General features: G+C 42.8%; 5 protein-coding genes, 8 non-coding genes and 2 pseudogenes across 14 annotated transcripts in view; 9 read left to right on the forward strand and 6 right to left on the reverse strand.

Annotated features, from left to right (window-relative positions):
- Positions 1-3986: 3986 nt before the first annotated feature.
- On the reverse strand, positions 3987-5056 carry LOC127228883 (thiosulfate sulfurtransferase-like; annotated as a pseudogene).
- A 2049-nt stretch (positions 5057-7105) lies between these two features.
- Positions 7106-8035, forward strand: LOC127228902 (olfactory receptor 10V1). Its single transcript, XM_051194006.1, has one exon. It carries the CDS (start codon positions 7106-7108, stop codon positions 8033-8035), a length of 930 nt encoding a protein of 309 aa, XP_051049963.1.
- Positions 8036-14923: 6888 nt separating this feature from the next.
- Positions 14924-43749, forward strand: Patl1 (PAT1 homolog 1, processing body mRNA decay factor). Its single transcript, XM_051193990.1, has 19 exons — positions 14924-15054; positions 17111-17222; positions 21691-21908; positions 22336-22416; positions 22962-23156; positions 24054-24155; positions 24766-24855; positions 25205-25422; positions 26722-26811; positions 29652-29832; positions 32010-32133; positions 32810-32907; positions 33519-33578; positions 34203-34351; positions 35701-35860; positions 38018-38173; positions 41551-41642; positions 41747-41896; positions 42159-43749. Exons 1-19 carry the CDS (start codon positions 15040-15042, stop codon positions 42178-42180), a joined length of 2313 nt encoding a protein of 770 aa, XP_051049947.1. The 5' UTR covers positions 14924-15039; the 3' UTR covers positions 42181-43749.
- A 23711-nt stretch (positions 43750-67460) lies between these two features.
- Positions 67461-100052, forward strand: Osbp (oxysterol binding protein). Its single transcript, XM_051193988.1, has 14 exons — positions 67461-67984; positions 72290-72498; positions 74935-75185; positions 79771-79969; positions 80215-80317; positions 80601-80655; positions 80832-80963; positions 88809-89054; positions 89290-89410; positions 94703-94806; positions 95697-95792; positions 96829-97010; positions 97991-98211; positions 98297-100052. Exons 1-14 carry the CDS (start codon positions 67629-67631, stop codon positions 98437-98439), a joined length of 2418 nt encoding a protein of 805 aa, XP_051049945.1. The 5' UTR covers positions 67461-67628; the 3' UTR covers positions 98440-100052.
- A 10108-nt stretch (positions 100053-110160) lies between these two features.
- Trnaf-gaa (transfer RNA phenylalanine (anticodon GAA)) lies at positions 110161-110233 on the forward strand. Its single transcript has one exon. It is a non-coding gene; the product is annotated as a tRNA-Phe (tRNA).
- Positions 110234-110761: 528 nt separating this feature from the next.
- LOC127227844 (PI-PLC X domain-containing protein 1-like) lies at positions 110762-119065 on the forward strand (annotated as a pseudogene).
- Trnak-uuu (transfer RNA lysine (anticodon UUU)) lies at positions 114341-114413 on the forward strand. The gene has a single exon. It is a non-coding gene; the product is annotated as a tRNA-Lys (tRNA).
- Trnaf-gaa (transfer RNA phenylalanine (anticodon GAA)) lies at positions 117028-117100 on the forward strand. The gene has a single exon. It is a non-coding gene; the product is annotated as a tRNA-Phe (tRNA).
- An 876-nt stretch (positions 119066-119941) lies between the features above and the next one.
- On the reverse strand, positions 119942-124271 carry LOC127228893 (putative GTP-binding protein 6). Of its 2 annotated transcripts, XM_051193999.1 has the most exons (10): positions 123937-124271; positions 123231-123365; positions 122454-122524; positions 122159-122289; positions 121908-121978; positions 121250-121408; positions 120804-121012; positions 120507-120655; positions 120232-120384; positions 119942-120123 (listed from the first exon to the last, which is right to left on the reverse strand). In XM_051193999.1, exons 1-10 carry the CDS (start codon positions 124250-124252, stop codon positions 120000-120002), a joined length of 1518 nt encoding a protein of 505 aa, XP_051049956.1. In that variant the 5' UTR covers positions 124253-124271; the 3' UTR covers positions 119942-119999. The 2 variants fall into 2 exon arrangements, with proteins under 2 accessions (XP_051049956.1, XP_051049958.1); XM_051194001.1 differs by lacking the exon at positions 119942-120123 and having other exon boundaries at positions 120304-120400.
- A 5183-nt stretch (positions 124272-129454) lies between these two features.
- On the reverse strand, positions 129455-129527 carry Trnak-uuu (transfer RNA lysine (anticodon UUU)). Its single transcript has one exon. It is a non-coding gene; the product is annotated as a tRNA-Lys (tRNA).
- A 1274-nt stretch (positions 129528-130801) lies between these two features.
- Trnal-uaa (transfer RNA leucine (anticodon UAA)) lies at positions 130802-130884 on the reverse strand. Its single transcript has one exon. It is a non-coding gene; the product is annotated as a tRNA-Leu (tRNA).
- A 408-nt stretch (positions 130885-131292) lies between these two features.
- Positions 131293-131378, reverse strand: Trnar-ucu (transfer RNA arginine (anticodon UCU)). Its single transcript is given in 2 exon segments — positions 131293-131328; positions 131342-131378. It is a non-coding gene; the product is annotated as a tRNA-Arg (tRNA).
- A 346-nt stretch (positions 131379-131724) lies between these two features.
- Trnav-uac (transfer RNA valine (anticodon UAC)) lies at positions 131725-131797 on the forward strand. Its single transcript has one exon. It is a non-coding gene; the product is annotated as a tRNA-Val (tRNA).
- Positions 131798-132051: 254 nt separating this feature from the next.
- On the forward strand, positions 132052-132124 carry Trnav-uac (transfer RNA valine (anticodon UAC)). Its single transcript has one exon. It is a non-coding gene; the product is annotated as a tRNA-Val (tRNA).
- A 9344-nt stretch (positions 132125-141468) lies between these two features.
- The window catches only part of LOC127228903 (olfactory receptor 4D9-like), a 918-nt gene continuing 224 nt past the window's right edge, over positions 141469-142162 (reverse strand). Inside the window, exon 1 of the mRNA XM_051194007.1 lies at positions 141469-142162. This exon is cut by the window's right edge and continues 224 nt beyond it. Coding sequence (XP_051049964.1) covers positions 141469-142162 — 694 coding nt within the window.

Here is a 142162-nt window from a genome sequence, read left to right on the forward strand (position 1 = left end):
CTTTTTAGATGCTGCTGAGAAAACAAACAAATAAAACTAAGCAAATCATACATAACTGTTATCCAAGAATGTCACAGCTAAAGCCTGGAGATGGTGACACACTCCTTTAATCCCAGCACTTCACCCTACTGTATAGTTCCAGGACAATCTAAGCGGCATAGCTAGACTTTGTATCAAAAAATAATTTCTCATAAGGCTACAATAGTTTTTGTTTGACTGCATCTAACATTGAAACCTGTGGTGTTGCTGCTGTGGCGGCTACTGCTCTTGTTGTGTGGGAAGATCTGGTGGTTTTGTTTTACAAAAACTGAAGCCAGAGAGATAAAGGCATTTTTGCTGATACAAAATTGTATTGATCCTTTTCCAACAGGATCATTACAAAACAAAAGCATAATTAAACAAGCTAATGAATAGCAGATGGGTCCAATTTGTTTTATCACCATTTTCCAAGCCTCCTATCCTCTCTTGCTGTTAACTAGATATCAACAGCTCTTCCCTGACAGCTGCAGCCTGTGTGTCTCCTGAAGCTACCACATGCTGTATTGCTGGCAGAGTTTTTGCCCTGGCTTTGATGGTTATGATGTTGTTCCTTCAACTCTGCTCCTCTCACAATCAGAATCAGCAAACTAGTCTTTTACTCTCCCTCCTCCCCCAAGGTGAGTCCAGATCTACGCTAATATCTAAACTTAGGTCAGTCCAGCCATGCAGATGTGCTTAACGTCAAAATATTTTAAGATGGGGCTGGGGAAATGGCATGAGGATCTGAGCTAGAATCTTTGGCAGCCATGTGAAAAGCTGGGCATGTCACGCTGTGGTGGGGCAGAGATGAGAAGATCACTAGGACTTATCAACCCTTAGCGTAGTTCAAGTAGTGAGCCCCAGGTTCTGTGTGAGAGCACACATGTGTGCCCATTCAGCACAACAACAACACCGACACACGCACACTCATACTTTTACATAAACCAGTATCTTTTCACAGTAAAAGGTGATGTGGCAAACTAGAATGGAACCAAGTGAGCACAGACTCTCTTGCAGAAAATATGGAATAGGTTGCCCCACATTCTACCCACTCAGAAATTATTTTCATTCCCAGATCAGACAATGAAGGAATGATGAATCTTTCCACTTTACTGGGCATTTAATAGATGCTAGGCATTTTAGAGTATTTTCCTCATAGATGTCATTTAATTTTCACCTTACAATAAACTTATTGTGAAGTAGTGAGATGCTAGTCTGAGGAGGAGATAAGGTAAACTGATTTACAAGGTTACAAACTAGTTAAGTGACAAAGATGGAATTCTAACACATCCCACGTAATTCCATCATAGCCTACTTTCTGATATCTTCCCTGAAAACATCACTCCAAAATTCATATAATATACAAGAACATACATATACACCATACACAGATACAGCTGAAATTATATTCTATAATCAAAAAGACAGTTTTATTGACCTAAAGCCACTGAGATTTTCTTTTGAAATGTCTAGGTGGGATTATGCAAACATATTGGTAAATGATGTTGTCCCATCGATCCCATAGATGAGATGGCAACTCTGTCATCTTTGAGTCCCCTTTAGTATATTGTGTATTTAAATGACTTATTTTGAAACTGATCCATTATAAATGTTGGACAAATCAAACACTCTCTTCCTCGAAGACATAGACTAGGTGACCCACAGAAGTCTCACTCTAAGGCATCTGTAAGTTTCCAAGGCCACTAGCCAACTGGTACAGGGGTGAAACAACTGGCAAAGAACTTGGAAGTCACTGTTCTTGGTTTATGCTAGTAAATAATCTCAAGAGATAATAATAAGCTATCTTTCTTTTTTAAAAGGAGAGGTCACTTGGGAGTTTTTCTGAGTTGTATCTGTCTCAGAAGAAATTGCCTGCTACTTTAGTTGTTTTCTTTAAAAATAGTAAGAGAGGAGCTGTTTCGGGTAAAGATTCCAGACTTTAAAACTTTGGGGAATGGTCTTGCACTAGGTGATAGTCAATCAATGCTCTAAACCAATGCACCTAAAACTTTTGCATTCAAGTGCCCTTTGCATTCAGCAGCAAGACAATTTACTCTGAGAATTTAGTATCAGCCTCTGGGGGCGGGGGGCATTTACTTGAATGAAGTCTTACAGTTTTTATCCTCCCAAAGTCCCACAAACAAACCAATGTTTGTTTTGATATAAAAATTATTGCCCCCAATTTTCAAATTAAAAATTATCTTTAGAAGGTCCTTCAACTTCAGTTTTCCAGGAACACTGCTTTGTACCATTTAGATCCTAGAGCATAATACATTCCAAATGGGTAAGGATGCATGTATTCAGTGTCACCCCAAGACTTATATGAAAAATTAAATCAGCGCTATTTAGAGATGTATGTTTTCACAATGCCCAATGTTTGACTTATTATTTTTGCCATAATATGGTTAGAATTCTCTGAACATTCTGGATCGGGTTTCAAAGGTTACATCTAGATAGCCTCTTTGTTGCAATGGCAAAGTTCTTATATGCTAAAGTGAGCTCTGTTTCCATATATGACCTAACTCACAGTTTTGCCTCATCACCAGGTTGGAAGGTAAATGAGTGTAAAGCGTTTTCATAAAGAAATTAAGATGGGTGATATACCAGCATTATGATGCTTAGGGTTCTATTTTGTTTAGTGAAGTACTCTGGGTGGTGCAATATTTTCCAATGATTGTCTTCCCTTTTACTCTAAGCTTTGTAAGGAAATGAAAGTTAAGTAGTCACTGAAACACATTTGACTTGAAATTAGGTACATTTTTGCTAAAAGGGGACTTCCTGACCCTAAGATGGTTAGAGAGAACATGATAGAAAACACCACTGAGACCTCTCTCTCATCTCTAGAGTCCCAGTGAACTGAGTAGTTCATTGAGTATGAATTTGCTTTAATTTCAAGATACTGTTCTGGTGTTTTAATTAGAATTTTAGCAAACAGGATGCAGGCATTTCAAACCCTAGACACCTAATGAAAATTCTTGGGACAATGCCCAAGACAGCAGGTCCTAGCTCACAGAGGACTCTCTCCTTCATTACCATTCTGTCGCTCAAGAAGGATAAATTAAACCCCTCTCCCTCTGCCTCTCCCTCTGCCTCTCCCTCTCCCTCTCCCTCTCCCTCTCCCTCTGCCTCTGCCTCTCCCTCTGCCCTGAAACAACACAGCCTTTAGACAAATACTTTCCCCTCTATCATTAGGGGTCAAGGAGACAAAGAACAGAGGTTCTTTCTGCTACATTGGCAGGGAGCCCTTACTGGATAAGTCACAGTCTAGGTTATGGCAGTGTCCTGAGTCTAAAAACACTGTAACCTAACATTTTTATTCTTAGCTCTATCTTAGCTGTATTTTCCCCACAATGACCACCCAGAGTTCTTCCTAAGGCTAAACTTCAGTCAATCACTCAACAAAGCAACTTAACAGATGAAGAGTAAGGCAGTACAATATAACCTAGGGTTAATCAGAAATGCTGTGTAACCAAATTGATCAAACCATGGCTTTTCTGTGTTACGGTTCTGGAATTCCAAGACCACCTTCTTTTTCTTTCTTTATTCCTATTTATTTATTTATTTATTTATTTATTTATTTATTTATTTGGAAATAAACATAAAGACAGTTTATTGACAAAGGGGATGTTTTTTTGTTTTGGTTTTTGGTTTTTTGAGACAGGGTTTCTCTGTATTGTTTGGGAGTCTGTCCAGGAACTTGCTCTATACAGAGATCCACCTGCCTCTATGCCTCCTGAGTGCTGGGATTAAAGGCATGCTCCACCAATGCCCAGCTGGGAATGTATTCTTGAGAATGGGAGTGGGTTAGTGAAATGAGGGGAAAGCATGTGCTCAAGTGCTGGGCCATGCCTCATTTCATTTACATGTCATTAACATGGTGCCTGCCTCTCCCACCTTTGTATGCCACTAACTTTATTTCTTTTCTTTTCTTTTCTTTTTTTCTTTTTTTTTTTTTTTTTTTTTTTTTTTTTTTTCCTGAGAAAAGGCACTTTATTTCAGTATGGTGGGAAGGAGGCACTCACAGCAACTCTAAAATCCTGTCAATCTTCATTGCCTAAGAGGTGTGAACCCTTGGCAGGCCACACTGGTCTCACTGAAGGGAACTAGCTGAAGTTGGTGTGCAGAGGAGGAGGCTGCACACACTCAGGCCTTCCCACTCTTTCCCTGGGACACACGGGTCTCTGGGGGTGCCCTTCGGAACCACTCCGACTACGAACCATCATAAACAGCCACATCAGGCTTGCCACAGAGGTAGGCAGCCAGGGCAATATGGCAGGCAGTGACCCCCTTGCGGCATGTGGCAATGAGGGGCTGTGAGAGGTCCACCTTTTTGTCCTGGAATATGGCACACAGCTCCTCTGGGCTCTTCTCAAAGCCATCTTCAGTTAGGAAGTTCATGAAGGGTGTGAATGATTGAACCACGGATGTGGCCTGAGTCCAGTCCTACGATATCCGGCTCTGGCTCTGTGCCCAGGTACCGTCCTTGGGCACGGGAGTCCACCAGCTGGAACCTTTTAGACTGGAGGTTCTCCAGGACCTGCTCATAGGACTTGAGCAAGGAGCGGTCCAGTGTGGCTTTGAACACGGCTGGCTCTGGACGTGAGGGCTCAGATGTCACCGGGTGGCCTTCCTTCAGCCAGTTCTGGAAGCCACCATTAAGTACTGACACAGTGCGGTGACCAAACACACGGAACATCCACCATACTCGGGGTGCATAGAAACTGCCCAAGTCGTCTCCGTCGTACACCACCACGTGTGCGTCGTTGCTGATTCCCAGACTGCCCACGTAGTCCCCAAAGTGGGCCTCACTGGGCAGCATCATCTCATAAGGTGAAGCCGTGTCCCGGCATTCCTCTATATCAAAGAAGGACGCACCAGGCACGTGGCGCTCCTCGTACTCTTTGCGGGCCTGGCGGGTTCCCGGAGAGTACCAAGACGCGTCCAACACCCTAAGGCCGGGCCCCAGGCTGCCAGACCGAATCGATTCCGCGAGCCACTTGGTGGAGACTAGCGCCTGGTAGAGCACTTGATGGACCATAGTGTTAGCTATGTGTGTCACCTGGTGCCCTTATTTCTTAATTTAGAGTTAAATTCAGTAATGAAGGTCAACCACATAACAGATGAGCACAGCATGACAAAGGGGGACTAGGAGGTCAAGAGAAAGAGCAAGGAAATCCAGAGTGTCAAGGAAAGCATGCATAGGAAAGAGACAGAAAGAAGAAAGGGAAAGCTATGCTTTTCTGAGTCCCTGATTTCCTTAATCTCCTGTGTGTGTGTTCACCTGTGATTGGCTTGGTGTTGATTGTACGGGCCTACTAAGTACTGTTTTGGATTAAGCAAATTCTTAATAAAGCATGTTTTATCATGCCCATTTGTCGTAAGAAAGCGCTCCTGACCTCAAAACCCAGCCCCAATTTGGGAAAACCAAAAAATATAATTAGGAGTTGGATGGCGGTGCCCATGCCTTTAATGCCAAGTGCTCTTGGGAGGCAGAGGTGGATCTCTGAGTTTGAGGCCAGCCTGATCTACAGAGTAAGTTCTGGAACAGCTGGGGCTACACAGAGAAACCTTGCCTTGAAATATACAGAGAGAGAGAGAGAGAGAGAGAGAGAGAGAGAGAGTGTTAAGTATATTGTATGTCATATATATGTAATTGGGTACAGGACATAATGATAAAGAAGAGGCAATGTAATGTCACTTAAATCATAATGTCATGAATAATTTCAGAAGGGGAAATTTGAACTACAGTACCCTATGATGGTTACATGGAAGAACAGATCCTAGAATTTGAAAAGTGGATGGGCTTTACACTAAGCAGAAAAGAGATTGACAGTGGAAGTGTATGAAGTTGGAAGCAAGACCCAGATTAGAGTAAACCACATGGTACAAACATGACTATTTCAGTGTCAACGTGGAGTTGGACTAGAACAGTAAGGTCCAAGAAAGACTCAAATAATTGGCAGATGTATATGAAGGTTGGCATTTAAGCATTAAAAAGGTAGTCACATTTGCAGGAAAATTAATAGAACTACAAATCATCCTGTTAAGAAAAACAAGGCATTGGGGCAGGAGAGATGGCTCAGAGGTTATGAGTGCACTGGCTGCTCTTCCAGAGGTCCTGAATTCAATTCCCAGTAACCACATGGTGGCTCACAACCATCTATAATGGTGCCCTCTTCTGGTCTGCAAGCAGACATGCAGGCAGAACACTGTGTGCATAATAATTTTTACAAAAGAAGAAAGTTCTCCCTTTGGCTATGGATCATGCCATGGGAACAGAGCCCCAAGAACAATGCCTTTTGGCTGTTAATAAATTAAACAAAAGAAAAACAAGGCAGACTCAAGGCCAGTGATTCAACTTTATTAGTAGAGTTCTTGCCTAGCAGATATAAAACACTAGCACTGCATAAAACTGGGCAGGCATGGTGGTCCACACCTGTAATCCCAGCATTCAGGAGGTGGAGGCAGAAAGACAGAAGTACAAGACCAGGTTCAGATTCATAGTGAGTTTGAGGCCAGCCCAGGATACAGGACACCCTTTCTCAACAACAACAGCAAAAGCAAAATGAAACAATAAAGACTCTAGGTTTTGGAAAAACACAAGAGATATATGGCATAGTATCATAAAATACCAATAGCATGATTCTCTCTATGATGCACACTTGCCAATACAGTTCTAACTTTTTTATCTTAAGTTTCCTAGACTAAATCAATATCCTCCTTCTCTATCTTGCAGCTTTGAACTTTAAATTGGTCTTACTCATTGATTTGTTCGGCACATACTTTGGGAAACTCCTCTACATCAGAAACTGTGGTAGATACTGCATTCAGATGTCATCAAAGCTCCCATCACTGGGAAGTTCTCAGTCTTTTGTACTTGGAGAGAAAGGATAGAAAGACAAGGAGATGGCAAATGTATAGGTCATTTGTTCTGTGGACTTCAGTAAAATAAATTATGCATCTTGTTGGTAAGGTACCTTGGAAGGTGCTCTACCAGTGAATGGAGGCATTAGGAAGATATCATATTCAATAAGAGATGCTTTGAGACTCCTGTCATTTTTCTTTGAGGTAGGTCTTGTACACTCCCATGGAAACAATAAATAAAACGGCCAGGATCCAATTCTTCTTCCGTCCATTCTCACCTGACCCTGGGGTGCAAATAGTGATTTTTGTGGCCTTCTTAGTGATGTACCTGACCAGCCTCAGTGGAAATGCCACAATCGCTGTGATTGTCCATTTAAACCACTCACTCCACACCCCCATGTACTTTTTCCTAGCTAACTTGGCAGTTCTGGAAATCTTCTATACATCATCCATTGCACCATTGGCCTTGGTAAATCTTCTCTCTATGGGTAAAACACCTATCTCCATCACTGGTTGTGGCACCCAGATGTTCTTCTTTGTCTTCTTGGGTGGAGCTGACTGTGTCCTACTTGCCGTCATGGCTTACGACCGGTTTGTTGCAATCTGCTATCCTCTGAGATACACACTCATCATGAGCTGGCCCTTGTGTATGGAGATGATGGTGGGATCCCTGGTGCTGGGATTCCTGCTGTCATTGCCACTAACTATTTTAATCTTCCATCTCCCATTCTGCCATAACAATGAGATCTACCACTTCTACTGTGACATGCCTGCAGTCATGCGCCTGGCGTGTGCAGACACACATGTTCACAGGACTGCCCTATATATCATCAGCTTCATCGTCCTAAGCATCCCCCTATCTCTGATCTCTGTCTCCTATGTCTTCATCATCACAGCCATTTTACGGATCCGGTCTGCTGAAGGGCGCCACCGTGCCTTCTCTACCTGCTCTTCTCACATCATAGTGGTCCTTCTTCAGTATGGCTGTACCAGTTTTATATATTTGTCCCCCAGGTCCAGCTACTCTCCTGAGATGGGCCGAATGGTGTCTGTGGTCTACACTTTTATCACACCCATTTTAAACCCTTTGATCTACAGTATGAGGAACAAGGAACTGAAAGATGCTCTGAGGAAGGCACTGAGAAAGTTCTAGGTAGGATGATCTTGTGGTTTGTTTGTTTAGATCAAGGCCCTTCTGAAAGTGAAATGGGATATTACTGATTATGAAGGTTCCAGGCATATGATTCTGGTACTCAGGAGGCAGAAGGATTGCAGTTTGGAAGCCAGCCTAAGCTACATAGGAAAATCCTGTCTAGATAACTAATTATAATAAAATAATGGTGGGATGTCATACATAGATCAGATATGCCCTGGGCAGGAATGGAGAGAGGCAGAGTTGGGCAGCTGTTACATACCTATTTGAATGGATTAACTCATGTACCTCATACTAAGCATCATCATTGTAATTATTCAGAGAAAAAAAATTGTAAGTTTCTAAAAACTGATATAACCAAGATGAGAACATAGTATCTAAAAATCTAAAGGCTACACTCTGTCTGTATGATGCTCTTATAATTCTGGGCTTGCTTTGCCAATAGGACCATATGTAACAGTAGACAAGTCTCCCTATCTCTGTGGGCTCCTGTTTCCTTATTGTACAACCAGGTTCTGAACAGAAAAAAAAATAACAATAAAAATGTTTAAAGCTTTATAGTTGGTGACATGTAGGAGAATTTTTCTTTTATATTTTGTTGTTGTTAATCCAAGTGAAAATCACCACAGAGCTCAGAATAAGGAGTAGCAATAAAGAGGAAAGTTGTTTAATTTAATAAGTGAAAATAATGGAAATTGTGAAAGTGGGCATCTCCGAATCTTATAACTTCTGAAATATCTTCTTGGAGCCTGAGAGATAACTCAGTGGATAGGAACACCTATTGCTCTTACAGAGGACCTGGGTTCCCTTCCCAGCACTGACATTGTTACTCATAGCCATCCCTAACTCTGGTTCTAGGAAATATGATGCCCTCTTCTGACCTCCTCAAGCACTGAACACATGTGGTACACATACACATGCATGCAGGCAAAACACTCATACACATAAAATAAGTCGAAAAGAATTTCTCCTTCTGGGCAGTCATCAGGATCTGCTCTGAGCCTCAGTAGGAGTGATCACAGTTCTGTAAGATGGGCCATCCCTTACCAGACTGCCCAAGTTGTTAAACTTCATCTCAAGCTGAAGTCTATTTACAACTCACATCCTTCTGCTGGCCGTTTTGTTTCTTCTCTGTAGCGGTCACTTCTATCTGACAATTCTTTAAGCATATTGTAACAGATTTTGTGTTTTATTTTAAACCATAAACAAAAATCAACTCAAAGTTTGGGAGTGTAGCTTAGTTGGAAGAATCCCTTCCTGGCATGCATGATCCCAGCACTAAATAAAACTGTATGGTCCGTGCCTGTAATTCCAGTTCTTGAGAAGTGGAGTTGGGAGAATCTTGACAGCAAGCGCATCCTCTGTTACACAGAGTTCACAACCAACCTGAGTCAGACCCTGTCTCAACACTCCCAGGAAAGAACAAAAAAGAAAATTAACTCAAGGAGGAAGAGAGTAGGGAGTTAAGAGAGGGCTGGAAAAATGCACTTGCTATTCTTCAAGAGGACCACAGTTCAGTTCTCAGCAACCATGTTAAGTGGTTTACAACAAGCTTTACCTCCAGCTGAAAGGGATCCAATGTTTTCTTCTAGTGTCTGTGGGCACCTCCACACATATGTGTACACACATGTCTATACACACAAATGCACAGAAGTAATAAAAAAAGGATTTAAGACTTAAACATAAGATCCAAAATGATAAAATACCTACAAAGAAACATTAAAAAAAATATTCCTAATCTTAGTGTGGGCAATAGACTCATGGAATGACACCAAATACCTGAACCACAAATCAAAAATAGGTGAGGCAGCTTCAACCTAAAAGTCTTATGCATAACAAAAGAAACAACAGAGTAAAAACATAGGCTCAAAATCAGGTACTATATTTGAAAATTATACATCGAAACAGGAGAAATCTCCAAAACATTATGGAACTCACAGAACTCAATACTGAACATCTGAAAAACTAGTAATTTGATCTAAAAGTTAACTATGAACCTGAATAAACATTTCTCTCAGAAGACTTACAAATAGCCAATAAGTATATAAGGTGTTCAGTGAAAATAAATCATCAAAGACTTTGTAAATCAAAACCACAATATAGGACCACAACCATATTAAGATAGTTACCATTAAAAACAAAAGATACTAAATAAGTAAATAAACAAACAAACAAATAAAATAAAAGATAGGGCTGGAGAAATGGCTTGGCAATTAAAAACATTGGCTGGTCTTCCAGAGGACTCTGGTTCACTTCCTTCCCTGCACACACATGGTGGCTCACAACCTTTTGTTAATTCTGTTCCAGGGGACCCAACACTTTCTTTTGACTGCCTCAGGAACATCACACACATGGCACACGTATATACGTAGATGGAGACAAAATACAAAGTAATATAAAATATATAAACATATTTGTATTAAAAACTAGAGACAGTATTCTTGTCAAAGATGCAAAGAGGTATAAAAACTTATCACAATGTTAGAAAAGCAAAATGGACTCTGAACCATCCACCACCCAGAGTCTGCCTTTCCCTCATTCTTGGCCCTGCTGGGCCCACTGTTTGGGGTGAGTGTTTAGCCAGAGCGCAGGTCCAACACCCCTACCATCTCCTTGGATCCACCCTGAGCATACTGGACCTGCTGCTCCACACAGGATCATCTGAAGCCAACCCTCACCTGACCTTTGGGCTCCTTCACCTGCCTTCTTCCTGAGTGCTTAAGACCATCCTGAGCTTGCCATCCCCACATCATTGGCCCTGCTGTGGCCTTTGCTTGAGAGACCTCCCATACCTAAACACTGAGTCAAACTAGAATCCAGATGCAGAGAGAGAGGACAAGACCAGGCTGCAGAAACACACACATAGAGACAGCTGACCTGAACAAGGAAGGAGGAGCTAACAGGCCCCCCAGACTGATAGCTGGGAATCCAGCATGGGACTGACTCAGAACCCCTGAATAAGGGTCTCAGCCAGAAGGCCTGAGCAATCTAAGGGACCTCAGACAGTGGAACCAGGATGTATCCCTAGTGCACAAAAGGACCTTGCAGACACATCCCCCATGGAGGGATAACTGCCTTAACCTAGAGACAGGAGAGAAGTCCTAGTCCCTACTTCAAATGACTTGACAGATCTACATGACCCCACCTGGATAGCATAGCCCTACCTGTGGAATGGGGGTGGGGGGATGGTAGGGGAGGGTGGTCAGGGTGCATGTGAGGAGAGAGAGTGTGGGAAGCAACAGCCCCAAGGTGGTGCCTGGCTGGATGCCAGGTAGTCCAAGCTTAGCCATAAACAAGCCTTATTTGGAAGTTCTTGCTGGTGTGCTTCCTCCTTCTGTGGCCTATCCGGGATCGCCAGGTGGCATGAGCTGATTGGGCAGTGAGCACATATTTAAGGGCTTGCTGGGGCTGGGAGGAGCAGAAGCTGATGTTCAAGGTTCCTGAATAAACTGCTAGAAGAAGAGTTATGGTTGTGTTTCCTTGCTGGCCGAGGTAGACGCGAACAACGAGAGGGTAAGAGGAAGGGAGGGAGGAGGAACTGGGATCAACATGTAAAATAAAATAAATAAATAGTGTCCAAGAAGTGGATTTGGGGTTACTCTCTTACCCTGAGTAGGAGGCCATCACTGGCCAGCATCTAATCAAGCTTGCTTCAAATCTGGCTCAAAATTGTGATAGTGATCTTATTCTTCCCCAGTGGAATTAACACTTCTCTCAGCTGTTTCTCACTTCCCCACTACACTGTAATAAAAAGCATTTCATCCCCCTTCCCATACCATAACCAGGTTTTACAGAAAGCAGCTATTGATAGCTCACAGTCCATTTCAGTCTTATCTCACCTGCATGGCACTAGCATCTCCCAGGCATACCAAAGCAAAAGCTCAATGGTTCTTAAGGGCTGCCTGACTCCATATTAAGTTGCTTTAGTCATCACAGGGACCTATGTAAACTATTACTCATATCTGAGCACTCTTGTAACAAAAATAAATAAAAGACCCAGAGACTGATACTGGGGTTCAAACTTCAAGCTGAGTATCATAAAAGCAAAGCAGATAGCCACTAACTTCTTTTTTCCAAGGGTGGGGGATTCGAGACAGGGTTTCTCTGAATTGCTTTGGAGCCTGTCTGGAACTAGCTCTGTGACCAGGCTGGCCTCGAACTCAGAGAGATCTGCCTGCCTCTTGTATCCCAAGTGCTGGGATTAAAGGCTTATGCCACCAATGCCCCAGCTGCCTCTACCTTCTTATCTGAATCAAGCTGAATGGTCTGATCCTGCCTCCAAGAGCTCTCATCAAGCTTCAGACTATAACCTCCCCTCAGCATGGCTGGAGACTGAACAACTCTTATTGAGATCTTGCTCTTGTTTTATATACTTCCCTAATGCTGGGATTAAAAGTGTGAGCTATAATTCTCTTTTAAACGGATTCATTCTCGTGTATATCTGGGTGGCCTTGGATTTACAGAAATTTACCTTTTAATCCTGAGTCCTAGGATTAAAGGTGTGTACCACCACCTCCTAGCTTCTGGCCTCTGGGATTAAAGGTGTGTATCACCACTACCTGATCTCCATAGTTTGAGGCTGCTTTCTGAATCTTCAGTCAAGCTTTAATAAATCATAATATATAACTATACACTCTAATGACTGGGATAAAGTAATTCATTTTGGACAGGCAAAAACCACAGTGCCATCAGGTTAAGGCTAGCTGTCACATCCTCACATGCCTGTAAACCAGGTACATGCTCCATGCTCTGGAAGGTCAGAAAAGGGCATCAAATCCCCTGGAATTGAAGTTACAGTTGTGACCCACCTTGTGGGTACTGGAATTTGAACCCAAGTCCCTGGAAGACTACCTAGTGCTCTTAAATTCTGACCATCTCTCCAGACACCAAATATTTTTGAGACAGGGTCTTATTATAGCTTTAGTTGGCCCCAAACACACTGGCCTTCGATACCTGAATTCAGAGATTAAAGGTGTGTGCAACTTGTTTTACAAGTTTTTAAAATGCATGATATATGTATAAAATAAGATTACAATTAAAAATTGGAGAAAACATAAATCAAAAAAAGTTGGTATTGCTGAGAGGTATCCACCAAAGAACACCTCTTGGATACAGGTTTAAGCCAATGGAAGATTTTTATTATCTGTTCTACAACTACAATAGGTATTCAGGGCCCCAATGCAGTTCTGATCCTTTCAGGAGGTGAGCTTTTAAGCATAAAAGCTATACCCTGAGTTGACACACCTTCTTTAGCAAGGACAGTTAGCCAGAATCGGAACTATAGAAGCCAAAAAGCATTGTCAGTACATTTAGGGACTTTCCCAGTCTCTGAAATTTTTATGGATTAAGTCCTCTCTCTCTCTCTCTCTCTCTCTCTCTCTCTCTCTCTCTCTCTCTCTCTCTCTCTCTCTCTCTCTCTCTCGGGTGGGGGTGGGTGGGCAGGTGTTGTTGCCTATGTACATGCCGGTTTCCAGGCCTGAATGGTGTTCCCATTACGTCATTAGTTATGCTAAGGTCTGGGGATGTTGGGACTATCTCATGTAGCCTTGATGACTTCCCAAGACTTCATTAAAGTATTCTTTAACTCTGATGCTCTTGCCTCTATCTTGTTCTGAGTTCTGCACCACCTCCATACCCGACCCCTTCTCAGCATTTTGGAGTCAAGGTCTATGAACCACTGGTTGTCCTGGAACTCAATATGTAGACCAGGGTGGCCTTAAACATATAAAATGCACCTGCCTCTGCCTCCCAAGTGCTGGGATTAAAGGTATGTGCCACCTCACATGTCGAAGAAGACATTGTTGTATCCATTTTAAAACCAAGGGTCAGGTGTTTTAAAAACATATCCAGTATCTCACAGCAGTGAAAAACAGACATTTCCCACCCAGGTATCTATTCCCAAACCCAATGATTATAGTAAGCTAGTTGATTAACGCAATCACAGAAACATGTTAAAGAATTTACAGTGCGCCATTCCCTGCAATTGAGGCAGACATAGGTGGATTTCTCAGTTCCAAGCCACCCTGGTCTATAGAGCGAGTTCCAGGACACAGGACAGCCAGAGATATACATAGAGTAACTCTTTAAAAAAAACAAAACAGTCCTTTAGGTGGGGGAGGAGAGGTGAGCTAGTGCAACACCAGAAACGCTAGAGGCAATAAAACACCAAAGCACCAGACTTGCAGAATCAAGCTTGCAAGCTGGGCAAACTCCACCGGTCTTGTAACCCAACGGAAGTGGCTGTCGCCCTGCTGCGCACCCAGGCTCGCCAACCTTTGCTGCGCTGCCCTTTTTTAGGGCTCTCCCGCTTCCCACCAGCCCCAAGAGCCTGGCGCTTAAAACACCTTAATTAACTCTCCTATATGTGCCTATATGACGGCTTTTTCCGGTGCCGTCAACACTTTGACCCCTTATCTATCACAGCCTCCCCTTATCTATCACACCCTCGGAGTCCCGCTAATTCAGTCAGCGACTTTCTTTTCCCAAGGACACGGATCAAGTCAAATCACCCCGATAAGGACGCTGGACGTTAAACAAAATCACCCAAGAATACATCGCCGATTTCCCCAACCAAGACGCTCCAGGGTCGACCCGTATGACAATCACAAGGCTTTTCCCCGCCCTGTCACTGGCGGCAGCCTCGTGACTCTGAGCACCGAGCAAGGCTGCCTCCGCGAGCATGGAGGCGGAGCCGTAGGCCCCGGTTCCTTAAATCGTCGCCAGCCGCCGGCGCGTGCGCACTGTCTCGCCTCGGGATCTCCTTCCCGCCGTTCACACTAGGAAGCCCAACGCCAAATCTGTACCCGCGTAGCCGCCGCCGCTCGGGCGCCCGCCCAGCCCGAGCCGCGCCTGCGCACGTCCCCACGCACGCTCCGGCGTACGGCGGCGGCCAGGGGTCGCGAGCCGGTGGGAGACCCGCGCGCGCGGAGCAGCCCGGGGAGTCGGCGCTTCTTTCCCTCCCTCCCCCCCATTCCCCTCCCCGCTCCCTTCCCCCCTCCCCAAGAATGTTCCGCTACGAGGTGAGTGGCTGCGACCGGAAGTGACCCCTCCCTCGCCCGCGCGCCCCTTTTTCCTCTGCCGCCCGCCGCGTGGGTCCTGCTCCGCTGAGGAGGGGGCAGGGCGCGGGTGGCTGGGAACCCCGCGTCGGCCATGGGGCTCGGACCGGGCCCGGAGCGGGCCTCGGGTGGAGGGGGGAAGCGGGACTGGCGAGAACCGGCGGCTGGGTTGCGGCGGGGAGGGCCCGTTAAGTGCGGTAACCTGACCCCACACTTGCGCCTCGGCTCCCGGATCTGCCGAGGAGATTAGCATTGCTCCTACTGGGTGGCTTTTCCTGAGGCAGAATCCCCGGGGAATGCCCACGGAAGTTTTTCCCGCCCTGCACCCGGAACCCCTTCACCCCTATTACACACACCCGCGTCTGTGCCCGCGGGAAGCCGTCAGGTGGAGGGGCCAGGACTGGCCTTTTGGCTGAGACTTTAATCGGCTCTGGGGTGGGGAGGGGGGCGTGTCCTGCAGAAGTTTCTTCTGGGTGAGTGGAGGAAAAGTGTGGGTTTGGTGACTTTGTCCGAAGAATGTAGCTGTTTGCTGACTGTCACCCACTGCTGTGTGACCTTGAGCAACTCCTAATCTTGGAACGAAACATTCCGGATTTATAGTTTAAGGTCTGAACTAGGGAAATCCTTACAGAGGTCATCCTGATTGGGTCAAGTAGAGGATTGTGATTTCGTAGAGAGTTGCTAGAAGTTACTTTTGGTGTGGAGGCAGTTGGGGGGAAAGAGCCTTAAAAGTTCCCAGGTGAGATGTATCACAAGCCGGCCCACTGGAGTGTGGAATTTAAATTTGGAATCGTTGAACATTGAAAACAGTAGAATACTTGATTTTACATTTTTGACAACTCACTGTGTAAACATAAAGAGAGATGATGGGATACAGTGACTAGAAATTGCCAGAAGCAGGGCATTGGTGGTGCACGCCTTTAATCCCAGCACTCGGGAGGCAGAGGCAGGCAAATCTCTGAGTTGGAGGCCAGCCTTGTCCACAAAGCGAGTGCTAGGACACCCAGAGCTGTTAAACAGAGAAACCCTATCTCAAAACAAAACAGAGTTGCCAGAAGCAAAGAAAACTTGGTAAACGGAATATAGACTGAAATGGGAGAAACAATTGAAAGTGAATACACCAAGCTGATTTGGTGACCTTTTTCTACACGATGGAAGGTGAGGCAGGAGGATCAGTAGTTCTAAGCCATCGTGTACCTGAAGAAATAGTAGGACATACCCAAGATATGGTGATTGTAGCTTTTATTCAGCATTCTACAATCTTTGCCTTGTTTGATCTTCAAACATATTTCTTTGAATCAAGTTGTATTTGACTCAAAATTACAGCTTACGGCACTACTGTTTACTACCTAGCACAGAGCCTGAGATATAAGTAGACCCTCAAACAGTGTCACTGAATTAATTTTAAAAGTGAGTTGTTGGGGTTAGAGAGATGGCTCAGCTGTTAAGAGCTCTGGCTGCTCTCTTCCAGAGAAGCCCAGTTCAATTCCCAGCATCCACATGGCAGCTCACAGCTGCCTGTAACCCATATCCAGGGGCCCTGGCACCCTTATAGACATACATGCAGGGAAAACACCAGTGCACATAAAATAAAAATAAATTGTTGAAAAGAATTTTTAAAAGTTAATTGCCTGTGATTAGGCAGTTTTGTAAGAGTAGAGCAAGAACCCATGATTGTTTTTCTAATGCTCAGCTGAGTTGTGGGTGAAAATGTTTTGAGTTCTGCATTCTGGCTAGAGTTTTGTTCTACAGGAAAGAGGAAGAAAGATGAACAATTTCTGAGGGTTGGGTAAACCACATGGATATAGTGAAGAAAATGTAATTTTGTTGAAAAAGCTACATGAAACTCAAGATAATAAAGAGTTCATGTATAATTAACATTGTCTCAGCCAGTGGTTTAAAGGAATTGTATGCTTATCTACAAAAAGTCTTAAGGCGTTATAGACATTAAAAAGAACCAGTTTTAGGGTTGCATAAATTTCATGAAAAGTTAACTGTCTTTCTCTTTTTTTTTTTGTAGTCTTTAGAGGAGTGTCCTCTAGATGAAGATGAAGATGCGTTTCAAGGCCTGGGAGAAGAAGATGAAGAAATTGATCAATTCAATGATGATACGTTTGGGTCAGGTGCAGTTGGTAAGTGACATCTTTATGGTGTCTGTTGATCTTATCAAGTGCTTTGGTCTTAGTAAAGTTAACCTCTAATTTAAAGTTTTGTTTTTCCTGTGTGTGGGTGAGCATGTGCTGGTGTTGTCTTGAGGAGGTCAGAGGACAACTTTCAGGAGTTGGTTCTCACGTTCCACCTTGTTGAGAAAGGGTCTCTCTTGTTTCTGCCCTGGAGCTACACATCTCAGGCTAGGCGGCCCAGGGATTGAAGTCATTCTTGAGCTTCCACCTACTGTCCCAAAGTAGGAATGTTGGGATTACAGGTGTGGGCCCAGTGCATCCAGCTGTGCTCTGGATTCAGACTCCAGTTGTCAGACTTGTGCATGAAGTGGTTTTATCTGCTGTGCTAAGCCTGCTTCCTGACCCAGTTCTGTTCTTTATATAACAGTACAGCCTTCATTCAGTCATAGTAGTTTATCTTCTGTTCTGCTCACCTGACTCTCTCTGTCTTACTTATAATAACAGGTATAACTATAGGTTGCCAGTATAAGGAATTTAAGTAATTTGAAAAGTAGACATTTAAATGATATTGAAAATAATTGTAGATAAAGGGGGTGCTTATAGAGCATACAAGGAAAACTAATGGATTTTCAGGAATTTCAGTTTCGATGTAAGACTTTTTTAAAATTCAGACTACCAATCAAGTGAAGGAAGTGGGGGCAGAGCTTGAGTTCTAGCCTGGGCTACATAGAACAAAAACCCTGTCTCAAAAAGGGGGAAAACATTCTAGGCCATCACTGATATATTGTATAATAATTTCTGTTATCTCAAGGTTTTTTCAGTATAGTAAAAACACATTCCGTACAAAGAATTTTGGTGATAGAATGTCTTCACAAAGTACTTAGAACAAGTTCAGAGAAAGTAAACTAACAAGCTAAAGTTTATGCTTTAAAAAAGGAACAAGTAGAGTATACAGGTGAGAACATGAAATGTAAATATTCCTGCTTTGGCTGTTGGAATGCAGCAGTAGCAGTGTTTAGATTGGGCAGCGGGGTGGGGGGGATATTTGTGATTTCTTTGGCATTACTGAAGTTCAGTCTGTACAAGTGTTCCAAGTTAAAGAAAAGTTAAGAAAACCAGGAAAATTTCCAAGTTAAAGAAAAGTAAGAAAACCAGGAAAATACAGCAGTAGTGGATGATTCTAAGGTGTTCAGTATCAAAAAACTTTTAAAATGTACAGTGGTTACTGGTTTTGCAATGATTTAAACAGCTTAAATTCTTCAAAGTTCACAAAGTTGAGTGAAATGGGAAAAATGGAAAGGTTTGCTTTTGTCTTTATTTACAAAATTTAGTAGAAAACCAAAATTGTCACAAGGGAGAGCAACAAGAAATATGCTGAAAGTAGAAGCAATTTTGGAGGATAGCCAGAGTTCAGGAGATGAGATTGTCCAGGAGAATGACATGATCCAAGATGCTGTTGTCTGTCTCCTTGGAGATAGCAAAGGAAGCTATGTAGAATAGAATCACAAGCACTGAGAAGTGATATGAATTGCAAATTGTATTTAGGAGGTAGTTAAGCAGTAACCCCTAAAATACAATGGAAGCTGCAGACAGTGTATACTTCTCTCTAGATTTTTCTATTATTTACTAGATTTCTATTGTTTCTAGATTTACTAAAATGAGACAGCATAATAATATGTGCTCAATTTTGAACTCTGACAGAATGATTTTTGCCTTCTCACTGACATTCAGAGTTTTGACAGTATCCCCCTTCTCCCTACCCCTTACATTTTTGTTTGCTGTCACAAGATAGGAACACTGACTTGAAAAGGATACTAGAATATATGGAACGATTTTTATGTTATCAGGTAAAGGTTCCTGGGGTCCATAGTAGAAGAACAGTTGGTAGAATTTAATCACCCTTCTGCTCTTAGGTGCAAAGTAAGCTAGTGATGTTGCCCTGTTGCCTCTAAATTCTTTTTTTTTGGGGGGGGGGGCTGGAGCCTGTCCTAGAACTATCTCTGTAGACCAAGCTGGTCTTGAACTCACAGAGATCCGCCTGCCTCCCCGGTGCTGGAGCTAAAGGCATGCGCCTCTACCACCCAGTTAAATTCTATATTTAAATCCTACTTTTCCCTTTGAGTACAACATGATATCTTTCAAAGTGTCTCATAATAAAATAGCTCCATAAATTCATTTCTGTAAGATGACACTTTTAAGAAAAAGTATCACTTGACCATACATTTAAGGGGCTGAAAATCCCACATGAAAGATGGTGTATGTTTAGAAGCTTGAATATATTTACAACTCTTGGCTCAAAGCTTTTTCTAGTGATAAAGTAACCCACAATTTGTTTGTTTTAGTTTGGTTTTAGTTTTTGAGACAGGGTTTCTCTGTGTAACAGTTCTGACTGTCCTGGAACTCACTCTGTAGACCAGGCTAGCCTCTAACTCACAGAGATACACCTGTCTCTGCCTCTGGGATTAAAGGTGTGTACCATCACACTGCCCCACATGTTCTACAAATTTTTAAAAATTTAAGTCCTGTATTGACTTTATGCAAGAAGAGGGCATCAGATCCCATGATAGATGGTTGTGAGCCACTGGGAATTGAACTGAGGTCATCCGGAAGAGCAGCCAGTGCTCTTAACCACTGAGCCATCTCTCCAGCCACTATGATCCATATCATTTTAAGGACACATTAAGAAGACTAATATGTTCAAATCTTTCACAGAGTTCTGAAAGAGCAGGCCTTTTGTCCTTTGCCACCAAAATCTTGAATTTGAATGTCCTACTTACTTACTTTGCATTTTGGATCATTTGTATTATATATGTGATACATTTCTATTTGATAAATAGTAAATTTTGAATATGTAGCCTGACCCTAAAAAATGAGTTAGCCTATGAAAATACTTAAGATTCTAAGATATTCATCATGTTTCCTACAGTATAGTTTTAAGTCTTCTGTTTTTCACTAGGCAATAAACTAAATTAATATGTTGATAGAATGGGATCATATATATTCATAAAAAGAATGAGGAAAAATCAATATTTATATCATATCTATGTATTTATACTCGGAAAGATATCCAAGGTAGATTATATGGAAGGAGAGTTAAAATCTTGGCTCTGTTGTCATCTTCACAGTGTGGCCCGTCTTTGGCCACCTATTTAATTACATTTTCAGTCTACTTTCCTTCCATGTTCCCATAGAATTTTCTTCTAATGCTTATTTGCTTATTCATTGTGTTTATTTTCTTTATCTGTCTTCCTGTCTGGATGAAGGCTATGTGAGGGTAGCATCCCTGTGGTGTACATTGGATCCTGTGTTCCTAATACAGTCCTTGTGATACAACTGAGGCTTTAAAAATACTGAGTAGCTGGGCATTGGTGGCACATGCCTTTAATCCCGGCTCTCCAGAGGCAGAGGCAGGTGAATCTTTGTGAGTTTGAGGCCAGCCTGGTCTACAGAGCAAGTTCCAGGACAGGCTCCAAAACAATACAGAGAAACCCTGTCATGAAAAACCAAAAAATAAAAATACCGAATAAAATTAATAGATTCAAAGGCTTAGATTTTGGATGGTTCTCACCCTTCCTAATGCTTAAATCAGTTCCCTATAAAATTATTCTCATTGCTACTTAATAACTATAATTTTGCTACTGTTACGAATTATAATGTAAATATTTTTGAAGATAGGTTTGCCAAAGAGTCTTTAGCCCACAGGTTGAGAACTGCTGGCTTAGAAGAAAATGGCAGTTAAAATTTAAGAGAAAATCTTGTGTTAGTACTATAGGTTTTTACTTTTTCCTGAAGGTTTTGCCTGGAACGTCTTCAAATCCCAAAGCCAGTAGTGTACCCAAAATGGTATAAAGATCTATCACCAGTTTAGAAGTTAGTTTCAGACTGGGATTCAGACACTGTTAATGCTTTAAACTGTTGATCCAAAAGCTTAATTTTTAAGAGAGAGAGAGAATGTGCGCAAGTGTGTGTATACCCACATGTGTGTCCAGGGGCATGCCCTTTTGTGTATGTGGAGGCTAAAGCAGGTTTCAGATCCCTTGGAGCTGGTGTGCCAGGCATCTGCAGGTCCCCTGGCTTGTTATGCAGGTACTAGGATCCAGACTGCAGTCTTCATGATTGCACAGCAAGAACTGTTATCTACTAAGCCATTTCTCCAGACCCCCCAGAACTTGTATTTTATTCCTAATTTTTTTAATAGTGGAAAGTCCACTTTATATATGCCATGTATGGTTACAGAAACTTAAATGCCATAAAGCCCTTTTGTTGTAGACAGACAGGGAAGGAAGGGAGGAATGGATTTTTTTTTTTTTTTTTTTTTTTTTTGAGACAGGGATCTCATTGTGCTACTCATAGAACTTGCTGTGTAGGCCAAACTAACAGAGAGCTCACAGGCATCCGCCTGCCTCTGCCTCCCAAGTGCTGTGATTAAAGGTGTCCGCTGAGCTACATTTCTTACATGAACTGACCTGTCTTACAGATGATGATTGGCAGGAAGCACATGAGCGCCTGGCTGAGTTGGAAGAGAAGCTCCCTGCAGCAGCTGATGAGCAAACAGGCGATAGAGAGAGGGATGAGATGGACTTGTTGGGTGACCATGAGGAGAATCTAGCAGAAAGGCTCAGTAAGATGGTGATTGAAAATGAGCTAGAAGACCCAGCTATCATGAGGGCAGTGCAGACCAGACCGGTTTTACAAGTAAGTTGTTCTGATTTGGGAAATAACAATAGCTCAGATAATAACAGATTAATAATTAAAGTACTGAGCTCTCATTTTCAGTTTATTTACTGAATTGTATGTGCCATAGAAAACTAATAATTGGTCAGGTGGGGTGACTCACATAAAATCCCAGCACCAGGGAGGCTGAGACATGCAGATCACTGTGGGTTGCAATTAGTCTAGCTACAAGTTCAAGAACAGCCTGGGCTACAGAATAAGACCCTATCTCATGAAAGGAAACAGACCAAAAGGTTGATAATTCCTGACGTTAGCAATTTTGTAGATAAAGTTAAGGAATCATGTGTATCCTGGGACACTGTGACTACTTATTCCCAAGTGGTCATGGTTCAAGTCTGAGAGCCACACTATTCTAGACTCTGTGTGTTTGTTTCCTTTTTTTTGGCAGCCTCAACCCAGAAGTCTGAATTCCAGCATCTGGGATGGATCTGAAGTTCTGAGGCGAATCCGTGGACCATTACTTGCTCAGGTATTAAGTATTTTCTCTCTGTGTAGAACAACTTACATCCACAGATACATTGGCTCCTGTTGTCATACTTTTTTTTACTATAATAATATAGCATATTATTATTAATAATACACTGTAATAATCTCATCCATCAGTGTTAACCTTGACTACTGCATCCAGCACTTGACTGTTGTATGTACCTGCTAATGCTCCCGTCTTCAGCCCTCTGTTTAAAGGCTGAAAGAAGTTGTTAGAGCTACATGTCAGTGTATGGTTTAAACTAGTTAAATTCTAGGCTGAACTGTAGATGAGGTGTCCCTGATTGTTGGACAGTGGTGGGGCACAAGGCCAAAGGCCTGGTTATGTAAGGATAATGTAAAGGAATTGTGTGGGGATGATAAAATTGGTATATATTTATCAGAAGTCAGAGAATTGTATACTAAAGAATTTTATTGTATATGAGTTAAAATTAAATAAAAATTAAGATAATTTCTCAGGGTGTCTTTGGCATCTGTAGAGACTATGAGCTAATTTCTCTGTTGCTTTTTTACCGCTTCCTCAATTAGGAAATGCCTACAGTGTCTGTATTAGAATATGCCTTGCCTCAGAGGCCCCCACAGGGCCCAGAAGATGATCGAGACCTTTCTGAGAGAGCTTTACCAAGGAGGTCTACATCACCTGTCATTGGAAGTCCTCCTGTTAGAGCCGTTCCTATAGGCACCCCACCTAAGCAGATGGCTGTTCCCAGCTTCAACCAACAGGTACCTTTCCTTAGTGTACACAGCCCAAGATATTGGGAATCTGGGCAAAATTATTTGGGATACTGGGAGGAGGGTGGACATTGTGGGTAGGCATTAAAAGAATATCCAATTAGAGAAGAAGTTAGTACAAATGAGACACATTCCCTAATACCATTTGCTGCTGCTGCTTCTGATACCTTTTAACTGGGAGAGAAGAGAGTAGTTAGCCACATTAGTGAATATATCCTTTTCTAAGTGTTTTGCTGGCTGCCGGGTACATCAGCAGAGAGATAACTGAAAGCTGGGGGGAGTGGGAACACTCAGCATTGTCCACATCCCTTTTTACCTTTAAGATATCCCTGCTTTCCCTAGAGCCTGTGCAGTCCTGTTCCATAGACTTTCCTCCACCTGAAACCAGCAGCTGAAAAGGAAGGCCAATTTGGAAGGTATGGGGGGAGGGTGGTGTTGGTATGGCCTAGTTAGGCTCAATATCCTAAGAAATGGTGGAGTCACAATGTATCACAACATTGCTGAGCATGGCGGCCATATCACTTGAGGCTTCAGAATAGGACTTAGTTAATCCTCCAGCTTTCTTATCATTCCTTGTCCCTCACTATAACCAAAATGTATCCTCTTGGAGAAAATTTTTAAGTCAGAATGTCTGCTGGTACTTCCCTCAGATAGCATGGAAGGGTGGGGATACTGGAGAATTAGCTAAATCTTCCTCAGTTAAGGTGAAACTGATTTGTGAGAGGAAGTGACCAAAGGTTCAGTGTTTGAACCTATAGCCAGAACAATTTGCTTAGAAGTAGGGCTTTGCATTGAGTTCTGCGTCTCTACCAGTACTTAAGGGGAGGGAGTGTAGAAAGGCAAAAGACTGATTTCATTCAATGTAGTTGTGTATATTTGTCTTAATAGATTCTGTGTCCGAAGCCTGTTCACGTACGGCCCCCAATGCCACCACGTTATCCTGCTCCCTATGGTGAGAGGATGTCTCCAAACCAGCTCTGCAGTGTCCCGGTATGTCACTTTATAGCTTGATAGGAATGTTTAATGTGAACTTCATGATCACCTTTAGTGTGTAGTAGAGCTGACATTTATATGTATTCCTTATACATATAAGGAATACATACATATTATATGTATTCCTTATAATCCTTGTTTTCTGGGTCCCAAGGTCAAAGGACAAAAATTTACTTTGTTTCGTGCCACTTGAAGATTCTTTGCTCAGCTAGGAATTGTTATATATGCCTGTAGTCCTAGCACTCATTAGACTGAAGCAGAAGGATCCTTAATTCCAGGCTAGCTTGGTCTACATAGCCAGTGAGTTTCAGGCTACTAGCTTGAGCTATTTCGCAAGACTCTCAACAAAAGGAAAAGCACACAAAGATTCTAAGTTTATTCCTATGTTCTGCTGCTTAAGCCTTTCATTCTAATGCTGTCTTTTTCCTGTTATATGAAAGTAGTCTTTCATAATTTCTAGCCTTTTTTTTTTTTTTCTTAGATACAAGGCTCTCCAGTTTGGAAGTTTTTATATCTAACTTTATACTAAATTTATATTAAATTTGCTTAATTTATTGATTTGCTTGATCCATAATACGAACATAATTTTACTTTTCTATGTCCTTAGAACTCCTCCCTTCTGGGCCACCCTTTTCCTCCTAGTGTTCCTCCTGTACTCAGTCCCCTGCAGAGAGCACAGCTTCTTGGAGGAGCACAGGTAAGCCTATGGTTAGCCATACCCATAAAGATAATACTACTATCCTAAGATTCATGGTTTGCCACTGTTTTCTTTCACTGTTAGCCACATCTCCCCACTCCCACCCCCAACTCTGCTATTTCAAGTGGAGATATTAATAAAAACAATATGTACCTTTTTTGGTAGTACATGCCTATAATCCCAACCCTTGGGAGGTTGAGTTAGGATCATGTGTTTGAGACCAGCCTGTACTACACAGGAAGTTCCCAAACAGCCTGAAGTATATAATGAGACCCTGTCACAAAAAAGAGAGTGGGGCCAAGTGGTATTGCTAATTCTATTAAGTTAAAGATCTTGTTCCTCTTTGCAGCTACAGCCTGGACGGATGTCTCCCAGCCAGTTTGCACGGGTCCCTGGATTTGTTGGTAGCCCCCTGGCTGCCATGAATCCTAAGTTGCTACAAGGGCGAGTTGGGCAGATGCTTCCCCCAGCACCAGGCTTCCGTGCCTTCTTTAGTGCTCCACCACCTGCTACGCCCCCTCCCCAACAGCATCCTCCTGGCCCAGGACCTCACCTGCAAAACCTAAGGTATACAAAACATGCTTCCGTTGATCATTGTTAGCCAAGTCCATTTTAGTTTTATAGTGTGAAAGTTTTATTTCACACTTAGTTGTATGATGTAAAATTCTTGTGAAACTTGCTAAGTATAGTGTTTGAGAAGTTCTTGGCTCCTCAGGTTGTCTGAGAACTGGTTGAATCTTCAGGCTCTACACTGTTTCTCCGGAGTATCATGTTTCCTTTGCATATGATAAGTTAACAGCTTCTTTTACTTTACTAGAGTTGCACTTCATACCCATTTTTTGAACATTCATTCAGTACAATGCACAGTGCTGATGACTGAAGAATTACCACAGTTGAATAACAGATAAGAGACAAAGGCCAGGAAGCTAGCCAATCTCAGTGCCAGCTGAGTTGCTAGTTTTATAAGGAGACAAACTTGTTTTCTGCTTTGGTAAAATTGTGTAATATTATGTAAATCTTGTCAGTGTTCTGAAGAGAAACGTTAATAGAAGATACATATATGTGGGAAAAGTTAATTTTAATCCAAGGAAATGACAGGCAAATTGGAAGTTCATTTAGTAGGCTAGAAACTAAGAGTCACATTGCAGTCTTGACCTTGAAGTCTGTCAGCCATTAGGCTAGAGACCCAGCAAAATGTTGTTTCTGGTCTTGATACAGGTTTCTTCTCTGAGTGACTTCTCATTTTGGCTGTTGGGCATCCCAGATTATGGAGGGCAATCTCTTAAAGTCAACTGATTGTATCCAGGCACTAGTGGTGCATGCCTTTAATCCCAGCACTCAGGAGGCAGAGGCAGTTGAATCTGTGAGTTCAGGGCCAGCCTGGTCTAGAGAGCTAGTTCCAGGACAAATTCCAAAACAATACAGAGAAACGCTGTCTTGAAAAACTAAAAACAAAAAAAGTCAACTAATTGTACATGTAAATTATGTCTGTAAAATGTTTCCATAGCAGCGTCTGTACTGGGGTTTGGTTAAACTTGGGTACCATAGTTAGATTGGCATATAAAATAACTGCCATACATACAATTTCTATGTCATTCCCACAAAAATTTAAAGCTAAATACATTAAACCTGTTAGAAACAACAAAATTACATTGCTTTACTACTAAAGCACTGAAGTAGTCCACTGAAGGAACACTGAAGGTGTTTCATAGACATCCAAAAAATTTAAAAATAACAGCTTGCACTTCTGAAACTTTGCTTAGAATATACTCTGGAAATCCCTCCAATGAACCTGTGATGTTGTCCTATATTGACAACCTTTTTTAAAATGAAGTCATCAAGATGAGATTTTCCTTTTTTTCTTAGACCTCAGGCCCCAATGTTTAGACCAGACACAACTCACCTTCATCCACAGCACCGGCGCCTGTTGCACCAGAGGCAGCAGCAGAGTAGAAAGTGAGTACTCATCTCATTGATCTCCTGACATGTAAGAGGAAGCTGCTGACTTGGGCTCCTTTTTTTTTTTTTTTAAGCTAGTTACTAAGTATGGGGTGTATTTTGTTGGCTTGAATGCTATCCTTTTATGTTTTGTTTTATTGCATTTAATTGATAATGTGTGTGTCATTTGTATATCTGTGTAGGTCAGAAGACAACTTTGCAGGAGTTGGTTCTTACCTCTACCTTGTTGGTTCTGGGAATTGAACTCATCTCTCAAGTGACCTAACCCACTGAGCCATATAACTGGCCCTTCTATTTGTTCTTTTCTTTAGGGAAAAAAGGGGGGATACACACACATATACACACACACTAACTCTAAATGGTGAGATTTTTTTGTTGTTGTTGTTGTTGTTGTATTTATTTACTTATTGTGTGTGACAGTCAGTTTTTTCCAGCACCTGTGTCCCAGGAAGTGAACTCAGGTTTTCAGACTTAGTGTCAGGCACTTTAAAGACTGAGCTATCTGGCATTTCCAAATGATCTAATTTTATCAGTGAATTCGTAGTTAAAGTCATGTTGCCCTTAAGTCATAGTTAAAGTTGAGCTCTTATATTTATATTCCTTATCAAATTTATAATCACCGTCTTAACTGCCTTTTTCTTTGTCTTCTAGTTTAGATGTAATCTTAAAACACGGTAGCCATCTCTAAATATAGATGTTGAGTGAGCACAATGGTCATTCATATTCATTCACATGTAAACACATTTTTGTATATGTACCCCTGGCTGTGTGGCCAAACTGTGGTAGGCTTTGAAAACTAAAAACAGCAGGATACATAAAGCCTCTACTTTCTGTGTCTATATCAAGTCATTCTGTAATTATTTACCTAGGTAATTAAGGAAACTAGGTATTGCTGTAAGGGGTTCTCAATGTCATATTTTTGTTCTGTGTGTATAATTCTCAGTTTCAGAAATTTCTAGAATATATTTTTGCAGAGTAGAAAAAGGAAACCAATGTTGACTTATAAACAAAACTTCAAATATAAGCTATATAAAGATTAATACAATTAACTGTATTAAAATATCAATCCTTGAAGGTGTTGGTGACACATGATTGTAGTTTTATCACTTGGAGGCAAAGACCTAAAAAAGAAAGAAGCCACACAGTAATAAACAAAGACCATTAAAAAAAAAATACTTTGAAGAAGAAATGAAAGTACTAAAAAAAACACATGCCCAAATATTTAGTTCTCAGTGGAGTAAAATTTACTGAGTGGTACCTAAAACTGAAGAGAGATTCAAGCACACTTACTTAAAGTAAAGATTAAAGCTAGATAGCAGTTACCATCATCAGACAGGCAAAACTTGAAGTGTCTCACTACTTTTATTTGGGGAGAGAACTGAGTATGTAGTTCCTCCGGAGAGGATTTAGGCAGAAGATAAAGTTAAAAACCTGGGTAGACCACATCCTTCCAAGTTTCACTTTATACTGTTCCCAGGACACATTTGTAATGTAAAGAAGCAAAGAATAGAATTATGTCTATTGCCACTTAAGTAATCAAAAGCATACAAAATAATATTGCATAAGACGCAAATCCTAGTGGTGGCATACACCTTTGATCCCAGCATTTGGGAGGCAGAGGCTGGCAGATCTCTGAGTTTGAGGTCAGCCTGATCTACAAAGTGAGTTCCAGGACAGCCAAGGATACACAGAGAAACCCTGTCTTTAAAAAAAAAGAAAAGAAAAAGAAGAAAAACTCTGAAAGACAAACCAATGTGATAGCTCATGAATTTTAATCCCAGCACTGAGGAGGTAAAGGCAAGTGTCTCTGAGTTCCAGGGTAGTCTGATCTGCATAGTGAGGTCAGGCTAACCAAGTCCTGCATAGTGAGACCCTGAATCAAAGAAAAGAAAGAAAAACATTCAAAGACAGATGAACAAGCACTGTAAAGGTATGAACATCTTGAGGATAATCCATGTAAAGACGGCATGGGGATTCTTCTTTGAAAAGGAAGCTGCAAAAGGACCAGCATTCATTTCCCAGCAACTACATCATTTAGCTTGTAACCACCTATCACTCCAGCTCCAGGAGATCTGACACCCTCTTCTGTCCTGTACATGCACAAATACACATGAAATTTTTTTAAACTCCCATCTCTACTACTTGGGTTTTTTGTTTGTTTGATTTTTTTTTTTTCCTTTCTTTTTTCTTTTTTCTTCCTTTTTGAAACAGGTTCTTACTGTGTAGTTGAGACTGGCCTCAAACTGTAAACTGTATCCCTGGCTGGCCTCAAACCCACAGTAAGCCTTGAGTGCTAGGAACATAGGTGTATATCTATGAAGGCTGTGTGACTTCAAAGTGAACCAAATTGTTCTAAATACATTTTTAAATCTGGACAGTGGGTAAATATTTATTATTAGTATTTGCTTGAGCTAGATACATTAGAATGTTTTATGATTTTCAGTGAGTTAAAGAAAAATTATACAGACTTCAGGATCAGATTGACCAGTTTTCAATCTTATTCTGCCACCTGCTAAATAGCTTTGATTTCTCCTGGCCTCAGTCTATAGTCTTAAGTGAAGAAAAGCAATCTACCTCCTGTGTGTGGTTATAATTTAAACAAAAGTCCAGGTATGCATGTGCTTAACAAATGGGAAGGTACTCAGGTCTTAGTTTTATTTCAGCGATGATTGTATCACACAGATTTTTACCCTTTGATTCTGTTAGAGTACAATTCTGTTTTTCTTCACAAAAGCAAAAGGGGCTATTTTCAAACCAGTATTATTATACTCCTGTATTTTGAGAAGCATGACTAATGTGCTGACTTGTCCTGAATGCAGCATGTGTTTGCCTTTCAGTCAGCATCGGAATCTCAATGGTGCCGGAGACAGAGGAAGTCACCGGGCCAGTCATCAAGACCATCTCCGAAAGGACCCATATGCTAATCTCATGCTGCAGCGGGAAAAGGATTGGGTCTCTAAAATCCAGATGATGCAGCTGCAGAGCACTGATCCCTACCTGGATGATTTCTATTACCAGGTAATTAGCCAATGCTTGTTTTAAGAACAGTTTGTCCACTTATGCTAGTAATGGAATTTTCTATTGAGATACTGTCCAGTGAATGCAAATTGACTAAGCAATTTCTTTCTGTGTTTTTTAACACTTGATATTGTTAAGCTGTATGTGTTCAGGTTGATATTTTCATTTTGGCATTAATAATCTGGTTCTTCTAATTAAGAATATTGGTGGGGAAGTTGGGAATATGGCTTGTGGAAGAGCACTTGTTTAACATATGCAATTCCCAGGCTTCAATTCTTAGTACCCCCATACACACCAAAAAAGAAAGAAAAGAGTATTAGCAATCTAACTTTTAAAGACATCTTCTTTAATTCACATTTTTAAAAATACTCTTTTTAAAAACATTTATTTGTGGGCAGTGCAGAACAGCTCTCATGGTCCATGTGTGGAGATCAAGGGGAATTAGTTTTTTCCTTTGGCCAGGTAGATCCCAGAGATTCACTTAAGTCATTGTTAAATCTCAAACCCCAGGACAAATGACCAAGGTGCCTGTTTAACATACCAAAGCAGACCTGGCCACCTAGTTCTCCCAGAATCCTTTCCTTCCTACTTGTTACAGGGTATGAGTGGCATGACTTTACTCCTCCAAACTCCCCTCCAAACTCCCCTCCTCACCCCCCCCCCCAAGAAAAAAAACCCACTCTAGCCCAAGGGCTTGGACTGCCCTTCTCCCTGAGGCTCTTATGTAATTCAGCCATGTTAGTTACCTACCTTTTTTGTGTCTTTGTCCTCTTGGCTGCTATACCTGGTCCTCTTCTTTCTCCTCCCCCTCCACTTCTCACAGGGTTCAGCATCTTGCCCCCTCAGGACTTTCCCAGATGTCCTTGTCTCTGTATATGTTCTACCTTTTATCTACAGTAGACCTTCTCCACCATACCTAGGAGCAGTAGATGAGGTACCTACCTGTTTAGCAGTCATCATGTTAAGTAACAAGTGCCTTTGCCCACTGAGCCATCTTACCAAGCCAGTTAATGTTTTTAAAGACTAAGGGATTTGAGCGTTTGTGAGTGTCAGGTTTGTGGTACTAGGCCTTGAACATGCTATAAACATGCTACCAACATGTTGTTGAGGTATACCTATAGATTGGTTTTTAATAAAGCCAAGGATGGGTGTACATGCCTTTAATCCCAGCACTCTGAAGGCTGAGACAGGAAGATCTCTGATTTCGAGACTAGCATGCTATACATAGTGAATTTTAGGACAGTCAGGGCACATTGAAAACTCAAAAAAATGACAATAGCCTGGCGGTGGTGGCAAACACCTTTAATCTCAGCACTTAGGAGGCAGAGGCAGAGGCAGGTGGATCTCTGAGTTCAAGGACAGCCTGATCTACAGAGTGAATTTCAGAACAGCCAGAGCTCTTACACTGAAGAAGCCCTGCCTCAAAAAACCAAAAATAAATTTTAAAAAAATATGTAGGAAGCTTTCTCATTGGATTTTCTTGGACCACCAGCCAGCAAATGATACAGGTACTTATTATTAATTATGAAACTTTGGCCTTTAGCTTAGGCTTTTTACCAGCTAGCTTCTGTAGCTCAGATTAGCCTGCTTCTTTTTTTTTTTGGGGGGGGGGGGTTCAAGACAGGGTTTCTCTGTTTGCTTTAGAGTGTGTCCTGGAACTAATTCTGTAGACCAGGCCTCAAACTCACAGAGATCCACCTGCCTCTGCCTCCTGAGTACTGGGCTTAAAGACATGCACCACCAACGCCTCCCTTAGCCTGCTTCTAATATTCTGTTTTGCCATGTGGCTTTTACCTGTCTTTTATTCTGTATGTCTGTCTTGTTCTGCATCTTTCTGGCTTCTCCTTTTATCTAGATTCATCTCCCCTCCCCTTCCTCTCTCTCTCTTCCCATAAATAGTGTCTGTCCTCTCCTGCCTAGCTATTGGCCATTTGGCTCTTTAATAAACCAATCAGAAGGTGCCTTGGCAAACACACATCTTCACAGTATACAAAAAGATTATCCCAGAACATAAATAAAATAAAGTTATAACAAACTAACAAAAACTAGATATCAGTGTATTTCTAGAGTCCTAGTTTTATTACTACTTACCAATAGTGTTATTAGTGTGAAGAACAGGGGTGGTCTGTATTTGTTTTGCAATGTTTTGCAACGTAAACTGTCTTCTCTTGTGGTAGAATTACTTTGAAAAACTGGAGAAATTGTCAGCTGCTGAAGAAATACAAGGTGATGGTCCTAAGAAGGAGCGTACCAAGCTCATCACCCCCCAGGTGGCCAAACTGGAACATGCTTATAAGCCTGGTAAGGTTCCAGCCCATTATTAAGAGAAATTTGGAGCACTGCTGTTTTGATAAATGAGATAATTTTATGTGGAAAGCATGAGTAGCCTGACAGATGAACTCACAGGTCCTTTGCCCTTTGAAATTCTAATTTTTAAAAACTTACTATGTTTTTGTTTTGTTTTGTTTTCCTAAAACAGATTTTCTTTTGATAATGATTTTAATGAAGGGGTGGAGAATAGATTATGTAAAGGAGTTATTTTAGATGGCTGTGTCTTATCTGTAATCTCAATATTGAGACAAAGGCAGAAGGATCATGAATTAAAACAAAAAAGAAAAGGAAGAGGCTGGAGAGATGACTCAGAGGTTAAGAGCACTGGCTGCTCTTCCAGAGGTCCTGAGTTCAATTCCCAGCAACCACATGGTGGCTCACAACCATCTGTAATGAGATGTAGTGTTCTCTTCTGGCCTGCAGATGTGCACGCAGGCAGAACAGTGATATACATGATAAGTAAATAAATCTTTGGGGGGGGATGTACTTCACTACGTAACATTCTTGTGTTGAATTACTAAACCATGAGTAAAGAACAAAGAAAAGCTTTTTGAATGCTGTCTGCTATATTCTAAGTCTTTATCAGAGTCCCCTTTTTTTTTTTTTTTTTTTTTTTTTTTCTTTTTTTTCTTTTTTGTCTTTGCAGTGCAGTTTGAGGGTTCTTTGGGTAAGCTTACTGTCTCTAGTGTGAATAATCCTCGAAAGATGATCGATGCTGTTGTGACATCTCGGAGTGAAGATGATGTAAGTGCCAACTGATAGAGAGTTCATTTTGCAGTCATTGGAATGAGATGAGGCATGGTGAAACTGTCTGTAATCTAAATTGATCTGCTGTGTCCGAACTTTTTTGGTTTTTCACACATATGCTGAAATATAATACCTTCATTTTTTAAAAAAATAAGTGTTTGTGTCACACATGCCATGGTACACAATTTTCTAGAGAGTTATTCTGGCAACAGGTTCTCTAGGAATTAAATCCAGATAGTCAGTTACATCCATATAGCAAGCACTATTTAGCAATTGAGTGGTCTTGCTGGCCCTGATACCTTGTTTATAAGGTGGCCAGCCAGGGCCTACAATAACAGGAGTCTTTGGATCTGTTAAAAGTAGCATCTGTTTCCTTCAGTTTACTGCTTAAAACAGTATTTCTATGTGTTTTTAGATTTATTAATTCAGTTTAATAATTTGTGAGCTAACTCAATCAATGACCTTTGTTTCATACTGTTGTTATTTTGGATTATTAACTTTTTAAGGAATCTGGAGTCTTACCAATGAATCTAAAGGTACATTCTTAGTAAAATGTTCTCAGTAGAGGTAAAGCATTTATACTGAATAGCCTTTTTTTCCTTTTTTAGGAAACAAAAGAAAAACAGGTTCGGGACAAGAGAAGAAAAACCCTTGTCATAATTGAGAAAGTAAGAATAGAATTTATTTCTATGTTTAGTTTTAAAGAGCTAACAAATACATGTGTATCTAAGAAGTAGAAGAGTGATCAGTAAATCAATGTTCTTTTGTTTGTTTTGTTTTGTTTTTTGAGATAAGGTTTCTCTGTAACAACCCTAACTGTCCTGGAACTAGTTCTGTAGACCAGGCTGGCTTCAAACTCACAGATCTGCCTGCCTCTGTCTCCCAAGTGCTGGGATTGAAGGCATGCACCACCAATGCTTGGCTTAAATCAGTGTTCTTTGATTTATTTTTTAATTGATTGGAGGTGGCATTGTTCATGCATGCAAGAGGACAACTTGTAGGGCTGGGTTTTTACCTTCTACCATGTAGGTTCTGAGGCACTAACTCAGATTGTCATGCTTGAGGGAGGTGCTTTTACCTGCTGAGTCATCTCACTGGCCAATATCTCTTATATTATCTAAGAATTGACTATTAATCCCACCGTATTGCCCTGCATTTAATCAAGCACCTTTTTTAAAAATTCATTTTGTTTGAATTGTACTCTTTTTTTGTTAGCCCTAAACTGACAATGAGTATCTAATACTCCGTGGTCCTGACTTAGCATGTTATGGCCTGTTGTGTCTCCCCCCTAGACCTATAGTTTACTCCTTGATGTGGAGGATTATGAAAGGCGCTATCTCCTAAGTCTAGAAGAAGAGCGGCCTGCCCTGGTGGATGAAAGAAAGCACAAAATCTGTAGCATGTATGACAACCTGAGGGGCAAATTGCCTGGACAAGAAAGGTAAGCATTGTGCACTTGAAGGAAATGGGAGACTCCTTCCATTGCCACTAAACTGCACATACTTGGGATTATGGTATACCGTGTCCTACCATTTCTATAAACTTAGCATCCATCTTTCTTGGGTCTTATTTTTGTTTTGAGATAGAGGCATACTTTGTAGCCCTGGCACCTTGAAATCTCAGGAATCCAATTGCCTTCCAAATGTTGCTATTGAAGGTATGGGCCACCACACCACACTAGTATCTATCTTTTTGTCCAGACTTGGACATTCCATAATCCTCTTGAATTCTTTCTTGGATTCATTTATTCAGCAATGTATATTCAATGTCTACTTACTTGGATTGTGCCATTGCTGCAGATATGGGGTAGGAGAAAATTACTGGATTTTGGTTTAGAGGGGACATTATCTGGAGTATGATTACTGGTGTATTCAACTTTGTAGGCTTTACTTATTTGCTAAAATGGCACTTACCAGCATTTGTACTTTCTTGGGACTTCCATAGAATGTGTGTGTGGAAGCCAGTCCATCTTGCAGTGAAGAATGGTAACTCTTTCTGTGTCATCTTTCTACTGTTCATTGTCTGAAGCAAACCTAGATATGTGATGTAAGAGGGCTACATCTGCTGACAGCTCCTTTCCCTTCACTCAGATTCTCCTAGGCCAGAATTGATACGAACATAAGAATAGACTACAGCACACGTTTGTGCTGTTGGTCTGATAAATGTGGTTTATCCATAGATAGGCATGTTAGGTAACCATTAAAAGCATTTAAGTGAAGCATATTTTTTGATAAAAGTGTTTAAGAGGTTAACAGAAGTTGGAGATAACTGTAGATCAGTGGTAGAGCACTTGGCTAGCATAGGAAGCTCTAGACTCAATTTTCCATTCTGGGGAGGGAAAATGAAAAAGTCAAATTACAAACCGATATAAATTCTATGTGCCCTGTTAACATTTATAAGCTACCAATTAATTTTTACTTAAATCCAATTTGATCACATTTTTTACATAAAATGTGTAAAATAATTTTTTGTATTTGTAAAATGTAATTATTTTACCTTTTATTATTTGGTTTGAACTAGAGAGTTCAAACCAGTGGTAGCACACACCATTAATTCCATTACTTGGGATGCAGAAGAAGGCAATCAGTGGGAGTTCAAGACCAGGATGGTCTACAAAGCTACACAGAGAAACCCTGTCTGAAAGAAAAAAGAGAGAGGGGGAGGGAACTGGAGAGTAATCCACATAGTACAGATGGTTGTAAAGATAGGGTTGCATATTTAAAAAAAGAGAGAGAGAGAGAGACTTTTCTGTATTACCCTTGTTGACATTAGATGGCATTCTTCTTACAGGCCAAGCGATGACCACTTTGTACAGATCATGTGTATCCGAAAAGGGAAGAGAATGGTTGCCCGCATTCTCCCTTTCCTCTCCACAGAGCAAGCAGCTGACATTCTTATGGCAACTGCCAGGAACCTCCCTTTCCTTATCAAGAAGGACGCACAAGATGAGGTATCCACCATGTAGAACAACTGTCCTTATGCTTCTCAAGTTGGAAAACTTTGGCTTTTGGTTACTTTTGTGGATGTAAACTATCCCTCCCTGCTCCATTGTTAGTAGTCTCATGTTACCCTGGAGGTTTAGTTGAATGGTGTCCCACAGGTAAATGTTAAAATATCTCTGCTTATCCTTGTAATAGCTTTTCAAAGATTAGCAAATTTTCTTGTACTTTTTCAAGTTTAAGACAAGAAATTGATAAAGGAATGGTATTAGTGAGTATGGGATTCAGAATAGTGAGATGCTTATGAGGAAACATTGTAGTTGACTACAAATTGAGCAGTAACTATTTGTAGATGGAAGTTTCTGTCCCACCTGGTCCATCATTCCATTAGTCCCAAATGAACACACAAAGGCCTATATTAATTATAAACTGTTAGGCTGATGACTCAGGTTTCTTATTGGCTAGTGCTCTCTTATTAACCCATTTCTGTTAATTTATATATCTCCACTTAGTCTAGGCTTACCAGAGAATGCCCAGGCATCCTATCTTCCCGGTGGCTTCGTGGCAACTCACTCCCTGCATTCCTTTTCCCAGAATTCTAGTCTGGTAGCCCCATCTTTCTTCCTGCCTGGCTACATCTTGCCTGTCATTGACCAAAACAGCTTTATTCAACAACCAATAAAAGAAACATATATTCACAGCATACAGAAGGATATCCCCCACCAGTTACCTGTGCAGAAGACATGCCTATATATGTTAAAACACAAAAGAGCTGAAAATTACTACTGTAACCTTTGAGATTTTAGTATTTACAGAAAGGGATGAAAAATTTAGATCTCATTAGAAAAATGCAACAGAATGACACAAATAATTTTTAAATTTATTCTGTCCTTTAAATTTTACTTATGAATAGTTTGCATGTGTGTATGTGTACTGTGTGCATGATTGGTTTCCGTGGAGATCAGAATAGGGCATTGGATCCCCTACAACTGTAGTTACGGTTTGTGAGCCACCATGTGGGCGCTGGGAATTTAATCTGGGTCCTCTACAAAAGCAACATGTGTTCTTATCAGCTGAGCCACCTCTCTAGCCCCAAAACCAGTACATTTTTAAGAGACTCCAAGAATGAAAAATGGGATGGAGGGGCATTATCCTAGAGAATAAAAGGCCAGAATAAAAGGATATGCCTATTTTATTTTTGGTTGTGAGCCTATCCTTTAACGGCTGAACCATCTCTCCAGCCAAGGATATGCCTATTTTAAAGCATAAATGCCAAAGAAAGAGAATGGAGCAATGGATACTCTCACAGTCAAACATGCTCTCACAGAAACTCATGATGGAAACAGTTTTGGGAGAATCTTAACATTTGGCAGATACTTACTGAATACATCTGCATACCAGCTCTGTTTTATATTATAGAAATAAAGCTAGGAATACAAAAATAACTTCCTGGGGCTTACTTGCTAGTAAAGAACACTTAGTTAATTATGTAGAAAAGTTGCATGTGGTAATTCATGCCTGATTTCCCCTCACTAGAGATGCTAAGGCAGGAGGGTTGCCCTAAGTTTGAGGCCAGCCTAAAAATATGTGTTTGTAGAGTTATAGCTCATTCTCTCGCCTCCCTGTCTTTGTCTCTGTTTCTGTGTATATATACATATGTGTGTATACATGCATGTACTGAGTTGTTAACCTATATAAATTAAAAAGTAATCTACCGTATATCAATTTTCTTGTAGTAATAGCTGGCTCCGGGTATGAGAAATACAGATGATCCTGATCTTACACCAGAGGCAAAGGAACTAATAGGTTACTAGGGATGCACAAACCAATTTGAGGGTCTCCTATTTGCTAGAAGTAATGTACTTAACATCAGAAAGGAAAATTACAGCAGTAGACTGAATTAGATTTCCTTTAATGAGTTCATGATGATACCAAAAATCATTTATAGTGAGTGCTGGGTCAGTAAGTCATCTCAAAAACTGGAAAAGGAAGAGTCGAGTATTTATCCTGCCTTTCCATTACAACCAAATGTCCTGGCACACAGTAATATCATACTGGTTTTATATGTGGTAAGCATCCTGCTGGCCACAACCACTGGTGGGATATAAGTGAAAGGAAGTAAGTGAAAGAACAGTTTAGAATGTAACATTCTTGTTTATGTTTTGTAGGTGCTGCCATGCTTACTGAGTCCCTTCTCTCTTCTCCTCTATCATCTTCCTTCAGTGACTGTCACCAGCCTTCTGCAACAGCTAATGAACCTACCTCAAAGTGCAACTGCACCAGCACCCTCCAATCCTCACCTCACTGCTGTGCTCCAGAACAAGGTTGTCTTGTCCGTTAGTGTCCTTAACTTATGTGACATCTATATTGACTTAGGAAAATTAGGACTACTGATGGGAGATATCATTCTGTAAATATGTTTCTCTTATTGGTTAATGAATAAAGCCCTGTTGGCCAATAGGAAAGTAAGATAGGCAGTACTAGGAGGGTTCTGGGAGATATAGTAGAGAAGATTCAAGATGTAGGGTCTAGAGAGAAGTCCGGACCCTCTCTCCAGTAAGATAAGACCACGTGGAGACACTTAAATTGATAGAAATGGGTTAATATTTAAGACAAGAGCTAGCCAATAAGAAACACTAGTAACAGGCCAACAGCTTTATATCTAGTACAGTGTCTCTGTGTTATTTGGAGATGACACAGCTGTGGGACCAGGCTGGTAGGAAAACCACTCGTAACACACTACTGTAGCTTTCTTCCCATCAGGATTTACATTACACTAGCAAAGGATAGAAAACAGTGGTTTAGAGAAAATACTTCTTTCTGAAATTTGGGGCATCGAGCATCCAGTCTTTTTTACAATTATTCTGGTCCTATTTAACTGTAGTTTCCCATACTCATGAGGTTCCTAATTCAAGTTAGTTCTGAAAGTTAAAACTGTCTTGACATGAAGAACAAAGCTGAGTATGGATTATTAAAGTATAAAATAACTACCTATCCTCTTTATTAGTGCTTTTCCCCAGGAAATCTGACAAGCTGCTGCTGAGTGGCAGTGATCAGGATTTAGTCACATGACATAACTAGCTGCAGGAAAGCTACATACAGTTTTCAATTATGTCATGTTAAAGATCCAAAGATAAAGGCAAAACTTGGTGCACTTGTGTGTAATCCCACCCAGCACTCAGGCAGGCCGGGTCTCTGAGTTCAAGGCCAACCTGGTTTACATATTGATTTTCAGGATATAAACCCTACCTCCAAAAAAAAGAGAGCTTTTTTTCTTTTTTAGTTCAAAGCCTCTTAGAGGAAAACTAATAAGGAAAGAAGATCGTGAGTTTCTAAACAGGCAGTATTAGTCCTTGCCTGCCCTTTCCAAGCTTTATGATCTTGAGTATTTGCTCAGCCAGTTTCCTGATCTATGATGTGCAAATGTTGGTGCAGGCTTTGCACAATCGTCCTGGTGTTTAGATGATGCCTGGTATATACTAGGCACTTATTTAGGGCCACACTAAGCAATAGAGGTGGTCTTAGGACCTCTTCCTCCTTTTACCTGCCAGCAGTAACAGGCCATCAGAGACAGGAGAGCATACCTGTATCCCTCAGGGTCATTCTGTTACTTAGTCACTTTTAATTTTGATAAGAGCAGTAGAAAACCAGGAAGTCATACAAAATCATGAGCTGATGAAAATTTGCCTGCAAATAGCATGAAGGGAAATTTTGTGGAGGGGGGAGATTATCCTCTATAATATAAATCCCAAAATATGCTTCCATTTATGATCCATTATAGATGTGGTTTACACATTTAACCTAGTGCTGTTGATATTTTCATTTAATGCCCCTTAAGAGTTTTTTTTTTTTTTTTTTTTTTTTTTGACATGCATAGTAGGGCACACCTTTAATTCCAACAATCTTGAGATACAGAGGCAGGTGAATCTCTTAAATTCAAGGACAGCCAAGGATATACAAAGAAACCTGTCTCAAAAAACTCAAAACAAAGAAGTCATGTTGATTTTTTTTTTTTTTTTTAATAATTATTAACACCCTTTGTAAGTTTTACATTTCCGATAAGAATACACTCTGTGTGTACACACATGTGCCCTTTTGGTGGTATGCATGCAGAGGCCATAATCAAGGCCTTTCCTTGATTATTCTCCACCTTTGCTTTTTGAAATAAGTTCTCTGATTAAACTTCATTGATTTGGCTTAGGGTGGCTGGCCACTGTACTTCAGGATCTGCCAGGCTCCATCTCCCAGAGCTGGAATCACAGGCCATACCACTGTGTATAGCTAAGCTTAAGAACCTTACCAGCTGAGCTATCTCCCTAATTCCAGGAGTTTTTTTTTTTTTTGTTTTTTTTTTGTTTTTTTGTTTTTTTTTTTTTTTTTGTTTGGTTGGTTGGTTGGTTGGTTTTTTTGTTTGGTTGTTTGTTTTTGGTGGTGGTGGTGTTTTTTTTTTTGTTGTTGTTGTTGTTTTATACCTTTTGAGCTTTGATTATTTGTTTACCCTTTGTATATTTTTATTTTTGTTAATTTGTTTTGTTTTGCTTTTTGAGGCATTGTCATGTATCCCAGGCTGGTCCCTAATTCCCTGTGCTGCCAAGGATGACATTGGACTTTTGATCTTCCTGAGTACTGGGTTGTAGGTATGCACCATCATACCAAGTTTATATGGTGTTGGAGATTAGACCTGGAACCTTGGGCATTCTAGGAAAAAATGCTACCAACTGAGCCCCTTGTTTCTTTTTCTTTTTTTTTTTTTTTTTTTTTTTTTTTTTTTGTTTTGTTTTGTTTGTTTGTTTGTTTGTTTGTTTGTTTTTGTTTTTGACAGGGTTTTTCTGTGTAACAGCGCGCTGGCTGCCCTGCAACTCTCTCTATAGACCAGGCTGGCTCCAAATTCACAGAGATCTGCCTGTCCCTGCCTCCAGTGCTGGGATAAAGGTGTGCACCACCACTCTGTGCTCCATGTAGTTCTTATTATCTTTTTTTCTTTTTTTTTTTTCTTTACAGAATAATTTTATTTGCTTTTTCTTCTAATTTTCCATGAACTTCAGATTCCTTTTTAATCTATTTTGATTCTTAAAAATAGAAGGAATGCCACATCACAGATTATCCATGACTAGGGGGAAAATCTTTTTACAACTAAATAGGGTAGAGAGGACTTTCTGTGCATTGTGTCTGCTGTGTCAGAAACAACATCTAGAGGAAAGACACACCTCTAATTCCAGGGTTGCCTGACGCGCGCACACACACACACAAACACACACACACACACACACCTCTGGCTACACAAAAGCTTAGATGTAGAGCTATATTCACATCAGTTCCAGGTCCATCAACTCAGGTGTGAGAGGCTTAGTTGCACTGTTTTTCTTTTTGCTGTTGTTGCTTTTAGGTTTTTTTGATTGGTTGGATTTTCAAGATAGGGTTTCTCTGTGAAACAGTCCTAGCTGTCCTGAAACTCACTCTGTAGAACAGGCTGCCCTCAAATTCACAGAGATCCACCTGTGCTACAACAGCCCAGCTAGATTCATTTTATGTGTATGAATGTTTTGTGCACCTTGTAGATATCGATGGTTGTGAGCCATCATGTAGTTTCTAGGAACAGAACCCTGATCCTTTATAAGAACAAGTGTCTTAACCAGTGAGCCATCTCTACAGCCTCTTACATACATTGTTAAAATTTGATTCCATCTGGCTTCTCTTACAGTTTGGCTTGTCACTGCTCCTAATCCTCCTAAGCCGTGGGGAAGACCTACAGAGTTCAGACCCTGCTATAGAATCAACACAAAATAACCAGTGGTCAGTATTAATTGTTTATCTTCTATTTTAAATTATTTTATAATCTTTGCTCTCCTTTCTCTTCCCCTTCCGCTTCTCATATTGTTTTGGGTTTTCTCTGTCAGGACAGAGGTGATGTTCATGGCAACCCGAGAACTTCTACAGATCCCCCAAGCAGCCCTGGCTAAGCCAATCTCTATACCCACAAATCTAGTGTCCCTTTTTTCTCGCTATGTTGACCGGCAGAAACTGAACTTGCTGGAGACAAAACTACAGTAAGTTCCAAATACATTCCTACTTGGTTATTTTAAGCATCATACTGTGAGGAGGGTGATGCTGAATGGGAGGGAGAGGTTGAAACCTTCATTAAATGTTTGTATGTGTGCTAAACCACATCACTGTATTTTGTGCAGCAGGCCTCAGAAAATGACAAAAACTTAGAGAATAGAAGTACCTAGAGTCTTTTATTATGAGAATTATATAAAGATGTAGCTATTTTAACTTAACAAAAAGTTGTCTTTCTCTTCCTACCCATAGGCTGGTTCAGGGGATACGATAAAAGATCTCCAGTGTGTCCTGTACCTCCTTTTGGCTGCCACTTGCACTGCTGCCATCACCAATGGAGTGTTTTTAATGAGGGAGGGGAAGTAGCTTATGACCCAAAGGAAAGTCTTGTGGGAACGACCTGTTTTCAGGGGTTGGCTCTGAATGCCAGGTATTTCCCCACTGCTCTGATACTTCTGCTGGGTGATACTTCTGCTGGTTTCTTTTATCTTCTGTGTTACACTTTGCATGTCCTACTTTTACTCAATTCTCAATTTTGCATTTTCTTTGCCCTAGAGACACAAATATAATATCCCTTTATCCCATCACCACTGTTACAGTTCAAAGTAGGTTGTAGTCTGCCAAAGGTTCCCTCCACCCTTTGAAGTCTTTTTTCATCTTCCCTTATTAATACGACTATAGAAGAGCCAAAACTAAGTAGAAGTCAAGGTATAGGTAAATAAATATACACACACCCCTACACACACATTCATGTGGTCTCCAGAGGGTCCTTAAAGAATGAGTTTTAGTTTGAAAAATATTTAGTTAACATATACCTCTAAAAATAAACCAGCTGATATATTTTTAGTCTGTTTGTGTTCCATCTTGTAATTTGGTGGATTCTACTTTTTTAATAAATAAATACAGGGTACACAGCACATCACATTAAATCAAACTTGTTAATTGGCTGATGCCCAGCTCTAGGCTGAGAAGTCTTTTCTTTCTCCCTACCTGTATTTCCTTTGTTCCTGACCACCATAATGGAAACAGCACACACAGTTAAGCTTTTTCCTGTGATGACTACAGCGTGCTTGAGCCTGTCCCTCAAGTGCATTCAAGAGTACCCAAGATGAGCCTCACGTAGAGCCTGCTTCTGCTGTGTAGCTTTTGCACACGTGCACTGTCTTCCGGACGTGACTTCTGTAAGCCATGCTTCTGCTCTCTTCCCTTTTTCATTTAGTGTCTTGGGTAGAAGCCGCCAAATGTAGCCATGGGTGTTAAGCTTGGGCTGCTCTGCCCATTGGTCTCCTCTACCCTGCAACAGAACTGCTGTCCTGGCTGCTTAGTCCTGCCTGAGTTTCAATCTTAAGGACACTTTCCTTTGACCTTTCTTATCTTCAGCAGTTAGCCAGGATAAGGAACTTTGCTTCTGAAAAACCAAATTGACTTTATTTTATATTCCCCTCTTAATCCTATTTTCTGCTCTTCTCGCCTTTTTGAATGTAGTCAGGGGGACAGGCTATGATATTTAAAGAGAATAAACATTTTGCACATACATGTATTGTATAACAGTAAAACCCTCCGTTACAACCAGCTGTCCTTGTTCTCATCTCCATTTCTTCTCATTCTGTGGCCTCAGGCTCCACCAGCTGCTCCCCAGTGACAGTCTCTAGCTTCCCTTTGCCATCTGCTGACTGTCTCCACTGAGCCTTTCCTACCTTCCCTTCACACCTGATCAAGTAAACACTTGATTTTTTTTCTTCCTTATTGTGCTTTTTGTTCAGTTCTAATTAATAAAAATAAAAGTTTCTAAATTTACATTTTTATAGGTATTGTAAATAAAAACAAATTGTATACTTGAAAACTTGTACTTGTATACTTTTTCGTTTCTGATTTGTTTCTGATGTGCTCTCTGTCATACTTGGGTTCACTAGCAAAACTTATAATGTTGGGGAAATACCACTTTGCCCTGAACACATTCACATGTTTCTAGACAGATGCCCATCTCTCCTTGCTTCTAAGGGCTTAGTTAGGTAGCTCCCTTAAGCATTTAGCTGCCCTAATGGTTTGTATTTTTCCTAGTGCTAGCCCTGTAGCTTTGTTCCATCTTTTAAAACAAAACAAAAAAATCTTGCTAGGCACATACCTAGCATGCAGGAATGTGAAGTGGGAGGATCATTCTTTTTTATTCCTAAAAACGAGCAAGACTGAAGATGCAGCATACTAGTAAAGAACAGCAGAAGAGGACAAGAAATGGAGAGATGGTTCAATGGTTAAAGGCACTTGCTGTTCTTCAGAGGCCCCGAGTTCAATTCTCATCACCCACATTGTCAGTTCATAGCCGTCTATAACTCCAGTTCCACAAAGTCTGATGCCTCTTCTGGTTTCTGTGAACACGAAGGTATGGTGCTAAGGTATACATACAGACAAAGCACCCATACATTTTTTTGGAAGAACTAGCACTTGTAGACCAAACTGGTCTTGAACTCACTTAGATCCTCCTGCCTCTGCCTCCCGAGTGCTGGGATTAAAGGCGTGTGCCACCAATGCCCAGCTCTCTGAGAGCTTTTTTTGTTTGTTTCAGTCTATTTTACATCCTGACCACAGTTTCTCCTCCCAGCCCCTTCCCCAACCTCTCTTCTGCCTCTCCCCCACCCCATCCATCCCTCCGCCATTTTTATTCAGAAAAGGGCAAGCCTCCTGAGGATATTGACAAATCATGGTATATCAAGTTGTAGTAAGACTAAAATAAACACCTTGCCTTGTATTATGGCAACCCAGTATGAGGAGTAGAGTCCCAAAGGTCAGAGCCACAAGAAGACCAAACTGTACAACTGTCACATATATGCAGAGGGCCTAGGTTCCTTGGTTGTTGATTCAGTCTCTGTTCTGGTCTTCCTCTCTTCATCCTGACTCCCTGAGTTCAGCTCAATGCTTGGCTGTGGGTCTCAGCACCTGTTTCCACCACTTGCTGGGTTAAAGTGAGAGATGTAGTTGTTAGGTTACTGACCTTGAGGAAGGAGCCACAAGGCTAAAGTCAAAGTGTCTGGTGAGAGAACATAGTATGCAGTACTTTACAGCTTAAGAGACCTGGAAACTGAAGTTGTCGGAGCCAGACCTTGCTTTCCGCATGGGTCAACTAATGGTAAAAACGCATAAAATGTTCTATGTACTTTAGAAGTGTTTTTTAAACCTACGAATAGTGTAGTCAATTATATTAGGTGATAAGAATTTGTGGTGTAACAGTTAAAAACTGACATCAACATATTTACAAGTTTTTGTCTGCAAATGTATGTGCAACCACATGTGGGCTGGTACTTAAAGAAGTCAGAAAAGGGTGCCAGATACCCTGCAAGTAGTTACAGATGATTGTGAGACACCATGTTGAGTGCTGGGAACTGAACCTAAGTCCTCTGAAAGAGCAAGTGCTGTTAATCATTGAGACATCTTTTCCGCCCCAGAAAAATTGCTATATGGTGAAATAAAGTAAAAGGACAGAGCATACCCACTGATGGATCAAAGACCAACTTTAATAAGTCGAAGCTGGAGGTACTTAGTAAGCTCTCATAGTAGGATCTGGAGAGATGGCTCAGAGGTCAAGAGCACTGACTGCTCTTCCAGAGATCTGAGTTCAATTCCCAGCAACCACATGGTGGTTCATAACCATCTGTAATGAGATCTGAATCCTTCTGGCATGCAGGCATACATGCAGACACAGCACTGATACCAAAAAACATAAGGAGCTTTTTTTTCTTAAAAACTTAGTTACCCTAAGTTGCATTTTTTCCAAACTAGCTATTGAATCACTGAAGTTGCCTTCTTAAACATTAGGCAGACAAGACAGGACTATGCTTTTCTACTTTGGGAGCTTAGTGAGGTTTACTGTGGGAAGGCCAAAGTGGTCTTTGGCTTTTCCTTCTAGCTATGAATGAGTAGATTAGCATTGTGATCTCTGAGAAATGAGCAATTTCAGCAAGCAAGCCTTTAACTGACAACTCAGCATCTTCAAATATTTTCACTTTCTTTCCTTTTGCATTAGAGCCACAATTATGAATAGCTTGCAGGTCTCATGACAGCCTCTGCCTTACTTTTTAGTTTGCAGTGTTGCAAGGAAGGCTGTTCAGAGGAACTTGCTCATTATTCAACGTGACTCTCCAAGCTCCCAATTTAGCTGAATTCATTCTCCAAAGTGATGCTAACCAAAATTGGACTTGAGGTCTCCAAAGTATATAGAAGAAAACTAAGTGGCAAATAATGTGTTTGTTTGTTTGTTTGTTTTGGTTTTGGTTTTTTGCCAATTGTGAATATAACATCCTTAAAAATTGCATAGAATGCATCAGCTTGAAGAACAAGAAATGTTGGTGATACTGCTAACCCAGCATACACAAATCCCTGGGTTTGATCCCTAGTACTGCATAAAACTGGGCACTCCCAGCATTGAGGAGGTGGGAGGAGAAGATCAGGAAGTTCAGTGTCATCAGCAGCAGAATGAATTCATGGCCAGCCTGGGATACGTGACAATACAGGGATAAAAACATCTGATACTTGATAAGTCAGTCAGAATAAAAGTAAAAGTTACAGGCAATTAAAATGAAAATCCCAGTGCCATGCAGTTGCTGAGCTGTTGCTGAGAGTTCCCTGGGGATCTATAATAGTCAATTGCCACCTCTGTTGGTTGCCACCAGAACTAGGTATTAAGACACTATTTCTGAAGGGCTTTGGTTTCAGGACATAAAGAAATCAAGCTGGAAATTTGCTATGTGTTAACTAGATCTTATAGTGCTCGAAGATGCTATGCAAGCTGATGAGAACTGTCTTCAGTAGTCCTATTCAGCTGTGGATCATTACTACAACTATACAGACCAGCTAGGCTAGCTGAGCCCACTGGTAGAATAATGGCAGATGTGCTATGGGGGTAACCAACCACTTTCTGCATGAAATTGGTGCTTGCACTACAGAATATTCACATCTGATACTTAACCCTAGTCAAAAGCCTGTGACTGGGGAGGTCATAAGCCCAGGTCAGGAAACTACTGCTAGGTATGATGTGCTAATAGGTATGATGTGTCCATCAAGTTGCCTTCCAAATAGCGATGTGCATATGCCTATAATTTCTTTTTTTTTTTTAAGATTTATTGATTGATTGATTGATTTTGTATAGTGTTCTGCCTGTACATATGCCTGTAGCCCAGAAGAGGGCACCAGATTGCATTACATAGTGAGCCACTATATGGTTGATGGGAATTGAACTCAGGACCTCTAGAAAAGCAGTCAATGCTCTTAACCACTGAATCTTCTCTCCAGCCCAAGAAACTTCTTTTTAGCAGTGGTCAGTGGTGACGTCAAAGACTCTTAACAAGTCAAAGTACTGAGAGTAAATGACTGTTGAATGTCCATAAATTGGGAATCTATATCACTCTCTACAACCCTCAGGGCACTATTGAAAGAAGGGGGTGTGAAGAATGTAAAAGACAGAGGAAGTAGGAGGAACAAGGTAGAATACTGACTTCTAGGTATGACATAACTATTGGAATCTTGAACTCATAGCATCTGTGATCACTTGGGCAAGGTTAGACAGATCAACATCCTGTTATGGAAGGGGGGGCTCATAGGGCCCCACACTCCCTGAGGCTTTATGTGCAACTAATGATTGGGTGTAGTCACTAGTAAAGTGTTCATGCTTCTGTAAACAAACCCTACCTATATTCCTATAAGGAACCCTAATGAGACTTACTGAGTCACACATGCACAGACAGGAAAGTAAAAGGGTGACAAGTTGGGAAGAGGAGGGGTTGTTGGGAAGGGGAAGGAGGCAGAGAGTAATGGAGGGATGAGTGTGATCCAAACAGATAATGCACATGTATAAAAGTGCAACCAATTTTTGTGTTGAGTATATACTAACTTAAAAAAAAAATAGCATCTGGAGCCAATGTGGTGCACACCTTTAATGCCAGCACTCAGGAGGCAGAGGCAGGAGGATCTCTGTGAGTTCAAGGTCAGCCTGGTCTACATAGTTTCAGAACAAGCAAGGTCTATTCAGAGAGACCCTGTCCAAAAGTAAATTTTTTTTAAAAAAAATCTAAGAATGTAGTGGATTGCCCTTAAAGTGATTCCACCATGAATATGCACACAAAGATATCAATTAGAGACATTTTGCACTTACATTTAACATACCATGGCCATCTTTCTGTATCAGTGCAGAGAGAGCCACCCTGTTTATGTTTGTGTGTTCCACTGTGCTAAAATTTAACTGTTTCAAGTCAATAACTTTCAATCTTCAAATATTTCTTGTCTGTCACCATTTCCCATGAATAATCAACAAGGATAAGCCTACACAATTTTCCATTTCTGTAGCCATTTTATAATGTAGAAAGAATACACTTTTTAAGAAAGATTTGCATGCATATTATTGTTTTGCCTGTGTTTATGTGTATGTATCATGAGCCATATCTCTGGCCCCAAACAAAACTTTTCTACTTTGACCCTCTAGCCTTTTGAAACAGAATGGCCAACTGTAATTGTACTGCCAAAACGACCATCTAGACCAGCTGTTCTCAATCTGTGACTTTCAATCCCTTTGGAGTAGAATATCAGATATCCTGCATATCATATATTTACATTATGATTCATAACAGTAGCAAAATTACAGTTATGATCTAGCAATGAAGTAATTTTATGGTTGGGGGTTAGCACAACATGAGGATCTGTATTAAAGGGTCACAACATTAGGAAGGTTGAGAACCATTGAACACTAGACCATCCAGTTGGTAAGGACTAAAACTGGGATTTGTGTCCTAGCTAGCTGGAGGATAGTTCCTGATCCTCGATCTGAACTTTGTGCAGAAGCAACTGGAAAGCTGCACAGCTTGAAGGCAACATCTGCAGCCTTCCTGATTGGGTTTTAATGGCTTCACTTTTAGCAGGCAGATTAAGCAGCTGCCTCTTGGGAAATGTCCAAAAAGGGAACTAGGTTTGTGATAAAGATTTAAATCACAAGGATGGGTGCAGTGCTATAGGTCTGGATCCTCGGAAGGAAAAGCAAATGGCATTATTTCCATTCTATTGATGTTGTGTGTGATACACCAGTCACAGGTGGCTTGTTCCTTCTGTGGTTTATTGCATTCACATTTGAGCTGCACAAATGTAGAAACTGTCATGTTTACCCCAGAACCCAGCACAGGGCTGACACATAGCAGGCAATCAAAAATCAACTGGCTGTGAAATGACTGTACAATGAGACCAAGCCTAAAGGTGATATTCCAAGAAACCCTTTAAACAGACACAAAATGTAAGGTCTGTTTCCCGAGGGAGGCCTGTTTTTAAATACATTGTCACTCATTTTATCAGCAAGTTGGGAACAATTTGATCATGTAAGTCAGACCTTATTGTTCTCCTATAGCTTCCAGTTTTCCTAATGGGATACTTGTAGTGGTAAGTACTAGAAAGAAGCAGCTAGGGTAGTAATGACTTTGAATGGGGGCGGGGGGGGGGGTTGTATGTACATGCAGGATGGGGGCGGGACTCTTTAAGTGGGTGTTTTTCAAGCAAACAAGAATGAAAAGAAGACAGCTACACAAAAGAAGCCCATGAGAATTTTAAGAAATGGTGGTGCAGGCTTGTAATCACTGCATCTGAGAAGCTGAAACAAGGGGATTGCTGTCTGAATTCAAGGCTGGACGGGTACAGAATGAGACCCTGTATGACAAAAGAAAAGTTTAAGAAACCACTAGAGGGGGCTGGAGAGATGGCTCAGTTGTTTAAGAGCACTTGTAGAAGGATGGCTGGGTGGTTAAGAACACGGACTGCTCTTGAAGAGACCCAGGGTTTAGTTCCCAGCACCCACATATTAGCTTTCAACCATCCATAACTCCAGTTCCAGGGTATCCAGTGGCCTGTTCTGACCTCTGTAAGCACCAGGCATACAAGTGGTACATGTGTAATTGCAGGTTAAAGAGCCAACACATAAAATAAAGTAAGTCTAAAAGCAAGAAAGGAAACCATTGAAGGTCATGTCGTTGAAGTAATGGGAGTGGCATCATATGACAGGCATTAGAAAGTGAGCACAAGCTGGGTCGTGGTGGCACACACCTTTAATCCCAGCACTGGGTGGGAGGAGGCGCAGAGGCAAGCAGATCTCTGTGAGTTCGAGACAAGCCTGGTCTACAAGAGCTAGTCCCAGGACAGCCTCCAAACCCACAGAGAAACCTGTCTCCAAAAAAAAAAAAAAAAAAAAAAAAAGCGAGTAGACCACAAAAACTGGAAAGGGATCTTAGTCTCACTGCATTAAAAGATAACATTTTTACGAGCAAAATGAAAATAAACAACTGATATCTGTTAGCAATCACCATGGCATGGAAATAGAAATAGACCTAAGACCTAAGCTACTGCTATAACAAAATTGCTAAAGTAGTTAGCTTCTAACAAATAGTGATGCACTTTGGTCCAATTTGCTGAGAGCTCCAGAACATGACTCCAGAATCTGGCTGAGGGCCATGTGTTGCTCCATGCATGATGGAATGACTAGAGGAAGTAAGTGTGCAGAACTGAGGAACAGAGCAACTGACCCACTGCACAAGCCCTCCTGATAACTAACCCACTTTCATGGCTCTTTATTAATTCCTTCTTGAGAGTGGAGACCCTATAACCTAATTACCTCTTAAAGGCCCCATAGCCTCTTAATCATGTCATGTGGGCAACTGGACTTCAACATAAATTTTACGGGAAGTCACACCCACAACAATAACAGGTACCCTAATAAAATCTCACACCATTTTCCCTCTTCTGCAAGATGCAGAATCTATGCCTTTAAAAGGTAAGGTGACTAGTCAGTTGTAAAGATGTTTCCCTATAATCTGAGCACTTGAAAGGTAGAGGCAAGAGGCTAGGAGTTTAAGGCCAGCCTAGCTACATGAGACCCTGTAACAAAACAAAAAGCAAGTAAACAAAAAAATGTGAAATTATTGAGGAAATAACTTTTTAAAAATATTTACGTGTGTGTGTGTGTGTGTGTGTGTGTGTGCATGTATGTCTACATGAGTGCCAGTGCCCATGGAGGCCAAAGAGATGGAGTTATAGGTGGGTGTGAGTTGACCAAGTAGGTGCTAAAAACTGGACATGGGTCCTCCCGGCCCACAATTACAAATGCTTTTAACCACTGAGTCCCAAGGAAATAATTTTTCATTGTTTACTTTTGAGATTACAATTTAATTCCATTTCTTCCTTCTCTTTCCTCCTCACTCTCCTTCAAATTCATGGCTTCTCTTCTTTTCACTAAATGTTATTGCATCCATATATGCATTTTGTACATGTGTCTATACCCTGTTGAATCCATAAAATGTAACTTGTATGTATGTTTTTATGGCTGACCATTACTGAACAATCTAATACAGCATTTCTGTGTATCATTTTTGTGGCAGATGCAGCTCTGGAACCAGGCTGGTGGGAAATTGCCAGTAACATATAAGGACAAGTGTTTATAGAGTGTTAGTAGAGATTATGGTGGTTTAGTAAATTAGTAGTTGTAGATTCTCCTCTAATAACCATGACTTCACTAGCACTGAATAGTCAGCTAGGTTTCCAGTACCAGTTAGAGAGCTGTTGGTTACCACCAAGGTATGTGTGCCACTACTGTACCCATAAAGTTATAATGCCATGCTGGTTGTTGATGTGGTTCATAGCCATCATGGCTGGGTAGGACTGTTGGTTACCAACTCCTTTAGAAGTTTGCATGGAACCTTCTGGTACCATAAAAAATAGTCCTCTGAGAGGAGGCATTCAGCCAGTTCCAGCTCAGGTGCCTCTGGCTCCTGTGTCTGAAGAGAATGCTGTCTTTAGAAATAGGGACATACCTTCTTCCCACACTGGGGGAATAACCAAGGGCAATAGCAATACTGTATAATGTTTTTGGAATCTCTTGGACAGTCCTAGTGAACAACTCAAAAGAAGGCTTCTCAAGTTTGGTATTGAGGTTTTTGTTAGGTGGTCTTTGGCTTTTGGAGGAAGCACCATCAGCCCAAATAAGAAAATTTTTCTTAAAACTCTATATGAATATTTATACACAGAATTACATGTATTATAGGTATTTTTAAGGTAAACAGTAATATAACTCCTCTGGCCTTGTCACATTATCATGTTATTATTATTTTACCCTTCTTCTTCCAGTATGTTTACCTCCTTTTTCCTTCTTTAAGTAGCCCCTGCTTTCCCATTTCCCCTACCAGATCACTGTACCCTGCCCTCCCCTTCTACCTTCCTCCCACCTTCTTTTCTATTTACCTCCCTCTCCATCCCTGAGGAGCTCTCATTCTCCCATTTACCTGATCAGATCATTTGTACCCTATTACCCCATTATTGACCTTCAATCCCCCTATCCTGTCAATGGTCCCCTGCCTTTTACTTTCCTAGTTTCTGTAGTTAACTGCAGGCTGTCATCACATCTGAAGATTTGGAGCTAGGAGCTTCCAGTAAGAGAGAATATGGAACATCTCTTTCTAAGTCTGGGTTACCCCATTCAGTAGATTTTCTAAATCAGTTGTGTAAAGATGTGTTGCATTTGTGTTGCAAAATAATTGTTTGCTTGTTATGAGCAGTTTTCCCACCAGCCTTGTCCCAGAGCCGTGTCCGCCCCAAATAACACACAGACACTCTGTATTAGATATAAAGTTGTTGGCCTGCTACTGGAGTTACTTATTGGCTAGCTCTGTCTTAAATATTAACCCATTACTATCAATCTAAGTATTTCCACGTGGTCTTATCTTACCGGAGAGAGGGTCCAGACCTCTTCCTCTCTCAAGTCTCTACATCTTGAATCTCTACTACATCTCCCAGAGTCCTCCTTGTCTCCTAGTTCCGCCTATCTTGCCTTCCTTTTTACCAACAGTGCTTCATTCATTGACCAAGAGAAACATTTACAGAATGACATCTCCCATCATTTACCTGTGTAATGTGTTGCATTTGTTTCACCTTGCCTGCCTAAAGTACCCGATTGGTCTAATAAAAAGCTAAATGGCCAACAGTTAGGCAGTAGAAGGATAGGCAGGGCTGGTGGTCAGAGAGAATAAATAGTAGGAAGAAACAATTAACTTTTTAAAAGTAAAGGCAAAAATAAACAATGACATCTTTAAATTTTCATGTAAATGAACAGAACTAGAAAAAAAATCCAGAAAGACAAATATAATATGCACTCACTCATAACTGAATACAAAATACAAAGCAAAGTATAACCAGCTACAATCTGTAACCCTAGAGAAGCTAGATCCCTCTTCCAGAAACAGATGGAAGCAGACACAGAAAACTAACCATTGGGCCAACCTCCCAGAATATAATCAAAGTGAGGGAAGAGTGATAATATGAACAAAGGAGTCAAGACCATTATGGGGAAATCCACAGAATCAGCTGACCTGAGCAAGTGAGAGATCACTGACTCCACACTGTCAACTGGAGAACTGGCATAGGATAGAACTAGGACCCCTGAACACAGGTGACAATGGTGTGGCTTGGGCGGTATATGAAGCCACTGGCAACGGGTCCAAGATCTAACTCAAATGCATAAACTGACTTTGTGGAGCCCATTCTCTATGGAGATACCTTGCTCAGCCTAGACAGAGGGGTGGGGGGCGGACACCTTGGACCTGCCTCATTGAGACAGCAGACAGTCTGTCTGCTGGGACAGACTTAGCTGACACCCTAGGGGAGGCCTTACCCTCTCTGAGGAGCAGATAGGAGGTGTGATGAGGGGAAGGAAAGGAGAGCAGGAGGGGGGGTGGGAAACTGGGACTGGAATGTAAAAAACAAATTTTAAAAAGTAAAGGCAAATAATAAAATAGATACAACTCAGTTTCTCATGCTTTTCTGGAGATTTGAGTCTCCTCGTACACACGTATCCTCATTCATGAACTCTGTCCTTGCCTGCCTTTTAAGTGCTAGCTCCTGACCCTCCTGGCCAATTTCTTTGCCTTTATGTCCTCTAATGTTCTGTCCCATTTTCTCCTGAGCCATCTCTTCCTTTCATTGCTATATTACATATTCATAATATGCCTTCTTTTCTCTTGTGAGGCCTTCTCTCATTTGCTTATTTTTATCTGGACCCTTTTCTAAATCTTGAAGGGCCCATCTTGTCTGTGCTCCTACTGCATAGACTCTATCTTCTCTTGCTTTTCGAAAAATAGTCTTAGTTTCCTGGTGCCTTCTGTGTCTGCAGCTTCTTTTGGTTGTCTAGTTTAACCTATGCACTGTGGTGCTGCAGGAGGCAGGGCCCCCTCTCCCTTCCTTCACTGTGCAGCCTGCCTTTGCTCCTGGATGCTGGCCACTGGGGCCTTCAGCCCCAGGCATGTGTTTACCACCAGTTCTTTCTGTTTCCTCTCTTCTTGGGCTTCTCACTGCTGCTTGTTTGATCTGTCCTCCTCCCAGAAGAACCCTTCGACATCTGCTCTTATGCCAGCTTCTGCCTGCTAAAGCTCCTTGCTGAATGCTATCTTAGCTTTCCACTCCTCACCCACCTTCTCCCATGGACACACACCAATTTAGTATTGAACCCTTCAAAGCATTTCCTCAATTGCTAGTCTCACTTTTCAGCCATAAAACTCCTGCCTCTCTTTTTCCTTCTTCACTCTTAATAACTGGGTTTTCTCTCTTAGTCTATGTCTTTTCTCTTCAATGCTTCTTCTTTCAATTACATTTTAAAAATACTTTTTTTCTTCTGATGCTAAAAGTTTACATAGCTTATTATATCTCTTTTCAGTGTTGGTGATAAAGTCTTAGCTAGGGTTTCTATTATTGTGATGAAACACCATGGCCAGTTGGGGAGGAAAGGGTTTATTTGGCTTACTAGAAGAAAGTTAGGACAGGAACTCAAACAGGACACGATCCTGGAGGCAGGAGCTGATGCAGAGGAGACTATGGAAGAGATGCTGCTCCCTGGCTTTCTCTCGTGGCTTGCTTGGCCTGCTTTCTTATAAAACCCAGGACCACCAGCCCAGGAATGGCACCAGACACCATGGACTGGGCCTTCCCCCATTGATTACTATTTGAGAAAATGCCTTACAGCTGGATCTCATGGAGGCATTTTCTCAGCTGAGGTTCCTTCCTCTCTGATGACTCTAGCTTGTGTCAAGTTGACACACAAAATCAGCCAGGATACCTTTCATGGCATCCTTGATTCTTGCTTGTACAAGACTGTTCAAATATTTGCAAACATTGTCCCAGATCTAGTCATTTGCCTTCAGAGGATCCCATTAATTTGACTTAATGGAAGCCGAAGTAGTATGCTACTTTTGGTATCTGTGCTGGAGATTGTTTTTGTTTGTTTGTTTTTCGTGGCAGGGTTTCTCTGTATTGTTTTGGAGCCTGTCGTGGAACTTGCTCTCTAGACCAAGCTGGCCTCCATCTCACAAAGATCTGCCTGCCTCTGTCTCCCAGAGATTCTTTTTAAATGCTGCTTAGCCCCTTGAGCCTTGGGAGGCTTGGCTATGGTTCCAGAGGGTTAGAGTCCATGGCTATTGTGCCTGAGAGCATGACAGCAGGCAGGTAAGCAAGGCGCGGTCTAGATGAGAGCTAAAATGTTGTGACAAGAACTATAGGGGAGAAACAGACACACACACACACACAGAGAGAGAGACAGAGACAGAGAAAGGAGAAAGGGAGAGAGGCAAGGTGAGCTGAGGGGAAGGGAGAGGAGAGGAAAGGAGAAGAGAATGAGAGAGAGAGAGGGAGGGAGGGAGAGAGAGAGAGAGAGAGAGAGAGAGAGAGAGAGAGAGAGAGAGAGAGAAGAGAGGCTTTCCCTTTTTTATCTTCTCTTCATACTGCCTATGATGAAGTTAGAAACATCTGGAGCTCTGGCAGCCACCTTGAGGCTAAAAGTAACCTTACCAATAGAAACAATACAGGATGGAGGAAGCTGTCTGCACCTGAGGATTTCAGGGAGCCTCCACCATAAGCCTCTGTATCAACCCAGAGCTACTTTTCATGTGTCTTTTTTTTTTTTTTTTTTTTTTTTTTTTTTTTTGGCATTTGAAAGAGTTGTGTTTCATCCAGTATAAACTGAGCTTCTGTTACTTGCAAATAAGTCTAGCTAATTATTACAAAGGCCTTTTGCTGTCATTTAAGTGCTACTAAGAAAAACACTTTTTGATTCTTTTGGTTTTTTGAGACAGGTTTTCTCTGTGTAACAGTCCTGGAAGTCACTCTGTAGACCAGGCTGATCTCATACTCACAGAGATCCACCTGTCTCTGCCTTCCAAGTGCTGGGATTAAAGGTATGTACCACCATGCCTGGCAAGAAAAACACTTTCTAATTGTTACAGAGCCTCCAATTTTCTCTGCAGTGCAAAGCATGTTTTTCTGGTGTGAAACAATGGGGCTACTACATACCTTGAAGAGGGTGATAGTTCTGCCACTATGTAAGAAAAAAAATTTTTTTTGTTGTTTTGTTTTTCAAATAAGGTTTCTCTGTGTAGCTTTGAAGCCTGTCCTGGTACTCACTCTGTAGACCAGGCTGGCCTCGAACTCACAGACATCCACCTGCCTCTGTCTCCTGAGTGCTGGGATGCTATTAAAATGAAGTCAAATGTCATTCTATTGTGTTGATGTTATCTTAACACCTGTTATTTATCTATTTGGGGTTCACACACCATGGCACAGACATGCAGGTCAGAGGATAACCTGAGGGAGTTTGTTCTCTCCTTCCTTCCTGTGGGTTCTGGGGATGGAATTCAGGTCAGCAGGTCTGGGAGCAAACACTTTTAACACTTTTCCGTGCCGAGCTATCTCGCTGGCCCTTGTTTATTTAGTTTTCTTTTCTTTTTGAAAGGAGTCCTCATGCAGCCCAGGCTGCAATATAACCAAGAACAACCTTGAGCTTCTCTGATCCTCCTACCTCTGTTTCCCCAGTGCTGGGACTTCAAGCATGTGGCTCCATACCCAGTTTTTACTGTGGTGTGTGGTGATGGGGATTGAACCCAGAGCTCTGTGCACACTAGGTGTGAGCCTTACCCACTGAGCTACATCTCCTGCCTTTGTGATTCCTCATTTGAATGGATCCAGCTTAATCTGGGTGGACAGGACTGCTCTGTAGGTAAAGGTTCCTGCCTCTAAGCAGAGCTGAAGCGCTCAAATCCCAGGCCCCACATGGTAGAATGAAAGAACCAGTTCCCAAAAGTTGTCTTTTTACATTCTCATGATAACTGTGGAATGTGCACACACATCAATAAATAAACAAATAAAACAAAATAAATTTAAAGAAGAAAATTATGAAACAAAATTGTGAGTTAAAAAAGGTCAAAATTGCTGCTGGGCAGTGGTGGCTCACACCCTTAATCCCAGCACTTGGGAGGAAGAGGCAGATGGAGCTCAGTGAGTCTGAGGCCATTCTTCCTGGTCTACAAAGTGAGTTCCAGGACAGCCAGAACTGTTACACAAAGAAACCCTGTCTCAAAAAACAAAAAGAAGGCAAAAATTGCCAGGTGGTTATAGCACACACCTTTAATCCCACCACTTGGGAGACAGAAGCAGGTGGATCTCTCTGAGGCCAGCCTGGTCTACAAAGTGAATTCCAGAACCATTACATAGAGAAACCCTGTCTCAAAAAATCTAAATAAATAAATGAAAGATGACAAAGGTATATTACATAGGTAATATATGACATGCCTAGTCAGTCTATGTTTGAACATAGGCTCTGCCTTTGCAAAGTACTTTACTTGTTTGAGTCTCAGTTGTCCTCTCCACAGAAATGTAGCCAGAAGTGAGGACAGTATGAAAACATAAATGGTGTGATACATGAAGATACTTTACACAAAATAATAATCCACTTCTGCTTCTGAAAAGTTCAAATGTTCCCAGACTTGTCTACAACATGTCTGATAACTCTCCCTGAAAACCGTTTTAGCTTTTAGTTGCTGGGACAAAATATCTATAAGACAATTTGGGTTGCTGTAGAAAGAGTACTTGCTCTTTCAGAAGATAAAGCATGGTTCCCAGTACCCTAATCATGTAGCTCACAACTACCTGCAACTTTAATTCCAGGGGATCTGACACTCTGACTGGCCTCCCCAGACACTGCTTGCATGTGGTACACATACAAAACAGCAGACATACATGTACACACATTAAAAAAAAAAAAAGCTTTAACAACAACGAGGACAATCTAAGTGATAAAGGGCTGATTTTCGTCTCATGGGTTCAGCCCATACTCACTTAATTCCATTGCTGAGGGCATCAAGGCAGGGAACGCGTGATGGATGGGGCATTTCCCTTCATGGCAGCAGGCAGGGCAACAGAGGAAAAGTCCAGGAGTAAAGATAGCCCTTCAAAGGCTGGCCCTTAGGCTGCATAAATTACTTCCTCTAACCAAGCCTCATCTCCTAATAGCGCATTCAGCTATGAGCTTACAAATGATGAGGTGATCCTATGATGGCCATTAGCTAGGGACCAAACCTGCATATGAGCCTGTGGGAGGGACGCTTAAATCTGAACGACAACTTGGGTGAGATATGTTGGGCTCTAATTACAGTTCACATTTAGTACCATAAATCAAGGTGCATTTCCTGTGTTTTCATTTGATCCTTCCCCAAATCCTTAAGAAACAGTTATTAATATGATGATTGAAAATTGTCAAGCTGTTGTATAAACAGTCCGAGATTGAATTTTATTTAGCAAAAATGGGACTTATGCCCAGGTGATCAAAGCCCTGGGACATTGTGACTGAATGAGGGGCACAAAGTTCTCCTTATTTGAAAACACACAATGTGGTTCTTGCTCCTAAGGATCTAAAAGCAGAAGGTACATTACTTCCCTCTCTATCAAGGATCTATTCTGACACATTCACTGTTTCCTTAGTTTCAATGAATTACATCATTTGTTGCCCAGTCTTTAGTGAAAGAGGAAGGTTAGAAGGCTCAGAGACAGCTCTTGCTTCAGGAAAAATTAGATAGCAAACAAAGGAAATTAGACCAATCTCCAGTGATCATAAAAATAGAATTCCTTCCCCAAGCTCTTTCCCATTATGAGTACAGTATCTGGACCTGGTAGGCACTAAGAATCACTTAGGGAGAGCAGGAATTATTGTCTCTCTGGCAAGCAACAATGGGGTTACCAAGTGCAGCTTCTAGTGGAGTCTTTCATGTAGGTTAAGAGAACTAACGGAAGTCTTGACTTAGGGGAAGTGCTTATGGAGTATAGGATGCTCTGGAACAGCCGCCTAGATGCCCATCTTAGGACTAAGCACTGTCCTCAACTGCAAGTATTGTGGCTGACAGGTCACAGCTGAGTGTCTGTTTCTCTGGATGGCCCACTCCCTGGGCAATCTTCAGAGAAAAGACTGAGCCTTATCTTCTCTGAAGCTTGAGCACCTCAATAAGCTGAGTGCAATCCTGCTTGTGCTGAGCTCGAGGGTCTCTGTTACCATTTCATTCATTCCTTTGCTTCTGGCCCTTCCTGCTGCTTTCATTTTCCACAAGGGAATGCTTCCAGTGAAGCCTTGGGAGAATTCAATCTAAGACAAACTCAAATTACTTCCCATTCATATTTACAAAGAGACTCCTGAATCGGACAGTGGTGGTACATGCCTTTTATCCTAGCACCCAGGAGGCAAAGGTAGTCAGATCTCTGACTTTGTGACCAGCCTGGTCTACAGAGCAAGGACAGCTTCAGGACAGTCAAGGCTACACAGTGAAACCCTGTCTCAAAAACAAATAAACAAACAAACAAAAAAAAGTCAAGAATCAAAGAGACTCCTATTATCCCTCAAAACAACAAATCAGTTATTGGGGCATGGTGCTCTAATGCCAGGCAGGTCCTGGATCTCTGTCAGTTCAAAGCCAGCTTGGTCTACAGAGTAAGATCTAGGTCAGCCTGAGCAATATGGTGAGTACTTTAAATGAAAACACACATGCACAAATCAATGATTGACTAAAACTTTAAAAAATTACCTTTTCCAATAACAATATGTTTTATTTGCTATGCAAATGAAGTGAGGGTAAAATAGGGGCACCCAATGCCCACACTGTATTACATTATTAACAAGGTTTACACCACCACAAACATCTGCGCCATTGGCAAAATGTCACATGGCCAAAATTGGGCCATAGAGCCATTGCACAATGAAAAATAAGTTTGTAAGTTTAACCTGACAAGTAGAAAACATGTTTATATAAAAAACATGTATGCTCAGAAGGAAGGAAAATGAACTAGAAAACAATGGATTACATATTACAGGAAGGTAGATGGGGGACTATTTAGAGGGGAGAAGGGACCATCAGACCAGAGGAGAGAGAAATTAGAAACAAAGCATTTGTGTGGAAATTCTGTAATGAGGACTGTAGTGATAATCAGTAAAGGGCTTTGCTTTGAGGGGGCAGGGAACCACTTGTTTAATCTCTAGAATGTTAGTTATTTTTAAAAACTGAATGTGGTGGTCTATATCTGTAATCTTAATGGCCACCCTGGATAGCCAGGTCAGCAATCTCTGGGCCAATAAAAACACCATAATCAGCTCTGGAGAAATGCCAAGGTTGACCTCTGACCTCTATGTGCACAATTGTACACACGTACCTACATGTATACATGTGCACACAAAAGAAAATGCTGCAATAAGACCTACTTCTTGTGTGTTGACTTCAAAAATAAACTTAAAAAAAAAAACACTGCACACAGATCTTTCTTCATGTCCATTTTATTGCTAATTGCTATAACGCATACATTCCCAGCCAGGCATGGTGGTATGCACCTTTACTCCTAGCACTCAGGAGGCAGAGGCAAGTAGATCTCTGTGCATTTGAGGCTAGCCTGGTCTATATAGCGAGTTCCAGGACAGCCAGGGGCTACAATAGAAAGACTGTCTAAAAAAAAAAAACAAAAACAAAAACAAAAACAAAAACCAGAGGATGGGTATGTAAAAGGAATCTTTGCTTAAAAAAAAAAAAAAGTAATGAGTGTATAAATGCCAAAAGTATTGGCATTTGTATAGACTGAACAGTGAAAATTGGGACCATAAAGGAAGGTTAGAACCTAGCAGAAGAGTTGTTGGATTTCAACCTCTAAATCAAGGAAGCCACTGAGAATCATGGATGGAGGAGGCCAATTGTGTTGGCATACATCTTTAATCCTAGCACTCAGGAGGCAGGTTGATATCTATGAGTTTGAGGCCAGCCTGGTCTGCATGGTGAGACATTGTCTCAACAAGAAGGAAAAAACACAAAACAAAACAAACAAAAGAAAAACCACAAAAACATAAAAATGAAATAAAAGAAATAAAACAAAACAACAAAAAAAAAAGAGAATTCTGGATGGAAAACAGACTAGATTAAGAAGATCCCTCTAAAAGCTATTTAATGAGATGCATTCTAGAAGATAGGCTGAAGGCACCCAAACTCATTGAAGGTACCCCAACTCATTGAATGTGTCCTAGACCCTAAAATAAAAGGTCTGCACAGAAGATCACATAGGGTTTGGTGACTGACTGAGGACATAGATGAGTTCAAGACTCTATGAGAACACTAAACAGTAATTTCAAACATTTGTCCTCACGCACATTGAGTGAGCCACTGAGATGCACCAACTCTAACTCCAAAATGGTCTGGAATTTGTCAACATCTTCCCATATCTCTTGTCACAATATTCAGTGACATTACCAGCTTTTGTTTGTTCCTTTGTTTGCTGTTTTTGGTTTTTGTTTTCAAGCAGGATATCTTGTACCTCCTGTCTCCACCTCACAAGTGCCATACAATGGAATTACAGGTGTGTGTCACCATGCTTAGTTAATGGGGTGCTGGGGATTGAACTTTGTGCATGCTGGGTAAGCACTCTTCCAACTGCTACATCTTCAGCTCAGTCACTGGTAGGTTTTACACAAAAGTTGACTTACAGTTGACGTCATTTGCTTTAACTAAGTCCCCATGCACTAAGAAAGAAATCCAAGTCTCCAAGCACTAGGTTCTGTCTCCACCTGGGTCGCTTTTTCCTCCTCAGACCCTTTCACATGAATGACTCTAGAATTTCTTAACTCATTCTCAACTGCCAGATTATAGCTTAAAGAGTGTTTATTCTTCTTTGAAACAAATTACACCTGTTACTCTCTTTCCTAATGCCCTAGTTGACCTCCATAGCTTTGCTTGTGTGTATACTCATTATAAATCTTTTCTCTGTATAAATACTATGTTTATCCATTCATATGTTTCATATTGAGTATGCATCTGACCTTCAGATCCTTTATGCTTCACACAGAGCCAGTCTATTTGTATGTTTACTCTGGGGTCTCAACACATTGCTGAGGCTTTGAGCTGATAACATATGCAAAATTAATATTGTTGAATGGGATGGGTGAATGTAGTAGGCTGAGTACTATTGCAAGGAAACCAAGTATAATCTGGTATGAATGGTACCTCAGAGGGAGGTACCCTGTAGTGGGAGAGATATATCTGAAACATAAATCTTTATAAGACAAGATGCAATGGCTAACCTTTCAAAACTATTTTAAATTTATTTTTAAGTGTGTGTGTGTGTGTGTGTGTGTGTGTGTGTGTGTGTGTGTGTGTGTGTTCCCTTGGAGGCCAGAGGGTTTGGATCCCTCTGAAGCTGGAGTTATAGGCAGTTGTGAGCTGCCTGATGTAAGAGCTAGGAACAGAACTCTCGTCAAGTTGATTGGGTTGATAGACAAATAAATTAGTGAAGCACACCTTTTGGGTGGGTTTTTAAAGGCATTTGCTGAAAGTAAACTAAGGGGTAAAGATGACTTCCCCTTGAATGTAAATAGCAGTGTTCCATAGACTAGAGAGATGACTCAGAGGTTAAGAGCACTGGCTGCTCTTCCAGAGGGCCTGAGTTCAATTCCCAGCTACTACATGGAGACTTAAAACTATCTGTAATGAGATCTCATACCCTCTTCTGGCCTGCAGGCATACATGCAAGCTATACACTGTATATATAATAAATAAGTCTTTAAAAAAAGAAAAAAGAAAGAAAGCCTTCATCCCTCATCACTACAGACATGCTCTCTCTCCCCACCCCGTCATGCTGTGAGTGACTGAGGGTTCTAAAACAATGATCCAAAACTAATGTCCTCTTCTCTAAGTTGCATTTCTCTAGTGTTTTTACTAACACTTAAGACAATTAATATCATAAGGAAAAGTCTGAGTCTAAAGAAGGGAGATTGCTACAGAATGGAAACCAGGGCACATGCTATAAAAATGTAGTAATCACATTGGTCACTGAGAGAGAAAGAGAGAGAGAGAGAAAGTCTCTAAAAAGACACCAGGCAGAGGAAGTCCAGGGCCCACCTGGAGAAGGTGTATGGATCAATTTAGTGGAACATGGAGTCAAAAGCAGGAGAGGAGGGGGAGGGCAGAGATGGTTCACAGAAGGACCTCATCTGCCAGACTAAATATTCTGAGTGGTATTCTGGAGGCAGTGAAGAGTAACAATAATTCAACTTAGTAAAGTCTTTTGTTTTGAGACAGTTTCTCTGCATAGCCCTGCCTGTCCTAGAACTGGCTCAGTAGACCAGACTGGCCTTGAACTCAGAGATCTCCCTGCCTCTACCTGCCAAGTGCTGAAATTAAAGCCATGTACCACCACACAAAGCTTTTTGAAAATATTTTTGAACAAAAATAAAAATTGTAGCACAATAAACAGTGATGCATTTGGTATGTGAGAAAAACAATCAACCAACCATGCAAGACTGGCTCCATTTTTGCTCTATTTTATTTACTTTTTAGGTAAACACATAGGTATGTACATCTGCATGTGTGCAGATTTTAAGAGTACACACTCCTGTGATGATTTACATATAGGGAGTGTCTGCCGAATGGCTCCTTCCTTAAAGGCTTAGTTCTTCCATGTGGTGGATTCAACCACTGGGAGGAGATTGACTCATAAAGGCTTTGAACTAATAAATAGATGAATCTGTTTTTTAAAAATATATGTACACCTGTGTGTGTGCCTGATAATATGTTTGTGTACTTTGTGTGTACAGGAACCCAAGGAAGTCAAAAGAAGAATCTAATCCCCTAGACCTGGAATTACAGACCATTGAGAGTTATGAGTGCTGAATATTGAGCCTCAGTCCTTTGTAGGTGCAGTAAGGCTCCAGGGCAGGAAGGCAGGGGCAGTAAGATCTCTATGAGTCTGAGGCTAGCCTGGCCTACAAATTGAGTTCCAGGATAGCATGGACTGTTACACACAGAAACCCTTTCTCAAAAAAAAAAATCAGACAGAGAAATAAGCACTCTCAGAACTATCTCTCTGAGACTTGGAGGAAGTAGACCATTGGGGACTGGCCTCTGTCTGTAAGGTACTTTGGTGTCTATATGCCTTCTGTGCTCTGTCTCATCACACAGGCCCAGAATCAATAGAGCAAAGAGACTCTGAGCAGGAACTTTGAAGATGATAAGGCAAAATAAATTCTGCCTACTGCAAGCCGTTTCTCAGATATTCTGCCTCACTGATGAAAATTAACACAGTGATTCAGTGGCTGTCTTCCTTTTTCTGCCTTTTGTGCTGAATTACTTCAAAGGAAATTAGATAGTGCAACATTCGGTTCTATATATTTTGACATAGTTTCCAAAATCTTTTTTTGTTTGTTTGTTTGGTTGGTTTTTGAGACAGGGTTTCTCTGTGTAACAGCCCTGACTGTCCTGGAACTCACACTGTAGACCAGGCTGGCTTTGAAAATCTGTTTACATCTGCCTCCTGAGTGCTGGGACTAAAGGTATGGGCCACTATGCCTGGCCATTTCTCCAAATCTTAAAGATTTATTTTCAGATCTCCCACATTAGCACTGAATTAATGTAGTAACTGCCTAACAACAAGCTGATAATATCAGACAGTTTGCATTTTGCAACTGTGCTGAAGAAAAAAAATTTTTTTTTTTTTTTGCAGAACCAGAATCCAAATTGGTATTTGACTGTGTCTTTAAGTTTGTTTGTTAGATAGCAAACAGAATCACCCTAAAATGTAGCCCAGGCTGACCTTGAATAAATTTACTGCCTCCCTGTCTCTCCTGGTGTATGGGGAGTAGAATTCAGGTTCTTGTACATACCAGGCAAGCCCTATACCAACTGAGTTAATCCTTTAAATTCATTCTTTAAAAATAAGTATTTTAGACTGGGCAATGGTGACAAGCCTTTAATGCCAGCATTAGAGAGGCAGCGGTAGGCAGATCTCTGTGAGTTAGAAGCCACCCTGGTCTACAAAGCAAGTTCCAAGACAGCCAGGGCCACACAGAAAAAACCCTGTCTCAAAACTGCCCAACCCCAAAGAAAAACATGCAGGTGCTAGAGGAAGCCAGGAGGCATCATATCTTTGGAGATGGAATGACCAGAGATTGTGGGTTTGAACAGAGAGAAATGGGTTGTGAGCAGCTTTTTCTAGCCCCTAGAAACAGGAGTGCAGATCTAGAGGCTTTATTTGATTCAGTTTCAATTATTTTGGCAAGAAAATTTCATTCATTGATGGCATTTATTTCTACTTTGTGCTGCAAGATCACAGGGACCTCATAAAAATGTCCCTATGTCAGTGATGTTAAAGTAGATTACTGGGATGGAACTGGGACAGCCAGACCTCCTGTTTTTAAAAGTGTGTTTCTCCTTTGTGATTGCACATTGAACAGAGGGACATGTGGTAGCGATGCTCACATTTTTTTTTTTTTTTTTACATCTGTTTGCAGTTTGTCAAAGTTCAAATGAACTTTATTACAACTGCATTATTGTAGGGTCTCTCCTTTTTGCTGTTACCTGTAAATATTTTTTAACTGAAGTGAGAAGCCAGGCTTCCTAAACAAAACAGACTATACAGCTTTCTTTCTTTCTTACAAAACAGACTAGACAGCTTCCTTCCTTCCTTCCTTCCTTCCTTCCTTCCTTCCTTCCTTCCTTCCTTCCTTCCTTCCTTCCTTTTCTGAGACAGGGTTTCCTCTTTGTAGCCCTGGCCACCCTTGAACTGGCTCTGTAGACTGCTTGCCTCCGTCTCAAGTGCTATTTTAAATGCACCACCACCAGGCCACAGCTATAGCAGTTGTCCTTTTTTGCTTTTTGATACAGGGTTTCTGTGTAGCCCTTGTCATACTGGAATTTATTCTGTAAACCAGGATGGCCTTGAACTCACAGATCTTTCTGCCTCTGTGCTGGAATTAAAGGAGTGCATGCACTACCACTGCCTGGCTTTGACATCGACGAGGAAAATAGTTTTTACAGGATCTAAAAGCAACTCCTGAGGCTAGCCAGATGGTTAAAGGTGCTTCCTGCTCTTCTAGAAGGCTCAAGTTCTGTTCCCAGTACTCCTATGGGTTGACTACCCATAAGCTTTAACTCCAGGTCCAGGGGATCCACAAGTACCTCCACACAAATGCAAACGCATACACAGACACACACCCATACACATAATTAGAAGACATTAATAAATAAAAGTTAAATCCTATTCCTACTATCAGCTCCAACTGCTAAACTTTAACAGGTATTGGATTCCCCGAAGAACAGATTTTGGCTACACTAGTTAATAATCTGTGACACCCCCCCCTTCCGCCCAGCACAAGTTGTAATTAAACTCATCAAACCTAGTGATTCAACACTCACTACAAAACAAAACAACAAAAAAACCAACAACAAACAAAACAATTTTTTTTTCTTTTACCATACTAAACCTAACAAAGGCCTACACATCTGGAAAGGAAAAATAAAGGCGGGTAGGTCTTTGCCAATCTATTCTCCCCGGGATCTAGGTCGGCAAATATATGGTCAGAATCAGTAGAAGTGTATTAACAATCTAGAATGAAGAGACAGAGGGTAAACCCGGAAAGGGACTAGGATGGGGGTGGGGGTTGGGAGGCGTCGTGGGACCAGGAGGGAGCTGAGGAAGCTCCTTCTGGGCATTTCAGGAAGCAGGACCCGAGAAGGGAATCCCTAGGAGGACCCAGGAACCATCCATCTCTATCAAGACCTTCTGCAAATTTTAATTCAGAAGGGAATTCCACAACACGCCCACATCAAACAGCACTTATAGCAGCCCACCGCTTCCTTAAAGCTGCGAACAGAAGGGCGCGGCCTACTTGTGCGTCCAGGAATTTATTTGCTGTCTCAGCCTTCCCCAGCTTTCACTGACAATTTCCAGAACCAATCATTTCCAAACATAGCTCCGACATTTGATAGGCATAGATTATAGCCAATAAAAAATAAGAATGAGCATGTGGAGGCCGGACTCTGCCTCTTTTACCTCAATAAGTTTAATAATTGGTAGAAAGGCTTGAGCAGCTGATATCAACCACCAATCCCTAAGAGCGGAAGAGGATGAAGGGCAGAGCGATGGGCGGGGGTGACGTGGCAGTGACAGAAGCATAAACTGAGATGACTGGCGGAAATAGTAGCCAATCGCAGGCCAAACCGGCCGGGCGCTCTGCATTCTCCCGTCCTCAGACTTCAGAAAAGGACCAATGGTTTTGCAGATCTGTCTGATTGACTTTCCTTGAAGCCAATCGAAATCAGGCCCGGAGGACGCGTCGCGCCCCGAGCCTCTCACTGGGCGGAGTAGCATGACAGGCCCGAGAGAAATGCCAATGTCCGCGGGGTCTTCCGCAAGTGACACTTGGCGGCACCAATCGCCGCCCTCCTTCCCGGCGGCCGAACCCTCCTTCCCGCGGCGGGGCTGGCGGGGCGGGGACGCTGCGCGGCGGCGGCTGAAGCGCTAGCCGTGTTGGGCGCTCCGGGCGGCGGTGGCGGCGCTCGTAGGCGGTTCCGGTCTTGTCTCTCCGGGCGGCGGCGGCTCATGGCGGCGACCGAGCTGAGAGGAGTGGTGGGGCCGGGCCCGGCCGCCATCGCAGCTCCGGGCGGCGGCGGCGCGGGTCCACCCGCGGTGGGAGGCGGCGGCGGACGTGGGGACGCGGGGCCCGGCTCCGGGGTGGCGTCCGCCACAGCAGTGGCGGCGGGCGGCCCGGGCCCCGGAGCCGGAGGAGTGGCGGCCGGCGGCCCGGGCTCTGCACCGCCAGCTGCGGGCTCGGGCGGTTCGGGCGCCGGGGGCTCGGGCTCTGCTAGAGAGGGCTGGCTCTTCAAATGGACCAATTACATCAAAGGCTACCAGCGGCGATGGTTCGTGCTGAGCAACGGGCTACTGAGCTACTACAGGTAACTGCTTCCGGGGCGCCGCGCTCACCTGGCCGCCTCCAGTGCAGCCCACGGGCCCGTGCTGTCATTCTCCGGCCGGCTTCGCAGGCAAGGTCGCTCTGGGTCCCTGTCTGTCACCTGTGCAGGTTGACAGCTTGCAAAAAAGCCTCCCAAGATTTGACATGCTGCTCCTGTCCCCGCCATCACCCGTCTCTGGTGCCTCATCTGCCTCCATCCCTGGGTCTTTCCTGTCAGCAATTGTTTGGAGAGCATCTGCTCTGCCATTGTATTTCCGCTACCACGTGGGTGCAGTCGCTAATTCTGCAAGTAAGGCACTGTTGTGAGGCTGGAGGGGCACAGACCGAACCCGGGCACTGCCCCTCAGGAACTTACAGTGGAAGTTCTAACTCCTAACTTTTTGTGCTCCAGCCTCTAAAATTAAAGGTTCCTCATATACTCTTGATAATATCTGCCCTTGCTTGCTCACTCCACACATTCAGACATCAGAACACCACAGACAGGGAGACTTCGGGATTCTGTCCACCATAAGTCTTACCCCTTTAAGCATGCACTTACTCAGCCTGGACAGCCTAGAATGGAGACCTGTACTCTACTATAGTTTTACTTTTGCTTACCCCACTTCTTCCCACAGGAATGGTTGATTGTCTTAACCAGCAGCCCCGCACTCTTTTTAGGTTTACCTAAGTTTTATTAAAGGAAGAATGCATGCTTTTGAAATGCTTATTTTTGTATGGTTAATGTATACTTACCATGACTCATAATATGATAATAACATGTCATACTTTGGGGTGTATATTACTAGACAGAGGTGTTGAGAGGTGATTTGTGGATAGGTCATAAGCATTCCCAGTGGCTGGGCATTGTAGCTAGATGCCTTACGTGCAACATTTCATTTAGTACTCACAGACTTCCTAGCTGCCTGGGAGTTAGGACATGTTTCCATGTTCCTGACAAAGAAGCAGACTCTCCCAAAGTCTTGGAGAAGGCAGGATTTAAAGCTACTGTTCATACCAATATAACCTAAAACCTAGGTTAGTGTTACATGAACCAATTAGATACAGAGATAATTACCTAAAACAAAGTTTATAGATTATGGCTACAATGTGCTTCATGCAAAAAGTACAGACATATACTTTAAGAGGAATTTACTTAGTGTAATGCCATTTCTAATTGAAATCTCTTCCTAAAGGTCATTCATTTTGGGAACCCAAGACACTGATCTACGTAGAAGAGTGGCTGGCTCAGTTTCACCAGTAGTCTCTCAGTTCTACCAAGAGTTTTAGGGTGAACAAATAAGTTTCTCATCAACAACATTGGCTTGTTTCTTGAAGAATTTTAAGGAAAGCTTGAAGACAAGAGTTGGAGGTGGTTGTGGGAACATTGTTATGTCTTCTCAAGCATAGAAGATGCCTTAAGATAGCTCATTCTCTATGCTTAAGCAATATTAGTTGTGAATAACATTTTCATTGTTGTATTCTGAATCTGTTCTAATACAGCCCTTTTCTTCTGCTTATTGAGAACTCAGTTTAGGATTATAACATATATCTATCTAAATTTTTAGTTTGACCCAGAGTTTTTTCCCATTTATTCAAGCTCATATCTTGTTTTAATAGACTATTCTAATGTTCAGTTCTTTATATCCTAACTTGGTTCATAAATCACTAATAACATTGATTTCCCATTTTCAAAAATTGTTCATTATGGGATGGGCATGGTGATAAACAAGCTTTAATTCCAGCAAAAGGCAGAGACAGATCTTTGTCAGTTCAAGGCCAGCCTGGTCTTCCAGGGCAGCCAATGCTACACAGGGAAACCCTGTCTCTGAAAACACAAAACAAAGAAACAAAAATCAAACCCAAACAAAGAAATAAACCAAAAAAAAGCCCACATAAAGTAAATCTAAGATAAATTAAAAATATTCTATGGTTTTTGTAATCCAATGAAATTCTTGAGTGATCTGCTTTGCAGGCTACTTGATTGTTCAGTGTCAGTCTTAATCAGTGCTGACTTTGGACATTAATAACTTACCTGTTGCTATCTCTTCGTATTTGTTGTTACTTTTACCTTCTTTCTCACAGTAGGTGACTCCATGTAAACTCCTTAAACATACCAAAATGTACCATTAGCCTTCTTAGCCAACTAGGATGGTTCCACTCACAAACCAACCAATCAACAGAGTCCAGTTTATCAATCTATACATTACCTCACACCCCCAGAATTTCAGTGAAGTTCCTCCTATAGCATTGACAGTTTATTCTTCCTGGAATAGTACCTGTGATCTTCATCTCTTTCCTAGAATTACTTAACTGTGTTATTCTTTCTCTAATTGTCATATGTCCAAAACATACAGTCTCTTATGTATGCCATTTCTAAAATACTTTTTTCCTTCGTAGACCTCATCCTCTGATGACAGAGAACAGACGTGAGCAAGCCTTTCTTTTATCGTTCTTATGCTTCTTTACATAGATGCCCCATAATTTACTCTCTTACACAGAATCCCAGCTCTCCCCAAACACCCCAGGCTATAGTATTGGTTTTCCTTTTAGCTTCTAAAGATTAAATTTCATCTGGCCTTTTCAGGCAAAAATTTTCTAGCCAGAAAATAACCATGTAATATTGTAATGACTGAAGAACTTTTCCTGCACTTTCAGAATCTTTCCTGCCTCATTCTAAACATTTATAACCATATGTGTGTTTGTCTGAGCATAAGAGCTGTGGTCAAGCCTGCCTCCCTCCCAGTGTTCCTTAGTGTCTGTTAAACAGCTATGGACTTTATATTATCCGGGAAACTTCTTTGGTGCATGAAGACAGTGGAGGCAGAAGAGATCCTAGGAGGTAGTTAGTAAAAAGTGCTAATAAGGAGGAATGTGATAAAAAGCCCAAGTAGTAAGGGTAAGCTGGCCTTCAGCTGTGGGTCTGTAATTCAGCCTGCATTATTCATAATGTAACTGAAGCTTGGGGCTGGGAGGTAAGAATAGAAAAGGCAGGGGTTCACGTTACAGTGGCAGGTGCAGGACAAGGAAATGGCCAGTCCTTTGAGACCCCCACCCCCAACCCCATGATCCCTTATTGCTCATTAGTACATTTGAGAAAGAAAAGAAAGTTACACGTGATGAAGTGAACAACAGTGAATCTGTCTTCCTAAGGGCAGTAAACAGACTTTCTCAAACATACTAAATCTTGGTGTCTGGGGAAGGGTGTGTGCTCTCTTCCTGGCATGAAGGAATTCTGGATGTGCCAGGTGTATTTGGCTCTACTGCTTTGTAATGTGGCAAAGGACTTTGACCTCTTTATGTTCCGAGTTGAACAAGGAAAACTGCAGTTTCAACATGAAGGTCCCTGGGCATAGCCAGCGGTAGTGAAGAAATGAGCACAGTTTTCTTTGCATGCTCAGTAGTGCTGAGAGTTTGATGTTTAATGTGAATCTTGATATTTTATGTCAAGTGCTTTGTAGCCTGTTGTTCAAAAGTTAGTTTATTAATAGAACTGTCAGTAGACATTGGGGAAATTTTTACACCCAGTCCTCTTGAGTGCAGACCTGCTGAGTCTTTCCTGGCTATTAATAGGATGGCTTAGGAGTTCCCACCAATAAAGGTCTGGAACTTAGGAAACTGTGTTTTCCAGAAAGATTAAAATTCTTTATTGTTTCAGACAGGTAGTTATTCTTATTTCTTATCATTTGATCCATGACCAATATTTAATATCATTGTCTAATCACGTAAGGTTTACCTTTTACACACTTCTGCAATATAATCCTGTGTTGCATGACAGTTCTCATTTAGGCTGATTTACAGTGAGGGGGTGGCTCAGGGTATAAAAATGGAGCTATTCTTAGAGAATGAGAGTGTCAAAAATTTTTGTTGCACAAGGTTATAAAGTGTTTTATAACTTGCTAAGTAAAAAGAGTTTTCTGACTGCAAATGGGCACGAGGGAGCTTTGTTACGTGAGGGAATATTCTTCACTTGGATTGTGGTAGTGGTTGCACAGTTGGATCCACTTGTCAAAACTCATTCAGTTGTACTTAATTAATTGCTGAATTAATATTACATGCAATTCTGTCTCAGTAAAGACTGTATTTTTAAAGCTAATGGTAAGAGGAACAGTGGGGCAATAAACTCTGACTCACTTTATGCTTATAAACTCTGAAAGCAATTTCCCACTGCTTAAATTTCCAAGGATTGAGAGAACTATAGCAAGACTACTTAATTTTCAAAGTGCTCAGAGTTATGAAAAGAAACTAAAAGCAGAGCAGGACAAAATATCTGTTACCCTTCTGTTCAGCTTTTTTTGTCTTGCTATGGCAGGTCCAAAGCAGAAATGAGACACACCTGCCGTGGTACCATCAATCTTGCCACAGCCAACATCACTGTGGAGGACTCTTGCAACTTTATCATTTCCAATGGGGGTGCTCAGACATACCACTTGAAGGCCAGCTCGGAAGTAGAGAGGCAGCGCTGGGTGACAGCCCTGGAACTGGCCAAGGCCAAGGCTGTGAAGATGCTGGCAGAGTCAGGTATGGAGTAAAGAAACACTAGGCCTGAGTAACATAAGTTTTTACCCTTGACTGCAATGTATCTTTTGATTATGTCCCATGCCTTAGATGTTTCAAATTTCTCATTGGACGTTGTTTCTCTTGAGTAGTGGATCAAAACTGAGTTCAGTCCTGCACATGCACACACAACATTTGGTAATGTCTGGAGATATTTTTAGTTAAAATAATGGAAGCTGGGGAGTGACTGTCGCATAGAGACTAGAAGCCAAAGACACTGCTCAATTCCTTATGAGGCACAGAACAGCATCCCATCATCCAACAAAGAATCAACTAGCTAAAGTTGAAACCCTTGGTACTAGAGATAAGACCACTTAGGCTTAATTTTTTTTTTTTTTTTTTTAATATTTTTGATTCAGGTTCTTACTAGTAGCCTTGCATGACCCACCACCCCATCCTCCAGCCTCTGGCTCCTGAGTGTAGGACTAAAGACATGTTCCACTGTTCTTGGCCTATGCTTTTGTTAATTGAGACGTAATTACTTTATTACTAGCACAGTATTAGGATTCTTACTGGGGGTCTGGAGAGATGGCTCAGAGGTTAAGAGCACTGGCTGCTCTTCCAGAGGCCCTGAGTTCAATTCCCAGCAACCTTGTAACCACGTAGTGGCTCTTACTAGACCTAGGTTGTTGGGTTTGTTTTTTTGATTTTTTTTTTTTTTTCCTGGCAGTCTCATGTCCCAAGCTGGCTCCAAACTCACTCTGTAGTTTAAGATGACCTTGAACTCCTGATCCCTCTGTCTCTACCTCTCAAGTGCTGGAATTTTAGTGCAGCTTCTGATAACTTCTCATTTGTTAAAGTAGTAACAGAATTGATAGATGACCTAAAAAACAGTCTCATCAGGGCTGGAGAGAGATGGCTCAGTGGTTAGGAGTACATCCTGCTCTTGCAGAGGATAGGATTTCAGTTCTCAGTACTCGAGTCAGGAAGTTCACAACCATTGTTACTCCAGCTCCAGGAAGATCTCTGACCACAGAGGGCACACACACAAACACAATTTAAAGTAGCAAAAAATTTTTTACCTTTTTTTTTTTTTTCCTAAAGAAAATAATAGTATTCGCCCTCAAGATGTTGATAATCATACTGAGCTTGCTTGGTGGCAGTGGACTGAAATGTCAGCTCTGGCTTTCAATTGCCAGTTGCGTATCTTATTTTCCATCATTTCCTATTCTGTGCCTAATACTTCACCCCATAGTCAGTTTTGTGGTGACAGGTTATGTCTTGACCTTGACTCCTGCCTCAGCCTAGCAAAAAGGACAGGTCTTTTCTTGTTCTTTTTGTTTAATTTGAAGGCTGATGTCAGCGCCACAAAGGAGTGACACTGCTGGAAAAACAGTTTGCAGTGACAAACTGTTAAGTACAAAGCTGATGGTGAGAGGTACAATACAGATTCCTACTTGGTTTATGATTTCAGAGCTCTCTTGTTTTGCTTTTGGAGTGGCTTTAGTGTCAAATAAGTTCATCATGAAGTTTAGCTCTTCCTTGGAGAAGAAAAATGAATAGAGCTTTTAGTGATGTAGACTTTATCAGCCCATTTTGCAGAGGGCCAGCATGCCTCCCTAAAGATAATGGTGGGTTTGCGGTAATAATTAGTGTGTATTGCATTGGACTCCTCAAGCCAATGTTTAAAAGCTTGTTGCTGGGGATGTAGTTCATTTGGTATGAGTGCTAACCAACTATGCATTAAGCTTTTGAATCCTCAGAACAGCATAAACTAGGTGTAGTAATCACATCTTTCAGGAGTTGGAAGCAAGAGGATTAGGAGTTCAAAGTTATCTTGGCTACATAGGGAGTTCAAAGCTAACCTGAGCCGCATGAAATGCTGTCTCAAAAAAGAGTTGGGAGGTTTAGTTATATGTTTCTAATTCTAAGAGCCATCCAGTTCCCATAATATCCTTTTTGTCAGTGGATCTTAAACTTCGGCATACATTAGGACTACTTCTGTCACAATTAGAAACACAGATTCTGGGCCAGTGAGATGGCTTAGCTGATGAGGTCACTTGCTAACAAACCTGACAACCTGAATTCCACTTTGGAGATCTGCGAGGGAGAGAACTGACCTCCACAGGTTGTTCTCTGACCTCTCCATGTATGCACTATGACACATGCATCCTACCCTTGCCCCCACAAACATGATTATAAATACATGCAATTTTAAAGAGAAATGCAGGTTCCCAGGCCGCCATGCCTCTCACCATCTGAATCTAAGTGTCTAGGAGTGCGACCTGAGATTATTCACCTCTATGTCTGTGTGGGCCACACTGTAGAGGACTCCTCTGGAATGGCCAGCCCTCAGAATTTGCATTATGAAGCGTGGTGGTTTACTTGGGACAGAGTAGGTAGGGCTCCAGCTCTCAGTCCTGATCCTGGAGGCAGAGCTTAACCTTGGCATCCCTACAGATGAATCGGGAGATGAAGAGTCTGTCTCACAAACTGACAAGACTGAGCTTCAGAACACCCTCCGAACACTCTCCAGCAAAGTGGAGGACCTGAGCACATGCAATGACTTGATAGCTAAGCATGGCACTGCTTTGCAGCGTTCCCTCAGTGAGCTGGAGTCTCTGAAGCTGCCTGCTGAGAGCAATGAGAAAATCAAACAAGTCAACGAACGAGCCACACTCTTTAGGATAACATCCAATGCCATGATCAATGTGAGTAAAGATGGTGTACCACTGGCTTTTTGACACTTCCACTCTGAAATGTAATGCTTTCCCAACTGCTTGGAACTAACTGGTAAAAGCACTGACTATACCAGGTCTTGCTTCGATGATCAGTAGGGCTTCAGGTTACCCTGTCTGTTGTATGGAACAGAACTGACTGCCCAGGTGGAAAATGGTCTGCTCAAATGGTCAGAAGGACATTGCATCAGCCCAGGAGGTAGTAAGGAGCCCAGTGGTGCAACCTTCTTTCTGTGAGCAGCAGGGCATCTGAGGTGCTATTATATTAGTTCAGTGCCTGAACTTCTTTTGTTTTGGGTTTTGCCTCTTTGCTCTTTTCTCCTAACCTAATCTGTCAGAGCTGAAAGAGCCTCTTGAATCTTTTGCACTGTTGTGTTCTTTGGCTTCCTTCTTCCTTGGAATCAGACCCTGCATGGCTAAGGCATCCTGCCTGTGAGATGGTGAGCAGGCCTGGCTCAAGCACTGCAAAGAACTTGTAATACTAGTTAGTTCAGTGTTAGCCTTTGATTCCAGAATACTTCACTTGGGCATTAGAAGACTGTGGGCCTTGCTGTTGTATTGCTAGGTATGAAAGGAAGGAGTACCAGGTTTTACAATGCTGTTTTTCCTCTCCTGGTAACTGATTCTCACCTGACAGGTTGTTTTAGCTCCCATGCACATAAAAAAAAAAAACGCTGAAGGACATTTTGTAAGTGAGCTGAATATTCTGTGAGAAATAGTTTTGCAGAGTTTCTCTCTCCATCTATTTAAATGGGTAAAGTTACATCATCGATTGCCAGATCTCCCTTGTTTAGGGAGTGATCATGAGAAGAGCTAGTTTAGTTCCTGTAGTGCCTGAAGATCAACTGTCTTTTCCTGCAATGAAAGGGAAATTTTATTTTCTCATTTTGTTTGTTACCTGATGGCAGTTGTGTTAATCTTTATTGAAGTGCTGAATACCTTCAGGGCTCTGATTTATCCAAGCCAGAAAGAAGACAAATGAGTTTTTCCCCTAGGAATTTCAGGAAGGCTAGTCACCTCCTAGGAGCACTCAGCAGGTCAGTGCTGATACGGGTATTCAGTGACCAGGAAGCCTGGTAATCACACAAACTGACATCCATGCTAAATCTGTAGACTTAGATTTTGTGGTTTGTGTGTATGGGTGTTTGCCCTGTATGTGTATCTATCTGTACGCCATGTATATATGTCTGTGCCTATGGAGGCCAGAAGAGGTCATCAGACCCCTGGAATTAGAGTTATTGGTGTTCATAAGCCACTATATGGGTGCTGGGAAATGAACCCAGGTCCTCTGCAAGAGCAGCCAGTGTTCTTATCCCCTGAGCCATCTTCCCAGTCTCAAATATGTATATTGTTTAGTAAAAAAAAAAAAAATGAAGGAAGGAAGAAAAGAAAAAGAAAAAAAAAAGAAAAAGAAAAAAACCCCAAACAAACAAAAATCTATTCCAAACATCACAGTCATCTAAGAATGATGATGGTTCATTGTTATCAACATCAGGTGAACACAAATTTTTTTTTTTTTTCTAAAATAAAAGACCCTGTTTTATAGACCCAAAGCCTTGTCTTAGCATTTTCTCTTAGAAATTGCTCATCTTTGTTCTTTGGGGAATTATTCATCCTCAAATTCTAGATTATGTTGGGAATGGTCTCTTAGAAGTCAGAACCAAATTTTCAGGAGGGGAATGTAGCTCTGTGGGAGAATATTTACCTAGCAAGCTCCAGGCCTTGGGTTCAGTCCTCAGCACAACACACTGAGAAATCCAACAGCTTGGTAGAAGTCAGCTGTTCTCTCCCTCTTTGCTTTCTTGTCCACTGCCTGTGTCCCTGTTACCTGGTTGTTGCCTGAACTGCACTCTTTATTCTGTGTTATGTTTATCTTTCAGGTGATAATAGCAAGGCTTTAAATGCAATATGCATGTTAAAAAATAAGCCAGGTATGGTGTGTTAATCTCAGCACTCTGGGGGCTTAGGCAAGAAGAACAAGATTTCAAAGCCAGTCTGAGCAGCTACGTGCCGTGACAGAATAGACATAGGAAGCATATTGGAGGTGTTCAGTATGCTGGGAAAGTTAAAGAAGCTAACATAGCATCTAAATGCTGAAGGAGAATGAAAATCTTCCTAAAAGAAGGCAGCATATTGGGATTTGGATTCCAGCTGTGTTCTCCACTGTGTGCATAAGCCAGGGAAACCTGTCTGGTCTGTGACATGTTTCTTTTTGGTTTTTCGAGACAGGGTTTCTCTGTGTAGCTTTAGAGCCTGTCCTGGAACTAGCTCTGTAGACCAGTCTGGCCTCGAACTCACAGAGACCCGCCTGCCTCTGCCTCCTGAGTGCTGGGATTAAAGGCATGTGCCACCAACATCTGTTTCTTATCAGTGAGTGCTTTGATACTAGTAGACCTTTCATGATGTTGTTGGAAGACTTTAGATAATAGATTTGAAATGTTCAATGAGTGCCTGGAGGTACAACTGCCTTAATAATTTTTATTTTAACTTTTGAGACGGAGTCTCTCTGTAGCTCTAGCTGTCTTGGAACTTATAATGTAGATCAGGCTGGCCTCAAAATCACAGAAATCTGTTTTCCTCTGCCTCTATTGCTGAGATTAAAGGCAGGCACCAACATGCCCAGTGGTTCTTGCTGAATTTTAATTGTCAGTATTATTAAAAGAGAATGAGGGAGAGGAATTGGTGAGGGTAGTAATATATGGCATATGTGGACCTGTTTTCCTCAGAATCTGGGAATTTCTGGTGACTGTTAGAGCAAGAGCAAGGAAGTAGCTAGAGGTGAGGCTTGAGTGGAGTTTAGGGGCAGTGCAGACTTAGACGGGTGGGCTTGTAGTCACCAACTAGAAGAAGCTGGGGCCAGTCTTGAGGTAAGCAAACAGCTACTGCCTTACTGAATGCTTACTATGAGCCAGTGTGGTCTTAAGTGCTCTGTGTGAAGAATGACAGCTCTGAAGTGGTCTCTGTTGTCAGTCTTTGTTTATAGACAGTGAATGTGAGGCACAGCGGAGTTCTGTAACTAACTAGATGGCAGGAAAGAGCTGTGATTTGAGAAGCCAACCATCCCAATCCCAGATGTGTGTTCCACTGCTTCTTCTGTGGAGGGATGGAAAGAGATTACAGACTCCAGAATATTAAAGGGGAGTCACTAGGACTTGATATTTGGATATGAAGAAGGAAGCAAAACTGAAAGAGAGACACCCCATCGGCTTGGACAGCTTTAAGGGCTTTGGAACCATTTTGTGATGAAGAAATTCAAAGGAAGAAACAAGAGGCAGCAAGAGAATGTGGTGAATCAAGCGTGAGAGACCCACTGATTTTGAAGTTACTTTGAGCCATTGAATAGGCACTTGGATATTCTGGTCTGAGCTCAGAGAGTCCAATTTGGAATCGCTGATATAGTAGCCATTGGTGGACCTGTAGGCAATTGTTGAAACCATGGGAGCAGACATTCTAATAGAACCTTTTAGTTTCTCTGTAACAGGGAATACACTTTCAAGCTTACATTGGTTCCTTCCTTCATTTATTTATTAAGCAAACTTTATGAGTCTCCTGCTATGTGTTAGGAGCTGGAGACCTGTATATGAATAAGCTGTAAAATGTGTTTTAAAGTTGCTTATGATCCCTCTAGAGAGATAGGAACTCAGTCATGATACTGCTGTGCATGTGTTAGGTGGAAGTATGCTGAAACTGGTAAGGAGGTAGAAGAAACTGGCTGCTTAGGAGTGTGGGTGTCACAGAAGTACCATTTCTCTTATAGGTTTCTTATAGAAAGGGGAGACAGAAGAGCGGTGCAGGCCGAGTGAGTAGCATATACCTAAGTAGTTAGGGCTGGGAGACAGCTGTGTGTCCAAGAAATGGTAAGTTCAGTGTGCCTGTGTTGTATAGTACAGAGATAACAGCAGTTGGGAGAGGAGGATTCAGGTCGTAGGTGGCCGTACTTGTGAAGGCTGTTTGTGTTATAATAGTAATTAGGATTTGATCCTGGCCATGAAGAGTCAGTAAAGGGACTGAGATAATCAGGTGGGGTGGGGGTGGGGTGTTGTTTGTCTCTACATCCTATGTTTGCTTCATCAAGTAGTGTTCTAAAAAGATCAGTTGTTTCCTAAATGACTGAAATACAAGCAAAGCCAAGTTACCCCATTTCTAATTTGAGTCAGTGCAGATTCTGTTCTCAGTGTCTCAGTCCTCAGCTTTGGGTTCTTGAGCTTAGTTGGTTTATTGAAAGCAATTGCCATGCACTTTATCTTTCAGCCGGTAGATCTCTGGTGCAGTTCACATGCCTGCCCTTTGTGCTGCTGCCACAAATGCCTTGTCTGGGTTTGCTGCTCACTTGGTATTTGCTTGGTCCTCGTGACCAGGAAAATAGGAGAACTATGACAACGGTGTTCACTCTTTCCCAAGTCTGACCTTGATCACAGCACAGAGCTGGCTGTCCCCAATACTATGAAATAGCAGGAAGTATTTAATTGTCATATGCCTTCTCATGTTCCCAGAATAAGGTTACTTCGTGGGGAGTCTGACAGTTGAAGTGACATAAACGAATACTTTCTCTGTTCAGGCCTGCAGAGATTTCCTCATGTTAGCCCAGACTCATAGTAAAAAGTGGCAGAAGTCACTACAGTATGAAAGAGACCAGCGTATCCGACTGGAAGAGACTCTTGAGCAGCTGGCGAAGCAGCACAATCACCTGGAGAGAGCCTTCCGGGGAGCCACGGTGCTGCCGGCTAACACTCCTGGCAGTGCTGGCTCTGGTAAAGGTGAGAAGAAGCTTAGCTCTCATTAGCTGTTCCAGTATGACCCAGGCAGTTTCTGCGATTGGCAGAAGAGTATCTCCACAATTGGTGGCTCATGTGAGATACATTTGGAGCTGTTGATTTCTTTTGGCTTTTCCACTGCTTTCTACCATTGTTGCCATGTTTGTGATCAGTATTTAAAAGAACCCACTGTGTCAGCCATTGGTAAATGTAACCATAGAAAACAAATGAGGCTTTTCTCCTTGTAGATCAGTGCTGTTCTGGCAAAGGGGACATGAGTGATGAAGATGACGAGAATGAATTTTTTGATGCACCAGAGATTATCACCATGCCTGAAAATTTGGGCCACAAGTAAGTTGTCCTTGACTGTTGAAGAAAATGAACATGTGTATTTAGATGATGAGAATCTTTCCCAAGAGACTCTGAGCTGGTGACAGTTGCTAAGATGTGAGTTTTCTCTGTGTTAAGTAGATGGAAGACTGTTAGCACTTACACACTGAATTCTCCAGAGACCCAAATTCATACCCTTTCTAAGTGTGGGCAGTATATTTGGCATTTTGCTTTATGAAGGACTAATGAGGCCTAAATTTTAGTTGTAGTCTTTGTTCTAATTCTCTGTTTTTCATCCATGAAGACGTACTGGTAGCAATATCAGTGGAGCCAGCAGTGACATCAGCCTTGATGAGCAGGTAACTCTTATTTGGAAATTGCAGAGTCAAGGGACTTGATTCCCAAGGACTTGTCTGTGAAGCGCTAAGAGAAATAGAAACTCCTGTTGTTTGTTTAGCATGGGGGAAGGGAAGGTTATAGATAGCAGATTTTTTGTTCTTTGTGGCTGATTGAATGGCTTTGTTTTTGCTTCTAGTACAAGCATCAGCTGGAGGAGACCAAGAAGGAAAAGAGAACCAGAATACCATATAAGCCCAACTATAGCCTCAACTTGTGGAGCATCATGAAGAACTGCATTGGAAAAGAGCTCTCTAAGATCCCAATGCCGGTGAGGCCATCAAATACTCAGTGGTGTGCTCTCCACTTCAGTGGCACTCTGTAGCAGCTTTAAGCATGGTCTCTATTACCTTGCTAGTCATTCACTATCCCTTCAAGTCAGCTTGTGTAGTTCTGCCTATGGATCCGGTATGTTTCCAGATCATCTAGAGTCAGTTGCTTATGTTTGGTAACATGAGCAGTTCCTGTGGCAGGCAGACAGGCATGAGGCATGCACAGATAACAGCATTACTACTATCTTCAAGAAGCATATAGTGGGGCTGAGGAGATGGCTTAGTCAGTAAAGGTACTTCTGTGTAAGCACAAGGATGTAAAAAGTCAGGTATGGTGACATTGATGTCTGCCTTGGTATGCCATGCATTTACTATACACATATACAACTACCTCCTCCCAAATTAAAAAATAAAAGACTATAGTAACAGTGTGTGGTAAATCATGCCTATTAATACCAGCACTAGGTGGAATGACAAGAGTGTGATACTAGCCTAGGCTACATAGTTTCTTGCCAGCCTGGGTTAAAGAGTGAGACCTTGTCTTAACACACACACACCAAAACAAAACACACATAGATTAAAAGTCAAGGAAATAGGTGGATGATATTTTTCCTCTTTTAGTCCTATACAAAGGAAACACAGAAGTGAAAGTAGTTTATTCAACCTAGAAGATAAGGACCATCTCCATGGTGAAGATGGATATTGGAGCTGGGCATGGCAGTACACACCTATGATCCCAACACTTGGGGCATCGAGGCAGGAAGATCAGAAGTTCAGAGTCAGCCTTGACTACCAATTGAGTTCAAGGCCAGCCTGAGCTACTTGAGACCTTGTCTCAAAAATAAACTAGAGATGGGGTTTGAGCTGAACTCCCTTCTCTAACTACATTTCTCCTATTTGTCCATACTCTTGTCAAAGGGATCTTAAAACTGAAAGTGCAATCATGTCAGTTCTCAGCTCACCATCCTTTAGTGGATCATCAATGCCTTGACTACACTCTGGTTCCTTGGTAGGCTGTGTGGCTTTCTCCTGAAGCATAGATCTTTGTTGTGAAGATAAGAGTCAGAATAGCCTTCAGGTGTTGAGGCATCTTGCCTCTTCCTTTAGGGCATTTATACAAACTGTTCTTTATGATTGAACAGTGTTTATTTGCCTACCAACCTGTGGCCCTTTGCTATGTTGGAGGGTTTTGCTATGGTATCTCTTTAGTAAACCTCTAGCATAACTATCAGAGTCAGATATTGATCCCCTGTGCTCCAAGAAGCTTCATTGTTTGTGTCTGGCAGTGTTCTGCTTGCTTATTTATTCTACAAGTTTTTACTGAGTATTTCCAATCTATGCAATGTCAGTATGCCTCTTAGGCAAGTGTTCAGTTTATAGAAAGAAATCTCAACGTACATTAATTTGAATCAGGTTAGCAAACTAAGGCACTGGGGCCAAATCTATCTGCCAATCTAAACAGTCATAAGCCAAGAATGTATTTTTATTTTTTTTATTAAGTGGTTGGTGGGGGGGGGGGACCTGAAGGAATGTTAATGTCCACAAATAAAGCTTTGTGGGGACAGAGATTCTCATTCATGTATTTCTGTTTGTGGTTGCTATCTTGCTGTATCTAGCAGCAGTGTTGAATGATGTGACAAAGACCACCTGATCCTGAAGGCTTAAATATTTACTGTGTAGCTCTTTACAGAAAATAACAAAAACAAAACAAACAAAAAATGGCATCTACCTTAAACAAATGTTGGCTTAATACATTCTTATTTTGAAATCCAGAAGTAGGTTGTCCCAGGCTGACACCTACAGTGTCAGGACCAAGATTCTTTGTTTTGTGGCTCTCTACTTAATGATTAGGTGCCTTATTTCATAGATCTGTAATGGGTTCTTGAGTCATCAGGGGATACTTCTCAGTCAGGTGGAAGATGGAAAAATAAGAGCAGGCTGTGCCTTTTAAGGGCATTTCCTGGAAATTGCATAATCCATTAATCTCTTGAATCTCTGTGGCCACAACTTACTTATTTGACCATAGCTACCTAGAGAAAAGTCTAAAAATGAAGACTTAGGATATGGGAACTGCATGTTCTGTCCATAGCCTGGTATTTGAAAGCAGAAATAAAATGCCCTTCTCAGCCTGTTGGTACACAGCACATACCTCTTCATAGACTGTTTCTTACAGGTAGGAACTGTATTGTTGCTGTGTGTGTCCTTGATGCCTGGCATGGACATTCAGCAAATATTGAAGTAATTATTTAATTAAGGCCAGAAAACAAATAGGTTTTTACATACATATACAAGGTTTAGTTTTTAAAAGGAATGATTCCCAAAGGTGAGAATGTAGCTCAATGATAAGATGTTTGCCTAGCATGTTTAAGGCCCTACATTCCATCTCCAAGTACTGCAAAATAATAATAATGGTGATGAAGGGTACTAATAGTAGTAGTAGTAGCTAGGCAGTGGTGGCACATACCTTTAATCCCAGCAGTTGGGAGGCAGAGGCAAGTGAATTTCTGTGAGTTTGAGGCCAGCCTGATCTACAAAGCAAGTTCCAGGAACTCTCAAGAAAAACAAAACGAAAACCAAAAAAATCAGTGATAGTAATTAATTAAAATAAAATGAAGGTTGACCCAAGAAAAAGATCTTAATGAGCATATATTGGAGAAACCTCCAAATAATTGGTGTTTGGGAAATAAAGGAGGACCCACTTGCTAGAGCATTGAGTGCCTTATAGGAATTAGTAGTAGGTGGGCTGGAAAGGCAGGTCATCACTGTCTCAGATCTACTTAATAAACAGCTTCTGGGCTAGGTGACCTCTGTGTCTCCTTTCCTTATCGACTTGGCCATTAGGAATGTGCAGTCCTGTATCTGCCTCCAGACAAATCAAGTCAACTTCTTAGGCAGCATTCTATCATAGGAAAGCTGGTGGAGGCCATGGTCTTTAGAACTTCTGCTGACATCTGCCTGGGCACTGCCAGTATAAAACACCAGTGGGAGATCCTGGCTCCCTCTTAGGCAGTCTTCTGGCAGCACCTGTGTGACTCTAGTTTTCACTAGACAGTCCTCCCTGAGCTCCTCAGGGGTTAACGCTTCTACCATATCCCCTCAGCCTCTGAGGTGCAGTGATGTCCCTGCCTCTCTTTGTCCCTTGATCATGGCTGCCTGGTGTTGCTAATCTCTGGTTGTCTTTTGTGGCTAGCTAACTCTCATTGGCAGTGAGTAATGTTCTTGCTTCCTTCTGATTAAAATACTCAAACTCATTTGTTTGTTTGGATTCTGAGTGATAAAATGATCATTATACAGAGCTTGGCACTTTTGAGAAACTGAGGTTCTTGGAACATTTATCAGAAGGTAGGTTATATGTAAATGAAAAGTAGTGACAGACTAGTTTTGCTCTGTGTCTGGTAGCCACCAGTAGGACACGGTTTGTCACGATTGTCCTCTGAACGTGTGAAAGTTTTTCTTCACTCTCCCTGAAGTGCTGCCACTAAGAGATTCTGCTACAGTAAGGTTTCGGGCCTTAATGTGCCATCTTCTGTAGTGTAGGCTTCTCTGGAGGCTGAGGCAAGAGTGTCACAGGAGGTAGAATAAGGAACAAAAGTGTTCTTTGTTTACTGAAACAGTGCTTAAGTAGTCTTCAAGAGAAAGAACATTGTTCCTCTTCCTTTGTCTGGATTAGAACTCTTGCCTGTGCTGAGTAAATGTTTTAGGCTTGCTTGGGAACCCAACTTCTTATTATTTTACACATCGATCCCAGTTCCCTCTTCCTCCCTCCCTCCCTTTCTCATTCCCTCTCTCCACCCTCCAATGACCCCAGACTACCCTCCCTTCCCATCCTCCCCTCACTCCACATATAGGGTGATGCCTTCCAGGAGGGGTCATCTAAATCTGTCAAGTCATTTGGAATAGGGACTAGGCATTCCCTCCTGCCTCTAGGTTAAGGGAGTATCCCTCCATGGGGAATGTGCGCCCAAAGTCCTTTTGTGCACCAGGGATACATCCTAGTTCCACTGTCCGAGGTCCCTTAGACTGCCCAGGCCTTCTGAGACCCATGTTCAGGGGGTCTGAGTCAGTCCAATGCTGGATTCCCATTTATTAGTCTAGGGGCCGTTAGCTCTTTCTTGTTCAGGTCAGCTGTCTCTGTGAGATTCTGTAGCCTGGTCTTGTCCTCCCTCTGTGCATCTGGATTCCAGTTCAGCTCAGTGTTTCGTTGTGGGTGACTGCTTCTGTTACCATATAGTGGATAAGTTAGTCATCGATCTCATTATCAGGGAAGAGCATTTATGATAGCCTTTCCACTATTGCTCAAGTTGTTAGTTGGGGTCAGTCTTGTAGGTCTCTGGACATTTCTCTAGAGTCAGTTTTCTCTTCAAACCTATAATGGCTCCCTCTTTTATGTTATCTCTGTCTCTCTCCCCCTTCCCTCTTCTCTCATCTATTCTTCTCCTGACTCAATCTTCCTAGTCCCACGTGCTTTCCTCTCCTTCCCTTCTCTTTCTGCTAGATCTCTCTCCTCTCACTGCTCCCCTCCACTCCCAATATGCTCAGGAGATCTTGTCCCTTCCCCCTTCTGTGAAGGACCTTGTATGAATCTCTTAGAATCCTCCTTGTATCCTAGTTTCTCTAGCGGTGTGAATTATAGACTGGTACACACCATGTTCCTCTTTTTGTGACTGGGTTACCTCATTCAAGATGGTTTCTTCATGGTTCATCCATTTGTCTGTGAATTTCAAGATTCCATTGTTTTTTTCTGCAGAGTAGTATTCCATTGTTTAAGTGTGTCACATCTTCTTTATCCATTCTTCAGTTGAGGGGCATCTAGGTTGCTTCCAGGTTGTTGCTATTACAAATAATGCTGCTATGAACATAGTTGAACAGATGTTTTTGTTATATGGATGTGGATCATTTGGATATATGCCTAAGAGGAGGATTGCCGGGTCCTGTGGTAAACCAATTCCCATTACCCTGAGGAACCGCCATACTGATCTCCAAAATGGCTGTACAAGTTTGCACTCCCACCAGCAGTGGAGGAGTGTTCCCCTTTCTCCACATCCTCTCCAGCATAAGTTGTCATTGGTGTTTCTAATTTTAGCCATTCTGGCAGGAGTAAGATGGTATCTCAGAATTGTTTTGATTTGCATTTCCCTGATAGCTAAGGATGTTGAGCACTTTCTTAAGTGTCTTTCAGCCTTTTTGATTTCCTCTATTGAGAATTCTTTCTTCAGTTCTGTACCCCATTTTTTAATAGGTTTATTTGGTGTTTTGTTGACTAGTTTCTTGAGTTCTTTGTATATTTTGGAGATCAGCCCTCTGTCAGATGTAGGATTGGTGAAGATCTTTTCCAAGTCTGTAGGCTATCTTGACAACTGTGTCCTTTGCCTTACAGAAGCTTCTCAGTTTGAGGAGGTCCCATTTATTAATTGTTGATCTCAGTGTCTGTGCTACTAGAGTTATGTTCAGGAAGAGGCCTCCTGTACCAATTTGTTCAAGGGTACCTCCCACTTTCTCTTCTAAGAGGTTCAGTGTGGCTGGATTTATGTTGAGATCTTTGATCCATTTGGACTTAGTTTTTTGCATGGCGATAGGCATGGGTCTATCTGCAGTCTTCTACACACCATTATCCAGTTGTGCCAGCACCATTTGTTGAAGATGCTTTCTTTTTTCCATTGTATATTTTTAGCTGTTTTGTCAAAAATCAGGTGTTCCTAGGTGTGTGGGTTAATGTCAGGATTTTCAATTCGATTCCATTGGTCTACCTGTCTATTTTTGTGCCAATACCAGGTTGTTTTCAGCACTATAGCTCTATAGTAGAGCTTGAAATCGGGGATGGTGATGTTTCCTGAAGTTCCTTTATTGTACAGAGCGTTTTGGCTATCCTGGGTCTTTTGTTTTTCCATATAAAGTTGATTATTATCCTTTCAAGGTCAGTGAAGAATTGTGCTGGGATTTTAATGGGGATTGCATTGAATCTGTAGATTGATTTTGGCAAGATTGCCATTTTTACTATGTTTATCCTACCTATCCAAGAGAATGGGAGATCTTTCCATTTTCTGGTATTTTCTTTAATATCTTTCTTTAAAGACACAAAGTTCTTGCTATATAGGTCTTTCACTTGTTTGGTAAGCGTTACCCCAAGATACTTTATGTTGTTTGTGGCTATTGTAAAGGGTGATGTTTCTCTGATCCAACTTCTTTTGAGAGCAAAATTTATTCTCTTTCTAAGATATTTATTTATTTATTTATTTATTTATTTATTTATTTATTTATTTATTTTGGTTTTTGAGGCCAGGTTTCTCTGTGTAGCTTTAGAGCCTATCCTGGACCTCTCTCTGTAGACCAGAGGCTGGCTTCAAATGCACAGATATCCACCTGCCTCTGCCTCCCGAGTGTTGGGATTAAAGGCACATTCCTTGCGATTTATTTTATTTAATTACATATATGTGTGTGAATATGTTCATGTGAGTTCAAGTGGCTGAAAGACAGAGCCATGTGATTCCCTAGAGCAGGAATTACAGGTGGTTTTGAGCTGCTGGGCTCTTGGGAGGTGCCAGTCTCTACTTGTGGGACTCCCCTACTCCCCCAGTGCTGGAGTGAATGAATACATGCAGCCATGCCTGGCTTTTTTTTTTTTTTTTGTAGGTAGTAAATACTGGGAATTTGAACTCAGGTCTTCATGCTTGCAGAGTAAGATCTCCTACCCACTAAGCCCAGCCCCTAGAGCAAATTTTATTTGTTTGTTTGTTTGTTTACTTTGATACATGGGTCTCTATTATGTAGCTCTGGCTGTTCTGGAACTCATTATGTAGACCAGGCTAGCCTCAGACCCACAGAGATCTACCTGCCTCTGCCTCTCCAAGTGCTGGGTAAACATGTGCCACCATGCCTGGCTTTAGAACATTTTTTTTTTTTTTAATTAAGGTTTCTCTGTGCATCTTTGTAGACCAGGCAGGCCTCGGACTTACCTGAGATCTACTTGCCTCTGCCTCCTTAGTGCTAGGTTTGAAGGCATGCGCCATCACTGCCTGACCCAAAACAAACTTTAAATTAGCAAAATTATTTAAAATTCAAAGTTATCTTAGAAATTAGCTTATTTTCTTGAGGGAGGAGCAGTATCTACTGTTCACTTCTCCACCAAGTGGGAAGCATAGGCTCTGGTACACATAGCACTCGGATAATATTTGTGTAATGCATAGGAGCACATTTCCCTAGCAGAAATGCTTCCTCATTCCTTGGCCCATCTCCACACACTTGCATCATCTAGTGATTGGGGGCTATAGAATTTGAAAAGTGAGAGCATGCCCTGCTTCCTCTCAGCCCTAGCAGCAGCAGTCTGTGTCTAGCAACATTGTCAGCTCTTGACCAAGACTCAGCAAGCAACTAGTTCAGGGTAGAAGCTGACTTTGGCAGTACAATCATTTTGGTGGTCAGGACACTCCTGTACTTATAATTTACCACCCCTTTGTTTATCCCCCCAAAATGTTCAATTTCTAATTTCCTCTCTAGGTGCACTTCTGAAATTTTTCATTCCTTTAATAATTAATTTGTTCAGTTACTGTCTGATGAGGTCTCCTATCATCAGTCACTTATGCCCGTTGTTGGGTCTGCAATGCTGCATAGACAAGACATGATTTCCATCTCAAAGAACTTATAGTTCCTGAAATGACAGAAAGCAGTGATTCCTGCCACTCACTGACATGGACCCACAAAGAGTGGGTCACCTGAAGACTAATCTGAGAACGACAACTTCTTTTCTCTTCCTGTTGCTTTATCACATCAGCATCTGAGCATCTTTCTTCAGCTGTCTACTGTGAATGTCTGGGGAAAAGGCTTTAGAGCTGTTCTCTTCCTTACAGGTAAATTTTAATGAGCCCTTATCCATGCTTCAACGCCTTACTGAAGATCTGGAATACCATGAGCTATTAGACCGAGCTGCCAAGTGTGAGAACTCTCTAGAACAGCTCTGCTATGTTGCAGCCTTCACGGTTTCCTCCTATTCTACTACTGTCTTCCGGACCAGCAAGCCATTCAACCCTCTCCTTGGAGAGACCTTCGAACTGGACCGACTGGAGGAGAATGGGTATCGATCCCTTTGTGAGCAGGTAAAGAGCCCAGGCCCGGAATATTTTTCCTTTTTTATGATGGGGTAGTTTTTGAGAAGCCAGTCTCAGTCAGCCTGGTCTTCTTTTTCATCAGAGTTCAACACACCAGGCATGTCATTCACTGTTGTGGATGTAAAAATGTCAAAGGACACTCTCAGGTGTTTACCACCAATTAATAGGCCATATCTTTCTCTTCTCCAGTCTTCTTTCTTAATTCAAACCTGATTTCTTCAAGGTGAGTCATCATCCCCCTGCTGCTGCACACCATGCTGAATCCAAAAATGGCTGGACATTGCGTCAGGAAATCAAAATCACCAGCAAGTTTCGAGGCAAATACCTCTCCATTATGCCCCTCGGTAAGGCCACCATGTTTGTTCCAGTAAAGATGTTCTGGCATGATGGAGGAGACCACTGTTTCAGGCATCAAGAGATTGGGAGCTCTTGATTCAGGAACCAAAATCACTAGCTAGCAATCATTAAACTTCCCAATTATCAAATGAGTAAGGAAGGCAGGTACTCTTTTAAGACCCGTCCTGTATAAATTCTTTGTCTCTTTAGTATATTTACTTTTTGTCTGTAAGCACAACTTTAGAATATGGATTCTAGCATGCCTTTAAAACATGTTTTTAATGGTGTTTCCGTATTACTCTAGTTCCATCTGTACATAGAAAATTTAGGATTATGAGATTAGGTTTCTTGACTAGTCTTTCTCCTATGGTCCTCTTTCCTCTGCTTGATGATTTAGGTGTCATTTATGTAATGACTGAATCCTGGGTAAGATGAAACTTTATTTTATTGGATTACAAGTTTTTTTGTGTCAGGATCAAAAAGATGAAGCCTAGGAGTAGGAATCTTGGCTTGCAGAGTTGGGAGCACACAGGAACTTAGCAGCTGCTACCCTTTCTCACTTTGCACTGATTTTCTTGCAAGTGTGTGTGTGTGTGTGTGTTTTAAGTGTTTAAGATTTATTTTTGCTGTACTAGGTGGTGCATGTCTTAGGGAGGCAGAGGCAGGTGGATCTCTGTGAGTTTGAAGCCAACATAGTCTACAAAGCAAGTTCTAGGACAGCCAGGGATATTGCACAGAGAAACCCTGTTAAGATTTATTTTTGCTATTTTTAATTTGTGTGTTTTTGCTTGTGAATGTTTACATACAAGTTCAGTCAGCTCCCACAGAAGCCAGAAGCGTGTAAGATCCCCTGGAGCTGATGTTAGAGACATTTGTAAATCACCAGATATTCATGCTGGCAATTAAACTTGGATCCTCTGAAAGAGCATTTAACCACAGAGCCATTTCTTCAGCCCCTCGTCACATAACTTTATATTGTTTACTTATATGGATATTTTATAAGAAAAAGTGACATACTATTTTTAGTACAGAGCTGACTTCACTGGTCTCTTAATTTCTGGTTTTGTTTTGTTTTGTTTTGTTTTTCATGGTGGGGTTTCTCTGTGTAACAGCCCTGGCTCTCCTGGAACTTGCTCTGTAGATCAGGCTGGCCTCAAACTCACAGAGATCTGACTGCCTTTCCATTGCTGGGATTAAAAGCATGTACCACTACCACCCCACTAGGATTTTTTTTTTTTTGTTAATCTGCACACCTGTTGATGGTTATAGATTGCTTCCATGTTTTAACATTGCATATAAATTCTTCTGTGAAGCTGAGAATAAATAAATATCTCCTTGCTTTCTAGTCTTTTTAGTATATACCACTAGTAGAATTTCTGGATCATATGGTAATTCTCTTTCTAATGTTTTGAAAAATTCCCCAGTTATCCACAGTGTGACTCTACCATTTCATATTCCTCCAAATGGTGTACTAAGGCTGTAGTTATCCCATGTCCTTCTTGTTCATTCATTCATTCCTCAATAGTACCTACACTGATTGTTATGAAGTATATCGCATGTGCTTTTGGTTTAAAAGTGGTGTGGAGTGTGTTTTTGTGTGCTTTTTAATGATTTGTGTATTTAGAGCAATCTGTAAGTCTTTTGCCAGTTGTTTTTGTTTTTAGGGTTTTTGTTGTTTTGAGATTTTTGTAGCTCTGTCTGTCTGGATCTGAAAGTGCAGCCAGGCTGGTCTGGACCTTGTTGAGATGTTCTCCTCTGGATGCTGGTATCAAAGGCGTGCGCCAGTATGCCTGAGCCTTTTAATGGTTTTTATTTTCTGTTTTGGAGATAGGGGCTCACTATGTGTCTCTGGTTGGTGTGGAACTGTCTTCTGAGTACTGAGATAAAATCATATGCCACCATACCTTGCCCCCTTTGCCAGATTTTAAATTGTGTGTTGTTTACTTTAAGGCATTTCATATATGGTCTGAATAGCATTCCCTTATACAAAGGAAGGAGGGGGAGAGAGGAAGAGGAAGAGGGAGAAAGGGAAAGAAAGAAAAGAAAAGTAAGAATTTACAATACAATCCAGGCAGTGGTAGCACATGCCTTTAATCCCAGTGCTGGAGAGGAGCCAGACTGATTTCTGAGTTCAAGGCCAACGTGGTCTACAGAGTGAGTCCCAGAACAGACTGATCTACACAGAGAAACCTTGTCTCAAAAAACAAAAACAAAAAATGGGATTTACAAATACCTTCTTCCATTCTGTGAGTTGCCTTTTTACTCCAATGCTTTTTTGCTCTTTGATCTACAAAAATTTTAATTTTCGAAACACCATTTTGTCCATTTTTTGTGTTTTTATTGTTGCTTGTACTTTTGGTATCATTTCCCAAAAGTCATTACTGCTGGGCGATGGTGGTACATGCCTTTAGTCCCAACACTAGGTAGGCAGAGGCAGGAGGATGTCTGAGTTCCAGAACAGCCAGGGCTACACAGAGAAACCCTGTCTTGAAACTTTTTTTGCCTTTTATTTCTTTTGAATCTGCCCTTCCACATCCACCCATCTTCTTCCCACCCCACCTCCCCAAACTCCTGGAGACTCTAGCCCTGGCTGTCTTAGAACTTGCTCTGTAGATCAGGCTGGCTTTAAACTCAGAAATTCACCTGCCCCTGGCTTCCAACTGGTAGAATTAAAGGCATGCGCTACCACTGGCTGACTTCTTTCTGAGATTTATATAGTTTGAGGTGTAACATTTGACATTAATGTTTGTGTATATATTAATCATTTTGCACGTAAATAAAAGTTGTCCTTTTCCTGCTGGATGATATTGGCACCTGTTAAGAGCATTTTTCCACCAGCCTTGTCCCTCAGCCATGCCAGCCCCAAATAACACACAGAGACGCTGTATTAGATATAAAGCTGTTAGCCTGTTACTAGCATTTCTTGTTGGTTAGCTCTGTTTTAAATATTAGCTCATTTCTATTAATCTAAGTATTTCCATGTGGTCTCATCTTACCGGAGAGAGGGGCCCCCATCCTACATCTTTAATCTCCTCCCTACTTCTTCCTCTCTCCTCCTAGTCCTGCCTATCTTGCTTTTCTATTGGCCAACAGTGCTTTTTATTCATTAACCAATACGAGAAACATACTTACGGCATCTCCCATCAGGCACCCTTGTCAGAAAGGATTTCAGAATATATGTAAGGTCTTATCTCTGGGGTTTTTGTTGTTGTTTTTGAGATGTGGTTTCTCTGTATTGTTTTGGAACTTGTCCTGGAACTAGGACTGTAGACCAGGCTGACCTCTAACTCACAGAGATCTGCCTGCCTCTGCCTCTGCCTCCCGAGTGCAAGGACTAAAGGCTTGCGCCACCAATACCCGACTTATCTCTGGGGTTTTGATCTGTCCCATAACCTGTTGTTTTTATACTGGTGCTACATTCTTTTGGTTAGTATGATTTTGTAATAAGCTTGAAATCAGAAAGCGTGAATCTTCTGGCTTTGTTCATTTTCAGAATTGTTTTGATTGAATTTCATTGTAATTCAACGTGAATTTTTTTCTTTAAAATTTCTTTTTATTGTATATGTATGCATATATGTGTATGTATGTGCCTAGAGTGTCCAGATGCCTCTGGAGACCAGAAGAGGGCATTGGGTCCCCTGGAGCTGGAGATACAGGCAGTTGTGAGAACCTGACATGAGTGCTGGGAACAGAACTCAATTCCTTTGCAAGAACAGCAAGTGCTCTTAACTACACAAACACATTTTGAATTCTCAGATACCTCTCCTCCTACTGTGGCTTTTGATTTGGGAAGCTATACCTCTGAGTCCCTGTAATGTTATAAGCACCTTAATGAGCAAATAAACAAGTATTTGCTGCTGACCAGGATGTGGTTTCCCAAGTTTATAGATGATAAACCAGCCAAAGGAGGTTAAAATATTCATTATAAATGCAGTCCTGACACTATCTACCCACAGTATTTACAGATTTCATACGTTAAGGGCACAGTTCCCAGCAGGATTGCCCTTGCTTCTGATATAAGCCACAAATTTTAGGGTGCCAAACTTCCATACTTTGGACTAACAAGCTATAAATTCAAGAGTTCCCTCAGGTTTGAAAATTGAAAAAAAAAATCTAGATTTATTTATTTTGTGTGTGTGTGTGTGTTTTGCCTGCATGTGTGTATGAGTACCATGTGTGTTCCTGGTGCCCTCAGTGATCAGAAGAGAATGTCAGACAGATCCTCTAGAATTAGACTTACGGATGGTTGTCAGCCACTATGTAGCTTTTGGGAACTAAGCTGGATCCTCTGCAAGGACAAAAAGTGCTCTTAACCACTGAGCCATCTTTTCAGCCTCATTAGTTTTGAAACTTACTGGAATGACTTGTGGAACTAACTCAGTAAAGTGGTGTACATATGTCATTCAGTGTATAAATCAGGGTCAGTTGAATGAAGAGACTTTGAAGCTGAAGCAAGGAGAGGTCTATATGCACCCACTTCCATGACAAAGGAATCGGGGCCTGTTACTCTTGAAATTTGGACTCTAGTGATGTTATTGGGGTTTCACTATGTGAACTTAAGTAATTGAATTCCATAAGACTTAGTTCAATATCTGTCTTCCCTTCTTGAAGGTTAGTAAATGACTCATAGCTCAACTTGGCAACAACATGGTTGATCTTTCTAGCCTGTCTTGCTTTCATCCTGAATTGTTTCATTAACATTATCAGTGACCCATTGAGTCACCTCAGCAACATAAAGTATCAAACTTACCTAAGATAATTTCTCTTGAGAAATTCTAGCAGTCAAAAGATTCTCTTCCAGTAACCACAGCAAACCCGGACAAATTATCACGTTACATTGATTGCACATCTAGTGAGTGAAAAGCCAGTACTGAGTCCAGTTCCAATTCTGAAGCTCTCTCTTCGCTCTTACTCATAGATAAGTGGTTTATTTAAGGTCACCCAGCTAATTACTAATCCTGACTGTCAATATGTGTTCCTTTCCCAATGCAGTTTTTTGTTGTTGTTGTTGTTGTTTTCCAACAATGGGACACATTTGTCTTATTTCAGTAAATTTTGGATTTGGTATTATAAAATACAATTCTCTAGCTAAGATGCATCAGTTTCGTTATCTGACATCACCTAATCATATTCATATACTTAAAATCAAATAAACCAATACATTAAGAAAGTTATGCTTTTATCTTTTTTAACTTGTTTTTTTTTTTTATAAGTAAGAAATGCTAAAAGAAAACCAGTCTTATTTCTAGTGTGCATGATGCTATTTTTTCTGATACCTGGCTGTACACTTTTGTTTCTAGGTACCATCCACTGTATTTTCCATGCAACTGGGCACCATTACACTTGGAAAAAAGTTACCACAACAGTACACAACATTATTGTGGGCAAGTTGTGGATAGATCAGGTAAGCAAAGGTACCCAAAGTGCCTCTGAACTTCAGAGCACCTCTTCAGGTAATCTGGGTTGTATTTAGGACCCAGTAACTGGTCCCACACTGTTTTTACTGGATCACCAGTTTCTCCTAAGGATTTTTCCCTCAGGCAGTAGACCTACCTCCATATAATTCTATCTACAAATTATTACTTAAGAATGACCAAATTATAAGTTCCATCAGTGACTACTGGGACTCTCGTGGGCAATATAAAGGAATATAAGACATAGTTAGATGGCCCCAGCTCTTAATATTTTTGCTATTCATGAAATGTTTATTGCCAGGCATTGTCCAGGTACTATTGTTACAAAGTCAGAGAAGCCCCTCCAGGGATGATTGTATCACTGAAGAAATATGACAGTGAAGGTTGAAAAGTATGTAACAAAATAGCCAAGAGATAAGCTAAGAGACTAGCTAGTTAAGTGTTAACTTTGGACTAAGACAGGTTTAGCTACAATCAGAAAAGGGGCTTCATGATAGATATGGAATTAGGCTGAGTCTTTGAAAGATAGAAAGGAAAGGAAAAAAAACGAAGCCTATACGAAGATCTGTAGAACATTGAAACTGTATTGTGTTAAGCAGAGGAATTCTAGAAGGGTCCTAATGAGGGGGACTGTTCAGGAGGGTAGATTATTACATGTGCATTTCAATACATGTACTGAAGGTCAGCTTCTGTTACCAACATGTGACACATAAAAAAACATTGTTTGACCTTAATTCCAACCTGAAATAGCATGATTGTCAGAGGGATACCATAGTGCCCCAGGTCTGGCTAGGACTTGTCCTTTAAACAAGGGAGTACTCACATTTAAAATTCATGTCAGTCTTCAAAAAACTAATCCATGATTCTTTTCACTTTATAGTCTGGTGAGATTGACATCGTAAATCACAAGACAGGAGACAAGTGTAATCTTAAATTTGTTCCTTATAGCTACTTCTCTCGGGATGTAGCAAGAAAGGTAAGAGAGGTTGAAATGTAAATATTTTTCATTTAGTGTGCATCCCTTAGAAGTGCCAGTGTGTGTGCATATGTATAGAGATAGGTAGAAAGACATGCATCCTAAATATGAGGTCAGAAAAGTAGATGTAAAGAAGAAAACCAGAAAAGGAACCAAATGCACTGCTGAGCCACTTTCTTCTCCTGAATTGCAATGATGAAGTCAAAGACAAGTTCAGGGGCTAGAAAGACAGATGTTCAGTGGTTAAGAGCACTGGCTGTTTTTCCAGAGCACCTGAGTTCAATTCCCGTATAATGTAGTTCAGACTCTAGCTCTAGGGGATTTGACACCTTCTTCAGATCTCCAAAATGCACCTGTGTACATGTGGCTTACATACACATACCAAAATCAATTTATTTTTAAAATACAAGCAAAAAGAAAAAAAAAAAATCCCAGCAGAGTGGCTATGGGAATATGGAGGAGAGGGAGAAGATGCAGACAGTAGAATCACTGTGATATGCAAGGACAGATGTCTGTTACTGCCACAGGGTGACCTGGTCACACACTCAGATTTTCATGTACAAATGAAGACTAGCAGTGTAGTGGTGGCACACACATCTTTAATTGCAACACTCAGCAGGCAGAGGCAGGTGGATCCCTGCCTGAGTTTGAGGACAGCCTGGTCTACAGAGGGAGTTTTAGGACAGCCAGGACTGTTACACTAAGAAACTCTGTTTTGGAAAAATGGGGGGGGGGGAGATGAAGACTAGTTGGGGATTCAAATGTGTTTGTGGATCTGTGTAATTTCTAGAGTAGTTTTAAGTGTCAGTCAGGTACTTTTCCTTCTTACATACTTGCGTTGGAAATTCCTGTGCAATAAGAGGCTTTGATGATAAAACCCATCAATTCATGACTATTGTTTCAAGTAGTGTTTAAAAATCAGCAACAAGAAAACTTAGCTAACTCCAGGACTTACCCTAGGACTTTTTCTAAATTAGTCAGGTAAGCCACCTACAGTGGTCATTCTGCTTCAAAGCTGTGCTCTCCATCCTTGTAGGTGACAGGGGAAGTGACTGACCCATCAGGAAAAGTTCACTTTGCCCTCCTGGGGACATGGGATGAGAAAATGGATTGTTTCAAAGTTCAACCAGCCTCTGGGGAAAATGGGGGTGATGCTCGTCAGAGAGGCCACGAAGCAGAAGAAAGTAGGGTCATGCTGTGGAAGAGGAACCCTTTACCGTGAGTACGGTGTACAAGCCTCCTGGGGGCTTTTAACTCTGGGGCAGCCTGGGCGTTGGTGGCGCATGCCTTTAATCCCAGCACTTGGGAGGCAGAGGCAGAGGCAGGCAGATCTCTGTGAGTTTGTGGCCAACCTGTTCTACAGAGCGAGTTCCAGGACAGGCTCCAAAGCAATATAGAGAAACTGTGTCTCGAAAAAACAAACAAAAAACCTCTGGGACAGTATGCAGGTGTTCTACCTGCTTTCTTCATGGTTATCTGTGGAACACCCCAGAGAGATCAGAACCTTACAGAGATTACCAGAGATTGTACACATGATCGGAGTTGAAGTGTGCTTTGTTTCGAGACTACCTTACCAAACATATGCCAAATTGTATTTCTCTTCTCTAAAGTCCATTGAAGAATCTCTATAATTTAGTGTTTTGTTCTGAGACAGGGTTTCATGTAGTCCAGGCTGATCTCACTGTATAGCTCAGACTCTCTTTGAAGTCCTGATCTGATCCTTCTAATTGTACCTCCCAAGAGCTGGATTATGGGCACTCACCGCCATGCCCTGCATTCTCACTGAGATTCAGAGCAGAACTTTACAAAAGCAGCCTGGAGAAGGGTGCTTTCCACCTGCTAACACACAGAACTTTGCAGATAAGTGCAGGCCAGTTGTCTCCTGTCATCATCTTATTTCTGTGTCTGTAGAAATAGCCAGAACATCCCAGAAAGGGGCCTAAAAGGCAGCAGAGGAAGGTAGGAATGAGGCCATTTTGAAGATTTCCTTCTCCCTGATGAGTGCAGCTCATTCTGAGTGCAGAAACCGCAGTAACTGCTGGGTGAGGTGAAGCGGTGCTGGGGAAGGGTGGGAGTGGCGCCGCTGGCTCACTTATTTGGGATTTTTCCCCTTGTGGGACACCTAGATGCAGGGCAGTGTTCCAAGATGCGCAGATTGAGGCTGTAGAGCTGCCTTTCCTTTGTCTTGGTTACCTTAGGAAAAACGCAGAAAACATGTACTACTTCTCAGAGCTCGCCCTCACTCTCAACGCCTGGGAAGGGGGCACTGCACCCACAGACAGCCGGTTGCGGCCTGACCAGAGACTGATGGAAAATGGGCGCTGGGATGAAGCAAATGCTGAGAAGCAGCGCCTGGAGGAAAAACAGAGACTTTCCAGGAAAAAGAGAGAAGCAGAAGCTATGAAAGCCACTGAAGATGGTAACAAACCTGTCCCTGCTCTGATTTCTTGGTGCATGGCGAGTGCCAGCTCTAACCTTGCTTTTTTCATTTTCTTCCCTTTTAGGTACACCATATGACCCCTATAAGGCCCTGTGGTTTGAGCGGAAGAAGGACCCTGTCACCAAGGAGCTAACCCATGTTTATAGGGGTGAATACTGGGAATGTAAGGAAAAGCAAGACTGGGGCTCTTGCCCAGACATTTTCTGAAGCGGCTGTAACTGAAAGGAAGAGGGTCGATCGGAGAAGACGGCAGAGGATGTGCGGGAAGGCTGGCAGTTGGGACTCTTACCAAGTGCTTTCCTCAAATTTGTCTGTCTTAACCAATCACTTTTTCCAAATCAATCACCAGAAGCAGACACCCGTGGTGGTGATTGGCTGGTTGCCTTAGCTGATTGACGCTGAAATCGACGTAGTAGATACCCATGTTTGTAAGGGAGCGGTTTAGTGGCAGAAAGTTAGTGTTACCCTACATCTGCAAAGGCAAGTAAGTGTTTGTGGTCTTCTCCCTGCCCCCATATAAGATGATGTCATTCACCCTCCCCTTGTTGTATCCTGCTCAGCCAAAATCTGCATAAGATTGTGATTCATGAGCATTTTGGTGCTGTTCAGAGCAAGAACTGATTTTAAAGTTCCTTAAAAAGAAACACATAAGACTTAACCAGCAGAGGCCTCATGCACAGGTCTCATGTTAGGAAATGTGCTCACACGTGGGGTTGGTTTAATGAGGCGTCCTGTGTAGATAACTAAAGTTTTGGAGTGTCTGCTGGAGAGATTGTTCTCTAGGGCTGGAATATTGAGTTACGTTCTTGGAGATTTTATCTTCACTTACATACAACACCCCTCTGCTGTTTTCTATCCACTTTGACAGCAACCAGAGGCCTCTTCTTTGGTAGTTGATAAGAGGGCCACACTATCTTTATAAAGGGGTTTTATGGTCTTCCTCAGGTGGAGAACCTCTGAGAACACAGGCAGGTTGGAAGAAGACTGCTAAGCCACTTGTACCTTCCCAGTCCTTCCTCATCCTGGTTTTCATTGCCTTTCTGGCTTCTCTTCTGGCACATGACCAGTTTGGATTTGTGTCACAGACTGGAGCCAAACATTGCCTGACCCATTCTGTATACTTCAGAATCTGAAAGAAGGTTCTCTGCAACACACGTTTTCATCATCTTGAAAGTCCCATGGAATGGAGCCTCCTCTGGAATAATGTGTTAAATCATCTGTATATTATATATATATATATATATGTAGAGAAAAATCTAATTTTTTTTTTTTTTTTTTTTTTGGTTTGTTTGTTTTCCTCTTTCCCATGAAGACACTTGGTTTTTTATATTACCTGTCTCCCGAGGACTCTCTCAGACGCGTGTTACTGTGGGTTGGTACCCCTCTCATTTCCATCTTTGAGGGGCATTGCAACCCCAAGCAGGGTCATGTGTGCCAGTCACTGAAAGGGGCAAAGAGGAAGGTTTGTGTCACGGCGATCCGCTGCTGCCTCAGCTCTGCTTTCCTCATCACCTGGCTCTTGGAAAGGAAGTCCTAGTCTTTTTCCTGCCTCAAGTTTCCTTCCTTAGGAAGAGTACGGGTAGAAAGTCAGGAGGGTGATTTCCAGCTTCCTTATATCCCAGCCAGCTCAGGCTAAATCCCAAAAGAGTTTTCTTCCATGGATGTGAGCTGAGAGCCCTGTGTCCTCCCTGTGGGAACTGCTGGGCCCTAGCTTCCTCCTTTCATCATTTTTTCTGTATTAAGTTTAGTTTCCTGTTCAGAAATGTAACCCTTGTGCAACCACCCTTGGTTGAGGGTCATAAATTGAGGTGCCTTCCTTATGTACTTTTTGTTAGTGTTTTTGTTTTTGTTCCTTAACTATTGAGCCTCAGCCAGTGTGGGTCCTTGGGGAAAATATCATTCCAGAGGAAGCTATCCCTCCAGGGAAATTGGATTTTATTGGGTAAATTAGTACTTTTTAGTCATCCCCCCCTTCCCCTTGCCACCAGCACTCCCTCCCTAGATCAAACATGATCAAAGATTGAGCACTGGGGAATTTCCTCCTAAGAAGGCTTTCCCCAGTACAAGGGGTTACTCCAGGAGGCCCATGAAATGGGTACCATCTCTGGAGACTTTAGCTAGAATGGAAATTTCCCATGGAACCTCATTGCTTTAGCCCCTTCCTTTATATCTGCACTACATTTCTAGCTTGATTCCAAGATCCCTGCTAATGGAAGAAGCTTAGAAGTCCCGAAGATGGAATAAAGTCACATGAAAGCAAAACAAGACTATATATATTTTCATTTTTTTGCCTTATTGCTTTTTTTCAAAAAAAAACCTACTAAATTAAATAATTTTTAAAAAGCTATATTGTCTGATTTGCTTCTACTCCTACTAGGTAAGAAATAGTGTCGGACAGAGGGAGACTTGGCCACTGGTAATTTGTTCTGTTAGGGAATTTTATGTGGATGAGTGTTTTGCGTGTGTGTGTGTGTGTGTGTGTGTGTGTGTGTGTGTGTGTGTGTGTGTGTATGTGTGCTTTGTACATGTCTGATGGCCACAGAGGCCAGAAGAATGTGTGGAAAGATTGGGAACCATGTGGTGTCTGGAGCCAAAACTGAGGGCCTCTTACAAGAGCAGTAAGTGCTCTTAACAGCTGAGCCATCTCTCAAGCTCCAAGATTGCGATTCTTCAACATTGGTCCAAGTTCATGAGCAGAATAGCCTTAACACCTTGCAGTGTGACATCTGTCACTAAGCATAGAGAAACATTAACTAATAGTTCTGATTCTGGGCCTGCTTACCCTAAAAAATGTAGGGATGGAGGGTAACTTATAGGTAGAGGGCTTACCTAGCATGTCCCCACTTGGCCTGGATTTAATGACCAGCCCTGGAAAAAATAATTTTTTAAAAAACTAGTAAAAGTAAAGTTCTCAAAATTCTTAGCTCTTTGATGTATAGGTTCAAATTCAGCCTTTGGATTTGTACTTTGTTAGAAAGACCTTCAGAATGAAGGGGCATGCCTGTTCTCCAGCAATCAGGAAGCTGAGGCAAATTTCCAAAGCCCAGGAGCTCAAGTCTGGGTGACTTGTGCAGAGCCTATCTCAAATAAACAAATAGAAGGCCAGGAGTGGTGGTACAGGAAAAAACGGGAGGCAGGAAGATTGTAAGTTCCAGACCAACCTGAGACACTTAGGTCCTGCCTCAAAAGCAAAAAGACCTTTTCCAAGCAATGACAACATTTCACTTTTTCCTCTGCAAAGTCCAGGCACTGGAAGAGGATGAGCATAGTAGGATATGGGCCGAGAAAGTGCTCCTGTTAGAGAATGAAGCAAAGGATCCTGCCCATGAGGATCCCTAAGTACAGAGAGCTGGGCCACATAAATTTTAAAAGGAAACTATTTGGATCATTCTGGTGGTGGAAAAAAAAAAAAAAAAAGGCACTCAGAAAAACTAAATTTGTCCAGGCACACATGGCTGATTGATTAGTCAGGGTTGGAATTCAAAGCTGGGTGTGGTTATGACCTCTGTTAGCGATCCTTTGCCTAGGAAGTAAATTACTGGCTTAGAAGTGGTTCAGTCTTCTCATGTGACTTTTTGTGGCTGTGTCACATACTGCCACTTGGGTGTACAGGCTCATAAAACTAGTGCCATTTCTTTTAAGGCTCTGCCCCCAAGGAACATTGTAGAAATTCAGCCTCCAGGACTCTAGATTTTTCAGATTCATGTCAACAAAATTAGCTGTGTTATCATCGATTTGTTTTTGTACCAGGTTCTTTGAGAAACCACTCATCTGTTCAATTTGCCTGATTACTATTACAAGATCGAATGCTAAATTGCTGTAAAGTTTTGTTATGTTGTTTTCTGGTAAGGTAAAAACCATGGCAGTAGCTACAAGGCATAACATATCTGTGTTTGTATCTGGAGCACCATTTTATAATTTGATTCCTACATTAGGGACGATCAAACAGCCACAGTGTGTAATGACCCCTCTTTGATCTAATAATGTGACATGATGAGTTGAGATGTGGATCCCTAGGGTCATAATCCAACATGATCCAACCTTATGACTCAGCAATGTTTCAAACCAATGCATTCACAGACATTTAAAGTCCCACAAGTGGTTATGCAGGCTTTCTTCACAGAGATGTTCCCCATGCTGTTTTAGGCAAGTAAGGATAATTTGGACATTTATCATTTTGTTTGCCTTCCCCAGCCTTCATTTCTACACAGTTGAAAAGCAACAGAGGAGATCCATCCTGAAGGGAAAGAACAGATGATACTGAGAAGGACAACAACCACTGTTTCCCACATTCAAGGAATTAGGACCCTGCTGTCAGGTAGTGATAATGAAAGGAACAGAGAACAGCTTACACCCAAACACTGCTGAACATTTACTCCACTGTCCCAGAGTTCTCCCACATGGACTATGTGCGATGTCAAGGTCAAGGTCCTTAACCCCTCATTATCCAGATCTCGAAGGAGACTCATCTTTACAGCCTACAGCAGAGAGGACAATCTTAGCATGGTAACCTAGGTGCTTCTCTTCCCTTGTTTATAAAAAGTCATTGCATTCACACATACTCACAAAACTTGTTCAGTCCATACACTTCAAGGGTTTGCTCTCCAGGGTCAATAAAATAAAGTTTCAAAGGTGGTACAGAAAATCTTTGGATTTCATTCGTTGTAGATGTACACACCTGTGAATCCTAGCCATTGGGACATGGAGGTAGTAGGGTAGTTCAAGTTCATTCTTAACAACATACTGAGTTGGGTCTCATGAGAACCAGCCAAATAAATAATAAAAAGCACACAGCATTTGTCCCTTGCCCACTGAAATTATCTGGAGCCTTGTGTGGTTTCTGGAGCACCTGTGGTAACTAGCTATAGTCCCTCAACATTTTCAAATTGCTGCTGCTCTGGTTCATTGTTCTATTCAGGAAAGGAGCTGAGAGGCCCAGTGAGGGGTCTTTAAAGAGGAGAGCCTAAAGAGCTCAAGGGCTGTGGGTGTAGCTGTAGAACTGAGTGTGTAAATGTAAGGCCTGGGTTTGGATCCCCGGCACCATGATACTCAACCTTCCATAAATAACTAGGAGAGGTCACTGCCTCTGAGCTTGACCATGTGATTTTAGAGGTTACTAAAAGCAAGTTCATTTTAGGATATGGCTAGGAATGTTTTTAGTCATTCATTCATTCACTCACTCACTCACCCTCATTTTCTGTGCTTTTTTTCCCAGCCTGCAATCTAACTGATAACTAATACAAATAGCAAAAATTAAAAAAAGATTAGGTAAACAGCCAATCGCAATCAAGTTTGGCCAGTGGTGTGAGGCACTGTAGCCTGTAGGGAATTGGGAGAAAGTGGATAGAGGCATTATCAGAGAAGACTTTGAGAACTAGAACTCGAGCTGTGAGTGGCAAGTTAAGTAGGCATTAGGGGAAGGGTTATATAAATTTGTTGCATAGACAAAGGTTCAAACAAGCATGCTGGCATTGACTTATATGCATGCTAGTTTAAGATCAAGAATTCACTAGCCTTGGGGGCTCTTTGCTCAGCTCACTAGCCCACTTCCATTTCTGGGAGTGTTTTTTCCTATCCTAATAAGCTACCTCTATTTTTATACCCTGTCTAGCTTTTGTTTTGTTTTAGTTTGGTGGGGTTTTTCTTTGTCTGTTTGTTTTGTTTTTGAGACAAGGTTTCTCTGTATAACAATCCTGGTTATCCTGGAACTCACTCTGTAGACCTGGCTGGCCTTGAACTCACAGAGATCTGTCTGCCTCCGCCTCCCAGCTCCTTGTTTTTTTGAGACAGGGTCTCCCCATGTAGCCCTGACTATGCTGGAGCTCTGTGTAGACCAAAATGGCTTCAAATTCACAGAGATCCTTCTGCTTCTACCTCCCAAGTGCTGGGACCAAATGTTTATGCCACCACACCCTGCCTTCCATGCCTAACTTAAAAGGCATGACTTTCCCTGTACTACTCCTTGTTGCAGCTGCTAGCATTCTCAGCTAACCCTTACTGTTTCTCTTAAACTCTAGTAAAACTGTCCTCAAGCATATAAAATAAAAACAAAATCACTAAGTAAAGTGTTGGAGAAGTGTATGCCCTCCACCCAAAATGTGCTGTTAGAAGAAGCCTTAGCTTTTGTTTTTAACTAGTGAAAAACAGGGTATTGGATTACAGGTAGAAAACAATTTATGAATAAGGCCAGTGAAGAAGCTGGAGAGGGAAGATGGGTAGCAGGGGGATTCTAAGTGGGATGCACACATGTGGGATGATGACTAGAAGGCAGAGAAGGGAAGGTTTTGCAATTCACTGACCTGGGAAACTTAGATGAAAGATCGAGTGTCCTGGCTAGTTTTGTGTCAAATTGACACACAAACTAGAGCCATCTGAAAGGAGAGAACCTCAGTTGAGAAAATGCCTCCATCAGATCCAGCTGGAAGGCATTTTCTCAATTAGTGATTGATGGAGGAGGACCTAGCCCATTGTGGGTGGGATCATCCCTGGGCTGGTGGTTCTGGGTTCTATAAGAAAGCAGGCTATGCAAGCCATGAGGAGCAAGTAGGTAAGCAGCACTCCTCCATGGCCTCTGCATCAGCTCCTGCCTCCAGGTTCCTGCCTTGTTTGAGTTCCTGTTCAACTTCCTTCAATGATGAACTACAGTGTTGAAGTGTAAGCCAAATAAACCCTTTCCTCACCAACTTGCTTTTAGTCATGATGTCTCATCACCGTAATAACAACCCTAACCGAGGCAGATGGTAATATGAATGTTGAGATTGGAGAAACAGCTCAGTGGTTAAGAGTCTGCAGAGGACCAGAACTCCATTCCTAGCTCATTCCTGCCTAGACTCCTGCTCATGGATCTGATGCTTTCTGATCTCTAGAGGCACCTGCCCTAGCATGAACACGTCCACACACAGCTACAAACATGTATATATAACTAAAATAAAATAATTTGGGACATTGCAACTCACACCCTTAATCTTAGCACTAGGAAGTCAAAGATAGGAGGATCAGAAGTTCAAGGACAGCCTGGTCTATATAGAGTGAGTTCCAGGCCATCTGGAATTATAAAATAAAATAAAAAAGAAGGGGGAAGCTGGAGAGGTGACTCAGCAGGTAAGAGTACTAGCTGCCCTTCCAGGGGACCAGGGTTCAGTTCCCAACACCCACATGGCAGCTCATGGCTGCCTGTAACTCCAGTTGCTGGGGACAGGGGATCTGCCACCCTCACACAGATATGCATACAGACAAAACACCAACGCACATAAAATTTTTTTTTTAAAGTAAAAAAATGACTTTGAAAGAGAAAATTCTTTTTTGTATTTGTTGGAAGCGCTTGTAGAGATATCAAAGAAACATTTTCTTTTTTGAGATAAGGTCTACTGTGGCCCAGACTAGCCTCCAATTTTCTACATAGTCTAGGATGCCTTAAAATTTCCTGTGTAGGTTTCCTGCACACTTGGTTACCTTGGAGAGCTGTGTGGGGTGCTGCTGTGTAGATGCCCGAGGTCCCTGAAGGGCATCCCGAGGAAGGATCTTAAAAATTGTACAGAATCTCAAGATGAGTGATACTTCTAAAGTGATTCCAAATTTTGAAGAGATGTTTGCAAGTAGACTCACACAAGATGACAAAGAGTATCAGGAATACTTGAAACATCCTCCTGAATCCCCTCCAGTTGAGGAATGGAATAGCAGAGCTGGTGGTAACCAAAGAAATAGAGGCAACTGGCTGCAAGACAACAGACAGTTTAGAGGTAGGGATAACAGACGAGGATGGCCAAGTGTTAATTGATCAAATTAGTTGCATGGACAGTCACGGGGTAACAGTTATCCTCAGCAAAGACAAGAACCTTATAGTCAACAACAATGTGGGCAATATGGTCACAACCAGTGGCCTCCCTATGGTTCCTACTGACAGAAATGTTGCGGCTTTCAACAAAAGACCATTCATTTTGATAACGTGCTAAACCTTCGTTTGCCCTCTTTTGGTCTTTGTTTTTCATTCTATTTTACAGAATGTGTTGTTAATTGTCTAGAACTTGAGATTTGAAAAAAACTGATCTTGTTGGAGATGGATTATATTGTCTGGCTTTATCTTAAAAAAAAAAAAAATTATGTAGCCAAGGATAACCTTGAACTCCTGATCCTGCCTCCTTCCTACCTTCCAAATGCTGTGATGGTATGTACCCTGATGACCTTCTTTGAGAAATAATTTTAAATATGGTTCTTCTATGTAGTCTGAGAACTGAGAATTGGAGACTGAGGGAAACCAAACCATAGAGTAAATCATTTGGCCATTTCTAAAAAACAAATGAGATTGTACGTGCATATATATATATTCTACATATATACGTATATAATGTATGTATATATCTGCAGAGATTTGGATTCAACTGAGGAACTGAACTGGGGTTGGGCTAGTATATTATAAATATAATAATTGTACTATATAGTTAGTGCCATTATATCTAAACTATGACTATGAAGGAACTGACTAGCTCTTAATCCCAGACAAGCCCTTGTGCAGGGCAGGATTTAAGTCACTTTTTGTCATGCATACACCAAGTCTACACAGCTGATAGGGTTTTCCACTGCTGCACACCTAATTACCATATGCCTGGTGGCTTAAAGCCAGGCCTGTTTATGAGCTCAGTGCTGGAGGTAAGGAGTCACACCATGTGGCTGGATTCTTTGTTTAGGGTCTCATGAGACATAAAGGGAACATGGTTGAGCTCTTGTCAGAAGGCACATGATGGAAGTATACTTCCAGACTTATCCTTGCTGGCAGCCTTCAGTTTCTTGTTGAGGAAAAGAACCAGTTTCCTTGTTGATTGTCAGCTAGGAGTCATTCTTATCCCAGGGACTATCTGCATGCCTCACCATGTGGTCTCCAGGTTCATAACCTCCTTGTATGTTTAACTTGAGTCTGTTCTGTGAGCAGCTGAAGGTCCCCCTGCTGGCCAGACATCCTATTGCTGTGACAAATACTAGGAAAAAACAGTAAAGGGAAGAAGGGTTCTACTTGGTCCATGGCTTTAGTCCATGGTTAGCTGTTTCCTTGACTTTGGGCCAGATGCAAGGCATAACATCACGTCCAAAGGAATATAATAGGGAACCAGGAAATGTAGCGAAGTAACAGGAAGGACCAGGGCTAAGAAATGCCCCCTTGTCCCCTACCCCAAGTGACCCACTTCTTCCAAATAGGCACAACTTCCATAATTTACCACCACATAATTACCTGTTCAAATATTGGATTTTTCAATTGCTTAAACCAGTGATTAGGTCAAAGCCTCCACGATTTCATCTCTTCTAGGAACAGCCTCATGGACTCTCTCAGAAGCATGCTTACTAACCCTGTAGGCATCTTTCAATGGAAGCAAGCTGTTCATCAAGATAACCATCATAAAACCCTCTATGACTAATAGATACTCACGTAGTTTAGAGTCAGATGTGTAGGCTAACGTAACCATAAGAGGCAAACTTTATCATATTATTGGTCCCATTGATTATGTAGCTTTCTTTGCTGCTGCTGCTGCTGCTGCTGGTGTCTCCCCCCCCCCCTTTCTCCATTCCTCTGTCTCTGCTTCTCTGCATATCTATCTGTCCCCCACTACACACACCTCCCTTTTTCTCTTCTGCTGCTCCTGTCCCTAGAGGCTGGTCTCCCTGCCCCCCTTCCCTCTTTCTCCCATTTCCCTGATTTAAAAACCCCTCCACATGAGGTCTGTCAGTGGAGTCTCTCTCAAGCCACTTTTAAAATTACAACAGGTGTCTGGAGGATTGGTTAGAAGGGCATTATTTTAGGATTTTTTTTTTCTGACAACAACTACCTAGAAAAAGCAAAATGGTGATATTGGATCTGCAAAAACCTTGACAACATCTAGTTGAGGCATGGCAGCTCCACACCACAGATGTATTCTTCCCTCACTCCCTTAAAAAAGGCAATCTGGAATCAGTCTCTACTTTGTCTTTGCAAAACCAAGATCATCTTTTCATTTCAAGTTACAATAAGCCCACATTTCCCCTTCTCATGAATCAAGTTAGTATGAAACATTGGATTGTTCTAACTAACCTTATGCTACTTAAAATACTTTCAGACAGTTGGTTGTGGCACACACCTTTAATCCCATCACTTGAGAGGCAGAGACAGGCAGATCTCTGTGAATTTGAGTTTGAGGCCAGCCTGGTCTACAGCTCAGAGAAAAACCAAAGGGGGGGGGAGACACTTTTGCTGGGTGGTTGTGGTGCACTCCTTTAATCCCAGTACTCAGGAGGCAGAGGCAGGAGGATCTCTGTGAGTTCAAGACCATCCAGTTGTACAAAAGCTAGTTCCAGGACAGTTTCCAAAGCCTGTCTCAAAAAACAAAACAAAACAAAACAAAACAAACAAACAAACAAAAAAGACATTTTAAATTAAATGCATGCAAGGAATGTACAGCTACGAAATGGAAGACAGGTGAGATGAGACAGAACTGGCATATTGGGTATATCATTAATCCATAGCTGACTTCTTAGAGTTTGAAAGGGGCCAGAGCCAATACAATTTCTTCAGTATCTGTAACTCCTATTGAGGTAACATGGAACATGTAAAGTTTACAACATGTGAAGAGTTTGCAAATGATGAGGGTGTGTGTGTCAGACATTATGGGGAATCAAACTCAGGATAACTCACATTCTAGGCCTTGCCATCCTTTTCTAGACATTTGTAAATATTTCCAACATTCAAATTGATGGTATCTATAAAAGCAAAGCAAAACTCAACAAGGGAAATTGTTAATCCTGCCGATTGGGAATAGGACCACTACCACACTTTAAAGCCAAATTTGAAGCAAGTTTTAATTAAATACTGACTAGGTGGATGGGCTGTGGCCTGGTCCATACCCAGATTCCTGGGAAATGACTCAGAATCACAGTTTACATTGGCTTAAGAAGGAAAACCTGTAATTCATTACATTTTTCATCAGGTGCAAGCATATATTCTGGTGTACCTCCAGCTGACATCCAATCAGTGGCAAGCATATATCCTAACATATTTTCTGCGTGAACCTCCTACCCACATGTGATCAAGCACAGATGGGTCAAAGTTGTTTATGGGAGTGAAAATACTCGGCTTGTTATCGCCCATAAACAAAAGCTTCTAGCATTTCAGGAACTATACTTGAACAAGGGGCTTGCAGATCAGAGGCATTTTTGTTCCATGGATCTCTTAGACATAGTAATTAAAACTTTCAATGTAACTTTAGCTCTCACAAAACAAAACTAAATGAAAATAAAGGTTATATCTTGACCTTATAAAATTTGCTTCCCTCAAAATATTAGTGTATGTGTATATAACCATTGTAATGTTGTTTTACATCATAAAATCTGGGAGATGGGTGATCTAATTAGCTTGTATTTGACCCATACAGCCAATGTTGTGCATTAATAAATCATGCAATTATAACTATCATGAATTACAATCTCAAAAATTCATGAATTGGATTGGGGTTGTAGCTCAGTGTTAGATCTAGATCACCAGCTAGCATGCATGCATGCATGCTGCCCTAGGTTCAATCCTCATTACTTTAAAATATTCTTTGAATTTAACTAAAAAAGAAAGAAAGGAAAAAAGAAAGAAAGAAAGAAAGAAAGAAAGAAAAAAAGTGAGTTCCAGGACAGCTAGGGCTCCACACATAAACCCTGTCTCAAAACATCAATATCCACAACAATCACAACCACAACAAACCATTAAGTATTTGTAATGCAGAGAAGCGAATTGCAGAACAATTTTTTAAAAAATCGCTTGAGGTGTAATTGATTCCAGATAGTAAACAAAATCCTTGCGTCATTGCCTTTGTAACATTCATGAATATCTATCTAGCCTTTAGCTAAACCTACCTTAGTGCCACTGAATGGTATTTCTTCGTTATAATTGTACACGTTAAAAAAACTCTTACAAGTGCAGCCGAAATAGCTCAGTTGGGAGAGCGTTAGACTGAAGATCTAAAGGTCCCTGGTTCAATCCCGGGTTTCGGCAGTGGTTTTATTAGACTCCACCTGGAGTAGCACTCACATTTAGCAAATCTCTAGCGGTTAATTTATTCCCTTTCTGAAGTCATCTTGTGTTGTGTCCCTTATTTCCTCATTATGTGTGCCTGTCTTCATTTTTGTCTGGTATAGAGTTAGTGTGTCCTGACTTGTACTTAACTGAGCCTGAGCGCAGCTTACTTCTTGATGACCTCATCCCTCTTTCCGGTTTCTATATGGTGCCTGCCAGCTGCGGAAATTTGGGGCTCTGCATCAGGCTGGGCTTGGGGTGTGACTGAGCTAGATCCTACAGCCCGAGGGTTCTGAAGCCCAGGTCGCAGCCTAGCACGGTGTTTGTCCACCTGGGGTAAAAAATAACTAGGATCCGCTGACAGTTGGTGGATGGAGTGCAGGGAATGAATGCTTTTCCGGTTTAGGTCTACACTGGCATTATCAGGCTAAATACAGCACACCTAAATAAATGCGAATTTCAGAGACACGACCTTTGTCCCCTTTTTGCCTGGAGCATATAAAGCAAATGTCGCTGTTTCCCTGGAATTCCAGTGTAACTGAATGTACTGTATTGTATAGCCTCCTGCCTTCCGACGTCAATGCTCATAAACTTTGTGTCGCAGCCAAAGGTACCCAGACTCCAAGCACTCAGGATAGACTGAATTTAAGAGGGAGAACTATACTGAACCTCACTGCTTCACAGGTTTTACAAAGTGTCTTTACATCTTTGAACTGATTGGTTCACAACTCCAAACACACCCCCCCTCACCCCCCCCCCACACACCCTTCATCCACTTCCCCACATGCCCCACAGGTGCCCAGGCCTCCGGAGATTCTGGACGCTTTGGACTGGATTCTAGGATTCTAACACAAACCAACCAACAAACAAACCCAAAACGTGCGAGGGTGATGAGCCAGCCACTAATGAATGCAATGGAGAAATGCTCCATGGCATAAATAGAGCCCTCTATGTAGCCAGGTGCCAGGCTGAACCATGAGCAGAAAAGTGTGAGATCCAAGCCCACAGTCTAAGAACACACACCATGGTAAAATCACCATCACTACCACCACCACCATCACCAAACTCAGCAACGTTCTGCAAAACGATGCTTGCTTGTTTTCTGTTAATCACCAAAGGGTTAGATGATACGGGGCTTCACCCACCAAATCAAGAGATTCTTGGGAAGAAAGATGTGTGTTGCTCAGAGACTTGAATTTCTAATGAGAACCAGAACAAACCAAAATTGTCATCTAATACACAGGACAGTTCCAACTTTGAATGATGGATGTCACATGAGCTATGAGTAATTTTGTGTGTCAAGTTGGACAACAGTGCAACAGTGCCTGGTTATTTGGTTTATTTGGTTAAACACCAATCTAGATATTATTGTTGACAGAGAGAGAGAGAGAGAGAGAGAGAGAGAGAGAGAGAGAGAGAGAGAGAGAGAGAGAGAGAAGGTGCTATGGCCAAGCCTGATGATCTGAATTCATTTCCCAGGATCCTCTTAGTGGAAGAAGAGAACTGATTCCTGAAAATAGTCCTCTAACTTTTCCATAGGCACTGTGGTATGTGTGCACACATGCCTCCCCTAAATACATAGATAAATAAATGTAACTTTAAAAAAAAGCTATAAGTAATATTCAAATCAGTAGACTTTGAGCAAGGCCAATTATTCGACATAATGTAATTTGCTTCATGCAATCATTTGAAACCCTTAATTAAGAGCAAAGATGAATTTCTAATGAGAAAGGAATTCTAAATCTGTGGTTGCAAAATGCCCACCTGGATTCCTAGCTGACTGCCCTGCTGTGTTTGTGTGGAATTGAGACTGTCTCATCATGTCAAAGCTCTCACAGACATTTAGTCAGTCAGTCTGTCCTACAGGCTTTTAAATTTTTTAGTATAACACATATGCATACATACCATGAAATATAATCATATCTATTTTCACTTTCTATTCATATTCCCCCCCACACCCCTCCCAACTTTTCACTTCTTTCTTTTCCTCCTGTCTTTTTCTTTCCCATTAAGTCCAGTGGGTGATGAGCGTGGGTGTGGGGACCACGCACTGGAGCATGGAAAACCTCCCAGTGGTCACATCCTCAATCAAGTTTGATTCTCCCTCATCCAGCTATTATCCACTGCCAACAACGTTGGTATGACTGGGCCTGGACATCATCCATCTATCTATTAAGGGATTTGGTCTGGCTGGATTTTGTACAGGTCTTGAGTAGGTAACCACTGCTGCAGTGAATTCATGAATTTGATAGCCAGGCCAGGTTCAAGAGATAGTATTCCACAGCACACCTCCTCATCCTTCAACTCTTACATTCTTTCTCTCCTTTGCAATGTGGTGGTGGTGTGGTGGGGTTGATGTAGATGTCCTGTTAAGCCATCACAATCTCTTATCCTTCTTGCTGTGACCAGTTCTGCATCTTCCCCATGGACTGCTTTCCACTGCAAAAAGAAGCATCTCTGACCAAGGCTGTGCTGAGCATTGCACGATCTGCCATCACCAGGAGCTAGGGCCACTGGGGAAGTTTGTTCTCCTACAGGTTTTAAACTTAGAACTCTCCAACAGTTTGAACGAAGTTCTTAAATATCTGTTTCTAATTGTATCCAATCAGTTCTGTTTCTCTGGAGCCACCTGGCAGCTTGCTTCAGCATCTCTTGTACACAGGTAAGGGGAAGGTTGGGATCTTTGACAAAAACAATTACACACATCTAGGAACTGTTGCCCTTTTGCCCTGTTCAGGCTTCAGCCAGAAGTGGAGGAGGGGCACTGTGTAAAGAAGACAGCTGAATAACCTCACTCAACTTACAAGGCATAGTTCACATGCCTTTATCCACCCACACTGCAGGATGATGCTTTGCCAGCTGGTTACAGGGGGCATCCCAGAGAAGGTGGCACTTCAACTACATTCTCCAGTGTTTAATAGGGAGGAGATCATGCCCAGGCCAACATACCACTTTGGCTTCAAGTTTGAGCCATAGGACATTAAGAAGCCAATACAATGAAAAACTATACCTTTTCTCTAATCGCATGCAAGCAGGGCACACATGTACAAGGTTTCCTTTCTCCCCTCTCTATCTCGAAGGACAAAGGTTGGTCAACTAAAAACATTTTAAAATTCGTATTGGCTTGCAGATGGCATCAGAGGAATCTACACAAGAGACTTCCTTAACAATCTTTATCTACTGTTAATTTCCTATATATTTACTTTCCCACAATCTGTTACTCTAGAGACACAAGGTCTTTTTCCTTTATCTTGCCATTCATCCGAAAATATTTTATTATTATTAGTTTTTCTTGTTGAAGGTGCTATATAAACTGGAACTTTGGGCCAGTTCTGGAAGAATCACCCATTCCCTGAGTATCTCTTTCGTGGCTCTGTGAAATGCTCCTGTTTTCTCTTGAGTTTTCCTTTGGAATGCCTTCCAAAGGGATTCTTCTGCCTTTCCAGGTGCTTGGGGATAAGGGAAGGTGCGAGGGAAGAGCACCTACCAGCAAAGGCCCAGGGGACTGAAAGGTTGTGGCAGGATCTTGTATAAAGACACTGTGCTATCAGAGAAGATTGGGTGTTTGGAGCTGTGCGTGCTCAAGGCCGGCCCTGGGACTGAGGCAGGTTGGGAGGGTTTACTCTGTCTCCTGGTATGCCAGAGCAGCTCTCTTCCGCTACTGTTTCGTGCTGTAGTTTTTGAGCTGGGCACCCAGGATGAGGAGAAAGGAATTGAAAGTCGTGTGTTGGAAGAAATAAATGGTAGCCTGATGGCAGTGGTTTCAGCCTGTTCGCCCTGGGGAAGAAACACGTGGTGTGACAATTGTTAGCGGCGGCTTTTGCTCGCACCACACACTTTTGCAGAACTCGGGGTACACGGTTAAGGGAATAAAGCTCTAAGTGTTTGTTAGAAGACATCTGTATCCAGATGGTAAGCCAATAGCTTCATTCCACTTCATAATCCATTTTCCTTTCCTCGCTCTCACGTGATCTGTGCCCGGAAATTGTATTACACACAAAGAAAGGCCCCAGCGAATATATAACAGTATAGTGCAGAACGAGTTGTAAGAGTCTTCACATATCGAATTGACCTTCACTCTCGTGAGCCCGGATAGCTCAGTCGGTAGAGCATCAGACTTTTAATCTGAGGGTCCAGGGTTCAAGTCCCTGTTCGGGCGTTACTGTTTTCTTTCAAAAGTGAAGTCGGACTATGTTTTAGGGTATTACACATTATCTCATTTAAGGAAAGGAATGGATAGGGAATGTTGTTAAAATCCTGGCGAGCACATAATATTCCTTCCCAATGGCTCACAGGGATGGAGCTTGAAAGTTCCAGAGACACTCTTACGAGCGCATTACCTTGGGCCCCAAGGGTGTCTGCCTCGGGTTTCCCTGAACTGTCCCACCCTACTCTCAGGAAAAGATGCCTTTCTGGGAACCGAAACCCCACTTAGAGCAGCTTCCCTCTTCACACCAGGTCAAATTTCCCCTGCCCCGAACTGTGTACATGATTACCCCGAGATGTTGAAGCCGAGGTAGAGATGCCTGTTAGTGGGCATTAAGTGGGCATCATATTGGAGAATACACATTCAAGGGCTGGGACAAACCAAAAGAAGTCAGCGTACACCCACGACAAATTAGTACACTCTCCATATTCTTTCAGGATATTAAGAAATTGGCTGGTAAACACAAAAAGTTCGGGTGCAAGTTCCCCGAGTTGAAGCAATTTTTCCTGGTAGGAGAAGACACTCCTTGCTTGACACAGATTGAGTCTTTCTTGATTCAGGCAAGCCACAGAATAAAGCAGACCTCCTCAACTGGATGGGGAGTTAAGTCAGCCTCCCTCGAAAAGCCTAGAATGTCCTGAGAAAGGTTGGAGGTGGAACTTGAATGTGAAACAGGGTCTTCACCCCCCTCACAGCGATGCTTCACGCAAGATCCACACAGACCTCACGACGACCTCCTCTTCCTCACTACAAGCAGTCTTCACTGAAGTAAAGGAATCATTACCTTGGCTTCCATCTCAATAAACCTGTGATGATTAAACGAGACCAGAATACACTCACAGGCTTAGTAGAGTCTAAAGGCAAGCAGATGTATGTGATAATTACTAATCTGGTGATGAAATAAGAAAATGTGTGTTGAAATGGGCAAGGAATAGTTTCAAAGAAACATATACGTAATATTCCTAAAATCATAGGCCCATAGCCGCAGGGCTTTGTTGGTATTTGTTAAAGGAGAAACAGTGGTCACTCATCCAAGTGGACAGCAGGTTGAGATTCGGCTTTTGGAAAAATCACCATCATCCGGATTCTGAGGACCGGGCATTCATTATCGTTAATGATAAGTTGTGTACCCACTAATCTGTGAAGGATTGTTCCACATCCATGGTCACACAGATGACCTTGGTTAAAGTCAATAAGTCTCAAAAACTGAAACCCAACCCAAACACAAAACAACAGATGAACAAATCCAGAAAACATGAATGTGGGCAAGAGACTAACAGTAGGGCTCCCAGGGAGACTACACAGGGTAGGGGGGTGACTGTAAATCAGAACACAGTTCATACATGTATGAAGTTGTCAAAGCACATATTCAACAAAATTTATACAAAGTCGTTGCTTCTTACTCTTTGGCTATTTTCGGGGGATGGAGGGCATCACTTTGTTCCCAAATAAATCACACACATGGAGGTTTATTCTTACTTATGAACGCCCAGCCTTAGTACGGCTTGTTTCTAGCCAGCTTTTCTTAAATTATCCTGGCTATCTTTTTTCTTTTTTTGCCTCTGGGCTTTTTCCTTTTCTTCTGTATATCTTACTTTCACTCTTACTCCATGGTTGAATGTGTGCCTGGGTGGCTGACCCCCCCCCCTTTTTTTTTTCCTCACTCCTTGATCTCTCTTGCTTTTTCCTGATTTCTCCTTCTATTTGTTCTCTCTGCCTGCCAGCTCCATCTATCCTTGTTCCTGTCTAGCCATTGCTCAGCTCTTTATTGGACCATCAGGTGTTTTAGACAGGCAAAAATGACACAGCTTCACAGAGTTCAACAAATACAACAAGAATGCAACACATCTTTGCATCATTAAAACAAATGTTCCACAGCATAAACGAATGTAACACATCTTTGCTTTCTGCAACAAAGCCATCATAGCAGATAGTGAATCTTGAGACCGAGAAGGCATACTAAGGGGAGAAACAGCAAGTGCCTATAACAAATACAGACTCTTCTTACTCAGAGACACCATTGGGAAGTACAAGCTAGTCCACGATTGAGCAGTGGAACTCTCCACTCTTTGCTTCCATGCTTTTCAGGCCAGGCTGGTGCGGAACACTGCTTTGTTACTGCTGCCTGCTTTCAGCTATGGTTTGCATGTACCCTTCTCCAAAAGGCGATAGACTAAACACTGAAGTCTGTCTCGATCCTTCAGGCTTCGGACAGATTTGGATGATTAGTTACTCTGTTTAAGAATTATGATCGCACAGACCTTCCAGCAGACCTGAGGGTTGAATGGGACCTTCAGGCCATGCTATATACACCAGGTATTTTATCTCTTTGGGACCCTGAATAGGGGTAGGGAAACTGTATGAATTAAATGTGATGGTAACTGGAGATGCAGCAGAACACTCCCTGGTAGGAATTAATTTTATCATTGTTCTCAAAACGGCAAAGGTAGAAATCATACAGCTCTAAAAGGGAAATTAGAAAATCAAAAATTAGGTGAAGTCACCTGAGGTTTTTCTTTTTCCTTTAAATTTCTCTTGGATCAGGTAGGAAGCTCCCTGTGTCTTAGCTGAAATAGCTCAGTTGGGAGAGCGTTAGACTGAAGATCTAAAGGTCCCTGGTTCGATCCCGGGTTTCAGCAAGGCTGTGTTTTACTGGTATTTCTGTTTCCGGAGTCTGGTTCCTTCATCAATAAAACAAGCAAGGGATTGCTGCCCTTTCTCTTTAGTCATTAGATAATAGGTTTCTGGCAGTGATACATGGCTCAAGGTCTTATATACCTTATAAGAAGCTGACACTTTGTAAGTGGGCTTGTCAAGGTCTACCTCCCTTCCTCATAATTCCTCAATGTTCATCTCTCGGAACCAATGAATTTATTAGGGTTATTTACAAATTATGGATGAGGGGTTATGGGCAGGAGAGTGGGTGACCCTAAAGAAGCCACCAGTTTGAACCCAGCCTGGAGAATGGTTTTCCCATGGCCGTGTATGTGGCGCCCCCTCCACCAGACTCTTCCAGCTATATTATATACTCTAGCTCCTCTCTGAGGCCACACATAAAATTGCATATGACTTGTGGGGAGCAGTGATTGGAAACTCAGGTGAAAATCCCAGGACCCTCCCTGGGCCCCTTTTCTAGGAGAACATTCCCAGGCAACGACGAGCCCAGATGTGATGATATTTCCCAAGTATGTGTAGCTGGACTCTATATGATGGTGGCAGTTTGGCTAGAATATATACTTGTACAATATATGTGTGCTGCACCAGCTGAAGTCTTGGGTCTGTTCACTAACTGCCACCACCCCATTTTGTCTCTTTGCTGAGCCTGCAGGTTTCAGTGACAGGCTTAAAGACAGTTCTGAAAGCATTTGCCTTTACAGCTAAGTCTCCTAAGTACGGACCCATCAGGGAGCACAGGGAATCTGGCTAAGAACATGTTCCTAGCTGGAGACTATATATTATGTGTCTTCATCAGAAATACAAGTTTGGTACCCTGGTCTCCATGCTTCACCTTTAATAAGACACGTTCTTTGTGACAGCAGGGATGATGTGCAATGTTTTTAGTTATACACTTATCGATGTTTTGAATAAAAAAAATTGAACACAATGCCATGTAACAAGCATTTTCCAAGCAAAGCCAGACACATGAAGTCTGAGGGACTAGGTAGAAAGGGATCACTGTCCGCCAGGCTCTGAGACAATTTCCCATGATGTCTCCAGAGCACCCTCACAGAGATCTCCTAGTGGCTGGAGTTGCAGCCCTGTGAGGTCGTCATCCTGGCCTGAAGAAATTTCAAGGGGATGACAGACAGCTGAACTGCACAAATACCTCGCGGGCTGCATCAAGAACATTCTTTCGGGGGACATGCCGCGTCTGCCTGGGATGAGGAGGGGTGTGGGCACATGACCTCTCAGGGCCACCTGGATCCAGTGCCACCTGGTCTGCAGCCTCAAGCGGCCCCTTTCGTGCAGGATATTTGCATGCTGTGGCAGCTGTGGGCCCTGGGGCCAGCAGGTCATCGAGTCCTACGAGGACGAGGCCTCTGTGGGTCGTTATACAGAGCTGTGGCCTGGAATCCCCTACTGGTGAGGGGACAAGGTAAGTCACAGGGCTGCTGAGTTACTTGGAAACCATGAAGAGCTGCGATTGCCCAGGTGCCACCCAGGACGCAGCCTAGGGTGGAAGTCTGTGAAGATACCTTGTCAGTCAGGTGGGGATAGGGGGAGTCTATGGGGACATCACCTGTCAGGTAAGGATGGAGGTCGGAGTCTGTGGGGATGTCTCCTGTCAGTCTGGGAGTGGGAGGGCACTGATGTCACGTGGGACAGGGTGGTGGGCTGTGATGTGGGCCCTTGCATCACGGCACCCCTCCCTCCCAGGTGGCCTGTTCGTGGCAGGCATCAACCTTACAGAGAATGTGGAGTACCCATCTGGGTCCCTGGAGAAGATGACATTGCCCAACCTCCTGTTCCTGAAAGCATGGATGAGAGAGCAGTGGCCGGGGCCGGGCTCCTGCTGCATCAACATCATCGCGTGGGACTCTGTGGGCACTGACACTTTTGTGAGTCACACCATAGGACACAACTGTAAGCTGCTGTGGCCCTGACTGCCCCATCCCCATGGGGACCCAAGGTGTGGGGCTCAGGTCAGAGTTACAGAGCTCACAGATCTATCCAGAAACATGGGGAATGTCTTTTCGTCCCCTGTGAAGGCCTGAGGCCCGGGCCAGCCTGTGTCGACACTAGCGGGTGTAGGTTTCCATCTCTCGGAGATTGCGAAGCAGCCTGCTGGTCATTTCCGGCCACCAGGACTCCCGCAGACTGAAGTTCCAGAGCCTCCCACATCACCATCCCAGCACCTACAGAGGTCATGTGGCCTGTCACACGGGTTCGCTTCACCCTGCGATCAGCATCTCCATTAATTAAAATCTTCCGAAGCCAACCGTGTCTGTGACAGTGTGTTTGTGTATCATCTCCCATAGCTCAGGCTAGACTCTCATTGGTGAGATGCGGGGGACAACCTTGACCTGTTTTTTTCCTGCCTCAGTTTCCATGGGAACCACCACCTTACTTGGTTTGTGTGGTGCCAGCAAGGTGAGCACTCTAAGTGAGTAGCAAGCATCCCAAGTGCTGAGCCATAACCACTCTACCCACTAAATTAGCATCGGATGCTTGTTGGAAATTTCTACCATCCCCACACAGAAACCTGACATGTGACTTGTGACCTCAATATTAGTGCAGTTTTTCAGGTCAAAGAGTTAAAAGGTGTTCCCTGAGGTTGGATGCCCCACCTTCCATCCTAGTCTGCAGCAAAGCTGCAGTCTGGAGCTCAGAGAATGGAACTGTCATATGGTTCAGAGGCCCAACTGGGGTGGGGGGAATATGTCTGTCCTCCTCCCCTTAGTGTTCTTCCCGCCCACTTCCCCCAGTTACACGGACCCTCTATGCAGCCTTGACTGACACACTATGCTGAGGAGAATGGGGAGAGTGCAAATCCTGTTTTAATGAGCTGCCAGCCAATCTGGGAGGGACTATCGGTTGTCACTCAGGGAACAGCTTCCGGAACCTGCCATAGGCAGCCCGACTGATGATGACGGTCACGTGAGCAGCACCGGTTTCGGGCAGCTCTTGCACGTGCTGCACAGTGGCCTCCTTGTACAGCCAGCTGTGGGAAGAAGAGCTGTCACTGGGGTGCCTGCCACGATGTGTGCTGACAGCTGACAGGTGGGGCATGTAGCACGTGTGCACACTGCACAGGTGCTCTAGGACTCACCTGAGTTGGGGACCACCAAGCTGCACGCAGAGGGTGAGGACCTGCCTACCGGTGGCCTGCAGGACCGATTTCTCCAGCGCCACCTTCAGCTCGTCTAGTCCATGCCCCAGGAGTGCAGACACAGCCAGGACACCTGAGCCCGAGGGACTATACCTGTGTGCAAGGGACTCTGGATCACGGGAATGGTGGGGCTATGTAGACACTTGCAGTGTAAGTGTAGATAATCACAGACCAAGGACCCAGCCAGCCAGCTCCACCCCCGTCCCCCAACTCACCCAGGAACCAGGTCTACTTTGTTGTGAACTTCCAACATGGAATCCAGGAGAGCAGAGGGCAGCTGCAGACTCTGCAGTGTAGATAGGACACTGGTCTTCTGCTGCTCTGTGTTGGGGTGACTCATATCCCTCACGTGCATGATGACGTCCTGCATGCAGGACCAGCGGTCAGCCTCAGGCACTAGGTCCCTTTGGGAGGGGACGAGCGGTCTGGGGACCGGAAGTGCCCACTTCTTGAGGAACATGCCCACGTAAGTGACCTGTCCCTGAGGACACCCGGCCCACGCAGATGCGCACCGAATGTGCCACGTCCTCCAGCGTGGCGGAGAAGGATTGGATCAGGCTGTGTGGCAGCTGAGACAGGAAGCCAATGGTGTCCACGTACAGGACAGGTATACGCGAAGGCAGCGACCCTGCGTGCGCTGTGACGTCCAGGGTCGCAAACAGCTGGTTGCATGGCTGCATGGCAGCCTCACCCGTCAGGGCCTTGATGAGCGTGGTTTTCCCTGGGGTGCGGGAGGACACAAGATGAGATCTGGGGACCCATGTGTGTCCTGTGTTGAGATGCGGGTACTGCACCCTCCTAAGGCAGGGATCATGGTCCCTCCACACATGCCTTGCAATGAGATTGGCGTCCCCGGGAACCCTCCTACGTGTGCCCTGTGCTGAGAGGTAGTGTTGCATCTCAGCGACCCACCCGTGTGCCTTCCTGAGATGCGGTGCTGCATCCTGGGCACCCTCACCGCAGTTAGTGTAGCCGACCACAGATACTATGGGGAACTCGCGCTGTGTGCGCTGCCTCCTCAGCAGGCTCCGCTTGTCCCGCAACCGCTCCAGGGCACGTCTGATCTTTGCTTCCTTCTCCTTCATTACCCGGTGCCGCAGCTCTGTGAATGACTCCCCTGTGGGCATAGACACTCGAATGGCTGTGAAGGAGCTAGGGGTGGCGGTGCTCCTGGGAATCCTGCGGGTGTCAGTGCCACATTCTCAAGAACTCCCGCCCCCCATGGTCCCCAAACCAGGCCATGCACTGATTTGTGGGGTAGTGTGTCATTCCTGGCTCACCAAATGGAGCCACTACTGGGTCACTGGATCCTCGAACTTGGGATCACAGCAGCCACTCACAGACTGAAATGCTAACCCACTCACTCACAACTCCTGCACTAGAAGCAAGGGGTTGGCCAGCTCTTCCAGAGGTCAGTAAGTCTGCCTGCTACAGATGTGAATGCGCACAGTGACCAGCAGGCCAGTCCACACACAGTAGGCTGTCATTGATAAGTCACAGTCATCACAGGGCAGCACAACTGTACACAGGTGAGCACACCTGTCTATCAGGGTCAGCACATCATGTGGCCAGTACTCCCCACCTCAACAGCTGGGACACTGTGATAGCACCCTTACCTGACCCCATGATGTACCGGGAGCCCCTTCCCTCATGGTCCAGCCAGGCAGAGCGTCTGCTCAAGGTAGACCTGGGATTGAAACATATGTTTCGTGGCTATTGGCACTATGGTCTCTGCTGGCCACAGCCAAGCCCTCCTAGAGCTTCAGCTGCCAAGGGGGTGCAGAGCTGGGGCCTCTGTGGAGATCCAGATGTACCACCTGTCCCATGTTCACCTCAATAAAGACTAAGGCGGGTGGGGATGACCCACCTGAGGAGGGGGATTTCAGCAAGTGCCAACTGCAGCCTCGCCTCCTTCGTGCGGGCGTTACAGCGGAAGATGTGCAGGACGATGGTGAATCTGTCAAACACCTCCACGCCCCAGGCAGCCTCCAGTTCCTTCTACAGAGAGGCCGGCATATGGGTAGTCAGGGGACCTGGGGCCTGCGGCCGAGCTCAGAGGAAGGGGTGGTGAGGCCCCGTGGCTCTGTGTTCTCACAGCTGACCACCTGCTGTCGTCTCAGGCATGGTGTCAGAACCATCCTCTGCTCATGCTGCTGCTGTACCTTGGTTGGTGTGGCCATCCTCTCCACATTCAGGAAGACAGACGTGATGTCTGGACACCCCCTGATCTTCTCTGGTGGGTAGAGAAAGTTCTGTCAGAGGCAGGCTGTGCTGGGGCTGCACATCCTACACATGGGAGGACCACACACATGTATACAGGAGGCTGCACACATGTACACAGAGGGAAGCACACCCTCACATACAAACAGAGAATTGCACACACATATGCACACAGAGGAAATCTCATACACACACACACACACAGACACAGGACTGAACAGGTAGATATGCACTCAGGATTGCACAGATGGCTATGCACAGATGGCTACACACACACACACACACACACACACACACACACACACACACACCTGGAGGGACACACTTGCACTGTCCATGCATGAACACAGAGGGATGCACAGATATGCACACAGAGGACTTGCACACGAATACGGAGTGTGTAGCCCAAGCATGCACACAGTACTGCACAGGCAGGAACATATAGTGTGTGTGTGGGATAGATAGGGGGTCCTGCTCTGGAAAGCATCAGGTTCTCAAAGTCAGGCTGGGACCCATAGGTGGAGGTGGGGTCACGTGTGCAAGTAAGTGGCACTTCCTACATCCTCCTACCATTCACCAGTGCAGGTCTGCCCTGAGACCCGCGGGTGGGTGGGGTGTCTCCCCACATCGGTGGGGTTCATAACCCTGGGACCCGCCATGGGTCCCGGCTCTGCTGATCATGGCTCTGCTGTCCACAGGGTCGGGCCGGGGCGACTCACCAGTCAGGTCTTGGAAGTTGCCCTTGCCGAAGACGAGCCTGCTGTCGGGGACTCTGGTGGGCACCACTAGGGTCAGTACCACCGACCAGCCGTGCAGCGCGTGCACCAGCGCGGCAGCCTCCGCCACCTGCAACTCTAAGAGATAAGAGAGTACAGACGGCGTCCGTTGGGGGCCGCGGATCGCACAGATCCAGGAACATCGCAGAGCCTGCAGCCATGGCCAGGAGTGCCAGGAAGAAACCCAGTTAGCCAAACCCCGCCCCGTGCTCGCCTAGACTCCGCGCCTGGCTAGCCAAGCACCGCCCACCGTCATCCAGGCCCCGCCCGAAGCCCCCGCCCCATGCTCAACAGGACACCGCCCCTGGCCAACTCCCAAACTCCGCCCTCTTCCGGATGCACATCACAGTTTCGCCTCCCCTGGCTTCTCCATCACCTTCCTTTCTCGTGGCTCCGCCTCTTCATCCCTGCCCAATCAGCTCGCCTTCGTCAAGTCTGCAACACCTCTCTTCCGGCTTCAGTACGCACTTCCGCCCTAGTGTCCCGGCTAACCCTCTTCACTGCCTCCCTCGCCTTCACGCCCCTCCGGGAGGGTCCCCTCCTCTTCTGGCGTACCCGCTCGGTCCTGGCCTGCCCTTCCGGTGACGTATTTCCGCCTTCCTGCCCCTCCAGGACGACCCCTCCGGGCCCGCCCTTGTCCTTCCGGTACCTGTGTGCCGCGGCGTCCTTCCGGCCCGGCCCTTGACGTCAGGATGCAGGACGCACACGCGCTGGGAGGCCGTGGGCAGCAGTGGCTCCGCGCTCAGCAGCTCCTCCTCCTCGGGCTCCTCCCCCTCGCCCTCCCCGTTGGCGCCGCTCGCCCAGCCCCGGTCGTGCGAGCCACCTCTTCCCCAGCTCCCGAGGACCCGGATGTCTGCGATGACCGCTCGGACCGGCCATTGCAAGGGCGGCGCGGGGCTCCGAGGGGCAAGGCCGTGGAGTAGGAGCCGGAGACTACGGGGTACAACGGCGCTCATGGAGAACATGCTGCGTGCATGCGTAATGGGGGCGGGGAAGGGAGGAGCGGGGCGAGGGGGCGGAGACAAGAGTGTTCCCGGCGGCTGCTTCTGAGATCCGGGGAGCCGTGGAGTGTTAGCCTGCGCTCTGAGAGTTGGAGTCCTGCGGGGGGGGGGGGGGCGGGGAAGGGTGAGGGGACCTGGGCCCACTGGCAGACGCATGACAGAAAGTGCTGGAAGGTCTCAAGTGAGCCCGTCTCCAGGGGTGGCTGTGCAGCTCGGGGCTGGTTAGCTCCTGGAGGGGGTGGGGCCTGGGCCGAAAGTCATGAGGCTCCTTCATGCTAGAGTGCAGGTCATCATTATGGAGTCACCTCACTATACTGGGGTCATTACGATTGTCACCTGCATACTCAGGGTCATCACATCTGTCACCTGCACGCCTGGGGTCATCATACTGTCACTTGCACACCTGAGGCTCATCACACCTGTCACCTGCCTATCTGGAGGGGGTTGTCGCACCTGTCATCCATACACCATCACCCCAACTCCAGCCACAGCAGTGATGAGTCTCTAGCATCTCTGAGTGGCTGGTGGCTGCTGGTGACAAGTAGGCATTTCCTGGGGACTTCAGGACCCTGAACTAGAAACCTGAATCAAGGTCGGGATCATCCAGGTGTCAGATGCAGTTCCTGAGATGCCACTGGAGCTTGAGGAAGGAGCCCTGGGCTGTCTCAGGGCCCACGTGGACACCTCATGGACACTTGGGGGCTGTGATGTCATTCACTGGGCTCCAGTGTGTGTAGGTCATGGGATAAGAGTGTCCTCAGCACCAGTTGCAGTGCAATCACAGCAGCTGAGGAGGCATGTATGAGTGTGTATGTGTGGTGTATGTATGTGTATGAGGGTCTCACGCTCAGAGGCTTATCTAAATAACAGGAGACATGCTCTGAGGTGTGGTTACTCTTAACCCTCAAGGCTAGATAATGAGATTTAGTCTAAGGCATGTTTTCCAATGTTTGGAGAATTAAGGAAGAAAGTCTGTTTGTTCCTTGTACAAGATAAAAAAGTCTTTTTGCCATTTTCCCCTTTTTGGTTGGGGTATATAAAAATGTTGAAGAATAAACTGGGTGTGTTTAGTATTTATTGGATTGCCCTCCTGACTCTTCTGGCTTTTGTCTTTTTCTTAGAGTCTTTACTTGCTATTTCTCAATCCACACTCCCCCTCTCAGGTATGAACCAGGCAAGTAAGTCTGCTGGATCTGACTGAAGCCCCACAAAGATGGGCTACAACAATGTATCACTAGTAGAACTCCTTGCCTCCTTCAGGAAGGATAGGCCCAGGTGTGTGTTCACTGAAAGACCCACAGAGCTTAGACCATCATGCTCCGATTCAGGAAAGGTGACACCCCAAATCACTCACAAGAAGCAGTCTTGATGCAACAGCATGAGGTCTTTCATATTCCAAGTGCACTGGGGTCCACAGTCATGTGCCTCGCAGGGGTAGAGGACTAAAGACCCTGAGTACAGAATTGAACAGCTTTTATAGGGTTTACAACAAAGCCTGTGCATTGTAAACCAATCATAGCATCAAGAGCCCGCGTGATGTGGGCCAATCATTTTTTTTTTATTTTTATTTTTTTTATTTATTTATTTTTATTTAATTTTATATAACAAAGTCCAATTAAATGAAAACAAACATTTATACACAATATTTGGGAATTTGGGCGTCGTTCTTTCCAAACTACTTCCTGCTGGTAAGGGGCGCTGTCTTGGGGGATTCGAAGAAGATTCAGATATCCTAGCTGTAGTCTGCAGGGCTGTTTTGTCCAGCTGTTTGGAATGTAGGATCAGCTTGTACTCTGTTTCAGGCGGTCTGGCGTGATCAAACCACATTAGTCTGGAAGGAATCCACATCTTTTCATTTTCTGTGGAAACAAAAATAGAAATCCTTTTCCCCAGTAACTTGTTCTTCAAGTTAAATTTTGGAGTCAAAGCGTTTTTTTTTTTTTTAATTTATTATTTTACATGTCGATCCCAGTTCCCTCTCCCTCCCTCCCTCCCCTCCAGCCCTCCCTCCCTCCTTCCCTCCCTTTTGTCCTCTCTGCCCTCTCCCATGCACTCTAAACACCCTCCCCTCCCAACCCCCCACCACAATACCATATGTAGGGGAATGCCATCCAGTTGGGGTCATGTAGATCTGACAGGTCCTATGAAGTAGGGACTAGGGCATCTCTCCTATCTCTAGAATAAGGCAGTTATCCCTCCATGGGGGATATGTTTGCAAAGTCCTTTTGTGCACCAGGGATACATCCTGGCTCCACTGTCTGAGGTCTCTTAGACTGCTCAGACCTTCTGGCTGAGACCCATATTCAGGGGGGTCCGAGTGTGGGCCAATCATTTTGAACCATCCAAGCCCATGCTTTATAGACCAATCAGTTTTGTATAGCCCGGGAGGTCTGCATTTGTGCGTTTTCCTAGGTGGGGTGACAAATGGCAGTTAGGTTAGGTCACTGAGGGTGGGGGTTGGTTCACAAGCAGTTTATGAAGTCAGATAAGCAGCAAGGTGTGTGACCTTTTGTATTTACTGGCTGAGGACAGGGTCTGGAATTTAAGGTATTTAGTTAATGGACCCCTGATAGCCAAGCTCCTATTATAGGCCCACCAGTTCCCTGCAGAAGTAGTCATAATTCACTAGTGGAGACACCAGTTCTCCAAGGACCCAGTGGCCTTAGGTAATGCCAAGGCTGACTTAGTAGCCCGAGGACTGGCTTCCAGCTCCTCTGTTATCAACCAGAAGAGAGGGACAAACTCTTTAAAAGGCTGGTCATTCAAACATAGCATTTAGTGTGTGGTTCAAGTCAATTCCTAGCATTTTATCAGAGGAACATTTGGAAGAACACATGTTCTTGCGATACAATATACTAAGATTAATTCTCTCTCTTCCCTCTCAATGTCTTTGCGCATCCCTCTCCCCCCACCCCCACCCCAACTCTTTTTGTGTTGGTGAGCAAAGATCCAAATGCCTTGGGAGTGCTAAGAAATTTTCTATCACCAAGCCTTATCCCCAACCAATTTGTTTACTTATTTATTAATTGTCAGGTTGGAATATTTATGTAGCTCAGGCTAGCCCAGGCAAGCCTTTAACTCTCTACCTGTGTTTCTATATATTGTAAAATTACAGTTGTGTGCCACCATGCTCTCTTTGGGCTATAATTACCTTATATTCATTCTCAAATATTTTTGAAGTAGTCTATTGAAATTGAAATACACTTCACAATTGATGAACTATCACAAATTAATTGGTAGACAGTATCTTTCCTTCATGACACTTAAAATTAATGCTAGAACAGATTTTCCTTTTCAGCCTTTTTACACGTAGGTCTTCATAATATTTTCAAGTTATAGATTAGCCTCCATTAAATTCTGTATCATTTATCTTTAATTTCTTCTATTACATCTTAGTATAGAGTTTTTCTTCATTTATTAGCAAAATTGCTGTGTTTTAAACTTACTAAATGTATGTGCTGGGTAGCTTTATGTTACCTTGAGACAAACTAGCATTATCTAAGAGGAGGGAACTTCAATTATGAAAATGCCTCTATGACAGTGCCTGTAGGCATGCTTGTAGGGCATTTTTAAAATTAATGATGAATGTGGGAAGGCCCAGCCCATTGTGGGCGGTGCCACCCCTGGTCTGGTTATCTTGGGTAACTGAGAAGCTTAGGAAGAAGTCAGCTAAGGAAGAAGGCAGCACTTCTCCATGGATTCTGAATCAGCCCCTGCCTCTAGATAACTGCCTTTTTGAGTTCCTGCCCTGGCTGCCTTTGATGATGAACTGTGATATGGAAATAGAGGGGAAATAAATCTCTTCCTTCCCAAGTTGCTTTTGGTCATGGTGTTTTATCACTGCAACAGAGAAATCCTAACTAATATACTAGGTGTCTGCAGTTTTTCTTTCTTTTTTAAAGATAGTGAACAATTTGAGAATTCTGTGTAAAATATAGCCTGCAAGGGAAAAATAATACATTTCTGACATATTATGACATCTAAAGATCAGTAGGCACGGGAAACTTTTTTTCCATATTTTATGCTGGTAACTTCCAAAGGTTTAACATTTTTCATATTGAGGAACATGGGAAGAGGAAACTACTGTTTTTTTTTTTTTTTTTTGCTAGTTTCCTTATTCTAGCCCTGGCCCTCCCTTTTCCCTCTACATTATTCTACCACTTCCTGGAAATTTAGACTCAGTTACCAGTTGTATGCTTTGTCAATATTGTTTATTCAGTCCTGTAACAGTCAATCATTACTGCCCTGTTCTTTTTTTATTTTTATAATTCTGAGCTGCTTTAAAATTTTTTAAACGTTTTATTTTATTTTTATATCTTTCAGAGTTTTGCTTTCATCTATGTATGTGCACAATGCCTCGACCTGCAGAGGACATTGGATTTCCTGGAGCTGGGGTTATATAGATGGTTGTGAGCTGACATGTGGATGCTGGGAACTGAACCCAGGTCTTCAAGAGCAAACAAATATCCCAACTCTTCAGCCCTTATCACGTTACTTCTTGCCCTCCTTTCAATTCTCTCTCTCTCTGTCTCTCTCTGTCTCTCTGTCTCTCTCTCTCTTTCCCCCAAAAAGAAACCTTCGTAAGGTTTGGCTTTTTATACCTAAAGAATTTTCTTTTACTAGTGTATCATGCTTTCTATTAGGTCTTAATAATAAACACTTGAGGTCAGATATAGGGGAAAATGCTGAGAGATCACAGAGACCAAGGAGTAAAACCGCAGCTACCTTTCCAGCAGAAAACTTCCCAGCAAAAAACAGATGAACTCCTGTCTCCTCCTGCCTTATCGCTTCCTTTCTCCAACCAGGCATATAACTTCCTGTCTGTCTGTACAGACCTGCAGACTGTATGGCTAGCTCCCGCTCTCTGATCTTCAGGAAAGTTCTATTTATACAAACAAGATTATCAGTACATACTAGTCTTAATCTTTTATTATAAGACTTAATTATCTTTATTAGATTACAAAAAAAGGGAAGTACAATTCTCCCAATTGCTGTAGTTCCTGCGCGTGGTCAGCACTGTTTGTTCCTACTGTGTAGTTGGGAAATCCCAGTGTTTCTGGACACTATCGTGACAGGGAAATACATAATCGGAGAAAGGCTAGGTAGGTAACAGTTCTCGCTCGTTTAATGATGCCCAAATGTAGAAGTCTAGTCTAAAACGACATCCGCCCGAACAGGGACTTGAACCCTGGACCCTCAGATTAAAAGTCTGATGCTCTACCGACTGAGCTATCCGGGCTCTTGGCAAAAGGTGCTTTTTCTAAGGCTATCCACATTCAAAATTAGGCCTAGAGTCCAAAATCAATTGTGTGTGTGTGTGTGTGTGTGTGTGTGTGTGTGTGTTTTTTCTTCCTCTCTCTCGTCACTCGTGGAGCATAAAGACTAAAATTACTGAAGATCCCTCGTGCGTGAGGTCTCCGAAGAGCGCTTCCCGGGAGGAACGCCTCATATTTTGGACCCTTTGGTCTGGCTTCTGGAGCTGGTGGAGTCATTTCTAATTCCGGGCTTGCTGTTTTGAGAATCCCTAGAGCGCCTTGTGGGTGCAGTAAGAATGCATAATTTGAGGTTCGGTTTGTATTTGACATTTATTGAGTGTATGCTGGGTTCCAGGATCTCTGCAAGCTCATGCGGCTGCAAAGAAAGACCCAGACTTGATCCGCTGTGGGGTCGGACCGATAGCAACTCGAACCACCGCCCCTACCCCCGCCCCCGGCCCTTCTCCCCAGCCCCCTAACTCTTTTGGATAATCACAAATGGGTAGGTAGTTCTCACAAACGATCGTATGGGACCCTAAGCATCAGAAGTCGAATTTAACTAAGTCCATGCCTCCCTGGAGCGGAGCTGCCCTGGCCGGGGGCTCAGCCTCAGGAGAATTACCAGCCCTCCAAACCTGTGGACCGACCTCCACGTGTTGCTGGAGAACTTGCTTCACTTCACAAAGGCCGTGGAGTGGGCGCTGAGTGAACCAGAGCTGGCAGATCCGATCCGCCTCTCCCAGCGCAGACCAGAGGGCAGAACACCGAGGCCACACCACTCCCTCTCTCGGTGTCATCAAGGGTTACAGTGTGGCTTGCTACACGTAGAGCGGTACCCCGAGCTGCATCCCATTTAGCGGCTCCACATCCCACTTTCGAATCACCTTGGCCCGAGGAACCTGTCAGACGCCAACAGACACCCAAACAGATGTTTGGTCAGCCCGGAAGGGTTCGGGGAGACGCTGAGCCTGCTCTGTCGCCGGGCCACCACACTGCAAACCCTTCTGTTTACTTTCTGTTGTTTCGCTCTTCTGCCACGCCTTATGGGTAAAGACCTTGCGTTTAATTTCTTTCTTTTGAATAATTTTACTTTTAAACTCTCTACACCCCTGTATCTAGAGATCAGAAAAGAATCCGGCACGGAGTTGGTTCCGGAGAGTAAAGTGTTGAATAAAGCGAATGTTTCTCTACGATACCACACCTTATGCCTTCCATTCTAAGTCCCAACGTCCTAGGCACTGGTAAAGAAAAACACATTTACCAGAAGTGGGGTTCGAACCCACGCGGATATAAATCCATTGGATCTTAAGTCCAACGCCTTAACCACTCGGCCATTCTGGTTCACGAAGGGACTCGCTTTAATTTATCAGCAACTGGGACAATACCGCGAGACTTAAAAGTTTCTAAAAAGCCCTAAAATTGTTTTCTACTCTTACAAAACAAAATATTGAAATACAAAGTCACAAAGGGAAGGCGATTAGTAACTATGATTACAATTCGCTCATTTCATTTCCCCAGACATCGGGAGTGTGATTTGTGGTGGAAGGTGATTGAGAGAAACGCTCCGGGAGTAGTAGCGGAAAGATTCCTATTAGTTTCAAGTGGGTGGGCACAGGAAACAACTGCGATAAATTGCCTTTTTTATTTTAGTGGGTGCGCCAGGCAGGACAATTATAAATGGTCAAGGATTTTGGTTCACTTTGTTTTTCCTAACTCTATTTCATTCTTCCTTTCTTACTAAAATAAAAGCGACTCTGGTGGGACTCGAACCCACAACCTTTGAATTCCTTCATCTGTCTAGAAGTCCAATGCGCTATCCATTGCGCCACAGAGCCAGGCGTATTTCTACTTCAGTACTGTCTACATCAGAGCAGGAACAGCGACTCGAGGGCTGTTTGCATTCTTTCTCTCTGTCTCTGTCTCTGTCTCTGTCTTTCTCTCTGTCTCTGTCTCTCTCTCTCCTCTCTCTTCTCTCTCTCCTCTCTCTCTCTGTCTCTCTCCTCCTCCCGCCTTCCCTCCATTAACAGTGGGGTGTGCAGCGGGGAGAGAGCAGAAAAGCATCCAGAAAATCCGAAGTTTTGAGGTTTCTCTGGGCAGGATACAGAGACGTCACGATTCCCTTTTCCACCGCGTCAATGCCTCTAAGTGTAGTTAGTCTATCTGGCTGAACAGCGCTCACCCGGTTCCATAGTGTAGTGGTTATCACGTCTGCTTTACACGCAGAAGGTCCTGGGTTCGAGCCCCAGTGGAACCACGTGGTGTGGCACCTTAACTTTTCGTTGATTGATTCCTTCAGGGTCCTTTGTTATCCAGTTTGCTTGTGACACATCTTAACCGTGTTTGTGTGTTGGCTTCATGCCGAAATCCTGTTCGTTTCTCCCAGTGTTGAAGAATACGGGTTAATTTTGAATTTTCTTTGAGAGCCGTTTCAAAAGTTTCAGTTGTTACCATTCACAATTTACATAGAATGTTTTCTTCAATGAGCCTCAGAAGCGTCTTTTCTCACGTGGTTCCATAGTGTAGCGGTTATCACGTCTGCTTTACACGCAGAAGGTCCTGGGTTCGAGCCCCAGTGGAACCACAAAGGATTTTTCTTATGCTTTATAACTAATGTGGCGGTTTCAATTTCATTCTGTTCCCGTTGAATACTGTTGGGTTCTGGGTGGGCGCCTTTGTGTGGAAACTTCATTGTATGTTCCTCTGCCTTTCTCCGTAGTTTTTGTCCATCACATGGATCCAATGAAACTGCCCCCTCGTGTTCTTTTCTAGGAAGTGCAGTTGGTGAATTGCCTCTCTTGGTGCCAGTGCGCCTGCGTGGCTTCATTCACGCTCTTGTTGGTTCTGTAGCCTTGACTCGCCTTGGGCCACATTTAAATGTTGCTTCCCAAAGGAGTAGGCCCAGCTAGCGTTTGGTTGAGTCCCTCTGCCCCATCCTGATGGCGTGGTGCTGCAGTCCTCTCCCGGACCTACTCACTGTGTCACACTATGGCTTCCCTGATGAGATTTTTCCCTTTTCTTCTTTTTACTTTTCTTTACTTTTTTCTTTTCACTTAAAATTTATTTTATTGGGTGGTGGTGATTGCAAGGGCGGAGGGCAGAATACAAACGAATGGGATCGAGATACACGATGTGAAAGGAACAATGAGTAAAAAGAAAATTAAAAAGAAAAGTTGTTTCTGTTATGTGATGGAGCACGCCTACAATTCTTTAAAGAATTAAAAGGTTGTTACCACCAGGCTGATTAACTACAAGCTCTCTGGCTTCATACTGTATTTACTGATACAAAAGTACTTATTGAGATATCAATGTCAGGTACAAGGGAAGCAATTCAAAATCCTTCCTCATTTTTAATTGTTAGAAGTTTCTGTTTCTTTTGTTATCTCCTAGAAGCATTCCTATTATATAGTTCTGCACAAGTGCATCTTCCTTCTTTCTTTCTATTTTAATTTTAAAAACAATACTATTTTACATACCAATCCCAGTTCCCTTTCCTGTCTTCCCATTTCCCCCACCATCTCCCCATCCCACCCCCCATTAGTGGATGAGGCCTCCCATGGGGAATCGTCAAAGTCTGTCACTTCTTGGGGCAGTACCAAGGCCCTCTCCCCTGTATCTAGGCTGAGCAAGGTATCTCTCCATAAGGAATGGGCTCCAAAAAGCCATTTATGCACTAGGAATAAACACTGGTTCTACAGCTAGCGGCCACATAGAGTGCCCAAGCCCCCCAACTGACGACACCGACGTTGAGGGGGCCTATTTCAGTACTATGCAGGTTCCCCAGCTGTCAGTCTGAAGTCTGTGAGCTCCCACTTGCTTGTGTCAGCTGTTTCTGTGGGTTTCCCCAGCATGGTCTTAACCCCTTTGCTCATCACTCCTCCCTTTCTATAACTGGACTCCCGGAGTACAGCGCAGTGCTTAGCTGTGAATCTCTGCTAAACGTACATCTTCGTGTGGTGTACTTGGTAGTGGAAACTGCACATGGACCAAAAGTTGAGACATTGGAAGTATTTATGTAAATCAACATCAGGAGCAAGCAGCATAGATTTTTAGAGCATAATCTTAAAATAGAGTAGAATTTTCCAAGCAGGAAAAATTTAAAGCCTGAAAATGATAAATAAAAGGATGACAAAACTGATGCTATATATACATAAAAAACTTTAATTTTTGTACTGGCAGAGAATATCAGAAATAGAAAGCAAGGGCAAATGGCAAGTCTTGGAAATATGTTTGCAAAGCCTGACCCAGCCTAGGATTGGGGTCTCAGTGGTGGGGTTGGGGTAGAGACGGTTTTAGTGGTGCAGTTCAGGCAGGGTATCGCCAGGCTCTGATAAAACGTCTGTGATTTCGTGAGTGCACTGACAGTCATGTGCTGAAGGCGGCAGCACAATTCTTGCCTTCTTCCTGCGTCGTCGTCTGAGATGTTCCTTGAGCCTTGGGGATCTGGGTGGGGGCATGTGGACCCCTGAAGATGACCCAATCACTTATCTCAGCACTTGGCTGGTCAACTTCTCTTGGGTGTATGGCCTGGGCAGAATTCATAACCAGCATATGGTCCTGCCTGCTGTGTGCCTGGTTCTCTCTGCAGAGGCGTGAGAGTGGGGGACAACCTCCTGATCGATTCTCAAGAGGATTTGATGAGCTGACAATCTCCACTTAGTCAGCACTGAGTTAACATTATTGTTTCTATCTTGTCAGACACACTTGTGACACTTTGAGTACAGCACTGGGTCTTTCGCTTAAAGACATTTTTTGGAAACTGCTAACTGCCAAACATGTCAGGTCTTGGCTTGGTGGGCTGATATTTCTTTGGCTTCTCTTTTCTCTTGGTCCTTACCCCATCTTTCTTTTTCTTTTTCTTTTTTTTTGTTTAATTTTAATTAAAATATAGCATCATTTCCCCAACCTTTCTTCCTGCAACCCCTCCCATGTCTCTGCTCCCCCCTCTCTGGAATTGATGGCCTCTTTTTCTGCAACTATTACTGTAACACACACAGAGAGATATATTTACCACATAAATATATATAATTCAACCTGCTGAATGTGTTTAGTGTTGCTTATATGTAATTCATTTCAGAGGTGACTACTTTGTATTGGATAAGCAAGAAGGGGGAGACTATGTCTAGAGGTGGGATCCTGTGGTAATTTGAATGTAATTGTCACCCCTCTCCATAATCTAATAGGGGGTGGCACATTAGGAGGTGTGGTTTTGTTGTAGTAGCTGTGGCCTTGTTGGAGGAAGTATGTCACTGTGGAGGCGGGCTTTGAGATCTCATATGTGTCAGACCACTTCCTGTTGCCTGTGGAATCAAGATGTAGCTCGTTATCCACTCTCAGCTCCTTTTCTAGCACATGTCAGCCTGCATAATGCTGTGTTCCACCATGATGATAATGGATTAAACCTCTGAACTGTAAATCAGCCAATTAAATGTTTCTTTATAAGAGTTGCTGTGGTTATGGTATCTCTTCACAGTAATAGAAACCCTAACTAAAACAGACCTCATGAGATTTCCTCTTCCTGGGCTAGTTAGGTCATGAATCTTAGAAAAGAGCTTTCTTCTACCAATTTTTTAGATCTCTGTGTTTCCCAGCCACATTCTAAATACTTATCCTTATAATCTTTCTTCCAGCTCTCATTCAGTTTTGTGCTGTCAAAGCTCCAGGCCGATTGCAGAAGCGGCTTCTAGAAGCCTGGCTAAAGTTAAGCCAAAGAGACATTCTGAGTTTCCGAGGCTCCAGTCAGTAAGAGGTCCATCATTCACATACTAGAATGTGTTTCTGAGGCAAATACTTTTAAATACTATTTAAAAGTTTGATATTCTTATGAAGTAACTTTAATTCAAGTTCCTTTGTACTTCAATTTTATTCATCAAAGAAAGGGCCTTTTTTGGATCTTGTCTTTGAAGGTTTTCCAACAAAGTACAAATTTACTTGTATGAGTATGTCTTACCAGACTTTTTGTTTAAACTTCAAAAAAGGAGGAGACAATGATGTGAAACCATAAGTATCAGGTATTACTTTTAGAAGGTACAGGAGAAAAGTCTTAGTGGTTATTGGTCAGGCAAAAAATTGTTAAATAGCACACAAAGATCTATATATTAAAAAAAAAAAACCCTTTACTCTGTATACACGAAAAATTAAGTCTGTCATCCTTCTGAGGACACCATGGAGGAAAGAGAAGGAAGGTCTGGAAAACAAAGATTTAGTGACAACCCTATGGGCCCTCAGGGCCCTCAGAGAAAGACCCTCTTGTCCCCTGGGCCCTTTAGAGCAAGCATAATGTGGTAGCTTGAATGAGAATGGGCTGTAGATGGATTTTTCTTTGGGCTGCCAGCTTACAAATAATGACATGGAGACTTATTGTTAATTATGAAAGCTTGGCCTATAGCTTAGGTTTGTCCCACTAGCTCTTATAACTTAAATTAACCCACTTACATTAATTTACATTTTGCTCATGGCTTTTTACCTCTCTTCCATCTTACACATCCCGTTTCCTCTCTGTGTCCTCTGGCATCTCTCCCATGCCTAGATTTATCTCCCTCTTCCTTTCTCTCTGCCTGGAAGTCCCACCTATCCTGTTCATGCACAGCTGTTAGCCATTCAGCTTGTTATTAAACCAATCAGTAGGCACCTTGGTAAAGACACGTCTTCACAATGTACAAAAAGATTTTCCCACACCAATGGACCCCATAGGCTCATATGTTTGAATGCTTGGCCCCCAGTTGGTGAAAAGTTTGGGAAGAATTAGGAGGCCTTGTTGGAGGAGGTGTGTCACCAGGGGTGGGCTTTAAGATTTCAAAAACCCATGCCATTTCCAGTTAGCTCTCTTTCTGCCTCTTGGTCATTATCTCAACATGTATGCTCTCAGCTGTTGCTTCAATAATCCTGAGTAACTCAATGCCTATCTGCTGCCATGCTCCTTGCCATGATGGTCATGGACTCTAAGCCATTGGAACTATGAGTCTCAAATTAAATGTTCTCTTTTATAAGTTTCTTTGGTTATGATGTCTCTTCATAGTTCCCATGGAGGCCAGAAGAGAATGTCAGATCCCCTGGAGCTGGAGTTACAGGTGGCTGTGAGTCACATGATGTGGATACTCATGGGACCTCTGAAAGAGCATCTAGCGTTCTCAATCACTGAGCCCTCTGTCCTGCCTCAACACATCCACTTTTAAATCTGGTGGGGAAGTCACGGTGACAGGAGTGTAAAGTTGTTGGTTCCATTGTACCCTGAGTTGAGAAGAAGAGAGCAATGATGATGCTGGTGATGCTGGTGTTCATCTCTCTTTCTCCATCTGTTCATCCTGGGATCCCAGCTCATGGGATGGTGACACCCACAGTTAGGGGGATTCTTTCCCACTCACCTAGACACTCTTTCACAGACACTCCAGAGGTGTATCCATTAGGTGAGTCTAGATTCAGTCAGCTCAGTCACAATGTCCTGACCTTTAATGTTCCATCCAGGTAACTGTGCCCAATAGCATCCTTGTTCAATTCTGGTTCTTGGCTACAATTTCCTATCTGTGTTTACTTTGTTTAGATTTGACTCCATTCTGTCTGCTCTGCTGTGGCAATTATCACATTTGTATCGTGGATAAATAAGAATCTGGGAAAACGAATAGGCTGATGGATGTTTATTCGGGAAGAAATCACTTACCCCAGAAACAGATGATCGCCAGCAGGTTCCCATCCCAAGGATGCCTCTGGATGCTCTCTGTCTCCGACCAGGAGGCAAGAGAGAATTCTGGGTTCTGGGACCCCAGACCTAGTTCCCCCAGGTCACGTCTACACCTGTCCCCATGCCCCAATGGGCGTGGTCAGTGCAACAGGTGTGGGCGGGGTGGATATCTCATTACACATTTGTCCTTATAATCTCAAATAAAGTTTTCAAGTATTTCATCTGTGTGTGAAGAGGGTGGTGAGGGAGAAAGTATTCACTGCAAAGATGGCATGGGGAAAGTTTTTGAACTCATTAAATTCTCAACATATCAAAGGGTAAATTTTAATGTATATAAATTATACCTCAGTAAACACTGAAGTCAAGGGCAACATTTGCCTCTGCTAAAGAAATGAAGATTTGCTTGAAGCTGTAACCTTGAGAGTTATCTATTTTTACATTCTTTTTTATGTATAATTTATCAAAAGGGAAGTTATACCTGAGCAGAAAGCTCAGAGGTAGGTTAGTGAGCAGGATGGGCCATTAAACTATGCCAGCAAATGAAGTCATGCTTGCTGATGACCTTCACATGTGCCTTCTTCCCCCTCCTCTCTTCTCCCCACCCTTCAGTATTCCATTATGGATGTGTATATTAACTACTTTTCTGTTGCTGTCACAGACACCATGACTGAGGCAATTCATAAAAGAAAGAGTTTAATTTGAGTCCATGATGAAGCAAAGGCATGACGGCAGAAATAACTGAGAGCTCACACTTGATCCACAAGCAGGAGGCAGAGAGAGAGAGAGAGCATGTGAATATAGCACATCTTTTGAAATCTCAGATTCCACCCCCAGTACCACAGCTCCTCCAGGGCCACATCTCCCGATCCTTCCCAAGCAGTTCCACTAACTGGGAACCAAGTATGCCAGCATGCGAACTCATAGGGGCCATTCTCATTCAAACAATCACAATGTGGGAGGGGCTTGAGAGACACCCCCCAAACCTTTGTCAGTTAATGGCTACCTAGAGAGGGAATCCTTTTCTTCTGTGGGGTAGCCAATGGTTATTTACCCATGCAACAGTCTTATAAATAGCCCCCTACCCATGTTCATGCAAACAATTCTAATTGAATCGAGAGGGAGAAGACAGAGAGAGGGAGGGAGGGAAGGAGATCTCAAGGCAGGAGGAGAATGTGCTGAGAAGTGGTTAGTGCAATAGGGTAAGAGATCATAATGGGAGCATGCATGATGAAAGCTCTTTATATTCATGTATGAAATTGTCAAAGATTAATAATTGTGGTGGTATGAATAAGATGTCCTCCCAAATTCTTCAAATACCTGGTCCCCAGTTGGTGACACTGTTTGGTGAGACTTAGGAGATATGGCCTTCCTGGAGGACATACATCACTAGAGGTGAACTTTGGGATTCATCATCCCAGTTTGCTCTGTCTGTTTCCTGTTTGTGGACTGACATGTGAGTTCTCAGTTGTTTCTGCCAAGATGCCTGGTTGCTGTCATGCTTCTCTGTTGTGATGGTGATGAACTCTTATTCCTCAGGAACCATAAGCCCCAAATATACTCTTTCTTCTTTAAGTTGTATTGGTTATGGTGTTTTATCACAGTGATCAAAAAGCAACTAATTTAATAATTAAAAATAATTCCCAACTCATGTTCTTACTTGTCTATCTAAAGGACTTGGAGGGTTTGGAGAGATGGCTCAGTGGTTAAGAGCACCCATTGCTTTTTTTTTCTTTCTTTTGGGACAGGGTATTTCTGTGTAGCCCTGAGTGTCCTGGTGACCTTGGACACACAGAGATCTACCTGCCTCTGTCTCTTCATTGCTGGCATTAAAGGCATGGGCATCATGACCTGCTGCACTTATTGCTTTTGTAGAGTCCCCCGGCTCAACTCCCAACATCCACATGGTGGGTCCAAACCATTTCCAGTTCCAGGGGGATCTGATGCCTCTTCTGACCTCTACAGGCACCAAGTATAACATGATACACTTACACATGTGGGCAAATCACTCATATAAATACAATTAATACATCCAAAAAACAAAACCAATTACTTATGTAACTGACAGATAAGGTTGCTAGAATTAAGTGTGTGTGTGTGTGTGTGTGTGTGTGTGTGTGTGGAAAGAAGATCTCACTATATAGTCTTGGACAGTCTCAAATTTACTCTGTAGACCAGGCTGGCCTGGAACTCATAGAGATCCACTTGCCTCTGTCCTTTGAGTGCTGGAATTAATAGCAAGAACTAACATGCCCAGCTTCGGAATTAAATCTTGTTCTCTATTTCTTTACATTAAAGAGAAGGCGCTAAAGACAAAGATGGACAATAGACTTAGCTGGTGATGTGGACAGTGGCTCAGGAGTTAGTGATGGCTCTGTGATGCCATTTGGGTGTTGGAAATTGAACCCAGCCCCCACCCACCTCCCAAGAGCAGCAGGGACCTCCAGCCTCCAGAAAGGAAGGATTTTAAATGCTTTGTTTGCTTCTTTCTTGTGCACAAGTATGTCAGGCACACTAAGGAGATATAGGAAGGGTGGGGTTCTTTTCTTCCTGGAAGGCTGCTCAGAATCAGATGGTGTAAAGTGATGCATTTTTAAGTACTAGAAACCTCACAGTATGCACTGTCTGATCAGGTGTGTACCTTTCATGACACTGTGGCAGAGAAGAAAAATTTCTTCTTTTTCTTTTCTCTTCTCTTCCTCTTCCCATCACTTTTTGTGAGTTTGCCTCAGATTTGTGAGTTTGCGTGTCTGAGGTAGCAGGAGTAATAAATTCTATACTAATCTCAGAGTCAGATGTATCAGTTCTAGCTGAGCTCCTCATGAAATCTGAATTCTGTTTTGTTCTTTGAAGGGGAGCTTTGGGAGCTTTGTTAGGAAAATGGAGCAGAAATGTTCCAAAGAAAACTAGTTCCACATGAGGAGATGTGACTGTGTTTTATTAACTTTACTCCAGGTCCCCTGGAAGTCATTGCCTGGACATTACATTGTGCAGACACAATTAAAGAGTCACAATTGGCTGCAGGTAATCTCTGTGGCAGAGTACTCACCTAGCATGTGTGAGGCCACAGGTTTGCTGGAAAAGAATATTTTTGAGGACACACACACACACACACACACACACACACACACACACACCATGTAAAAGGAGTGAAAGTAACCCAGCAAGGTAATTTCCTTTTGTAAAATGGGTGCACCACAACTCTTAACCACAGTGAGACATCTCTCCAGCCCAAAGTTTGCCATAAGCAAATGGAGCAAACAAGCCAAGCAAGCACACAGGGGATAAGACTTCAGTTAGTTTTTATGCTAATGGTGGTGGCTGTGTTTCATCTCATTGATGGGAACATGGCCTCCTAATCTGATGTGATTGGCTAATTCATAATCAGCTTAAGGAGAAGGATGTGGTAGTGAAGTCTTAGGGATGGAAGGCAAATAGACAGATATACAGGGGTTTCATTAGATAGGGGAGGTCTATAGAATATTGGCCTTTGTGGGTTAGTCATTTTGATAGGAACAAACAAACAAAACAACAACAAAAAAACCTCCCAAGTTCAATTCTTAGCATTATACAGAGAACAATAAACCAATAAAAAACCAGTAATAACTACCCTCCCAACCCCCAAAAGACCTAGCTTTCTCTTGGATTTCATTTTCTTGTTTTGCTTTGTTTTTGGTTTTTCAAGACAGTGTTTCTCTGTATTGCTTTGGAGGTTGTCCTGGAACTTGCTCTGTAGACTAGTCTGGCCTCAAACACACAGAGATCCACCTGCCTCTGCCTCCTGAAGGATTTCATTTTCTTAACAGTAAAGCAAGGTGTGTCTGAGCCTTATAAGCATTTGAGTTCCTAAGAGCTGACATTTAATTTTATCTTTAATTATGTGCATGTGTATGTCTGATTCTGTCAGACACCAGAATTGTCAGGTGCCCTGGAGTTGGAATTATGGATACTGAGAGCTGCCTGATGTGAGATTTCATACTTGAACTCAGTTCCCCTGCAGGGACAGGAACAGCAGGGCTTTTAACAGCTGAGCAAGCTCTCCAGTTCAAGAACTGACAAGAATTATGTCTAAGGCTCTATGTTGTCATCAACCTCACCATGAGGAAACCCTAGAGAGACAGTTGTCTCTAGTTTTTGAGGACTCTACTGTAAAGATAAACATCAGCCTCACTGTGGCTTATTGATTGGACTCTCCGGTCTTTAAGTTGTGATTTTTCTAACTGGAGACTTAGTATCTATTCCTTTTCAGAAGGTCAGAGTCTTTTCCTGAGTTTCTTCATGGCTGACTTCATCTCCTGGTTCAGAAGGGTATAGATCATTGGGTTTAGAACAGGGATGATGACAGTGAAGGTGATGGAGACAGCTCTGTCCATGGGGAGGGCAGTGAATGGTCGGGCACAGACATACATGCAGGGCACAAAGTGCAGGGTGACCACAGTGATGTGGGAGGTGCAGGTGGAAATGGCTTTCCTCCTGCCTTCTCCTATGTGTGACCTCAGCATTGTCATGATGACTGTGTAGGACACCAGCAGGAAGGCAAACCACAGGGTAGAGATCAAACCATTGTTAGAAATCATTAAGACCTCAAGAGCAAAGGTGTTGGTACAGGCGAGTTTGAGAACCTGTGGGACATCACAATAGAAACCATCAACAACATTGGGTCCACAGAAAGGAAGTGGGAGCAAGAGGGAGAGCTGCACAATGGAGTGAACAAAGCCCCCCATGCAGGAGGCCATGATGAGGGCGGTGCACCGCCCCTTACTCATGATGGTCACATAGTGCAGGGGCTTGGAGATGGCCATGTTATGATCAAATGCCATCACAGAGAGAGAAAAGATGTCTGCCCCACCAAGCAGGTGGAAGAAAAACATCTGAGTGAAGCAGCCGTTGAAGGAGATGGTCTTTCTTATTGAAAGGAGGTCCACTAGGACTTTTGGAACAGTGATG

The sequence above is a fragment of the Phodopus roborovskii genome, unplaced genomic scaffold, assembly GCF_943737965.1.
Source record: "Phodopus roborovskii unplaced genomic scaffold, PHOROB, whole genome shotgun sequence".
Taxonomy (NCBI): domain Eukaryota; kingdom Metazoa; phylum Chordata; class Mammalia; order Rodentia; family Cricetidae; genus Phodopus; species Phodopus roborovskii.

Excerpts from the sequence above, each read along its gene's own strand:
- Patl1 (XM_051193990.1), top strand. Across the intron at positions 22,417-22,961 it reads GTGGACCATTACTTGCTCAG|GAAATGCCTACAGTGTCTGT; the intron begins GTATTAAGTATT and ends TTCCTCAATTAG. Across the intron at positions 38,174-41,550 it reads CTGCTGTGCTCCAGAACAAG|TTTGGCTTGTCACTGCTCCT; the intron begins GTTGTCTTGTCC and ends CTTCTCTTACAG.
- LOC127228902 (XM_051194006.1), top strand. The coding sequence starts at position 7,106 with ATGGAAACAATAAATAAAACGGCCAGGATCCAATTCTTCTTCCGTCCA.
- Osbp (XM_051193988.1), top strand. The coding sequence starts at position 67,629 with ATGGCGGCGACCGAGCTGAGAGGAGTGGTGGGGCCGGGCCCGGCCGCC. Across the intron at positions 75,186-79,770 it reads CATCCAATGCCATGATCAAT|GCCTGCAGAGATTTCCTCAT; the intron begins GTGAGTAAAGAT and ends TTCTCTGTTCAG. Across the intron at positions 89,411-94,702 it reads CCTCTCCATTATGCCCCTCG|GTACCATCCACTGTATTTTC; the intron begins GTAAGGCCACCA and ends TTTTGTTTCTAG.
- LOC127228893 (XM_051193999.1), bottom strand. The coding sequence starts at position 124,252 with ATGTTCTCCATGAGCGCCGTTGTACCCCGTAGTCTCCGGCTCCTACTC. Across the intron at positions 121,409-121,907 it reads CCGGTACATCATGGGGTCAG|GGGAGTCATTCACAGAGCTG; the intron begins GTAAGGGTGCTA and ends CTATGCCCACAG. Across the intron at positions 120,656-120,803 it reads TGGAGGACGTGGCACATTCG|GACGTCATCATGCACGTGAG; the intron begins GTGCGCATCTGC and ends TCCTGCATGCAG.